Source organism: Chenopodium album, chromosome 4 (assembly GCF_948465745.1).
Source record: "Chenopodium album chromosome 4, dcCheAlbu1.1, whole genome shotgun sequence".
Classification (NCBI taxonomy): Eukaryota; Viridiplantae; Streptophyta; class Magnoliopsida; order Caryophyllales; family Amaranthaceae; genus Chenopodium; species Chenopodium album.
The window spans coordinates 74628623-74772801 of record NC_137837.1 but is presented as its reverse complement, the minus strand read 5'-3'; the positions used below and the strand labels follow the sequence as shown (position 1 = coordinate 74772801).

The window sequence follows — 144179 nt, the reverse complement described above, 5'->3', positions numbered from 1 at the left end:
ATGGCCGGTACTTTTAGTGATTTATAATTTGCCTCCTTGGCTGTGCATGAAACGTAAGTATGTAGCTTTCACTGCTAATAACTGGTCCTAAGCAACCTGGAAACGACATAGATGTTTACCTTGCGCCGCTTATTGACGACTTGAGAAAGATGCGGGACGAAGGGGTTTCCGTTTTCGATGCTCATCAGAACGAGATGTTCACATTGCGTGCAGCCCTTATGTGGACCATGAATGACTTCCCTGCATATGGCAACTTGTGTGGGTACAAGGTCAAAGGGAAAAAAGCATGCCCCATATGTATTGATGACACATCAAGCGTATACCTGACTCATTCTCACAAAGATGTGTACCTACGGACTCGAAGGTTCCTTAGGCGTGATCACCCGTACCGTAGGCAGAAAAAGGCTTTCGATGGAACCGTGGAAGAGGATACTGCGCCTAGACCATTGACTGGTGCTGAGATTAGTGCTCGGGTGAAAGGGATACAAACGGTGTTTGGAAAATCAGAAAAAACTGTGGTCTCAGCTGCTCTGTTTAAGAAAGAATCAATCTTTTGGAAGCTGCCGTACTGGAGAGAACATGACGTTAGGCATTGTCTTGATGTGATGCATATAGAGAAGAATGTGTGTGATGCTCTTTTTGGGACGCTTATGAATATCCCAGGCAAAACAAAGGACGGAAAGGGTGCACGGTTAGATTTGCAAGAGATGGGGATTCGTCCAGAATTGTGGCCTCAAGAAAAGGTCAGAAAGGGAAAGGAGCCGAGAATAGAAGATGAAAGTGTTTCGAAAAAAGGGAAGGAGAAGAGCAAGGGAAAGGGAAAGGCCAAAGATGCGTCAAAGAAGAAAGTTAAGGGTAAAGGGAAGGATGAAAAGAATTATTTACCCCCGGCTTGCTATACATTGTCAAGGGTAGAGAAACGTATGTTTTGTGCATGTTTGTACGGCATTAAGGTTCCATCAGGGTACTCATCTAACATGAAAAGATTTGTAACCTTAAATGGAGAATTGAAGCTGACAAGTATGAAATCCCATGATTGTCACATTATGATGCAAGTATTCCTACCGATTGCAATCCGTGGTATTCTACCGAAACACGTGAGGGAAGCGATTACAAGCCTTTGTTCGTTTTTCAATACAATTTGTAGCAAAGTTCTTGATCCTTGTACACTAGATGCTTTGCAAGCTGATGTGGTTGTGACTTTGTGCAAATTTGAGATGTATTTCCCACCCTCATTTTTTGACATAATGGTTCATCTGGTTCTTCATTTGGTGCGTGAGATTAAGTTGTGCGGTCCAGTGTTCATGAGGTGGTGCTACCCTTTTGAAAGACACATGGGTACATTACAAGATAAAGTACGGAACCGAGCTCAACCTGAAGGAAGTATAATGCAAGGGACAGTGGGTGAGGAAATAGGTAACTTTGTGGCGGACTACATAGCCCTTGCTCAACCTATTGGTCTTTCTACTTCTCGACATGAAGGTAGACTTGATGGTCATGGCACAATTGGGTCGAAACGAATGTCACCAGACCGAGATCAGTTCTTACAAGCACACCTTTATGTGTTGCACCATGTTTCAGATGTGCACCCATATTTAGACGAGCGCATGGCTTGTTTGCGTGCCGAATTTCCATCCAAAGGTGAAAGGGCACTTATGCAGTTGCATAATAAGAAATTTGTTGATTGGTTTCGTGAACGAGTAATGAGTGGATTGAATGATACTAATGTGACCGATACAGTACGGTGGCTTGCGTACGGTCCTAGGGATGATGTCCGTTCATTTGAGGGATATGACATCAATGGGTACACTTTTTGGACCGAGGCTCGTGATTTGAAATCTTCCTCCACCCAAAACAGTGGTGTAACTCTTGTGGCATCGTCAAGGGAGTTTGCAAGTTCTAAGGATAAATCACCTGTCGATGCAGAGTTGTCATACTATGGTCGAATTCAAGAAATATGGGAGCTTGATTATTGTGACTTCACGGTTGCTCTTTTCAAGTGTAAGTGGGTTGATAATATCAGGCGAAACGTCAAACATGAGGACTTTACTCTTGTAGATCTTGGCCACTTGAATGATAGTGCGGAACCATTTATCCTTGCATCTCAAGCTAAGCAAGTGTTCTACGTAACTGACCCAATGGATTCAAAATGGTCTATAGTGCTAGCTGGCAAAAGAAGAATCCTAGGCATTGGAGATGTTGAGGATGAGGAAGAATATGATGCGTTTGATGATTCAGCACCTTTCACTGTTCCTAGACCTGGAGTACTAAATGACATAGACAACGAAGCAGGTTATATGCGATCAGACCACAACGAAGGAATTTCAGAATGAGGTAGTTTGATTAAAAGTTAGTAATGGTTTCATTGCAAATATAGTTTAGTTATCATGTATATAGGAGCATAAGTAGGCGAAAATGATATATTTGTAGTTTGAAATTGCCTAAGTGTACTCATTATCATGCATATACAAGGTTATAGGACCATAAGTAGGTGAAACTGGCATAAATAGCTTCTACTTAACCCAACTCCTTTGTTTTGTGTATGAACTAACATTTATTCATTCTAACAACCTATTTTCCATATGTAGATTGAAATTGGCATTTTGTACTCATTATCATGCATATACAAGGTTATAGGACCATAATAAGTAGGTGAAAATGGCTAAAATAGCTTCTACATAACCATAATAACAATCATGCATATACTTTACTATACACTAATATTGTTTTATGATTGCTTTGACAGGTGCTTATATCTCATGGCGGACGATCATGATCCTCGTTTGGTAGAGGACATTGACGATGATGAGTATGAGGACGAGTACGAGGATGAAGACTCCGATGATAGTGATGCTCCTTATGATGTGAATAAGGAGGATGACTTGGGTGAGCTAGAGGATCAGGCTCAAGATGAGTTCGAGCGTAGGCTTGACGATTTTGAAATGTCAGTTGAACGTGCACCGGCCATTGAAAATACAGCACGTGAGATTGTTGGTGAGAACCCGACTCCTGAAAGTCAAGGCCAAGGACAAGATGAAAACAACACAGGTGGTGGAGGGGGGGAAAAGGCACCGGCTGAAAGAAAAACAAGGGGTCCGACGAGAAGCTTTAAGAAACCGGACGGTCCCATGGTCTTAGAGTATGACAACAAAGGCCAACCCGGGCCCAAATGGCGTCGACAATATGCTAATCAAGTTGGCTTATGTTCGCGGAAAATCCCCATTACACTTGTAATGCGGCAAGTACCTCCGGGTTTGATTCAAGCATTTTGGGATGATACAAGGGTAAGTGTGTTTTTGGCACATTTAGACAATTTAAGATACCTTAACCTTATGATTGTTTTTAAATAGAAACTAATAATCGGTTTTAATTTGTGCTTGCAGAGGCAGTTTTCTATTCCTAATGATCCCGAGAAGAAAAGGGTGTTTGTCTCTTTATTAGGGGAAAGATTCAGAGGCTTTAAGACCAAGTTGACTAATCGGTGGATCCATAAGAAGAAGAAGGTGCAAACAAAGAAGAAGAATGCCAAAGAGGATAACCGTCTCCCGTGGCAAATATGGCCGACCGTGTCAAAAGATGATTGGGAAGAGTTCGTTAGAATGAAGAGTCAAAAGAGAGCCATTGTAAGTTTGTGTAAATCTGATGTCAATTGAATAATAGCTTGACACTTTTTGTATTAATGAGACTAATATTTTTTGTTTTGTAGGAACTTCGAGAGCAAAATCAAGCGAATGCAGAAAAGAAGGAATACGTCCATCGTATGGGTCCTAAGACTTTTGCTGAAAAGAGACCTGAGTGGGCCGCTTCGGGTTTATACCCTAAAGCGCTTCTAGTGGCATCGAAGGAACCCTCTAGTTCCACGATCACTACCTTGGTGAGTCGTGCCGGTGATTTCTTTTGTTCTCTCCATTCGTTTGATAAGAAAACCGGAAAATGGTTCATCAAGGGCCCGGAAGCCAAAAAACTGGCGGATAAGCTAGTAAGTTACCTATGAATTGTTGAAATTAAGTCACTTTTGCATCTAATCACTGTACAAACCGTTAACTGTTTTACTGACCTCATTTTTCCTTATGCTATAGCTTGAGCACACTCAAGAGATGGTGGAGGGCAAATTTGAACCAAGTGTGGAGAATGACCCTTTCACCATGGCTTTGGGAAGGCCATACCATCCAGGACGAGTAGTAGGTTCGGGAGGGTCATTGCTTGGATGGAATAAGGTGATGGGTCCCGAATACACAAAATCGGGTACATCTCGAGCCAGTGTTAACTCACCGGGGGAGTTGGATGCCAAGGTGGCATCAATTAAGGAACAAGTACGCAACGAGTTAGTTGGTGAATTGAATGCTTGGGCGAAGCTGATGAACTTACCGACTTTGCCGTTTCTCACTCGTATCCCGGTCGACTCATGTTCTGAACCAAAAGGACAAGGAGAAGGTGATAGACATGGAGGAGATGAGATACGTGGTGAAGATGTGCCACCTCAGGTAAAATCAATTGGGTTATTAAAAGTTTTAAAATACCGAGTTAATTGAGATTTTAGGTGCAATGATTGATGTACTGTTGCAGGTTCCTACTCCTACACATGCGGACTCGAGGGAGCTTGAAAATCCAACACCGCATGAATTTCCAGAGTTACAGGTGATTTGTAACCCTCTACCTTAATGAATTTTGTTATATCTATGCTGTTGTAAAAGTCCTATTTAACTATATTCTTTTTATATATATACTTGTGTAGGAAGACACCCGGTGTGCACTTCTAGCCCCGGGGCATGCAAATAGTACCGTGTTGAGTTTGGTGGCGTATGGTAGTGCCCAACCGACGACGGGTGCTACGGCGGGGCCACATCATTACTCGGTTGGGATCGATTCAGTGGTTGCGGGGTTCGAAGACATCCCACTACCCGTACCGATAGAGGAGGTTGAGATAACAGCGCTTTGGCAAGCTGTAGGTAGCTTCGTTGATTGGCCACGTGCATGGGTGAAGTTGATTAATAAGGAGGTAAATTAGCTACTCACTTGACTATTTTCTTCATTTCTCAACTTTTAAACTCCTTGCATATCAAAACAACTCATAATCACATATTTATAAGTGTTTGTCATTTGAAATTACATTAAAATCGCTAAGTTCTAAGGTTTTGGGTCCAATTCATCAAACTAAAGCCACTTTGAGCCGAAATGGCTACTCACTTGCCTATTTTCTTCATTTCTCAACTTATAAACTACTTGCATCTCAAAACAACTCATAATCACATATTTATAAATGTTTGTCATTTGAAATTACATAAAAATCGCCTAGTTCTAAGTTTTTGGGTCCAATTCATCAAAAAAAGCCATTTTGACCCGAAATGGCTACTCTTTTGGCTATTTTCTTCATTTCTCAACTTATAAACTCCTTGCATCTCAAAACAACTCATAATCACATATTTATAAGTGTTTGTCATTTGAAATTACATAAAAATCGCCAAGTTCTAAGTTTTTGGGTCCAATTCATCAAAAAAAAGCCATTTTAACCCGAAATGGCTACTCACTTGGCTATTTTCTTCATTTCTCAACTTATAAACTCCTTGCATCTCAAAACAACTCATAATCACATATTTATAAGTGTTTGTCATTTGAAATTACATAAAAATCGCCAAGTTCTAAGTTTTTGGGTCCAATTCATCAAAAAAAGCCATTTTGACCCGAAATGGCTACTCACTTGGCTATTTTCTTCATTTCTCAACTTATAAACTACTTGCATCTCAAAACAACTCATAATCACATATTTATAAATTTTTGTCATTTGAAATTACATAAAAATCGCCTAGTTCAATTTTTTTTTTTTTTAAAAATAAGCAACTTCCGCCGCACCGGGACACCCGAGGGAGCCGCCCCCGCTGCCGGAACAGCAAAGGCAGCCCCAACGAGGCCACAGAAGCCCCGACAGGTGGCTGCCAAGGCTGTAGCAGCCACGACAGGTGGCTGCCAGACTGCTGCAGCCTCGGCAGCAGCCTGCCTGGGCTGCTGCAGCCTCGGCAACAGCCTGCCTGGGCTGCTGCAGCCTCGACAGGCGGCTGCCATGGCTGCTGCAGCCTCGACAGGTGCTGCTACAGCCATGGCAGCCGCCTGTCGAGGCAGCAGCAGCCCAGGCAGGCTGCTGCCAAGGCTGCAGCAGACTGGCAGCCACCTGCCGTGGCTGCTACAGCCTTGGCAGCCACCTGTCGGGGCTGCTGTGGCCTCGGCACGGGCTGCCTTCGCTGTTCCGGCAGCGGGGGCGCCTCCCTCGGGTGTCCCGGTGCGGCTGCCGTTGCATTTTTTAAAAAAAAAAAATTTAAGCAATTTTCATCATTTCATCAAAAAGTAGCCATTTTGAGCCGAAATGGCTACTTACTTGCCTATTTTCTTCATTTCTCAACTTATAAACTCCTTGCATCTCAAAACAACTCATAATCACATATTTATAAGTTTTTGTCATTTGAAATTACATAAAAATCGCCAAGTTCTAAGTTTTTGGGTCCAATTCATAAAAAAAAAGCCATTTTGACCCGAAATGGCTACTCACTTGGCTATTTTCTTCATTTCTCAACTTATAAACTCCTTGCATCTCAAAACAACTCATAATCACATATTTATAAGTGTTTGTCATTTGAAATTACATAAAAATCGCCAAGTTCTAAGTTTTTGGGTCCAATTCATCAAAAAAAGCCATTTTGACCCGAAATGGCTACTCACTTGGCTATTTTCTTCATTTCTCAACTTATAAACTCCTTGCATCTCAAAACAACTCATAATCACATATTTATAAGTGTTTGTCATTTGAAATTACATAAAAATCGCCAAGTTCTAAGTTTTTGGGTCCAATTCATCAAAAATAGCCATTTTGACCCGAAATGGCTACTCACTTGGCTATTTTCTTCATTTCTCAACTTATAAACTCCTTGCATCTCAAAACACCTCATAATCACATATTTATAAGTGTTTTTCATTTGAAATTACATAAAAATCGCCAAGTTCTAAGTTTTTGGGTCCAATTCGTCAAAAATAGCCATTTTGACCCGAAATGGCTACTCACTTGGCTATTTTCTTCATTTCTCAACTTATAAACTCCTTGCATCTCAAAACACCTCATAATCACATATTTATAAGTGTTTGTCATTTGAAATTACATAAAAATCTCCAAGTTCTAAGTTTTTGGGTCCAATTCATCAAAAAAAGCCATTTTGACCCGAAATGGCTACTCACTTGGCTATTTTCTTCATTTCTCAACTTATAAACTCCTTGCATCTCAAAACAACTCATAATCACATATTTATAAGTGTTTGTCATTTGAAATTACATAAAAATCGCCAAGTTCTAAGTTTTTGGGTCCAATTCATCAAAAAAAGCCATTTCGACCCGAAATGGCTACTCACTTGGCTATTATAAGTGATTGTGAGTTGAAACTTATTATTTCTCAAACTATTTCAGATTTCCAATGGAAGCAAAACTTCAAAGAGAAAGAGGGTGGAGAAGCCTAAAAGAATTGATCAACCTAAGAAGAAGCTTAGTGAACAACAGTCCAAGAGTGAACAAGCGTCGAAGTTGCACTCTTCGAAAGGTTCACCCATGCCACCTACTCCAATTGTTGAAGACATTGTTCTTCAATCGCTCTCTACTGACATGACCTTTCTTCACAACCGTGCTTGTCATTTGGTCGATCCCATGGAAGTTGCACTTCCTAAGGCAATGTTCCACTATGATGAGGATGCAATTGCATGGTTCAGCAAAGAAGATGTGAAGGAATTTCTACGTGGTACTTCAATGCCCACATAAAGTTCATACTTTTTTCAAGTTATTCAAATTGATGGTGATTATCCTACATCTGATAAATTAATCAATGTTCATGCACGCAGAGCACTACAGGAGCACTTAACTGACACTGATTCTCCTTGTAAAGTTGGGTGGTTATGCCCCGAGCAGTTATCCACTACTAAAATCATAGGCAACCCCCATGACGTGTTGTACTATGTTGAACAAAGTATAAGGGAATCAACGCGTGCGGGAGACAAGTTCATATTCGCCCCATGTTATAGAGAGTATGACTAACCATGTCAAATTCAATCGATTTGGCCTCATTATATGTTGACTCCTAAATATTAATTACCTTGTCTATTGTGAACTTATGTAGGGAGCATTGGAGCCTCATGGTGATTTGTAATTCCACTAACACAATTTATCACCTTGATTCAGCTCGATCATCGGAGAAGTGGCTCGTGAAGTCTATATTGCAAAAGTAAATATATATAGCAACCTATAGTGATGATTATTGCTAATAATAACTAATTTAGTAATCATACGACTAATCAAATTTGATTGTATTTTTTTATACTACAGTGTTATGAAGAAGCTACATTGTCGTGCTCCAAAGGGTCCAACATGGTAGACACCGTTGGTAATTTACATGATATTATTGTGATTATCTTGAAAATCTATGGTAGTAAATATTTGCTCATTTCCTTTGCATGTTTCACTGATGTGATTTGTTTGTCATATGCTAGTGCGCACAACAAGAGAATGGACTTGATTGTGCTTTGTATGTGATGAGATTCATGCTTGACATTGTGACTCATTGTACGGACACTCAACAGCTTGATGAGGTAAGTCCTAAAACTTCTTGAAATGCTATATTGATGTGATTTCACGCCTTAGACACCCAACAATGGCATGTTATGAGAAACAAAAAAGCTATTTCACAAGAAAGGTAGAAAATGGGCTGAATAGAAGTCATATGGGCCATGTTAGGGCCATTTTGTGTTAATATGCTCTTTTGATGTGATTTCTTTCCTTATACACATATAACTAGATAATATTGACATGTTATGAGATAAATAAAGTTCATTTAATAAGAAATGTAGGAAATGGGCAAAGTAAGGTCATATAGGCCATATTCGGGCCATTTTGAGTAAAAAGCGTTGTAAACCTTAATAAAATGCTCTCCTATACAATTTTAGGGCTTACACACATACAACTACCCAACATTGACATGTTATGAGAAAGAAATAGTTCATTTGATAAGTAATGTAGAAAATGGGCTACATAGAAGTCATATAAGCCCTATTTGGGCCATGTTGAGTAAAATGCGTTGTTAAACTTCTTGAAATGCTATATTGATGTGATTTCTAGCCTTAGACACCTAATATTATCCAACAATGACATGTTATGAGAAACAAAAAGGCTATTTCACAAGAAAGGTAGAAAATGGGTTGAATAGAAGTCATATGGGCCATATTAGGGCCATTTTGTGTTAATATGCTCTTTTAATGTGATTTCTTTCCTTATACACCTATAACTAGATAATATTGACATGTTATGAGATAAATAAAGTTCATTTAATAAGAAATGTAGGAAATGGGCAAAGTAAGGTCATATAGGCCATATTCGGGCCATTTTGGGTAAAAACTGTCATAAACCTTAATAAAATGCTCTCCTATACAATTTTAGGGCTTACACACATACAACTATCCAATATTGAAATGTTATGAGAAAGAAATAGTTCATTTGATAAGTAATGTAGTAAATGGGCTATATAGAAGTCGTATAGGTAATATTTGATAAAATACATATTTTTTGCCTAATTAATTATTTTTAAAATAATGTTTTTGTATTTCAAGTTTTTCAAGGTCCAAAAGGATAGTCCGTTGACAATCAAGGAGCTTAATGAAGTTTGTGACATGTTGGCGTCTTTCATCACCTTCAACATGTAAATGGCATGCATTGTAATTGTAAATTATTTATGTTAACTTTTGAACTATATATAACTTATTATTCATTATATATGTGTACTTACTATTATTTGTATATGTAAGCAACTTTTTTTTTTTTTGTATTGCGTTTGGGAATATTTATATCTATATATATATATAATTGAATTCTTGTATCTAATATTATTTTTGTATATAATAATTAATAATATTATTATTAGTTATTATAATAATAAAATTATTAATTATTATATTTAATATAATTGCTGGAATTACAGGGTATTATTATTGCAGGTTTTTTTTTTAAATATTATTGCACGATTGAAAAAAAAAAAAATTATACAAAAGGCACCGGTTAGGCAGGAACCGGTGCCTAAACTATCCACCACCCAAAAAAAAATGGCGGGAGAGCAGTATTAGGCACCGGTTAACCGGTGCCTATTAAACCCTATGGCACCGGTTTTGAACCGGTGCCAAATAGGGGGTTTTTGGCACCCCTCAAATAGGCAGCGGTTCAAACCGGTGCCTTAGACCGGGTTTGAACCGCTGCCTAATGCGTTTTTTCTACTAGTGTTGGTTGTAAATGTTTTGTTCATAACAATGGTAAAAGGAACTTGGGAAAGTTTGATGAACGTAGTGATGAGGTTGTATTCTTAGGATATGCCTCTAATAGTAAAGCATATAGAGTTTATAATAAAAGAACAATGTGTGTTGAGGAATCTGTACATATTATATTTGATGAAACTGAACAGTCTTTAAATGATGTACAGGAGTGTGATAATGATTTCGAAACTGGACTTGTCCGCGAGACAGATCCAGAGAAAAATCAACATCATTGCAGAAGCAGCAAGTGGAAATTGGTGAGCAAACGATTCTGGAAGCAAATGAAGAACCAGAAATGGAGAATACTCCAGGAAATCCTGCTCAAGAACAAGATCAAAATCAGAATGAGGAGAATCCTGTTGAGGTTCCAACTGAGGCTCAAGAACAAGTTCCTACAGAAGAACCAGTAAAAAATGATCAGGAAAGATTGTATCCAGTGAAGGACTTTACACCTAAACGATGGAAACATCAGAAATCACATCTTGTAGATGCAATCATGAGTGATATTACAAAAGGAACTCAGACTAGATCTCAGTTTAGGAACTTCTGTGCATTTTATGCATTCCTTTCTTCTATGGAACCTAAGAATTATGTTGAAGCTTTAACTGACGCAGACTGGATTAATGCTATGCAAGCTGAACTAAATGATTTTGAAAGAAATAAAGTATGGCATCTGGAACCTAGACCCAAAAATAAGAAGACAATAGGCTTAAAGTGGGTGTTTAGGAACAAGCTGGATGAGCATGGTATTATTGTCAGAAATAAAGCAAGACTAGTTGTACAAGGTTTCAATCAACAAGAAGGAATAGATTATGAAGAAACATTTTCTCCAGTAGCCAGGTTAGAGGCTATTCGTTTACTTATTGCTTTTGCTGCTTATATGGGATTCATGTTGTTTCAGGTGGATGTAAAATGTGCATTTCTAAATGGTTTTTTAAACGAAGAAGTCTATGTGGAACAACCTCCTGGTTTTGAAAATCCAGAGTTCCCAAACCATGTCTACAAGCTTGACAAAGCTCTCTATGGGATAAAGCAAGCTCCTAGAGCATGGTATGAAAGATTGTCAAAGTTCCTGTTACAAAATGGTTTTAAACGTGGCAAAATAGATAAAACTTTGTTTTTAAAATCAAATGGAATTGACATATTAGTTGTACAAATTTATGTTGATGATATTTTGTTTGGTGCAACTAATGAATCTTTGTGCAAGTATTTTGCTGACCTTATGAGTGGAGAATTTGAAATGAGCATGATGGGAGAATTAAATTTCTTCCTCGGACTGCAAATAAAGCAATCTGAGAAAGGAATCATGATCCATCAACAAAAGTATATCAAGGAACTGATCAAGAAATACAAACTTGAAAATGCTAAGACAAATGATACTCCTATGGGCATTGCAACCAGATTGGATGATGATCCATCTGGAACTTGTGTTGATCAACCTATGTACAGAGGTATGATAGGATCTTTACTTTACCTAACAGCTAGTAGACCTGACATATCTTTCAGTGTAGGTTTGTGTGCCAGGTTCCAAGCAAACCCAAAGGAGTCTCACCTGAAAGCAGTAAAGAGAATCCTTAGATACTTGAAAGGAACTGATGACTTATGTCTTTTCTATCCTAGAAGTGACTCATTTGATTTACATGGCTTTACTGATGCTGACTATGCAGGTGATTTGGTAAATAGAAAAAGCACTTCAGGTATGGTACAGTTCTTAGGACCTTGTTTAGTTTCTTGGGGTTCCAAGAAGTAAAACACAGTTGCTTTATCTATAGCTGAAGCTGAATACGTGGCAGCAGCATCATGTTGTTCACAAGTACTTTGGATAAAACAACAGGTTAGAGATTTTGGTCTTATTTTTTAATGTGTACCTATCTACTGTGACAACACAAGTGCTATATGTATTTCTAAAGATCCAGTTCAGCACTCTAAGGTAAAACACATCCACATTAGGCATCACTTTCTAAAAGATAATGTGGAGCAAGGGAATATTAAATTGGAATTTTTTAATACGGAATATCAACTTGCAGATATTTTGACTAAACCCTTGAACAGAGAGAGATTTGAGAAATTGAGACTGGAACTTGGAATGATCAAGCTGAATTGATTGCTTCTGAAGTTCCTAGATATGGCAAAGTCAAAAATAATGGAAATAGAGCGAAAAGAGCATTTAACACAATTTTGGTGTGATAAGCATAGCTGAAGTGTCACCGTTGTTAACTACCAAAGGTAAGTTCATTAAATTGCTTAACTGTGTTAGTTATTAAATATATACATTGCACATATGTAAAAAGAGTGTTCCAACTGTGTATTTATAGAAAGTTTCTTTTAAATTAAATGAATTTGAAAAGAAAAGTTTTTGAAAGATTCATCCAGTAATTTCAAAATTGAAAAATTAATTAAATTTGTTCAATTAATGACTGAACAGTGAAACCCCTTAAATTCCTTCACACCGCTTCATTAATTATAAAAAGTTGATTTCACCCACTTTTTTCACCTCACTGTCAAATCAATTAACCCATTCTCAGTAAAAACTCTCTCGAACTTTAAAAACCTTCCCTAAAACAACAATGGTGATCATTGCTGAAATTGTCTCCTCAGAAAACTCTCAACACTCCGAAAATACTATTCAAGAAGAAACATCTCCTTTAGCCATGGTGAACTACAAGTCATCTTCTACTTCAAACAAAACTCCTGAAAACCCTAAAAACTCACCTTCGAAACCTAAAGAAGTTGAAATTAAGAGTGATCAAGGAGAATCCTCTGTCTCAAGTATTCTTCAACGGCTAAAAGAGTGGAAAGAGAAGAAACAAAGTGAGAAGTCTCTTGAAGAGCAAATCGAGGAAGTTGACGATTTTGCTCAAGGAAAAAATTCAGAAGAGACAAAAGAGGAGAACGAAGAGGAAGAAGAGATGAATGAGGGAGAAGAAGATAAAGAAGATCAGAATAATTCAGAAAAGGAAGATGAAGAAGAGGAGGTAACTGATCAAACCGAACTTGAGTCACAGGCAGGGGGGTATGTTGTAGGACATCGCATTAATCTTGTTTAGTGTAGGAAAGCAAGGTTTTTAGAATTTCTTGATTTAATTAAGTTCCAAGGCTGGGAATTCTTGCTATCAAGAGTTTCAGCAAATTATCTGTCCCCCGTTGCTATGACTGAGTTTTGTCAAAACTTTCAAGCAAAATTAGGGGTAATTTCGAGTGTTGTTGATGGGGTAAAAATTGAATTAAATATTGAAACCCTAGGTAAAATTCTGAAAACACCTACTGAGGGTTATGAGTCATATATCAAAGGAAAGGCCAGTGTCAAAGTAGGTAACTATTTGACAGGCGACATTGTTGAGGCCTTAGGTGGTCAAAGGGGGAAGAAGGTCATGAGTCACAATGATCTAAGTCCCTTGAACAAATTGTTGTTTAATCTTGTGAAGAAAACTATTTTGCCTAGAACTGCTAAGAAAGGGGAAGCATGTCTGATGGATATGGCTGTAATTTTCTGTTTGTCTAAGAAAATTAAAGTCAACTTTCCTGCATTGATGTACCAGCATTTAGCACACTGTGTTCCTAGTAGGACAAAAGTGGGGTATGGAGCCATTTTGTCTACTGTGTTTGAAAATGCTGGAGTGGTTCTGAAGGGTAAATATGGGGCTTTGGATGAAAAGCCAGAAAATGTGATCAATGAGGAAACTTTAGCTGGGTTGAGTTTGGAGGTAGTGAAAGGAAAAATTCAGAAAATAGAGAAAGGAGAGAAAAAGAAAGAGAAAGTGACTGGGAAAAGGAAGGAAAAGGCTGTGTCTGAGCAGCCCGTGAGAAAAAGTAGGAGGATTTCTGCCAGTGTTGTTCCTCAAACAAGCATGGAACAACCAATGGAGTTGGATGTTGAGGAAAGCATCCTCAATGGGCAAGTTGCTGAATTGGTGGACATGATGGAAAGGGTTGAGAATCAGGTGAAGGATTCTGCTGGAAAACTTTAGATGATGACCCTGGAAAAGCTGGTGCAGGAGCAGGGGAAGGAGTTAAAGGAACTCAAGAAGCTTGTGCTAAAACAGGACAAGGACTTCAAGAGCAAAGGAAGTTTCAGGAAGAACTGAACAAGGCTCCACAAGAACAAAAGGAGGAGTTCCTGGTGAAAATCAAGAGTCTTGAAGAGAATCTGGAAGCTTCTGCACAACAGACAAAGGAGGACTACAAGAAAATTCTGGAGTTTCTAGAAACCTAGCCTATCTCCTTTCCTTTTCAGCCTAGCCTATTTTCTCTACTTTAGTCATGAACAAGTTTAATTTCCGTTTTAATGTTTGAACAATTAATTTTGGTTGTAAATTTTCTTAAATTGTTCGACTGGATGATACATATTTTGGGTTTTTAATGACTAATTGGAACTTTGCTTATACTTGTGTGTTTATGTATGTATTGAACACTTATGCAGAAAGGTAGAACTTGCTTGAGGTAACTTAGCAGCGCTGCCTTCAGTTTCCCACACTCGATGAATTGCTTGTGGGGCTGTGGCTAGATGCTTAATAACTTGAAAAACAGGACTTTTTGATAATGCCAAAAGGGGGAAAAGAAGAAGCAAACTTGGAGGCTATAGTTGTTCTGGGTTCTAGTTAATAAAGTATCAGAAATTTCTCTGATATGATGCTGGAGTAGTTTAGTTTTTAGTTTATTTCTGTTTTTGCTTATTTTTGTTTTTATTGTTTTTAGTTTAATTTTTGTTCTGTGAGTGTTTACTTTTTGTCAATAAAAAAAAAAATACGACCTTCTATTTTGTTTAACTTGTTTTAGAGTTTGCTTAAGTTTGTCATCATCAAAAAGGGGGAAATTGTTGAAGCATAATGGTTTTGATGATGAGAAACTTGAACTAAAAGCAAACTCAACCAATAAAGATTTTCTAGTGTGTGATTAGTCAAGGTGCAGATTGATCTTGGTGATTGAAGAACCATCTGAAACTAAGAAGACTTGAATAAGATCTTTATTTGAAGAAGTTAAACAAATCAGAGGAAGAGTTCTCTAACAAGAACTAAGTTCCCTAACAGGAACGTTCCCTAACAGGAACTTGAAGACTAGCAGTTAAGTTCTTAGGTGGAACTTGATATGCTTGGACCCCAAGTAATTTACCTGATTAAAGTGCGGCGCAGCAATAATAGTTAAGGTTTTATCTTAGAAATTATTGTTAATATGGTAAGTAGGTTAGTGCACGAAATTTATTAGAAACGTGATAAGTTTGCTTGGTAAATAAAATAAATATGAAAAATAATAAAAGATAGATTTTAGGAAAAGATTTTATAAAATGATTATTTTCTCTAAAGTCGATTTGTTAAAAAGATAAGTCTTTTTAATAAATATCTTTTTATACTTATTTTCGGAAAAGATTTTATTCCACTTGATTTTCTAAAACCGTGTTTAAAAGATAAGTTAAGTTAACATATTTATCTTTTTAGAAAACCTACTTTCTATACAAGTGTTACTTGTATAAATAGTAGAGAGAAAAATTATTTAGGTTTTTGTGAGTTTATGCATGGAGAAATCACAGTGCTTTAATTGAGTAAGTTCACCAAGCTTCTAACTTTCATATTAGTTTCGGATTTCGTGCATTGCTTACCTATCATAATAGGCGTCTTATATTTGTATTGGCTGGGTTAGTTGGGTGAAATTTATAGTTTTTGTTACATACAGTTTTGTGTTAGCTTCTTGGTGAGGCTGTGAGTTTTGTACTGGGGTGGTACGGGTATTTAGTACTTTGGCAGTACGTGTAGTACTTTGGTGGTACGAGTAAATCTAAGTGTGGTGCTTAGATTGGGTAGGATAGGGTCCTATCAAGTAGCAAGTCCAGTGAGGTACTTGTGAAATAAAGGTCTGTGTCTAATAGGTTGTAACTTGGTGTTTGCCCTATTATAGTGAAGTGTTTTGTGTTTGAAATCCCTAAGGTAGGGTCGAGGTTTTATATCCAGTTGGGCCCTGGAAGGTTTCCTCGTAAAATCTGTGTGTTTTATTAAGTTCCTATACGCATTGTTTATTTATCCGTAAAAAGTAGTCATTAGGAACTCTATACAATTCACCCCCTCCCCTTGTATTAATCGTCTCAACTAACACTGTTTTTCTAAGAATAGTACCATCGCCTTATCGTCATCACATAAACAAAAATGTAATTGTTTAATTTTATTCCTATCGAATTCTCAATTCAATATATGAGATTTCTCGTTACGGATTAAGATTTTAGGGCTGATTGGATACTTCATTTGTATTTGTGTCATATTTATTTGTTGTAATTTTCCTCTAACATAGAAATAAGACACGGCAGCTTGTCAAATACAAATATCAATCTAGTTATCTACGAGTAATTGATAACGAACTAAATGTTAATTGTATTTTTTTTAACCTGTTTATAAAAAATAAAGGAAAATTTGTTTAGAAGGGACTTATATGTTCACTATTTTATCTGGAAGGACCTTATATGTTCAAAGTGGTCTAAAAGGACCTTATAAGTTTGTTTTGTTGTCTAGAGTGACCTTGACGCGGGATTCCGGCCTTTGACTTTTTTCTCCGGCGTTGACTATGCCACGTGCATGTCACGTGACTTTAAAAATTACCCCCTCTCAATTTTTTTTGTTTTTTTGTTTTCCCTCCATTCTTCTTTCTCTCTCTTCTAATCTCCTAAATTTCTCTGTCCTCTGGTATTCTATGAGGAATATTCAATGAAAAGAGTGAAGATTCCCACCATTATTGCTCTCATCTACCAAATTGAATTCGAGTCAGAGAATTAATGACTTTGTTGTCCCAGGTACGAATATCTTCTTCTCTCTGCCTGGATTTTCACGAGTCCATGTAGTCCTTTACGCAAGAGGAACGCCACAATTGCACTTTGATAACTTCCATTTGGTCGAAAACATGCTTCAACAACTAACACAAAATGATTTCAGAACCAATTGAATTATAAACCCTAATTTTGCAAACAACTTAATTCAATCTTAAAAGATTGGGATTAGGGGAAAAAAGAACCATAAGCATTGGTCTTACCTGATATGAAAAGGACTTAATCGAAAGATGGTTCCATGAATTTCGTCGAAAACTTAGGGAACACAATGGGTAAGAAGAATGAAATCTGGTTCGTGAGGAGAAAGAAAGAAATTGGGGAAAATTTCTGGAAAATAAAGGGAATTGGAGGGAAAAGGGGAAAAATATAAGAGGAGAGGTGATTTTTAAAGTCACGTGACATGCATGTGGCATAGTCAACGTCGGAGAAAAAAAGTCAAACGCCGGAATTCGGCGTCAAGGTCCCTCTAGACAACAAAACAAACTTATAAGGTCCTTTTAGACCACTTTGAACATATAAGGTCCTTCTAGACAAAATAGTGAATATATAAGTCCATTCTAGACAAATTTTCCAAAAATAAATAATGTCATGTAAAGTATTTTTGGATTAAATTTTATATATATTGGTATTATATCAAATTTCTTGATTTTTTTTTTAAAGAAAATTTCTAGAATCCTTATTTTTGTACAATTACAAATATCTATCTATACCTATACTGATATATTAAAACGCGTTTATAAAAACGTCCATGCGCCACGTAGACTCTTCCATATTACGCCACGTCATTTCACTAACAATTCATGACACCACGTCAGTTCACAAAAACTTGATGGCGCCACATCACATACCCAACATCTCAACATGCCACATCATCACTAAATATAAAAAATATGAAGATTAGAGGATTCGAACCCCAAACCACTAACAACAAAATTGACTATTTGGTCATCTAAGGCCCTATTCTTTTGAGCTTCTGGGCAGAGCATAGCAGAGCAGAGCAGATCCGAGTCGAGCCGAGCAGAGCAGAGCATATTTCATTATTATTATTATTATTATTATTATTATTATTATTATTATTATTATTATTATTATTATTATTATTATTATTATTATTATTATTATTATTATTATTATTATTATTATTATTATTATTATTATTATTATTATTATTATTATTATTATTATTATTATTATTATTATTATTATTATTATTATTAGTGAAGAAGTACCTTATACAACTTAACTTTTGTGAAAAACTACCTTATTAAAAATATGTTGTAAGAAACTATCTTTTAAACAATAAATGTTGCAAAAAACAACCTTATAAAGCAATTAATGTTGTAAAAGGCTACCTTTTGCCAAATTATTGCATTGGATAAGAGACATTTAATGATCCATTTTCGACCACTGTTTCTCTTTTTTCCAACCAATTTTGCCATAGCCCCACTTATAACTTCTAATTCACCCCTTCTCTTTCATTGTTAAATTAAGCAAAAGATAGCACTTACAACATTTAAGGTAGTTTCTTACAACATTTTATTTATAAGGTATTTTTTCACAAATTTGATGTAGATAAGGTAGTTTTTCACAAAAAGTCCTTACTATTATTATTATATCTCAAAAACAAAAGTCATACAACCTACATAAATTAGTGGGAAGCCGAGATACAATCTGGGCCCCCACTCCTCTAGCTATAGCAAAGCCTACCCTAGTGATTATATGAGCTGCAGCACGAGCCCCAATGTCTTGCGTCGTTGAGAACCTTTGAATCCACTTCAGCAACGCAACAACCTCCTTCTCTAAATCCCCAAGCGAAGAAAAGGAGAAGGGAATGAAACCATATCCAATCGCCAGACAACGAGCTTCATACTTAACCCACTTCCGATGAGCCGCATCAGCCACTACCCGTCCCGGAACAAAGTCAGATAGCCCTGTCTGTGTCAAAGGAGAAGACCCTGTGAAGTCGACACATACATCACGACCACGATCTCATGAATAAAGTAACACATCGGCAGGTCTGAGGGCCCCATCATTCCCTCTAGACAATCCTATGTCAACCTCCTTTCTTGCTGAAATCCCAAATCTGTAACAAATATCAACAAATGTAATCCCGAACAACATTGTGCCGATGTTTAATACCAACAATGCCAGCATACGACACCGCATGGTCGCTGAATACATCCCCAATTAAAACCCGAGAGCAAGCAGAGCACGGTGTCGAGACAAAGAACAATGGAACACCCATCCAATAACACAGCACACATCGGTATGTCTTGCGTTCATTGTTTGACCCAATCCAGAAATAGGGATTGCCCGAAGCTTAGCAGAGGTGTGATCACCCTGCTGCGACTTCCACAATGCCGACTGCCGAGGAGACAAAGAAAAGATGGATTCTGCAGAAGCGGTAACCTTTGTGAAATATATATCTGCCAATTTCTTCATGAGTTTAGGAGCAGCGACCTCACAAGGATTACCTAAAATGTCGACTCAACCGTTCCAGTAAACAAACTCAACGCATCTTCAAAAGCTTGACCAAGACCCACAATACCAGTACGACGCAGAAGCTGTGTCTGCAACCCAGCAGACTGCAACCGGGAAGCAAGAAAAGCATATTGACGAACATCACCTGCGAAGTAAACACCAAGCCCTCCAAACGCAAATGGTAAGGTGGCAGGCCGCCACTACCAATCACCAAACCCGGGCCCCGAAGCAGTAACAATACGCTCCAAGGAAGATCGAATAGCCTCATCGAAAACGCGCTGAGCTGCCTCGAATGCACCTTGAGGACAAGTACGCAAGGCAAAGTAGAGTTCAAAAACTCCATTACATGCCCTAAGTAAAAACAACTCACACTGAGGATCATCCAGCATGGCAACCTTATCCATAAGCGCAATGATCTTTATCACCCTATGCATCACAAGCTCGCCACTAAACCTGGAATCAGAACTAACAGGACCATCAAGCAGCTTAACACCATGCAATGGTCGAGCAATAGAAGGGGGAAAAACACCCACAAGCCTGAATTATAATCATTAAATTTTTAAAGTTAAATATTAATAATTATTATATTAATTATAATTATTATTATTAAATATTATTTTATTATTATTATTATTAAAAATAAATAATTAGTATTATCTTTAAATATTAGTTATTATCTTAATATTAATTGTTATTATAAAAATCCATTATTGTTATTATAATTAATACTATTAGTTATAAGTATTATTATTACTTTTAGTATAATTACATTATTATTATTATTAAATATTAATTATTATTATTAAATATTATTATTATTATTAATATTATTATTATTAATTATTAATAATTTATTATTATTACTATTATTATTAAATATTAATAATTAATTATTATTATTTTTTTTTTATTAAATATCAATAGTTAATTATTGTTGTTATTATTATTAAGTATTAATTATTTTTATTATTAAATATTAATTAATTATATTATTAAGTATTAATTATTATTATTAAATATTAATTATTATTATTAAATATTAATTATTATTATTAAATATTAAATATTAATTATTATTATAATAATTCAATATTAAGTATTAATTTTAAGTAGAGCAGAGCAGAGCAAAGCAGCTCTAAAGAACAGGGCCTAAGCTAATTATCAAATATATATATATATATATATATATATATATATATATATATATATATATATATATATATATATATATATATATATATATATATATATATATATATATATTAGTGTAGTTGGATAGGGCTTTAAAAGAGCTTTCCAACGATATATTATAAGCTCAATTCCGATGAATATTGAGGAAGTTATGGCCAAATTATTAAACTGGGCCCGGTTTGAGCCTTATATGCGACCCAATGATCTAGAGGAGGGCCTAATATAGATTTATCATTCCTAATGCAATTAGGAATTGTTTTAGTCTTCTAGATTCTTCTAGAAGGTTCTTTTCATTCCTAATTCAATTAGCATTGATAAGTTTACTTTTGTTGATTTTTTTTAGAGTTTTAATCAGAATAAAAGAATGTTTTTGAGGAAAATACGATTTTATCCTCCTGTACGGTTAATTTCTATCTGATTTCAGAAAACGCGTCAATAATTTAATTAGCGCCAAACGCCAGCATTAGCGCCTGGCGCTACCTCGTTTTTGCGCGTCAGAATTCTGGTCCGATTTTCTATCTTTTTGGCTGATTTTCTCTATAAATAGCCTCCTAAAAACTCCGTTTTAAATCATCAATTCTCAACAATAATCAATTCTCATCAATTCTTATTTTTTCTAATTCTCACCAACTCTCATCAAGAATTTCTTGATTCTCTCTCTCTTTCTAAGCCTAGCCTTTTACAAACAAAATTCCTCATACATAAGCACTAGACATACCTAGCATTGTTCGAAGTTGCCTTCGCCCTAGACGTGAAAGGTTTGATATTTCTGAGGGTTTGGTCTCAAATCTCTCGTTCAATTATTTAATTTGTTTGTTTTATATTTTCCTTGAAGTTACTAACGTGTGTATTTTGTTATTAGAAAGAGATACCAGGCATCCAAGTAAGTGCTTTAATTGATTCACTAGTACAAAAACATTCATTTGCGTCGCTCATTTAGGGTGTATTTGCGTCGCTTCTATGAGCGACGCGACTGCTCGCGACGCAAATGACTTTTGAGTCATGCAAATGAGTGTTATTTGCGTCACTCGTTTGTTAAAGGAGTGACGCAAATGACTTAACTATTGTTATAATATAGAGTTATTTGCGTCACTCGTTTGTTAAAGGAGTGACGCAAATGACTTAACTATTGTTATAATATAGAGTTATTTGCGTCACTCGTTTGTTAAAGGAGTGACGCAAATGACTTAACTGATGTATAATATAGAGTTATTTGCGTCACTCCTTTGTTAAACGAGTGATGCAAATGACTCAACTGATGTATAAAATAGAGTTATTTGCGTCACTTGTTTTATAAATGAGTGATGCAAATGATTGGTTGAGGATTTATTCAACCACTGATGCAAATGATTTTTTTTTTTTCAAATCTATTAAAAAAAACATTATTATACTTTTCCATCAATATATTGTAATTTTATAATGTAAGACAATTAGATTATGATAAGTTAATCAAATCAAGTATATATTTCGACAGATTTTCCTTCGTATTTTGGCCTACCCATAAATTTGGGAATGACGTCAATGTATACACTAATATCCTATCAAAAAGTTTACAACTCAAAATGATTGGTATCATTAACCAACACAAGAACAAAGACCAACCCAAAATGTTGGTAACCCAATTACATTCATTTCAAGCCTAAGAACTAAACAAAAAAAGTCTAACAAATAAATGGAGTTAGCTAAGTTAAATTCTAAATTTCAACATTGCTCATAAAATTGTCTGACCAAATATCTTGAACCACATTTATCTCCTCCCCAGTATAAGGTATTGTTCTAAATAAACCTGTTAACACAACACAAAACAAAAAAAATAATCATTTCAAGAGTGTAGCAAATCTAAAATATATTGAATTAGTAATGAAAAATGTGACAACACATACTATAATAAGGTCCTCATTATATTATGATGATGTTGAACTATTTCAAACGTATAGCACATGACATAGTATCCATATCTCACATCCTCCCAATTTTTTATGTCACTACACGCATCATAGCAACAAAGTAAGTTGACATACTAATACAACTTATTTCAAAAGAGATACAAACTCAAGCATGAAAAATAAGAATACTAATCATTCTCACCTCACCATATTTTAAGAAAAAATACATCTTAGTTAAGAATTTATTTCACTCCATTGTTTTTATTTATCACTATACATGCAACAAAATATTCACTGTACCTTATTCTTCGAGAACTTCAAGTCATACACTTTCACAATCTCCATTGTTTTTTGAACTATGATGAAGTTGTTTGTATGGAGTCCAAACTTTGTCTTGGAGGCTTAAACTTCTTTTAAAACTTTTGTAATTGATCAAATATTGCCAAGATCCCATTCTAATCAAATTAACTGCTTCAAGAATTATTATCAGTTTCCCCCAACCCTCAGAAAAACAAACAATTATCTCAGGTGATAAATAATGTTGAAACTTAGTCTTATATAAACATGCTAATGTGAAATTTAGGATTTAGGAACTATGTCTCGGCTTTTTCTGCAAATAGTAAGTCCTGTAATTATTTTGTGGCAGAAAATATGGCTCTTATTTGTGAGATTGAACTAGCTAGAGAAATGCGATAAGCAGATTATTGATTCAACTGATACCTGATATTATATAACAATCAAACTAGAAAATTCAATGAAATACAAAAAGATTAGAGTTAATATGTATATGTGACCGTGAGAGAGAAACCTTTACCTTCTCCCCTGCAATTTACAAACAACTCAACAACAAAAAAGCTCTCTGCAACAAATTGCCGCTGCACCAAAGCCACAACACCGCCACTAACCACCAACCATCAGCTGCACTTGCACCAAGTATTTCACCACACGAAAATCAATTAACCAATGTAATCAAGCCTATGCTATATGTAAGTACTGTAACCTTATTCTTCAAGAACTTCATGTCATACACTTTCATAACCCAATACATGTATTGAAAAAATATAGCTTTATTACAACATCAAAGAATACATAGAATCTAACAAAAATATATATTTAACTATAAAGCTAGTGAAATCATAAATGTAGTTCAAAATCCACCTTAGAAATGCCACAAGTTGAGTATACTGAAATTTAGATTAGCAAGAGTGTATAATGAAACTCTAGATTGTGGAACCGATATTCGGTAATTAATGAAGAATTAGATTATGCCACTTCAATTGTAATGTTAATTTACCTTTAATATGAGAGAAATCAAGTAAGAAATTAACTATAATATCTCAAATTATAGAACAATTAAACAAGAAAATTCATCGAATAACAATAACATTAGAGTTACTCTGAATATAAGAGAGAAACCTTAACATTATCCCCTGCAATTCACAAACAATTCAACAACAAATTGCCCGCTGCACCAAGCCACACCACCGCACTCACCACCGACCACAAGCCACTTGCTACACATGCACCAAGTAATTCACTAATCAAACTTTATATCTAGATACAAACACTCGATTAAACAAGAACAATTGCTCAAAATACCGTGAAATTGTGATAGATTTTGTGAAGTCAAGGTTTACATAAAATGAGAAATTAAAAAGCTCACTCACGAATGAGAAATTATAGAACAAAGGAGGACAAGTGAGAACTCCAGCAACTTTTGAACAGCAATTTACCACTGCAGCGGCACCCAAATCTCCACCAATTAATAGTGATGCCACCGCATAAATCAGCCAATGCCGCCCCAGCTAACCATCAACAGCAACACCAACAAGCAGCAATCCCCTACTAGCCTCGATTTAGGGTATTTCATCTCAAATATCAACGATTTTAATAGTTTGAATTTCGTGGGTGGTTTGGGTCGTTTTTTGCTCAAAAATGGGGTGTTTTGCCTCGAATTTGCTAGAAAATGGGGGGTTTTGGCTTGGATATTTTGGGGTTTTCAATTAGTGGTCGAATTTGTTGATTTTGGGGTCAAATTTGTTGGTTTGGGTCGAATTTATCAGGGTTTTGCTGTTGAAATCGGTAGGTTTTGCAGTACGAACGACAACAAGGCAACGCTGGGGAATCGGTTGGTTGGACGAATTTCTTGAGGTTTTGATGTTGAATTTTTGGGGATTTTGCAGTTAAATTTGCTAGGGTTTAATTTTGAAGTTCGAACGGCGACATGGGAGCAAGAGTATTTTATATTGAATGAGAGGAAGCACTGAGTGGGTGGTAGTGGTAATAGTCATTTGCGTTGCTCAATGAAGAAAGAAGTGACGCAATTTACCCACAAAGTTATTTGCGTCACTTATCAATAAATGAGTGACGCAAATAACATTACTATTTGCGTCGTTTCTATTTATGAAAGCGACGCAAATATAAGTAAGCTGAAATATATCAGACTTTTGCTTCGCTTTATAGTTAATGTCCGACGCAAATTACTTAGAGTGAAGCTAAAATAAATCATTTGCGTCATTTGTTTCTACGAGTGACGCAAATAAGGCGACGCAAATGAGCATTTTTCTACTAGTGATTTATTGATATTATGATATAGAAATCATGTCTAGGTTGTTATTATGATTCCTAGTGTCATGTTAGGGCGTTTTGATCTTCCTAGTATCATGTTTAGGGTAACAATTATAATTTCTAATATCAAATATGATAATTATGATTTCTGCGATGCCTTTTATTTTCTTCCTAATATTCATGTTAGGGTTAAAGCTTTGATTTTTATGCTTAGTGACATGCTAGGGTTTGTTATTAATCTTGTTAGTATCATGCCTAGGATCTTGCTATTATTATGCTTTAACATGATTATTTTTATAATTATGATTATTATTATGTTGCTTGATTATATTTATTTTTATTTCTTAATCACACCTTTTATGCATGTTTAAAGGGAATTTGTACTTGTAATCACGCTTAATAAGATAATTAATAATCTTGTTAGGGTTAATTTGATTATAATTCAAGTGATCGCCAATAATAGTTTTATTTGTGCATTATATTCAACCAACATAGATTAAACAGGTTTAGGGTAAACCTATTGATTGCATGTTAGTCAGAAAGCGCACATGAATACGATCAGAATAAAGTAGAGGCCTATTATTAGGGCAGGTTCAATCACTTTTAGGTTGGATTTGTACCTTCATCCCCGAACTACCAGTTTGGTTGGTCCATGATATGGGTCCAATAGTAGTGTAGTTGGATGGGGCTTGCAAAGACCTTTCCAACGATATATTATAAGCCCAATTCCGATGAATATTGAGGAAGTTATGGCCAATTTACTAAACTGGGCCCGGTTTGAGCTTTATATACGGCCCAATGATCTAGGGGAGGGCCTAATAGATTTATCATTCCTAATGCAATTAGGAATGGTTTTATTCTTCTAGATTCTTCTAGAAGGTTCTTTTCATTCCTAATTCAATTAGCATTGATAAATTGACTTTTGTTGACTTTTCAGAGTTTTAATTAAAATCAAATAGCATTCTTGAGGAAAAGATACGATTTTATCCTCCAGTACGGCAAACTTATCTGATTTTCGAAAACACGTCAAAAGCAGGCCTGGCGCCTGACTCCAGGCATTGGCGCCTGGAACCAGGCCTGGCGCCTGACTCCAGGCATTGGCGCCTGGAACCAGGCCTGGCGCCTGGTGCCAGCCATTGGCGCCTGGTGCTAGCCATTGGCGCCTGGTGCTAATAAGCTGGTGCTGGCGCCAGCTCTGTTTTACGTGCGCCAATTTCGTTTTGCGTGCGCCAAGTGCTCTGTTTTGATATTTTATCTTTTTTGCTGATTTCTCTATAAATAATGTATTAAAAACTCCATTTTCATGGACCTACAATGAGTTTTCATTTGCAATCATTAATTCTCTAATTCTCTCTTAATCATTCACCAATTCTCATCAAGTTTTCTTGATTATTTCATCTCTTTCTCTTTTCTAAACTTTGTTTTTACATACAAAATTCCGCATTCACAAGATCTAGAAACACCTAACCATATTCGAAGTTGCCTTTGCCCTAGACGCGAAAGGTTTAGTTTCTGAGGGTTTGGTCCCAAATCTCTATTTCAATTATTTAATTTAATTGTTTGTTTATAATTTTCCTTGAAGTTACTAACGTGTGTATTTTGTTATTAGAAAGAGGTACGAGGCATCAAAGTAAGTGCTTTAATGGTTTTAATTGATATTATGATGTAGAAATCATGTTTAAATTGTTATTATGATATTCCTAGTATCATGTTTAGGGAAAAGGTTATAATATCAAATATGCTTATTATGATTGTTACGATGCTTCCTATGTTCTTCCTAATATTTATGATTGTTAGTATCATGTTAGTGCTAAAGCTTTGATTTTTATTGCTTAGTGACATGCTAGGGTTTGTTATTAATCTTGTTAGTATCATGCCTAGGATCTCGCAATTATTATGCTTTAATATTAACATGAACATGATTATGATTATAATTGTTATTATGAATATTATTATTTTGATGATGATTATTTTGTTTATGATGATTATTTTAATTATTATTAATATGATGATTATTTTATTTATAATGATTATTATTGATTATTTATTATGTTGCTTGATATTTATTTTTATTGCTCGATCACACCTTTTATGCATGTTTAAAGGGAATCTATACTTGTAATCAAGCTTAACAAGATAATTAATAATCTTGTTAGGGTTAATTTGATTCAAGTGATCACCAATAATAGTTTATTTGTGCATTAATATTCAACCAACATGGATTAACAAGTTTAGGGTTAATCCTATTGATTGCATGTTAATTAGAAAGCGCACATGAATACGATCTGAATAAAGTAGAGGCCTATTATTAGGGCAGGTTCAATCTCTTTTAGGTTGGATTTGTACCTTCATCCCCGAACCCTTATTTGGTTCTAAACCTTATGGAGTTGACGATCTCTTGGATCGTTAAGGGGTGTAACCTTCACCCTGTGAACGGTTTACAAGTTCCTAAAACTTGTTGGCGACTCTTTTGCTCTATCTTCTTTCCCTTTGGACGCCACCGTACTTAAGTGTATGATCACAGTGGGGTTCAAGCAAACACTTGAAATTTATTCCGTACAGTTTTTTGGCGACTCCACTGGGGAGGATTTCTATTTTAATTCCTGAATTTGTTTCGGCAATGATTTAGAATGAGTGGATGAGACTCGAAACATTCTAAGTATTTCATGTGCGTAATTTTGATTAACATTATTGTCATATGCATAAAAAAGATCTCATTGGAAAGACCATCCGTAATGAGTTAAAAACATATGATTTTACACGTAGGAAATTTGAGAAATATCTTTCACAACTAGGACCGAAATAACACTGCGCGAAACTGGAAAATTTTATCGAGCACAGAAAGTTGCTGAGGCATGTGGGAAGTAGCGTCAGGGTCCAGAGCTTGGCGCTAGCATTTTAGTCGTACACCAGACACCAGTATTGGCGCCAGGCGCTACAGTTAAAAGCTGGCGCAAGTCTCTGATTGCTGGCGCCAATTTCTCCCAATACCGAGCCAGAAATATGCGTTCTAATTTCGACCGGTTTTTCGTATTGTTTGCTCGATCCTACTTCCTGATTGAAATTTTTCTCACTTTTCTGAAACCCATATGTGTAGTACATATGGACATAACCCTGTGGGAATTCATGCTCCATCTACCCGATTGAACGCTCCGTGCAACAAAGGGTACATCCGAGATGTTGAATTCACTAAACCATGGAAGCGATTTTTTTCTAAAGCTCGCGGTGTCCCATCCACTCGCGCCAACCCTTCACGGTTAGGCTTCCGCGCGGTGCATCTGGACAATTAACCATGGACCCTCTATTGACTAAAACATATCCCGAACTTTAGAGAACTAGAGCCATGGTTAGGTTACGAACTCATTGCATCATATTGTGCCTACTTGACTAATTGTGCATTATTTGTTGTGCATGCTCTATGTGATTTTTCCTAACCGTTTGTTTGACTTGTGTTAAGACTAAATAAACTAGTTAATGACTAAAGGACTTTTTTTAATTAATTAATTAATTAATTTGAGCTAATAAATAAATATAAAATTGAGTCATAGTTCCTTTAAGTCAACCCGGATTTTTATTCCCGTATACTGTACAAACGTCAACTTGTTTTGGTCATAGCCGGAGTTATAGGAAGAACTACGAGTCTTACAACCTATGGATCTGTAGCCCCGAGTATTATCTTTAATTTGGCGTTGGTTTTATCCAAATCAGAGTCACAGATAAAAAGTTATGACTAAAATACCACAGTCTGTCCAGTTTAATGCATATACGTGAAGTCTTAACTTAGTCTTTGCTTGAGTCTAGTCACATAGTCTAGCCACATGGTCATGACACGAGTCTTAACATGTCACCTACACTCACTAGTCTTAGCACACACTTTGTACATACTCTTTTCACACCATGACCATGTCTTAGGTTCATGCATGAGTCGATCTTTTCCGTCATTTGAGTTGGGGGGTACATTCTATTCCTAATTCTTCATATCCCTTCATCTACATCATTTTTCCTCCACATTCTATACCATATTTCTTCACTTCCTCCATCCATTGCATGTTGAATAAAGTTTGAGTCAAATAATTAACAATGAATATCCCCAAATTCCTTTTCCACAGTACTTGGTCGAGGAGAGAAGGGCGATTAATCAAGGACAACCTCTTTGTTCAAATCTCACTTTTTGATAAACCGATTCGTCAAAAGAGGAAGGCTAAGAAGATAATGGCAACTCAAGAGGAAGTTAATGAACTTAGGAGTCAATTGACTAACGTGACTGAGACACTGAAGCTACTCACACTCAAGATCGATGATCCCGTGAAGCAACAACAAATGAGTCTCATGCAAGAGAGTCTAAGCAAGCTATTTAGCGACTATAAATTTCAGGGCATGAGTTCACAAGGGGTCTCGCTGGACAAGGAACTTCTTCCACATAAGTTCAACGCCACTGACATCCCTAAATTCAAGGCAACAGATAATCCTTATTTTCATCTAAGAGCTTTCGAAACTATAATGAACATTAAGGATATCGATAAGAAGGTTTTCCCCTCTCTGTTCTCACTATCTCTTGAAACCGTTTGCCAACAATGGTACTTCTCCCTTGACAAGGAGAAAACCTCTACCTGGGAATCGATAGTAAACGCTTTCATTGATAGGTACAAGTGCAATATCCAAGTTGAAACCGACCATAGACAACTTGAGATGCTAAGACAAAAAGAGAATGAAGGTTTTACTTCTTTCTTTAATAAGTGGAGGGAAACTTCCGCTAAGATGATTGAGGTCCCCACCGAAAAGGAGTCTGTGAGGATGTTTATCAAGAATCTCTAAGAGAACTATTCGAAGCATTTAAAATATCAACACAATTTGAATACTTTCAAGTCCGTTTATGACATCGGAATTGAAATCGAATATGACCTCGCAAAGCAAAAAGCTACTAACAATACTAACCACGGTAGCTGGAAAGGAAAGAAGAACGACAATCTTTCTTCTTCCGAAAACGCCCACTCTAGTAACAATGTTAGTACCTTTTATCTCAGTGAAGTTTTAGCCATAGATAACCAAGGATCTAAGAAGCAACTAAGGAAAGACTTCACCCCCATTGGGATGAGCTACGATACTGCCTTGGATCGACTCCATGCCAAAGGACTCATTACTCCCATTGGACCTATTCAAGATCCCGCACCTGAAAAGAGATTGCCTAGTTGGAATCCAGACGAGCACTGCAAGTACCATCAAGGTAGGGGTCATACTACTGAGAGCTGTTGGAAGCTAAAGGAGGCTATCCAACATTTGATTAATAATAACAAGCTTCCCATGCCTCCGGTTAACAAGAAGAGCGAGTGATGATAAAGGAAACAACACAAGACAAGAGGCGAGCTTCAACGACAAGATTTCGTGACCTCTTTTTTCTATTTCTTTTTTATTTACTCTTTTCCCAATAAGTCTAGCATAGGCACCTTTTCTTTTCCCTTAGATTAATTTTATAGATTCTTTCTATTCCTTTTTTTTTAAAAAATAAAATGAGCCTTTATTTTCTTGCATATGATCATTTCATTATATTACACAAAAAAAAATGCCGAACTAAGCACAAGGTATACCAATGATTTGAGGCACCCCTTGTAGCCACATCATATCTCCTTTCACCTTTCAAATATGCAATCCTTTCTTCATAAACCACTTTGAGCCTCGTCTAATGATAGACCTTTCTTTTTTCAACCTACATCTACCTAACCTCGGGATGGGATGGTGTGTAACTTATGCAATTCTAAAAAAGAGCTTGAGTAATTCAAAAGATCAAAATAAAAATAAGCAAAAATAAAATAATCATAAAAGTGTACAAAAGGGTAAGTGTTCCAATGTCTTTGATATGAAAATATCTTCGATAAGAACACGTCTCAGATTGCGTCTCTTATCGAGTGCTCGGTACCGTGCCTGAGAAACATGAATGCCAAGTGAGTGATAGACCGCATGATCGGGATTGCCCATGCTTATAAAAATAAAATAGATGCTAAAGCAAAAGATAAAAGAGAGCTAAAAAAGAGTAGAAACTCAAGCATAAAAATATAAAGATTCGAAAGTAAGGTTGCACACCTTGGGGGCTTAGCTAGGGTCTTGAGCCTTTATCCCCTTCTTCTTTCAAACCTTTAGCCTAACCACGTTACAACCCTTAAAAATACCTTTTTGAGGTATACACACACTTGTGCGAGGTTCGGCTAGAGCTACGTTCTGCCTGATTCCTAACGGATACGTAGGCAACCTCACATTGAGGTGCGGCCGTAATAAAAATGCATTCATATTCACATTCACACACTTACACTATGATCATACCTAGGAATTTCCAATGCTCACCCCTTTTCACGTAGAGCTAGACTTGGGGGCTTGATCCCTACATCATTAGCTTACCTAGCCTAAGAGTCACCACCATTTGACTCTTTTCAATATATTTTTCCACACACTTAGCTCTTGTGGCCTAACTTTAGTGTCACTATCACACACATCACAGATACATGACCAAATACTTCCCTTAGGAACCCTTTGTCATGGAATCTTAACACAACACTGAAGCATGCCTTGTCATATCAACATCACTCATCAATCATAATCATCATTGCATCACGAAGTATGAAGTGCTTAGCCTCCATGCCTAAGTTACCTAAATGCTTTCATCATTGAGTCAACAGTTGAGATAGCCTAGGATGGATTAATCCTTGCACATTGAGAGATAGTATCAAACAACATTTGACTAAGCTCATTCAACATGCACCTTCAAAACTTTGATTCTTTTTCGCGTCTTTCTTTTTCGGGAGAAAGTCGGTACCCTCCACACAAAAATGACGGAAAATTTTTGCTTTTTTGCATCGCACGATCACATTACAATGCACACACGGGTCATGAGTCACACGTGTCATTTCACTTCGAGTCGAGTTAACCTCGAGTCAGTCAATCATATCGAGTCAAGTTTATACCTTGAGTCGTGTCAAGTCGATGAGTCAAGCAACATTAAACCTTAGGTCAACCCTAAGATAATTTAAAGCCTTAGGTCAACCCTAAGATGGTTAAAAAGAATGGCAAAGTTCTATAGTCAAAAATAAATACAGTTGCAGCAGAATAGGGAAGACCCTATCACAGAATCTGGCGACAGAGTCAATTCCTGGCGCCAGAGATATTTCAGCAGCGACAGAGCTCGAAGCCTCTCAGAAAGGTTATTTCAACCTCATACAGCAATTTCGGGTTCCTTGGTACACCAGTTAGCCCCTATAAGAAATTCGACAAGATTAAGTAGTCAGTTTGATTAGAATCACAATAAGTGGTCGACCTGATGAAAGATCGTCTCACTTAGCTTAAAGCGCCTAAGAATTGGCTCATCACGGAAACACCGACATACTGGTTTTAGCGGAAGCAAAGTTCAGGCGAGCTTTAGAGATCGACAAACGTTGGTCTTCGGAAATTTCCTCTTCAGAATATTATCGCAACAAACGCTCAAGTACCGAAGCTCTATTGTTCAGAGACGCATGAACATCTCCATCAAAGCTCTTTGCTCCAGAGACGCGTGGGCATATTATTCAAGCTCTATTGTTCAGAGACGCGTGGACATATTATCGAAGCTCTATTGTTCAGAGACGAGTGAACATTTCTTCCATCAAGCTCTTTTGCTCCAGAGACGCGTGGGCATATCAATCAAGCTCTTCTGTTCAGAGACGCGTGGACATATCATCAAGCTCTTTTGCTCTAGAGACGCGTGGGCATATCATTCAAAAGCTCTTTTGTTCAGAGACGCGTGAACATTTCCATCAAGCTCTTTTGCTCCGGAGACGCGTGGGCATATCATTCAAAAGCTCTTTTGTTCAGAGACGCGTGGACATATCATCAAAGGTCTCCTATTTTCAAGCTCTTTCGATCAGAGACGCGTGGGCATCCTATTATCAAGCTCTTCGTTCAGAGACGCGTGGACACATCATTCAGAAGATCATATCAAAAAGAAGCTCTTTGTTCAGAGGCGCGTGAACATATCAAAAAGAAGCTCTTTTGTTCAGAGTCGAGTGAACATCAAAACAGCAAGGTGGCGTTCCCTAGATTGTGGAGAGTTATCACAAACAACTGACGATTGTTTCAAGAGAAGCAATCTTCGATGGTATTCCCTTGGACGAGGAATATTATCATAGCGGAGGAGGATCGTTTCAGGCGAAGCAGTCTTCTATATTGGAAGCAGTTACAGGCGTAGCGGTTTTCAAGCGGGATGGCATTCTCTAGCTTGCAGGAGGTCATCAAAACAACAGTAAAATGGCAGAAAATCGGTTACTTTCAGAGACGTGTGCTCGACGGTGCAAGATACGCGTTTCTTAACTCTTTTATCTGTTTTAACTAACGCTAGTTTGCAGGTATCGGCGTTACAAGAATGATTTAGGATCACAGAACGTTCTGAATCATTCTCCATCCCTATCGCTACTTTGACTTTTGTTTTCGAAACTTGCGTTTCTCCAAACTCAGTCAAAGTGGGGGCTTCTGTAGACACCCATTTGTGTCTCCCCAAAACCAAACCCGGTGATGAGTACCTTTCATGTCGAATCATAATCGAATGAAGCGAAAGTGTGGAAAGTCTAGTGTTGCGGATAGTTTTAATTTCTTTTCTCTTCTCTATGTTTTTGAAAACTTATTTTAAGAAAATAACCAATCCAGTTTGGTTGGTCCATGATATGGGTCCAATAGTAGTGTAGTTGGATGGGGCTTGCAAAGACCTTTCCAACGATATATGATAAGCCCAATTCCGATGAATATTGAGGAAGTTATGGCCAATTTACTAAACTGGGCCCGGTTTGAGCTTTATATACGACCCAATGATCTAGGGGAGGGCCTAATAGATTTATCATTCCTAATGCAATTAGGAATGGTTTTAGTCTTCTAAATTCTTCTAGAAGGTTCTTTTCATTCCTAATTCAATTAGCATTGATAAATTGACTTTTGTTGACTTTTCAGAGTTTTAATTAAAATCAAATAGCATTTTTGAGGAAAAGATACGATTTTATCCTCCAGTACGGCAAACTTATCTGATTTTCGAAAACGCGTCAAAAACAGGTCTGGCGCCTGACTCTTGGCATTGGCGCCTAGAACCAGGCCTGGCGCCTGGCGCTAATAAGCTGGTGCTGGCGCCAGCTCTGTTTTGCGTGCACCAATCTCGTTTTGCATGCGCCAAGTGCTCTGTTTTGATATTTTATCTTTTTGGCTGATTTCTCTATAAATAACGTATTAAAAACTCCGTTTTCATGGACCTACAATGAGTTTTCATTCGCAATCATTAATTCTCTAATTCTCTCTTAATCATTCACCAATTCTCATCAAGTTTTCTTGATTATTTCATCTCTTTCTCTTTTCTAAACTTTGTTTTTACATACAAAATTCCGCATTCACAAGATCTAGAAACACCTAGCCATATTCGAAGTTGCCTTCGCCCTAGACGCGAAAGGTTTAATTTCTGAGGGTTTGGTCCCAAATCTCTATTTCAATTATTTAATTTAATTGTTTGTTTATTATTTTCCTTGAAGTTACTAACGTGTGTATTTTGTTATTAGAAAGAGGTACGAGGCATCAAAGTAAGTGCTTAAATGGTTTTAATTGATATTATGATGTAGAAATCATGTTTAAATTGTTATTATGATATTCCTAGTATCATGTTTAGGGAAAAGGTTATAATATCAAATATGCTTATTATGATTGTTACGATGCTTCCTATGTTCTTCCTAATATTTATGATTGTTAGTATCATGTTAGGGCTAAAGCTTTGATTTTTATTGCTTAGTGACATGCTAGGGTTTGTTATTAATCTTGTTAGTATCATGCCTAGGATCTTGCAATTATTATGCTTTAATATTAACATGAACATGATTATGATTATAATTGTTATTATGAATATTATTATTTTGATGATGATTATTTTTTTTATGATGATTGTTTTAATTATTATTAATATGATGATTATTTTATTTATAATGATTATTATTGATTATTTATTATGTTTCTTGATATTGATTTTTATTGCTTGATCACACCTTTTATGCATGTTTAAAGGGAATTTGTATTTGTAATCACGCTTAATAAGATAATTAACAATCTTGTTAGGGTTAATTTGATTATAATTCAAGTGATCGCCAATAATAGTTTTATTTGTGCATTATATTCAACCAACATAGATTAAACAGGTTTAGGGTAAACCTATTGATTGCATGTTAGTCAGAAAGCGCACATGAATACGATCAGAATAAAGTAGAGGCCTATTATTAGGGCAGGTTCAATCACTTTTAGGTTGGATTTGTACCTTCATCCCCGAACCCTTATTTGGTTCTAGACCTTATGGAGTTGACGATCTCTTGGATCGTTAAGGGGTGTAACCTTCACCCTGTGAACGATTTACAAGTTCCTAAAACTTGTTGGCGACTCTTTTGCTCTATCTTCTTCCCTTTTGGACGTCACCGTACTTTAGTGTATGATCACAGTGGGGTTCAAGCTAGGGGTTAACGCTTGAATTTATTCCCTACAGGAAGTCTCTATCTTTCTCCAGTTAATACCCCACGATTTCTTATGAATAACACACCAACCTAATAACAAACGACGAATATAGTTCAATTGAGGACAAACCAAAAACATCTTAGACCCCTGGGCATTAGCTTGCCAATTGATACCTATAAGCAAGGAAACTTTCCGAAACAACGAACACCAATTCTCAATCCTATAAGGACGCTTCCTAGTTGAAATAACTAGACCTAGAAAAAGACCCCAACCATTTCCTAGAAGCATAAGCCTTGTCAAGACGCTCGAAAATCGAGTTATCTATTTGGCCATTAGTCCAAGTATAATGAGGTCCCAAAAAAAGGTACATCCATTAATTCCTCATTTAATTTACAATCTACAAAGTTCTAACGACCAAGAATATTAAAGACCCACCAACTTTGTCTATCAAGTATTCAACTTGGTTAAAGTCTCCTAGTAAAACAACATTGTCAATTGTCCTAAGAATAGTAGAAACCTCATCCAAAATAGAATTACGAGCAGAAATGTGAGGCGATCCATACACAAAAACTACAATCTTTATTACATGACCAGGAACATGGATTCACAAAAGATTACATTAGGTGAAACTGAAATAGGAACTACCTTAAGGGGGGCAAAAAAAAAAAAAAAAAAAAAAAAAAAACACCTACTAAGCCCATTAGCATCCATACCAAAAAAACCCACTAAAAGCTAAAGAGGACAACTTTTGTATAGCAACAGTAACACTAGTTCTGGTTTCAACTAAAAACATAATATCAACACCATAAGAACAAACTAACGAGGCAATATATGGAACCTTAGGGGAGTCCGCTGCTCCAAGACCCCTACAGTTCCAGGCTGCCACATTCATGTAAACCGTGGTGGCCCAAACTAGGGAGCCATCGAGCCCTTAGAAATTAAACTTAAAACTAACACTACCCAAATGGTAGTGATAGGAAGACCCCTTACGTTTTTTAATTAAAAGGGTTAAAACATTGCAAATAAGGAGATATACTACCCTCACCACCTAAGAGTAACGTTGAAATATTATGTGCTGAATCATGCCTTGTACAATGACAAATTACCTTAACCCAGACCTCATCTTATCACAATTCTTAATCAAATTTAGGTTCAAAGACCTTTTGCCCTTAACTAAAGGTGGTGTAGAAGGTTCAACCTCACTACTCGGCTGTTTCTTAGGACCGTGATGCTTAACCTATTCCCATATCTTTTCTTAATAAACCTACTTTTTAAAGCCTTTAAATTATTCCTATACAATATTCTCTACTTTTTATCCTTTCAATAGAATATTCTCCAAGTGTTATCATTCTCTTTAATTATCGTGTTTTTTTAGAAATAGGCATGAAATTATGGGACAGAGAGGGTATAATTTATAGTTCCTGTCTTCCTGATAACTAAAAGTATTATTGGTTAAAATTTTACATCGACATATGTGTCATATGTCACTATGGGTACTTAAAAAAAATAGAGAGTATGAATGGAGGTAGTACATTTGCTCTTGTACATCGTATATCAATTTCTAGTCCATATTTAAAGATGTATAGCTGAATTAAATTTCACCTATAATCACTCTAACTTCGAAACACAATGCACATCAACAAAATACCATTTGATCTTGCAAACATTACAGAGAAACTCGCTTTCCTTGTACCATTTTCATTTATCTTAATATCAATTTACAAATGGTTGTCGAACAAAATTACAAGCAACAGAAATTTGCCACCCTCGCCACCAAAGCTACCTATCATAGGAAACCTCCATCAACTCGGCAAATTCCCTTACCGTTCCCTACGATCCCTATCCCATAAGCACGGCGAGCTCATGTTGCTCTACTTAGGCAACCGTCCTACCCTTGTCGTGTCCTCAGCTGATGCTGCGAAAGAGATCATAAAAACACATGACTTAATTTTTGCTAACAGGCCTAAACGTCGTTTCATTGAGAGAATTTTTAAAGAAGATACTACAGTAGCTTTTAGTTCATACGGAGAAAAATGGAGGTTTATGAAGAGTATATGTATGATGCAACTATTGTCGAATAAAAGTGTTGAATCTTTTCGACGAATTAGAGAAGAAGAGCTCGAGTTGTTGATTGAAGAGATTAACACCTACGACGGTTTAGTCTTAAATTTGAGTGAGACTTTTCTTACACTTTTTAAAGGTATTGTTAGTAGGACGGCGTTAGGGAGGAAGTATACGGTCGCTGAAGGCGGTATTGGTATCGAGTTTCATCCACTATTCAAGGAGCTTATAAGGGTGTTAGGAGAACCAAGTATTGGAGATAGCATTCCATTATTGGGTTGGATTGATAAATTGAGTGGTTTGGAAAGTCGAGTTGAAATTGTACGGAAGAAGTTCAATGACTTTAGTGAAGAAGTGATTCAAGAGCATCAAATTCGTCGAAATAATCGACAAAACTTTGATAAGGAAGATAATATCCACGATTTGGTAGAGGTTTTGCTTGATATTCAAAGAGAAGACCCCAAGAAAATTTCAAGAGATGACATCAAAGGCCTTATACTAGTAAGTGATCGATTCATTTCCCATTGTAGTAATAAATACTTTGAAAATTTTATGGTACTCATCCTTAAAATGTCTCTTTTAATATTAATTTTTTATTGAATAAATTTTGAATTTTTATGTCAAAATTATAAATGATTTATTAATTTTTTTTATTTCTTTAATAATAAAAATTAAATTTTGAAAATTAATTAGAATTATAAAAAATATTTAAAAATAAATAAATTTTAAAAATTAGATACATAAATTATAATTAATTTTGACATTAAAAAATAAATACAAATTAACCAATAAATTATATTGTAACAGTATTCATTTTTAGGATAACTACCACAAAAGCATCCTGCATCCACATTACTTCCTCTATTTTAACGAAAATTCTATAGTAAATGACATGTACCACAATGTACCACTAAAGTAATGTACTGCTATGTACCACTAATTCTATTTATCTAATATACTATTTAATATTTGTATTTTTAAACAAATTTTAAATCTAGCTAAGATGGTCAAGTGTTTCCTAGTTTCACTTGAAGGTACCAGGATCGATTCTTTTTCCAAATTAATTTTAATTTTTTTTTTCAATTATAGTGCTTATTATTTATTACAAAATATTTTTTTTACATATTATTTAATGTGAATACCAACACTTAAATTAGCCTTTTTTTTTTAAGATTCTTTTTTGCCATCTCTTATTGTCCAAAATATGATTAAACATTATTTTCGTTTTAATTGTCTTAATTATTGACTTAATTGTGCCATATACCTTACAAAGAGGGATTAATTTTTCACAAAATATGATAAATTATAATTTAATAATGGGACGGAGAGAATATTTATACAATTTATTTATTCTTTTTAAGGCGACATGATAAACAAAACATGAGATCTATTAGTTTGAGCCATTAAGTACAAGAAAGGATGCGTAAAGCACCATAATATTTCTTTTGCCGCATCCAATTTATATGTAGTGTTATAATTATAGCTTATGTAGGATTTGAACCTACATCTATGTACAAAGGTACATTGCTCTATCATTTGAGTCAATAAGCTTTCAAATTCAAAATAAATAAGCTATTCAATAGAAAATACAACACATTTTTAAGAGTACAAAACTAAATGTCCACACGATATGAAATTATTAAGCACAAACCATGTCACTTACTCGTACATAAGAGCAATTGAGCAAACACTTGATTTGGCAACACAACACTTACGTTCAAACCCTAAAACTTTTGAATAATCATTAATTACCTAGCTATGATAATCATATAACACTTGATGATGAAGTGATCTATTATTATAGATGACAACAATTTTTTCAGATTTTGACCTAAAGAGTTTCTAATCCGTATAAGACAAGTACATAATCAATCCCAAACATATATACTCGGAATTCACACTTGTATCCCACAGTGCCATTAGGTGAGCTAATGTGGTACAAGCTCTTTGAACATGAGAAAAACAACAAACATCAAACAAATACGATCCACAAATTTCTATACCCAAACCATCTCTCTGAAAACAACACCAACACATGCCCAATTCCCAGCTGGAATATGAGCATCAACAGTAGCCTTGATGCAGCCACTAGTCGGGCACTTCCACACTGATCTGATGTCCCTAAGTGCAGCCCCTACAACGCCATGAAGCCCACATTAGATTTCAATTAATATTTTTATGTTTATATCAATGCTATTATTTATTCTTTAATATTCGTTGATACAAAAATAATTAAATGAAATATGATTGTTCAATGTTTGAAATATTAATCACGAATTCAATGAAGGTAAATGTTAATAATTGATTGATCCAATATTGGAAACACAAATTAGGGTTTTAGATATGTGAGGAAGATTTAAAATTGACAAACAATCAAATTAGTTACCTCAATTGAATCTTCAATGAATCAATGATATTGAGTGATTTTATTCCTTCCAATTATAATTTGCTTCAAGCTACATGAAATAATTAAAGTGGAAAGCAAAATTGGGAGGAGAAAGAATCGACTTTTTAATTTTTTTGGCAGGAGGAATTAACTTTTTTCTTTAAAAAAAAAAAAATTAAAGCTTTAATTTTAAATCTATATATCTAATTTAGTAGTACATAGCAATACGTATCATTTATAATACATAACAGTGTATGTCATGTACTGTAGACTCTCCCCTATTTTAATTGTAGAGCATAGGCCATCACTAATTTAACAAAAGATAGAATAAAAAAAATAAGTTGGGATTACCTAATTTCTAAGATATATGAAGTATTATATTTTTGGTGCGTATGTAAACACATGCTAAATATTTATGAAATCATACCGCAAAGAAAAATGATGTAAATAGTATGCAACTTTTCAAAAAGTTAAGTGGGGCAAATACAAAAATTAGCATATTTCATACAAAGTACATAGTTATTTTTATGTTATAAGACGAATTGAATGAAATGATAAAAGTAGTGATGATTTTTACTATTAAAATGGGGGGGGGGGGGGGGGGACACTTGTTTCTCAACAAAATAACCTTAGTAAACATAGTAACCTTTATTATTTATATTGATCAATATATAAAAAAATATTATTAAAAAATTATATATAACCTCTTATATCCTTTATAATATTATTACAATGACTTTTATTTCAACAAAATAACCTATATTAATATAATGACTTTTATTTTTATAAAAAAAATGAACCATAATATCGCTAATATTAGTGGTCTATAATAAATTAGTGTGGACCAGGTCCACTTAAGATTTTGTAATTCTCAAGACTTGAATTAAACATCTTTATTTGAAATTATAATCTTCATCCATTTGATGAGTAGTAGATGTTACAATTAATAATACCTTGCAACAATTAGACATTTTTCACTCTGTTTAATGTCAAATCGTTACAAATAATGTAAAATAGAGGTGGTACATTATTAGGTGACTGAAGTTACGGAGTACTCCCTCTGTCCCTAAATTACATTCCTCCTTTCTATTTTTGGTATTCCAAAATTACATTCCTCCATTCTATTTTTGGTAAGTTTTTTTTAGTAAATCAACTCTCTTTTTCTGTTTTATATTTAATGATTTCTCACTCATCCTTACCTAATCTCACTCATAATCCTTGTGCCAAATTACAATGAATATGATTGGTTAAAAATTTTCAATTAGGATCATGTGATTGGTCCTTTTTTTTGCAAAGGATTGATGACATGTCATGAGTAATAACTAATCTATCTTTGTACTTCCCATTGCATTATCTAATTATTGTTATTTGTCTTATTCTTTCCTCCTTAATTTCCCGTGTAAATTTCCAAAGAGAAATGTAATTTAGGGACGGAGGGAATATATTACTAGTCAAGTAATCCCTCTAGAGTCTTCATTAAAGGCCAGACCAATTTTGAAAAGTCAAAGATGATAAACTTAAAGGTAGTGGTCGAGAATTTCCAAATAAACTTCAAATAAAGCACAATTGTCATGAACTCTAATAGACACGAAGGGATTTGTTTTATTAATAGTAGTTCAATGGTGTTTCAAAATCTATTGATCCTATAACAAGCAATATATCATTCATATGCCTTTTGTAAGATCTACTCCTAGTCGTTACACATATCTTAATGTGATCCAGGATATGTTAGTTGGGGGGACAGGGTCATCTTCTGCGACATTAGAGTGGGCAATGACAGAGTTGATAAGGCATCCCGAGGTTATGAAAAAACTACAAGAAGAGGTAAAGCACATCACAAAAACCAAAACAAGAGTAAGTGAGGATGACTTGGAAAATATGAAGTACCTAAAGGCCGTGATCAAGGAGACACTTAGGTTACATCCTCCGGTTTCCATAATATTTCGAGAGTCCTCCCAAGATATCGAAATCAATAATTATTACATTTGTGCAAGGACTCAAGTTTTCATCAATGTATGGGCAATTCAACGAGACCCTAAAATTTGGCAAGATCCAGAGGTTTTTTATCCAGAGCGATTCTTAAAAGGTTCATCCTCTATCGATTTTAGGGGCCAACATTTGCATCTCGTTCCTTTTGGAGCTGGTAGAAGAAGTTGTCCTGGACTATCGTTTGGCATGGTCAATGTCGAACTTGTATTAGCAAGCCTTGTTCGAGAATTCAATTGGGCGTTACCTAATGGAAGAGAAGGTCATACTTTGGACGTTGCGGAAAGTGTTGGTATCACGGTTGGGCGACAAAACCCTCTTATGCTTATTGCAACGCCAACATGTTGATTAGCAATAAGTAGTGTGTTAAAAGTAGTTCCGGTTAGTTCCTGTTTGTAAGTAACAGTAGCTAACTAATGTTTACTAAGTCCAGTGAATAAATAAATTAGCATATTCTAGTTACATTTGTTAAGGAATAGTGGTGTATCCCACTTCTTGAAAGTGCTCCTAATTTTGTGTTCAGTTTGTTTTTTCCCTAAGCCTATTTAAGGGGGACCCCTAATGTACTTTGTTAAATGCAATTCAAGAAACCATTCTCAATTTTTATATTTTCTACCTTTTTACCATGTTATAATCATATATAGGCAAAGATTCCAATGCAGCTTCTACTTATGGTGCGATTTTTATAACTAAAATGGACATAAAAATGGGACTCGCCACATTGGGCCGGGACACCATTTATAACACGAGCCTTGTATAATATGGAGTACTTTTTATTAGATTTGACACTTGAGTAAGAGTTAGTATTGTATATACTCCTAGATCATGTACTCCTCATCATTTATGATTGAGTTTTTTTGCTTAAACCTAGGGATGCTAATTGAGCGAGTTGATCACGAGTAGAGGGTTGCTCGACTCGTGCTCATTAATTTTCGAGCCGAGTCGAGCCGAGCCGATCACGACTTCACGAGTTGCTTGTTTAAAGGTTTACGTCTCTTGAATTTCAAATATTTGTTAATGATATTTTCTTCTCTTTATATTAATTTTTTCTACATAAGCTTATTATTTTAAATTAATTAAGTATCAAGACAAATTTTTAATTTTTAAAGACGAAAGAATAGAAAATTATTGAATTTCTTGTACACTTATTGAGTTTCGAGCTGACTCGAGCGAGCACGAGCAAACTCGAGTTGAGTTTTAATCGGACCGAGTTCGAGCTACTCGCGAGTTGTCTTGCTAAATTAGAACCCTTACCTAAACCTTTTGTTATTTTGATTGATTCTTGTGTTGTTTTGCTAAAACAATATGTTATTTACTTATTTACTTCAGCAACATGTATAAAAAAAAAATAAGCATGCAAGAATGAAATAACATGTACTTATTTAAAAATAACATATATATAAATTAAAATAATAAGTTCATATCAAAATAACATAAATTTTATAAACTTGGAGTAAAATGAAATGATCAATGTTGAGTTTTAAAAACAAAGATGCAAATATAAAATAACATGTACTAATTTCAAAATAACATATATTTAAATTAAAATAATAAGTTAACATATAAAAATAACATAAATTTATAAACCTGGAGTATCTTGTGTTGGTACTCCAGGAGTAAGATAGAAATTGTGCTTGAGTAATTCAAAATGAAACTCATACTTTCATATTGTAGCATGTCATTATAGACACCCAATTTTAAAACATGTTAATTAGTTCATTAAATGATAAAACTGATAAATTGATGAAATTAGGGAATTAGAAAAGAAAATTCTAAAATATGTTTTTTTTTTTTTTGTGCAAAGGGACTTTATATGTTTAAAGTGGTGAAAAAGGTCTTTATAAATCACTTTTTATTATCAGAAGGATCATTGACATCAGAAAATGACAGTTGACTTCACTTATCAGGTGGTGACCATCTCATGCGTGGCACCTGATGTACTGATGTTCAAAAAATGTCTTTTCTTTCTTTTCTTCCCATGATTTTGAGGAGAGCGGAAGAGTTTTGAGAGACAATTTGGGGATAGATAGATAGAGAGAGAGACAGAGAGAGAGAGAAAGAGAAAGTGAAAACGTGGGGGAAAAGAAGAAGAAGAATGTTGAAGCTTAAAGATTTTGATGATGATGAACTTAAATTAAAGCAAACTCAACTAATAAAGGTTTATAAGTGTTTGATTAGTACAGGTGAAGTTGACCTTGGTGGTGGAAGAGTATCTTGAATTATGAAGACATGAAGAGACCTTAATGGAAAGTTAAACAATATAGAAGAAGAATTCTCTAACAAGAACTAAACTCCTTAACAGGAATGTTCCCTAACAAGAACTTGGAAGATGTAAGCTGAAGACAGTAAGTTCCATAAGGAACTTAGACTGTGAAGTTCCAGTTGAGGACTGGAGATCATTTGACAGCAGGAACTTGTTCCTGGTCTGCGTTAAGCCCAAGTAATTCGAGTTTACAGAAACGCGACACAACAATAGTAATTTAGTTAATATTTTATCTTCTAGATTTATTGTTAAATATGTTAAGTAGATATGCATGAAATCTATTAGAAGCGTGACAAGATAAATGGGAAAATATGATAAAATTGGAAAAGATAAAAAGATAGATTTTAGAAAAAGATTTTATTTTCTTAAAATCAGTTTTGTTAAAAAGATATTATTCTTTTTAATTATAGCTTTCTTCGTTTTCCGATAAAAGATTTTTACAAATATGTTTTACTTAAACCGTGTTATTGAGATAAGGAAAGTTAAGTTTTATCTTTTTGAAAACCCTACTTTCTATACAAGTTATACTTGTATAAATAGTAGAGAAGTGATCTCATTAGGTTTTTTGTGAGTTTATGCGTGAAGAAATCTTAAGAGCTTAATTCGTGTAAGTTTGCCAAGCTTTATCTTGTCATATTAGTTTCGGATTTTGTGCATTGCTTGCCTAACATATTCTAGGTGTTATATTTTCTGTAATTGGCTGGGTTATTGGGTGTGAGTGTATGATATCTATAGTGCATACAAGTGAGACAGCTTTGTGTTCAAAGGCTGAGATTGTACTGTGAGGGTACGAGTGAAATTAAGTCAGGGGACTTGAATTAGGTAGGATAGAGTCCTACTGTATAGCAAGTTCTAGTTGGAACTTGTGAGCAAAGGTCTGTCTTATAATAGGTTTGTAAGTTGGTGTTTGCCCTATTATAGTGAATTGGTTTTTGTGTTGAAAAATCCCTTAGAAGGGTCGAGGTTTTACTTCCAGTTGGGCCCTGGAAGGTTTCCTCGTAAAATCTTGTGTGCATTGTTAAGATCCTTTTATGTTCTGTTTATAATTTGCAAAAGTAGTCACTAGGAACTCAAATACAATTAACCCCCCCCCCTCTTGTAGTGTTCGTTTCAACTAACAAAGAAGAAGAAGAAGAAGAAGAAGAAGAAGAAAATGACTTTTTTAAAAAACATGGTCAACGCCGAAAAATTGATGTCAATGGCCATATTCCGACATCAAGGTCCCTTTTCACAACAAAAGTGACTATTTTCACCACTATAAGAACTTTTTTTACCACTTTGAACATATATCTTTTTCACAAAAATGAATATGTAAGTACTATTTTGAAAATTATTCCATAAAATTATAAAGGTATTAATATGAAGAAAACCTTTTTGTTTAGGAAGCTAAAATTCTGTACAAATTAAAGCTTTTTTTATGTATATATTTAAAAATAAAGATAATTTAAAGGATAAACAGTAATATTTTAACACCTTAGATTGGGATGATACTCAAAGTAACATCTAAAGTTTAGTCATTTTTATCACCTTATAAATTTCATTTAAGGTACTTGCCAAAAAATTCTAAATTTCTAATCATTTATAAGTTGTACTTACTTTTAAATTAAATAATCTTTTTGTTTGCCTTGTTAAAATTCTTCAATTATGAAATGGACTTGGGCCATATTCTAAAAAAAGTATTACAATATATAATTGGACTACATTTCTGTTCGATTAACAAGTTAAGATATCCATTCCACTATCAAGGAGAATCTACAATAACCAATAGATTTTCAATCTCATGAAAAGAACTCCCATTGTACGTCTTAGCTAGAAGTCCAACAACAAACTATGCATACAATCCTTGAATTATTGTGTACCATTCCACTTGATATCGTTGGTGTACCATGGACTGCATCTCTTTTTTCAACTCATTCTTTAGCCAGGTTTTGTTTCTTTACCTTCAAAAATCCATGTTAGAATACCAACTAAACAAAAACAAAAAAATTAAATTGATGGTTGAATCCCGGAAACAATTTATATACTCTAATACTCTATCACTCTCCCTCACATGAGGACCCAAGTGGATGAGAATCAAACATGTGACCTTTGTGTCACGTTGGTTCTTTATATTATGTCAGAGGACCAACTCAACTAAAAAATTAAACAAATATTTAAAATCCAGCATCGGTTTATATACTCTATCAATCCCTAATAATTAAACTACACTAAAATTTATTCTTTCAAAAAAAAAAACAATTATGACATCATACAATCAAAATTGTCACACAAAATAACAAGTTAGCAGCATGCTAGCAACCGAATAACTCTAACATTTGAATAAAATTTCAATTTATATAGAATAAGTGTTTGATGCTTTAATTTTAACAAAACAATTAAGTAATCCAAACTATATATGTATATGATATTATCATTCAAAAATTGAAAATTGGGATTTAAACAATTAAACTTAAAGATGAACATATTACTAATATTGTTATATTAAAATAAAAAATAAATAAATAAAAACTAAATTTATTTCCACAGTTGGGAGACAGTTGTCCCCCCTTGTACCCCTCTCCCTCCGCCAATAAATAAATAAAAACTAAATTTATTTGTATACTCTATCATGTCCCTTTATATGAGAGTCCTTTGAACTTGAAATGTGGAGGCACATAAGTCCATTTACACTCAACGCAACATAATCTACTTGAAACTAGGGGATGGATAACATTTGAACTCGTGACCTTTATTTCATGCTTACTCTTGACACCATGTTAAATGACTAACTCAACCAAAAGTTAAAGTTAATGATTGAAATCCATCACAAACAAATTACGTTGATTTATTAATTAGCAAATGAATGATGTACACGCTTATATGTGGGGTTAAATAGTTAAATGACATGTTTAATCAATTTCCTAAGTTAATATTTTTATTAAATTAGGATTTACTCCGTACCATTTATATTTAAGCAGACGGTGATTACTGCATGGTTTCTTGTACTAAGATGCTACTCCGTACTGCATCTACAACCCTTAAAATGTTTCACCTTGTTCCCTTATGAACAGTAGCAACATGTGTCAATTGCTTGTGTGAGCTTGCTGACATGGCAAGGGTGTGGCAAAGTTCTTACACCTCGATTGTATCACTTAGCAGTAAGCATGCATTGTTACTTTCTTCTGCAATATTTTACTTTTTACTTAACAGTTAGGAATCTTGACCATTGGCTTTTCTTTCTTCTGCAATATTTTACTTTTTACTTTCCTCTATCTCTGTAGTGTCTCTTCCATACGCCCCTTTTCTCTCTCTTCTTCCATCTTCACTTTCTCTAAAACCATCAACAATGAGCAACTTCTGAGCTTTCTCACCTCCATCAAATGCAGTTGAATTTTTTCAAGTGATGGCTATCCAATTTAGCTGTGACCACTGATCAAGGCAATTCGCAGGTTTTCGATGTCGGAAACTTGCACGCTTTCTCTATCTTAGTTTGAAGGTGAAATGATCGGTCAAAGATTTATGTTTTTTGTTACCTGTTAGTTTGAAGGTGAGTATCTCGCTGCTGAGGTACCATTTCCTCACTCCTCTTTCAATTTTTTCTGGATTTTTATTGAGTATATATGTAGATTTTTGGTGATTTTTTAGGACTAATGTTTGAGTATAATTTGGGTTAATTAGAGAAATACCCAAAGTTCATTTTTTTTTATTGTTTTCTACGGGTTTTGGGGGTTTAGGATTTTTGAGCTTAATTTTAAATTTGTAGCCATGTAAAATAATCAAATTTCAATTTTTAGCTTTGTCATCCTCTAACTCAAAGTTGAATTTTTTTCTTTCAATTATAATGTTCTAGAATTCAAAAAGCCCTAATTTCAGGGGGAAAATCCCAAATTTTGAAGAAATTAAGAGAAGATGAGGCCTCGGAGATAGAAGATCCATACTAGTATGGCGTGGTTAAGAAAGAAGCCACCGAATGTGAAGGCGTTTCTAGCGGTGGTCACATGAATGGCGGCTCTGGCTTTGCCGACCTTGCTGAACCTGATACCTTGTTGTTGCATGCTTTTCAAGTTCCTCACTACTCTACTGGTTTGTATTCATTTTTAAAATTTTGATTTCTGGGTTCGTTAAATTATTTTCAAGTTCTTCCATAACAGTTTAATTATAAGCTTTGTTGTTAGTCCAACGCTATGATATTATATTGGTGCGTGTTTTTGATTCAGTCTTTCTTTTTTGTCGAACAAGAAAAAGAGGAGAGAAAATGCGATGATCGGCGGCAGAAGTAATGGTGGTGGCGAAGTTTCCGGCATCAGACTGTTGCCATCTCAGGACTGCAACCACTTAAAATATAAATGAAACTCATAAACTTGTAATGTATTTTCCCTCCCTTTCAATTTGTTGTGGTTGAATAGGAAGGTGGAAAAATTGCTCATTTCTGAAAAATTAGGCTTTAATTTTAATAAACAAAACTTCTAAATGGCAACTTCTTAATTCAGGCATTCTTTTTTGTCATCAAATTTTAATTTTTGAGTTTTCTTCTTATTTTGTTTATAATGTTCATCGGTGTTGAATTTCTACTTTAGTTGAGCTTTGACATTCATCTGGGTATCTATGTGAAATGATCTGATACAACGACTCATAATTTTTTTTTTCTTTTCTCTTAAATTTATTATTCTAGTAGTATGATCTTATATGATAGTATTTGTTAGTTCAATTATGCTTGCATTTGTATAATTGATCATTATCTCATAAAACCCAAAAGGGATTTTATTTTAAAAATAAAAAATAAAAAATTGGGGGTTTCTGATTTATTTTAGATTGTTTAGATTTTAAGGGGTTTTGTCAATTCAATTCAGTTTGTTTTAAAAATGGTTTTATTTTTTGATTCAATTCAATTAGTTCATAATTTTGGGATGGTTTGATTCAATTTGGTATATAAAACAAGTTTCAGATTAATGTTACAAATCTCATTGATTTTAGAAACAATATAAATCTACTTCAATTAATGTTCATGGCACAAACCGTGTCTTTATTGTGGCACAGGGTCTGATGCTCAATGATGAGAATAGTTTTTGATGCTCAATGATGAGAATCATTAGATAATAGTTGCCTTAAGATACAATTGTTCTTGAGTGATATTGATATTGTCGGAATTTGTCATGAATTTACAACCTTTTGAAGTTGTTTGTTCTTTATTTTTGGTGTTAGAAGTCTGAAAGGGCACAAATTTTTAATTAGACTTGGTTATTGTATTTAATTTGCCAAGTTCAAAGAAGAATGAAAAATCATTCTCCTTTGTCTTTGTTGTAAGATTAAATTTTCTCTTTCAAATTATAATTTGTGGACTTACTTCATTCTTTCTGGAAATGCAATTGGATTTTGTGCAGAACCCATTAGAGATATTCCTTTATTAGTTTGGTTTTAACTTTTTATTTGAGGGCTTGATGTGTTGTTTGATATGACAGGGAAGGTCAAAGTACCGGAGTTTTTGAATGGGAAAGGGAAAGGAGTAGAGGCTCATGTGGGGAAGCTTGAGTCTGAGTTTGGGGACCTTCAAAAGTTGCTTGTCGTTCGCACTCTTAAGCTCAAGAAGCTTGATTTTCCATGTAAACATGTAAGTATTTCTCTTGATACCTTTGGGAGATTGTGCAATGTTAATTACATTTGATACATTGTTTACTGATTTTGTGCTAAATTATGCATTTAGCTCTCAACTTCGTTGTTGGTTCATTGTCTTTATTTCTTCAATTATATATAGGTAGCAATGGTGTTTATAATTTCAAATTTGCAAACTGCTGTCTTTTTTATAATGGTTTTGATGGTAGATTTCATGAAAGATTTTAAAACTGATAATAAAAACATTTAGAGCTTTAGACTATGTTTTAAGCACAAGTTAATAAGATGAGGATGATCTCTAAGTGGCTGAGTTTCTGTACGTAGCTCTAACTTGAAACTGTTTAGAGGCCTAATCGAGCTTCTTTATATATATCTTGTCTCTCCTCTATTTATTCTTACAAATTGATATCCGTGTTAGGTTCAATGTGGTTGTTATGTGCCATTTGATATACATTGTTTGTGTTAGGACTTGTATTGCTAAGCTAAGGCCCGGCGTTGGTGTCTTCGTAGAGCTTGCTCAACAGAGACAAAATTCATCTTTTAATTTATCCATTTTCGTTCAAGAAGAAATGTATAGACTTATATTTGAGGATAAATTACTAAGTGCAAGTGTGAGTATTATGTGTACCACGTTTAAAGGAAATAAGAAACTTAATCAATCTATAACCCACGTAAAAGCTACTCCTATATGTTGTCAATTAATATGTTGGATTATATCTTACTTTGAACTCAAGTAGTCACTAGGTGAAAAAGGGATTTGGCAGCGGTTCAAACCCGGTCTAAGGCACCGGTTTGAACCGCTGCCTATGTGGGGGGTGCCAAAACCCCAATTTTTGGCACCGGTTCAAAACCGGTGCCATAGGGTGAAATAGGCACCGGTTAACCGGTGCTATATGCCCACTTAGGCACCGGTTAACCGGTGCCTTAAACTGCTCTCCCGCCAATTTTTTTTTTGGTGGTAGCTATTTTAGGCACCGGTTGCTGCCTAACCGGTGCCTATTCACCAATTTTTTTTTTCCAATTTTCGTGCAATAATATTTTAAAAAAAAACCTGTTTCCAGCAATAATAATAACCTGTAATTCCAGCAATTATATTAAATATAATAATTAATAATATTATTATTATAATAACTAATAATAATAATATTATTAATTATTACAATAAGATACAAAAATAATATTAAAAACAAGAATTCAATTAAATATATAGATATAAATATTCTCAAACGCAATACAAAAAAAAAAAAAGTTGCTTAAATATATAAATAATAGTAAGTACATATATAATGAATAATAAGTTATATAGTTCAAAAGTTAACATAAATAATTTACAATTACAATGCCATTTACATGTTGAAGGTGATAAAAGACGCCAACATGTCATGAAATTCATTAAGCTCCTTGATTGTCAATGGACCATCCTTTTGGACCTTGCAAAACTTGAAATACAAAAACATTATATTAAAATTAATTAATTAGGCAAAACAATATGTATTTTATCAAATATTACCTATATGACTTCTATGTAGCCCATTTCCAAAATTACTTATCAAATGAACTATTTCTTTCTCATAACATGTCAATGTTGGGTAGTTGTATGTGTGTAAGCCCTAAAATTGTATAGGAGAGCATTTTATTAAGGTTTATGACGCTTTTTACTCAAAATGGCCCGAATATGGCCTATATGACTTTACTTTGCCCATTTCCTACATTTCTTATTAAATGAACTTTATTTATCTCATAACATGTCAATATTATCTAGTTATAGGTGTATAAGGAAAGAAATCACATCAAAAGAGCATATTAACACAAAATGGCCCTAATATGGCCCATATGACTTCTATTAAGCCCATTTTCTACCTTTCTTGTGAAATAGCCTTTTTGTTTCTCATAACATGTCATTGTTGGGTAATATTAGGTGTCTAAGGCTAGAAATCACATCAATATAGCATTTCAATAAGTTTAACAACGCATTTTACTCAACATGGCCCAAATAGGGCCTATATGACTTCTATGTAGCCCATTTTCTACATTACTTATCAAATGAACGATTTCTTTCTCATAACATGTCATGTTGGGTAGTTGTATGTGTGTAAGCCCTAAAATTGTATAGGAGAGCATTTTATTAAGGTTTATGATGCTTTTTACTCAAAATGGCCCGAATATGGCCTATATGACTTTACTTTGCCCATTTCCTACATTTCTTATTAAATGAACTTTATTTATCTCATAACATGTCAATATTATCTAGTTATAGGTGTATAAGGAAAGAAATCACATCAAAAGAGCATATTAACACAAAATGGCCCTAATATGGCCCATATGACTTCTATTAAGCCCATTTTCTACCTTTCTTGTGAAATAGCCTTTTTGTTTCTCATAACTGCCATTGTTGGGTAATATTAGGTGTCTAAGGCTAGAAATCACATCAATATGACATTTTAATAAGTTTTAGGACTTACCTCATCAAGCTGTTGAGTGTCCGTACAATGAGTCACAATGTCAAGCATGAATCTCATCACATACAAAGCACAATCAAGTCCATTATCTTGTTGTGCGCACTAGCATATGACAAACAAATCACATCAGTGAAACATGCAAAGGAAATGAGCAAATATTTACTAACATAGATTTTGAATATAATCACAATATCATGTAAATTACCAACGGTGACTTCCATGTTGGACCCTTTGGAGCACGACAATGTAGCTTCTTCATAACACTGTAGTAAAAAAAAGTACATTCAAATTTGATTAGTCGTATGATTACTAAATTAGTTATTATTAGCAATAATCATCACTAGGTTGCTATATATATTTACTTTTGCAATATAGACTTCACGAGCCACTTCTCCGATGATCGAGCTGAATCAAGGTGATAAATTGTGTTAGCGGAATTACAAATCACCATGAGGCTCCAATGCTCCCTACATAAGTTCACAATAGACAAGCAAATTAATATTTAGGAGTCAACATATAATGAGGCCAAATCGATTGAATTTGACATGGTTAGACTTACTCTCTATAACATGGGGCGAATATGAACTTGTCTCCCGCACGCGCTGATTCCCTGATACTCTGTTCAACATAGTACAACACGTGATGGGGGTTGCCTATGATTCTAGTAGTGGATAACTGCTCGGGGCATAACCACCCAACTTTACAAGGAGAATCAGTGTCAGTTAAGTGCTCCTGTAGTGCTCTGCGTGCATGAACATTGAATAATTTATCAGATGTAGGATAATCACCATCAATTTGAATAACTTGAAAAAATTATAGATTATGTGGGCATTGAAGTACCTCATGAATGTTTTAATGAGGGAAATGTTAAGCTTTGCACCACGTAGAAATTCCTTCACATCTTCTTTGCTGATCCATGCAACTGCATCTTCATCATAGTGGAACATTGCCTTAGGAAGTGCAACTTCCATGGGATCGACCAAATGACAAGCACGGTTGTGAAGAAAGGTCATGTCAGCAGAGAGTGATTGAAGAACAATGTCTTCAACAAGTGGAGTAGGTGGCATGGGTGAACCTTTCGAAGAGTGCAACTTCGACGCTTGTTCACTCTTGGACCGTTGTTCACTTAGCTTCTTCTTAGGTTGATCAATTCTTTTAAGCTTCTCCACCCTCTTTCTCTTTGAAGTTTTGCTTCCATTCAAAATCTGAAATAGTTTGAGAAAGAATAAGTTTATAAGTTGAGAAATGAAGAAAATGGCTTTATTTTGATGAAATGGGCCCAAAAAAATTAGAACTTTGCTTCTTTTATGCAATTTCAACTCACAATCACTTATGCATATGTAATTATGATATGGTTTGAGAATGTATAAGTTTATTAGTTGAGAAATGAAGAAAATAAGGAAGTGAGTAGCCATTTCGGCTCAAATGACCTTGATTTTTGATGAATTGGACCCAAAACCTTAGAACTTGGCGATTTTAATGTAATTTCAAATGACAAACACTTATAAATATGTGATTATGAGTTGTTTTGAGATGCAAGGAGTTTATAAGTTGAGAAATGAAGAAAATAGGCAAGTGAATAGCCATTTCGGCTCGAAGTGGCTTTATTTTGATGAAATGCGCCAAAAAAATTAGAACTTTGCTTTATTTATGCAATTTCAACTCACAATCACTTATACATATGTAATTATGATATGGTTTGAGAATGTATAAGTTTATTAGTTGAGAAATGAAGAAAATAGGCAAGTGAGTAGCCATTTCGGCTCAAAATGGCTTTATTTTGATGATTTGGACCTAAAACCTTACAACTTGGCGATTTTTATGTAATTTCAAATGACAAACACTTATAAATATGTGATTATGAGTTGTTTTGAGATGCAAGGAGTTTATAAGTTGAGAAATGAAGAAAATAGGCAAGTGAGTAGCCATTTCGGCTCGAAGTGGCTTTATTTTGATAAAATGCGCCAAAAAAAATTAGAACTTTGCTTCTTTTATGCAATTTCAACTCACAATCACTTATAAATATGTAATTATGATATGGTTTGAGAATGTATAAGTTTATTAGTTGAGAAATGAAGAAAATAGGCAAGTGAGTAGCCATTTCGGCTCAAATGGCTTTATATATTTAAAATTGCTTAGAAAATTTATTTTTTAAAAAATATGCAACTTCCGCCGCCCCGGGACACCCGAGGGCGCCGCCCCCGCTGCCGGAACAGCAAAGGCAGCCCGCGCCGAGGCCACAGCAGCCTCGACAGGTGGCTGCCAAGGCTGTAGCAGCCACGGCAGGTGGCTGCCAGTCTGCTGCAGCCTCGGTAGCAGCCTGCCTGGCTGCTGCTGCCTCGACAGGTGGCTGCCATGGCTGTAGCAGCACAGGCAGGTGCTGCCGAGGCTGCTACAGCCTTGGCAGCCACTTGTCGGGGCTGCTGTGGCCTCGGCGCGGGCTGCCTTCGCTGTTCCGGCAGCGGGGGCGGCTCCCTCGGGTGTCCCGGGGCGGCGGAACTTGCATATTTTTAAAAAAAAAATTTTTGAGCAATTTTAAATCAACTTGGCAGACCTTGCATATTGTAAAAAAAAAAAAATACTTGGATGTTTTATTTTAAGAGTGCCTAATGGTATAACACTTACAAAATTTGAGAACTAAATAATCTACCTCCTTATTAATCAACTTAACCCATGCACGTGGCCAATCAACGAAGCTACCTACAGCTTGCCAAAGCGTTGTTATCTCAACCTCCTCTATCGGTACGGGTAGTGGGATGTCTTCGAACCCCGCAACCACTAAATTGTTCCCAACCGAGTAATGATGTGGCCCCGCCGTAGCACCCGTCGTCGGTTGGGCACTACCATACGCCACCCAACTCAACGCCGTACTATTTGAATGCCCCGGGGCTAGAAGTGCACACCGGGTGTCTTCCTACATAAGTATATATATAAAAAGAAGATAGTTAAATAGGACTTTTACAACATCATAGATAATATAACAAAATTCATTAAGGTAGAGGGTTACAAATCACCTGTAACTCTGGAAATTCATGCGGTGTTGGATTTTCAAGCTCCCTTGAGTCCGCATGTGTAGGAGTAGGAACCTACAACAGTACATCAATCATTGCACCTCAAATCTCAATTAACTCAATATTTTAAAACTTTTAATAACCCAATTGATTTTACCTCAGGTGGCACATCTTCACCACGTATCTCATCTCCTCCATGTCTATCACCTTCTCCTTGTCCTTTTGGTTCAGAACATGAGTCGACCGGGGTACTCGTGAGGAACGGCAAAGTCGGTAAGTTCATCAGCTTCGCCCAAGCATTCAATTCACCAACTAACTCGTTGCGTACTTGTTCCTTAATTGATGCCACCTTGGCATCCAACTCCCCCGGTGAGTTAACACTGGCTCGAGATCTACCCGATTTTGTGTATTCGTGACCCATCACCTTATTCCATCCAAGCAATGACCCTCCCGAACCTACTACTCGTCCTGGATAGTATGGCCTTCCCAAAGCCATAGTGAAAGGGTCATTCTCCACACTTGGTTCAAATTTTCCCTCCACCATCTCTTAAGTGTGCTCAAGCTATAGCATAAGGAAAAAATGAGGTCATTAAAACAGTTAATGGTTTGTACAGTGATTTAGATGCAAAAGTGACTTAATTTCAACAATTCATAGGTAACTTACAAGTTTATCCGCCGGTTTTTTGGCTTCTGGACCCTTGATGACCCATTTTCCGTTTCCTTATCAAACGTATGGAGAGAACAAAAGAAATCACCAGCACGACTCACCAATGTAGTGATCGTGGAACTAGAGGGATCCTTCGATGCCACTAGAAGCGCTTTAGGGTATAAACCCGAATCGACCCACTCAGGTCTCTTTTCACCAAAATCTTAGGACCCATACGATGGACGTATTCCTTCTTTTCTGCATTCGCTTTATTTTGCTCTCGAAGTTCCTACAAAACAAAAAATGTTAGTCTCATTGCTACAAAAAGTGTCAAGCTATTATTCAATTGAGATCAGATTAACACAAACTTACAATGGCTTTCTTTTGAGTCTTCATTATAACGAACTCTTCCCAATCATCTTTTGACACGGTCGGCCATATTTTCCACGGGAGACGGTCATCTTCTTCAGCATTCTTCTTCTTTGTTTTCTTCTTCTTCTTGTAGATCCACCGATTAGTCAACTTGGTCTTAAAGCCTCTAAATCTTTCCGCTAATAAAGATTCAAACACCCTTCTCTTCTCGGGATCATTAGGAATAGAAAACAGCCTATGCAAGCACAAATTAAAACCGATTATTAACAACCATAAGGTTAAGGTATCTTAAATTGTGTAAATGTGCCAAAAACACACTTACCCTTGTATCATCCCAAAATGTTTGAATCAAACCCGGAGGTACTTGCCGCATTACAGGTGTGTAATGGGGATTTTTCACGAACATATGCCAACTTGATTAGCATATTATCAACGCCATTTGGGCCCGGGTTGGCCTTTGTTGTCATACTCCAAGACCATGGGACCGTCCGGTTTCTTAAAGCTTCTCGTCGGACCCCTTCTTTTTCTTTGAGCCGGTGCCTTCCCCTCCCCCCTCCACCACCTGTGTTGTTTTCATCTTGTCCTTGGCCTTGACTTTCAGGAGTGGGGTTCTCACCAACAATCTCACGTGCTGTATTTACAATAGGCGGTGCGCGTTCAGCTGAAATTTCAAAATCGTCAAGCCTACGCTCGAACTCATCTTGAGCCTGATCCTCTGGCTCACCCAAGTCATCCTCCTTATTCACATCATAAGGCACATCACTATCGTCCTCGTCCTCATCCTCGTACTTGTCCTCATACTCATCATCGTCAATGTCCTCTCCCAAATGAGGATCATGATCGTCCGCCATGAGATATAAGCACCTGTCAAAGCAATCATAAAACAATATTAGTGTATAGTAAAGTATATACATGATAGTTATTATGGTTAAGTAGAAGCTATTTAAGCCATTTTCACCTACTTATTATGGTCCTATAACCTTGTATATGCATGATAATGAGTACAAAATGGAAATTTCAATCTACATATCACTTATACATATGGAAAATAGGTTGTTAGAATGAATAAATGTTAGTTCATACACAAAACAAAGGACTTAGGTTAAGTAGAAGCTATTAAAGCCATTTTCACCTACTTATGGTCCTATAACCTTGTATATGCATGATAATGAGTACACTTAGGCAATTTCAAACTACAAACATGTTAAATATATTGAATATAGGTTGTTAAAATGAATAAATGTTAGTTCATACACAAAATAAAAGAATTGGGTTAAGTAGAAGCTATTTAAGCCAATTTCACCTACTTATGGTCCTATAACCTTGTATATGCATGATAATGAGTACACTTAGGCAATTTCAAACTACAAATATATCATTTTCGCCTACTTATGCTCCTATATACATGATAACTAAACTATATTTGCAATGAAACCATTACTAACTTTTAATCAAACTACCTCATTTTGAAATTCCTTCGTTGTGGTCTGATCGCATATAACCTGCTTCGTTGTCTATGTCATTTAGTACAATAGGTCTAGGAACAGTGAAATGTGCTAAATCATCAAACGCATCATATTCTTCCTCTTCCTCAACATCTCCAATGCCTAGGATTCTTCTTTTGCCAGCTAGCACTATAGACCATTTTGAATCCATTGGGTCAGTTACGTAGAACACTTGCTTAGCTTGAGATGCAAGGATAAATGGTTCCGCACTATCATTCAAGTGGCCAAGATCTACAAGAGTAAAGTCCTCATGTTTGACGTTACGCCTGATATTATCAACCCACTTACACTTGAAAAGAGCAACCGTGAAGTCACAATAATCAAGCTCCCATATTTCTTGAATTCGACCATAGTATGACAACTCTGCATCGACAGGTGATTTATCCTTAGAACTTGCAAACTCCCTTGACGATGCCACAAGAGTTACACCACTGTTTTGGGTGGAGGAAGATTTCAAATCATGGCGCTCGGTCCAAAAAGTGTACCCATTGATGTCATATCCCTCAAATGAACGGACATCATCCCTAGGACCGTACGCAAGCCACCGTACTGTATCGGTCACATTAGTATCATTCAATCCACTCATTACTCAATCACGAAACCAATCAACAAACCTCTTATTATGCAAATGCCCTTTCACCTTTGGATGGAAAATCGGCACGCAAACTAGCCATGTGCTCGTCTAAATGTGGGTGCACATCTGAAACATGGTGCAACACATAAAGGTGTGCTTGTAAGAACTGATCTCGGTCTGATGACATTCGTTTCGACCCAATTGTGCCATGACCATCAAGTCTACCTTCATGTCGATAAGTAGGAAGACCAATAGGTTGATCAAGGGCTATGTAGTCCGCCACAAAGTTACCTATCTCCTCACCCACTGTCCCTTGCATCATACTTCCTTCAGGGTGAGCCCGGTTCCGTACTTTATCTTGTAATGTACCCATGTATCTTTTAAAAGGGTAGCACCACCTCATGAACACTGGACCGCACAACTTAATCTCACACACCAAATGAAGAACCAGATGAACCATTATGTCAAAAAATGAGGGTGGAAAATACATCTCAAATTTGCACAAAGTCACAACCACATCTGCTTGCAAAGCATCTAGTGTACAAGGATCAAGAACTTTGCTACAAATTGTATTGAAAAACGAAAAAAGGCTTGTAATCGCTTCCCTCACGTGTTTCGGTAGAATACCACGGATTGCAATCGGTAGGAATACTTACATCATAATGTGACAATCATGGGATTTCATACTTGTCAACTTCAATTCTCCATTTAAGGTTACAAATCTTTTCATGTTAGATGAGTACCCTGATGGAACCTTAATGCCGTACATACATGCACAAAACATACGTTTCTCTACCCTAGACAATGTATAGCAAGCCGGGGGTAAATAATTCTTTTCATCCTTCCCTTTACCCTTAACTTTCTTCTTTGACGCATCTTTGGCCTTTCCCTTTCCCTTGCTCTTCTCCTTCCCTTTTTTCGAAACATTTTCATCTTCTATTCTCGACTCCTTCCCCTTTCTAACCTTTTCTTGAGGCCACAATTTTGGACGAATCCCCATCTCTTTCAAATCTAACCGTGCACCCTTTCCGTCCTTTGTTTTGCCTGGGATATTCATAAGCGTCCCCAAAAGAGCATCACACACATTCTTCTCAATATGCATCACATCAAGACAATGCCTAACGTCATGTTCTCTCCAGTACGAAAGCTTCCAAAAGATTGATTCTTTCTTAAACAGAGCAGCTGAGACCACAGTTTTTTCTGATTTTCCAAACACCGTTCGTATTCCTTTCACCCGAGCACTAATCTCAGCACCAGTCAATGGTCTAGGCGCAGTATCCTCTTCCACGGTTCCATCAAAAGCCTTTTTCTGCCTACGGTACGGGTGATCACGCCTAAGGAACCTTCGAGTCCGTAGGTAGACATCTTTGTGAGAATGAGCCAGGTATACGCTTGATGTGTCATCAATACATATGGGGCATGCTTTTTTCCCTTTGACCTTGTACCCACACAAGTTTCCATATGCAGGGAAGTCATCCATGGTCCACATAAGGGCTGCACGCAATGTGAACATCTCGTTCTGATAAGCATCAAAAACGGAAACCCCTTCGTCCCACATCTTTCTCAAGTCGTCAATAAGCGGCGCAAGGTAAACATCTATGTCGTTTCCAGGTTGCTTAGGACCAGTTATTAGCAATGAAAGCATTACATACTTACGTTTCATGCACAGCCAAGGAGGCAAATTATAAATCACTAAAAGTACCGGCCATGTGCTGTGTTGGGTACTAAGAGTGCCAAATGGATTCATCCCGTCCGTGCACAACCCAAGCCTTAAATTTCTGACTTCATTACCAAATTCCTCAAACTTCAAATCAATGTTCTTCCACTGTGGAGAGTCAGCTGGATGCTTCAACATTCTGTTTTTCTTTCTTCCCTCTGCATGCCACCTCAAGTTTTTAGCGTCTTTTGGTATTGAGAACAGACGCTTAAACCTTGGAATAATGGGAAGATACCACAACACGTTAGCAGGAGGTTCCTCCGTGCCAGGATTGCAACTCATGCGCTTGTACCGCGACCGCTTGCATCGTGGACACTCCTGCAGTTGTTCATACTCATTTCGATACAAAATACAGTCATTAGGACATGCATGTATCTTCTTATACTCCAAACCAAAGGGACACATGAGCTTCTTTGCGTAATAGTAAGACTTAGGAATTTCATTCCCATCAGGAAACATATCACTTAATGCGGTCAACAAAGAAGTAAAACTGATGTCCGTCCACCCATGCTTCGACTTAATGTTGAAAATTGTTATCATGACCGATAGTTTGGAGAATTTTTTGCACCCGGGATACAAAGGCTTTTTGGAAGTCTCCGATAATAACTCAAACACTTCACCTTCAACACCATGCAACATCTCATCCACTTGTTCATCCTCGACCTCATCCGCCTGATCATCGTCGGCTCCATCCTCATCATTATCAACAATATAGTCATCATTCTCGTATTCCTCGTCCACATGAATCTCACTGCTTCTAACACGCACATCATTCCGATCAAGATCCCCACTGTACTCTCCACTTTCTCCGTGCCAAATCCACACATGGTATAATTGCCTAAACCCACGACATAATACATGATCTCTAATGATTTCAACACTATCGACCACATTCACATTATTACAATCAACACAAGGACAATAAAGGCCTTTGCCACCCAGTTTGCGTTGATAAGCTAAAGCCCTCTCGCAAAACTCTTGAACCCCATTCCAAAATTCCAATGTATCGCGTCTACCATACATCCAACCACGATCCTTCTCCATTTAGTAAATTGTCTCTAAACATATATAGCAACATATAATTTATAATGTGTAAGTGCTACATATTTTATGTAAATCAAATTCAAGTACAAAACGTGAATATACCATTCATATAGTGAAAAAATGCATGTTTCCAAAGGGTCCTTATCACTCCAACCTAACCCATCCTTGAATGTCTACTTTCACTAGTGAATGTATGTCAACTTTCCAATTTTAAGGAAAATCCGGCAGCATTTCCCCCTAGTTCTCCAAGTACACGATGTAGATAATTAATTACCCACATATGTACCCAGAGAACATAGTGAGGAAATGATAAGCCAAGATGTTCCTTAAAATCGAAAAGAAAACATACATTCACCACCTAAGTGAGAGTACACATTCAAGAACAGTCCCAACCGGGGACTATTCAAGACTTTCTCCTAATGAGAAAGCCTTGAACGGGTATCTAGACATATGATGATGCAAGTATTCTATATATTGTTGTATTTATTTGCAATTAAACAATACACAAGTTGCAATTTCATGAATCAACTTTTATTAAATGGATAAATAGAAAGAAATATAGCTAAGTAAAGTTTATAAGTCATACCAATATAGCAACTACCCACTTGAGCTCAATATGTAGTCCTCAAGCAACTCGTGCTTCAATTCACAATTCTATTAAAAAAAAAACAATATACAAAAATTATGTTAAATATAAGGTATGTACTATTTCTTTCTTATAACATGTCAATTCACTAATTTATTTATAAGCTAAAACACATCATTCATTGAACTAACAGTTGCTAAACTAACAAGGTTACTAATCTCTAATTTTTTCAAAATTACCCATCAAAACAACTTAAAAGTAACCATTTACCCATTCCAAAATTCATCTACTTTAGTAACAAGCAAGGTTACTAATCTCAAATTAATTCAAATATACCCATCAAAACAACTTAATATTAACCATTTAAACATTCCAAAATTCAACTAATTTAATAACAAAGTTAACTAATCTCTAACATATTCAAAATAATGAAGGAGTTATGTCTTCGATAAGTGCAATTACTAGATATATCAAGGATCACTATTATGGAGATAATAAGTTCATTCTATAGGGTCGTCAATGTTTGGTGCTAAATATGACAATTGATCTTTGGGCTAGCTTAATAGCCCAAAGCCTTATAGAATGGATCCTACAAGGTCACACATAAGAGTATTGTGTTAAACAAGTTAGAGGCCCATTATTGGGCCTCATGAGTTCATGACATACCACATTGATATTTGGGCTTGGATAATTAGAAGAGTCTAATGGGTTTTGGACTTGACATGGTTTTATTTCTAGATATGATCTATAAATATAAACCATGCCTAGGGTTGCAAGAGAGAACAATTGACATACAGTAAATTGTCACACAAGCAACCAAGCATCCCAAAACCCTAATTCTCTCTCTCTCTATTCGACCCTCACTCTCTCTCCTCCCTGTCCGTACGGCTCTCCCTTGTGGGCGGCGCGTGTGGTGGCGCGTGGGTGGTGGTGTGGTGTGTTCGTTACTCGGATCTCCGTTGAAGGTTGATTGAAGCGTTCAGTCACAACTAACTAGCATTAGTGGAGATTTAATCCGTGCTCGTGGACTAAGTAGATGAATCACACGTGGGGTTCTTGTTCTCCTTATTGTTCTTGCTCGATCACTTGTGGAATCACGCTTCAAAGGTATTGTTCTTACTCTTTATGTGTTGTGCATGAGATCCTTGGTTAGGTGCTATATGAATATGATTCATGATTATTTCCGCTGCGTAGTACCTATCATCCCCTACAGTGGTATCAGTTAGCCTCTTGCAATTACATATATTGAGTATTAACCTTTGTTGATCCACAATTTTAATTCAATTAGGAGGGAGAATAATTTAATTATGGGTCAATTATTATATTAAATGTGATTTAACAATATAGAATCATTAAAGGTGTTTAATTTGCTTCATATTAGCCCTAAAAAGATCCGAAAATTGCCCTATCAAGTTCAAAAATTCGAACCCCCCCCCCCCCTTTAATATTTCGAAAATTTCGAAATCAAGAACCCTAATTTATGAAATGTGTGTTTTGATTTTGATTTAATTCGAAAATTTTATGTTTAAAGAATTTAATCTAATTGATTTCATGATAAATTATGAATTTTTCATGATCAACCTATTTAATTTAAAAGTTAAATTGAATTGGGATTAAATTCATGAAGAACCCTAATTTAAAAATTGAATATGATTTAATTTTTAAATTGGATGGACCACATTAATTTTAATTTTAATAAAAATGTTTTGTTTTAAATTAAAAATCAAAAAAAAAAAAAGGTATTAAGGTGCGGCAGCCGCGGCTGGGTGGCGCAGCCACGGCGACTGCCGCACCGGTGGTGGTCCAGGAGGGAGGGTGGGCTGGGCAGGGGTCAGTCAAGGGGGCAGCGCAGCAGTGCACCACCCCGATGTGTGTGCTGCTGCTGCTGTCCGGGTGTCGCTGTAGGGGCAGCGCACACCGTAAGGTGTGCGGCCACCGTGGCCGGCTTCGGCTGGCCACACCACGGTGGCTGACGCGGGTTTTCAAAAAAAAAATTTATTTTATTTTATTTTGAATAAAATCAGTTTTCAAAATTAAAATTAAAAGATAAGTTTTGATTTTGAAAAGATAATTAACAACATTAAAGTTGTTAATTTTGTTAAGATAGGATAACTATGGAGCAAAAGATTCTATTTGGATAATAATTGATTAAATAATATGATTATCCCATAATTATTTTAGGATATTAACTGATTTAAAATTTGTGATTGACAAGTAATTAGGATAGAATCTCCTAAAAGTTAGGATAATCATGGAAAATAAATATGATTTATCTTCCATAATTAAAATAAGATTTGATTCTATCTCATACCTAAATTAAAATATATGATATTTTATAATTGGTCATGAATAATATATGATATTATCTAATTACAGTAATTAATTAAAATATGAGATTTTTTAGGAGCCATGTTTCCTTTACTGTGAACATTCGATGTTGTAGTTTAGGAAAGCATGATGAGTGATTTATTATATGGCATTTTATAATATATGATGTTATATATTGCTATATAGACTAGTATGGCCCATAGATTCTAAATACGATCTGCGCATCGTTTCGTATTTTTGTAATCTAAATACGGTCTGCGTACCGTTAAGTATTTTTGTAATTTATTTCATTTTATTTAAGTAGTAGATAGAATAGAATAGAATTACAGGTTGCAGTTAATCCAAGAATCCATGGAGTGGAGGCCCAAGAAGCAAGATGGATAAGATCCATGAAGGTTCAAGTGGGAGCTTTTGCTTTATTAGTTTTCTTAGGATTAAGGGGCCATACTATGTCATGTTTTACTTATGCATTAGTAGATTATGCATGTTAGATTTTATTTATGTTGTTTGATGATGCGCTAGAGTTCATTAAATAATCACAACATAATGAATCTAGGTCCCAGTAATATTGAGGTAGCTTTTCCAATCAAAAACCCGATGAAACCTTTGATATTTATGGTGATTCATGCCAAAGCAGGGTGTCATATTATATCTTAGGGGAGTGGGGGTAAAACAAATTTTACACTTTTGATTGGTTACACTCAACAAGGTTACCTAAAGAGTTTAGAACCTTGAAGCTAAGGTAATAATTAAACATGTGATGTGTAATTATTCAATCAAGAATTACAAAGAGTTGTAATCAGTAAAGAGTTTACTCACCTTGAAAATGTAATAGTTGATGGTAGGGCCAAAGTTCGGTCAATTATTGCACAAATAAAGGATCTTGGAATCATTCTATTCAATAGGGATGATTTAAATTGAATGAATGTTTTAAAGTTACCAATATTATAATCGCTTATGGTACTTTAAAAGTTTATTAAACATAATTATTGAATTATGCCTCGTTTTGTTTTTGTTTGTAGATGAATAACTTATACGACAACACAATTTTACCAATGAAACTTAACTTAAGGCTGAATCTCAGAAACTTTAGGGAATGGGAAAAGGAGTTGAGAAATGTTCTCACAAGCCATGGGCTTGAATCTCGTTTATACATTCCTGTTGAGAGCAAATACACAGAAAAGTATGGAGCTGAAAGGCATGCTGAAATTGTTTCAGCTGCAGAGAAAATCAGAGAGCTCATTTTAGAATTGTAGACACCCATTTGTGTCTCCCCAAAACCGAACCCAGTGATGAGTACCTTTCACGTCGGATCATGATCGAATGAAACGAAAGTGTGGAAAGGTCTAGTGTTGCGGAAAGTTTTATTTCTTTTCTTTTCTCTTCTCTCTGTTTTTGAAAACTTTATTTTAAGAAAACAGCCAATCCAGTTTGGTTGGTCCATGATAAGGGTCCAATAGTGGTGTAGTTGGATGGGGCTTGCAAAGACCTTTCCAACGATATATTATAAGCCCAATTCCGATGAATATTGAGGAATTTATGGCCAATTTACTAAACTGGGCCCGGTTTGAGTTTTAAGTACGGCCCAATGATCTAGGGGAGGGCCTAATATGATTTATCATTCCTAATGTAATTAGGAATGTTTTTGGTCTTCTGGAACATTCTAGAAGGTCTTATCATTCTTAATTCAATTAGGATTCTTTAGAGTTTTAATTAGATCAAATAGCATTTTCGACTGAAATTATATTATTTTATCTTCCAGTACGGTAAAATTATCATAGTTTCGAAAACGTGTTAAAAGCCGGTTTGGCGTCCAACCCCAGGCCTTGGCGCCTGGAACCAGGATTGGCGCTAGACGCCAGCCATTGGCGCTTGGCGCTAGCCACTGGTCCTGGCGCCAAGTTGTTTCTGTGATCTTCAGACTCTGTTTTGATAAATTATCTTTTTTGGCCGATTTTCTTTATAAATATCGTATCAAAAACTCCGTTTTGATTCATCTACAATCTCCAATCACCAATTATCTCCAATCACCGATTATCAATTTTCTACAATCAATAGTCATCAACATTCTCTAATTCTCTTTATTCATCATCTTTCTTTCGTCAATTCTCAATAACATTAATCTTTTAGCATTCTTTCTTTCTTGCTTTTTCATACAAAATTCCGCATTCACAAGATCTTGATACACCTAGCCATATTCGAAGTTACCTTCGCCTTAGACGTGAAAGGTTTTAATTTCTGAGGGTTTGGTCCCAAATCTCTATTTCAATTATTTAATTTAATTGCTTTGTTTATTATTTTCCTTGAAGTTACTAACGTGTGTATTTTGTTATTAGAAAGAGGTACGAGGCATCCAAGTAAGTATTTTAATTGATTTTATGATGTAGACATCATGTTTATATTGTTATTATGATATTCCTAGTATCATGTCTAGGGTATTTTTAATATTAAATATGATTATTATGATGCTTCCTATGTTCTTTCTAACATTTATGATTAATGATATTGATTATTTATTATGTTGCTTGATATGCTATTTATTATTTATTGCTTGATCACCTTTTATTGCATGTTTAAAGGGAATTTGTACTTGCAATCACGCTTAATAAGATAATTAATAATCTTGTTAGGTTAATTGTGATTATAATTTCAAGTGATCGCCAATAATAGTTTATTTGTGCATTAAATTCAACCAACATAGATTAAACAGGTTTAGGGTTAATCATATTGATTGTATGTTAATCAGAAAGCGCACATGAATACGAGCAGAATAAAGTAGAGGCCTATTATTAGGGCAGGTTCAATCTCTTTTAGGTTGGATTTGTACCATCATCCCCGAACCCTTATTTGGTTCATGACCTTATGGAGTTGACGATCTCTTGGATCGTTAAGGGGTGTAACCTTCACCTCGTGCCCATGTAAGGGAATTGATTGAAATGTTCAATCAAATGGATGTCCTTAGGAAACCGATCGATGATGACTCTGCTCATGATATTATTTTGTTCTCACTCCATGATGGTTTTGACATTGTCAAGCTCACTCATAATGATGAGGGATCTTCGGTGACATTGATCAATTTGTTGCTTAACCATGCTGAGGAGTTAAAAGTTGGCGCCAGTCTCTGTTTGCTAGCGCCAATTTCCCCCAATACCGAGCCAGAAATATGCGTTCTAATTTCGACCGGTTTTTCGTATTGTTTGCTCGATCCTACTTCCTTATTGAATTTGTTCTCATTTTTCTGAAACCCATATGTGTTCTACATATGGACATAACCCTCTGGGAATTCATGCTCTATCTACCCGATTGAACGCTCCTGGCAACAAAGGGTACATCTGAGATGTTGAATTCACCAAACCATGGAAGCGAGTTTTTTCTAAAAACTTGCGGTGTTCTATCCACACGCGTTAACCCTTCACGGTTAGGCTTCTACACGGTGCATCTGGACAATTAACCATGGACCCTATTTGACTAAACCATATCCCGAACTTTAGAGAACTAGAGCCATGGTTAGGTTGCGAACTCATTGCATCATATTGTGCCTACTTGACTAATTGTGCATTACTTGTTGTGCATATATATCCTATGCTCCTCTTAACCGTTTGTTGATTTGTGTTGAGATCAAAATTAATGACTTAAAGAACTTTGCCTAATTAATTAATTAATTAATTCGAGTCAATAAAGTTTTTTCTTCTTTTAATCGGAATCGACCTAGTACGACTTTAGGCATACCCAAGTTGACTAATAATATCGAAAACAGTCCCAGACCGAGGTTCCAATGTTGGTGCCAAAATTTGGGCTGTAGCGCCACTGTATGGTGCGTAGCGCCAGACATTTACTAAAAAGTCTGGCGCCAACCACCATATTGTGACGCCAGTCCTGTCGCTTGGCCGACAGTTCGGATTATTTGTCGAGTCATCACCTAATGTCTAATTATCCAGTTTCCCGTTTAATTCGGTTAATTCTGCTTAGTTGAATCAATATTCGAGTTTAGGCACTAAGTCCCATGGTTTTACACAAGAGTCCAAACATGTCACTTACACTCAATACACACACTATTACACATGTCCATGATTAAGGGAGTCTTGTGTGCACGCGTTATTTTTCGTCATTTTTTTTAGGGGGGGTAAGTCGGATATTAATCCTCCAATAAATAATAGTACTTAAGTTCCCTAAACACATGTACATTATTGCTCCCTAAAAATATACATACCTTTTTTTTCCCTTCTATTTAAATAAAAGCCATAAAGTCAAACTGATTCGAGTTAAGTATTTAAAACGCAAATTGGCTTAATCTACAGCGCGTGGTCAAGAAAGGAAGGACGATTAATCAAAGATAACCTTTTCGTACAAGTCCAACTTTTCGACAAACCTATAGCCCGCAAGAGGAAAGCAAGAGTTATAATGGCAACTCAGGAAGAAGTTAACGATCTCAAGAACCAATTGGCTACTGTAACTGAGACACTAAAGCTTCTCGCACTTAAGATCGAGGATCCCGCGAAGCAACAGCAGATGGACCTCATGCAAGAAAGCCTAAGAAAGTTGTCCAGTGACTACAAGTTTCAAGAACTCACATCCCAAGGGGTCTCGCTGGATAAGGATCTTCTTCCGCAGAAGTTCAGTGCCAACGACATCCCAAAGTTTAGGGCAATCGACAATCCCTACTTCCATCTAAGGGCGTTTGAAACAATAATGAGTATCAAGGGCATCAATAAGAAAATTTTCCCTTCTCTGTTCTCGCTATCTCTCGAGACCGTTTGCCAACAATGGTTCTTTTCTCTTGAAAAAGAAAAGACCTCTACCTGGGAATCCATAGCAAACGCTTTCGTTGATAGGTACAAGTGCAACGTTCAAGTCAAAACTGACCATAGAGAACTTGAAATTCTCAAGCAGAAGGAGAATGAAGGCTTCACATCTTTCTTTAACAAGTGGAGAGAAACCTCAGCTAAAATGATTGAGGTACCAAGTGAAAAAGAGTCCGTGAGATTGTTCATTAAAAATCTCCAAGAAAAATATTCAAAACATCTTAAATATCAAAATAACCTTCATACCTTTAAGGCTGTTTATGATATTGGGATTAATATTGAAGATGACTTAGCTAAATCAAAAGCTGCCAACAATAACTCCAACAGTGGCTGGAAAGGTTAGAAGAACGACAATCCTTCTTCTTCTAAAACCGCCCACTCAAATAATGTTAGCACCTTTAATCTAGGAGAAGTCCTTGCCATGAACAACCAAGGACAAAAGAAACTGTTTAGGAGAAACTTCACTCCTATTGGCATGAGTTATGACACCGCATTTGATCGGCTAAATGCAAAAGGTCTTATAACTCCCATTGGACCATTTGGAGATCCACCAGTCGAGAAAAGGTCGCCTAATTGGAACCCCAATGCACATTGCAAGTATCATCAAGGTAGGGGCCATTCTACTGAAAGCTGTTGGAAACTTAAGGAAGCTATCCAAGACTTGATTGACAATAATAAACTGCCGTTGCCTCCTGCCAGTAAGAAACCGAGTATTGATAATGCACCTCTAGCTCACACATTGGCTATTTCCGATGAAGAAAGCGAAGTCGACCCCTCATCTCTCATTAAGCCTGTCAAAGTGACCGAAGAAGAAGAAGAAGAGATCTTTTTCGATGTCGAGGATAATCCTCCAGAACTAGCAAATGAGGCAGAGATACGAATACTCACACTATATCTGAGGGAGACATCACAACTGTTACATGAAACTCTCAAAATTCTGAATGAACTTCGCAAGGAATATGATCAAGAACCTAAGAGAGAATCCACACCAGTAAAAACGACTTATGAGGCAAAATACTTTCCCTTACAAGTCACCGAAAGACCCAAGAAGAGTAATAAAATTTATACTCCAATTGGGATCCCGTATGCACAAATGTTTAAAATGCTCTCCGAGAGTGGCAAAGTCAAACCTCTCGAACCAAGACCATTTGAATCATTAAAAAGAACAGATAGATATTACTGTCAATACCATCAGTCAGGAGGACACACCATAGAAAACTGCTTCAAATTCAAGGATTTGGTGCAGAAAATGATTGATAGAAAAGAATTAGTCCAAGTTCAACAAGAAGAGGATATAAATGTTAATGGAGTATGGGATAGTGATGAAGAAGATGTCTATCTAAAAGACATATTAGAACCTTCACCTTCCATATCATACACCACAGACGATATTTGGGCTGAAGAAGATACATCAATAGACGTCCTCACAAGATCCGGGAGAATACAACCTCTTATTTCAACGCAACCCATGCCTACTGTACAACAAGTTCCCATACCTGTCATCGAGGACAATGACATTGTTAAACAATTCAAGAAGACAAAAGTCGAGATGAATGTATGGAAGCTTCTAGCAACATCTCGAGAACATAGGTTGGCTGTGATGAATGCCTTGGATAAAATTGGGATCGATTCTGACACCACTCCTGAGGGACTAGTTAACTTCCTCACGAGTGATCTCCCTAGTCCAATTAATCTAATCACCTTCTCTGATAAAGATTTACCCCCGAAAGGTGACAAGCACTACAAAGCGTTAAACCTCACAGTAGTCTGTAAAAGAATGAATGTTCCCATGACACTGGTAGACAATGGATCGGCTATTAACGTCTGTCCACTTAGGACTGCGAGGATGCTCGGCATAAAGAATGAGGATTTAACTCCGTCTACACAAGGAATAAGAGCTTACGATAATACTCGACGTCAAGCTCTTGGCAAAATAACCCTAAATGTGACGGCAGGAGCAATAGAACATGCTACTACTTTTCAAGTGGTAGACATCAGAGCCTCATTCAATCTGTTGTTAGGACGCCCTTGGCTCCATGATCTAAAGGTCGTCCCTTCATCTCTCCATCAACAAGTGAAAGCTATAGTTGGAGGAATCCCCATCACTATTGATGCTTCACCAATGAGGATCAAGTCAATAGAGAATCCAATCATCAACGTGGAGCACGACGAAGATGATGAAGACCTATGAAGCTTTAACGAAGAAGTCTCCTTAATCCAAGAGGATGAAAAGACATCTCTTTGCCACGACCCCCATTCCAACATGATTATCAACACTATGCTGAAAAAACAAGGACACTTCCCTGGGATGACCTTAGGAAAGAAAAAGGGGATAGCAAAATCGATAGAGTCACCTGGCCTCCCTAAACTAGATACTTTCGGACTTGGTTTCGAACCGACTCGGAAAGATCTCAAGCGAGCCCAGGACAAATTAAAAGCACGTAGGGACGCTCGCATTCAAAAGAAAGCAATTCCCATGGATCAGTACCCTCTTACGCTTAATGGTCAGTTTATAAAGGAAGGAGAGGACTATCCATGCTATGAATTTCCCGAACCATTTGTTGTAAATGGCATACGACAACAAGGATTCAAGATTTTCTTGGATTGCTATTTCACTGATGAAATCCCAATTCCCGTCCATAAGGAGAAAGCACCTCCATGTTTTGACTTTAACTTCATGGGATTAATGTTTGGGCGAGAAAAGAATGAATCAGTTTATGAGGAAGACAACTCCTCACTCATTCAAACAATCCTACAAAGTGAAAACTTTGATCCCTCGAAGCTAATTACTCCAGCTGAAGGATTACTGCAAGGGTGGCGCAAGACTATCAAGGTGATTACTCCGAGTGGGAGGAAGATATCAATCACGACAGGACAAGGGCCAATGTTTGAAGAATCGTCAGGGTCAGAGTCAGAGTCTGAGTCAGAGTTTTTCCCTTTAGAATCTTCTAAGTCTTTAGTTATAACGCCTTCCCTTTCTGTTTCTTCTCCTAGGATAGTTAGTGATCCAGTCCCTGAGGACATATCACTCTTTGATGTAATGATCTCAGAGTATAATAATATCGCTCATTCTCCTTACTTCTCGTGTTCTTCCCTAACTCAAGATGACGAATATTGCTTAGCTAATGATGAAAAAGATAAAGAATTTATTAAAGCAATGGAAACACTTGAAAAGAAAACACCAGTAATTGAAGAGACTGAAACAGTTGACATCTCAAATGATTCAACTCATAAAAGAGAAGTTAAAATCGGACTAACATTGAATAAACAAGAAAGAACCGATTTAATTAATTTGCTTAAAGAATTTATCGATGTATTTGCTTGGTCATATGAAGATATGCCAGGCATTAACAGAGAAATAGCCCAACACACTATACCATTAATTCCAGGAATGAAACCTGTAAAACAAAAGCTACGTCGAATGAAACCCGACGTAGCACTAAAAATGAAAGAAGAAGTTCAAAAACAAATAACTGCAGGTTTCATCAAGGTATCCAAATACCCCGAATGGGTCGCTAACGTCGTCCCAGTACCAAAGAAAGATGGAAGGGTAAGGATGTGTGTCGACTATCGAGATCTAAATAAGGCAAGCCCAAAGGACGACTTCCCTTTGCCACACATCGATATTCTGGTAGACAACACAGCAAATCACGCGCTCCTCTCATTCATGGATGGATACGCAGGGTACAATCAGATTCTCATGGCAGAAGAAGACATGGAGAAAACAACTTTTATTACAACATGGGGCACTTACTGTTACACGGTAATGCCATTTGGGTTGAAAAACACAGGTGCTACTTACCAACGTGCAGCAACTGCCTTGCTCCATGACATGATGCACAAAGAAGTTGAGGTATATGTAGACGACATGATTGTAAAATCAAAAGACCGTCCAGGCCATCAAGTAGCCTTAAGAAAATTTTTCGAAAGGCTAAGAAAATATAATATGAGGTTAAATCCCTCAAAATGCGCTTTCGGAGTAACCTCGGATAAGCTATTGGGATACGTCATAAGCTCTAGAGGAATAGAGGTAGATCCAACCAAGATTAAAGCAATCATGTCAATGCCACCGCCCAAGACCGAGAAGCAGATTCGAGGATTCATTGGCCGGTTACAATACATAAGCAGGTTCATATCAAAATTAACAACGATATGTGAACCAATCTTCAAAAAGCTCAAGAAGAATGTACCAGTAATATGGGATGAAGAGTGTCAAAAAGCCTTTGACCGGATCAAAGCCTATCTCGCAAATCCTCTCGTATTAGCGCCAGCACTTCCCGGAATACCTCTTAGGTTATATTTGACGGTTACCAAAGAGACAATGGGAGCCATGCTAGCACAAGAGGTAGAAAACAAAGAGAATGCAATCTATTACTTAAGTAAGAAGATGCTCGAATACGAAACACGCTATACACCACTCGAGAAATTGTGCCTCGCTTTGGTGTGGGCCACAACTAAGTTGAGACATTACATGTTGGTGCATACCGTTTTTGTGGTATCTCGATTGGATCCACTCAAATACTTGTTCGAGAAATCAACACTCAATGGACGTATTTCAAGATGGATAGTCAACTTAGCCCAGTTTGATGTACGGTTTATGCCACAAAAAGCTATTAAAGGATCCGTGGTGTCAGAATTTCTGGCAGACTTTCCAATAGAAGACTCGACACCAATACAAGACAGTGAATTTCCAGATGAAGATTTGATGGTCACTGAAGATGATACTTGGACCTTGTACTTTGACGGAGCCTCAAACCAAAAGGGATGTGGTGTCGGAGTGCTACTAGTATCACCTAAAGAAGAACACGTCCCAATCTCAATAAAGCTTGATTTCGACGTTACCAACAATGCTGCTGAATATGAAGCATGTGTGGTAGGCCTTGAAACAGCCCTGACATTGGGAGTAAAAAAGTTAAGGATATTCGGAGATTCCTCTCTAATCATCAATCAAATATCTAAAAGGTGGAAAGTTAGGAGCGAAAGCCTAGCTCCTTACCAAACTTATCTGGAAACTCTTACCGATTAGTTAGAGAAGGTAGAATACACATACCTACCAAGAGAAGAAAATCAATTTGCTGATGCCTTGGCAAGACTAGCCTCAATGGTTAGGATTCCCACGGATATCGAGCAAATGCCTCTAACTATCGAAAAAAGGCACAAACCAGCATATATACAGGCTATAGAAGACGAAAACCCAGTCCAAGACGAAGATGAAGAACGAGAAGAAGAACCATGGTACACAGACATCCTCAACTATGTCACCAATGGAGAATACCCTCCTCATGCTGACAAAAGAGCAAAACGAGCCTTGAGACTTTTGGCTTCTCAATATGTACTCATAGACAACGAGCTACATAAAAGGGTACCTAAAGGTCGAGCTCTCCTATGCGTAGGGAAGGTGGATGCACAAAGAATAATGAGAATGATCCACGAAGGAATATGTGGAACTCATATAAATGGCAAAATGTTAGTCCAGAAAATAATGCGAGAGGGGTATTATTGGACTACCATGAATAAGGATTGCCATCAATATGTAAAAAGATGCCCTAAGTGTCAAATTTATGCCAATTTACAGCACGTTCCTCCATCTTTGCTCTACACCTATACATCACCATGGCCATTCTCTACATGGGGAATTGACATAATTGGAAAGATCCTTCCTCCAGGGACGGGAGGCTATGAATTTATTCTAGTAGCGATCGATTACTTTACGAAGTGGGTTGAAGCACAATCATATGCTAAACTCACCGCAAAACATGTAGCACTTTTTATCGAGAGAAATATCATTTGTCGATATGGAGTCCCACATGAAATGATAAGTGACAATGGAACTCACTTTCAAGCCGAATGTGAAGAATTGCTACATAAATATGGTATCCAACATCATCATTCGTCCCCTTATAGACCTCAAGCAAACGGAGCAGTCGAGGCAGCTAATAAAAATTTAAAGACTATCATCGAGAAAATGACAGAAAATTACAAGGATTGGCCTGACAAGCTTCACTTTGCATTATGGGGTTATCGCACGTCAATCCGTACGTCAACAGGAAATACACCATTTTCTTTGGTTTATGGAATGGATGCCGTACAACCTGTCGAACTAGAAATGCCATCTCTACGTATTGCGCTAGAAAGTAAACTCGATGAAGTCGAATGGACTAGGGCACGATATGAAGAATTGATCCTACTCGACGAAAAACGACTAGAAGCCCTACATCACACTCAGTGTTATCAAACTCGTATGGCTAGACATTTTAATAAGAATGACAAGACAAGAAATATCAAAATAGGAGATTTGGGCCGGTATTAAAAGCACTAAGGAAAAATGTTTTAGATCCAAGGGGAAAGTTTAGACCTAATTGGTCTGGCCCCTACATTGTCAAAACAATCCTGTCAGGTGGTGCAGCAAAATTAACTGACATGGACGGCAATGAATTCTCAAACATGACCAATCTTGACCAACTTACAAAATACTACCCATAATTACTTGAGTAGGACACTCAAGAGAGCTACGTTCGGCCTGATTCCTTAAGAAAGGATACGTAGGCAACCCATTACGGGTGCGGCCACTTTATTTTTCGACATCTCCGCATTCCAGAATCTACAAAAACAGTCAACAAAAGTCGGAAAAACAACTGGCGTCGTAGAACAGAGCCTGACGCCAGCGAAAGGCCATTAGCGCCAGACGACAGTATTGGCGCCTGGCGCCAGACCTCAATATCCGGCGCCAATTCGAAATTATTGACGCCAATTCAGTAATAAAATCTGGGCGAATTTCGGTGTTTTTCGGAAAATTTTCGGCTTTCGTACTCGAAGAATTTCTGGAAAATCAATTTTTTCGGTTTTTCATTGCTTTAATAAAACAAATTTAAAGTAACAATTTAATTGAAAGCTGAAATTTCATTAATAAAATAAAATTGCATTGTTAATGGAATTTAAAAGCTGAAATAAATTAACTTTAAATAAAAACTAAGAATCTAATAAATCAAAAGCTAAGCAATATTCTAATCTTTCTTCTCCTTCTTTGCTCTTTTCCAATTCTTTTCTGTCTCCTCCTCTTCATCCATTACTTTGGCTAGTAGGCATCCTTTAGAGGACCTACATTCAATCTTAGAATGGATTGTTTCCCCTTTCGCTAGCACCCCATGCTTCTTTTCCACCCAAACCTTTTTGTCTGCAGTGGTAGCTTTCCTCTTCCCCTTGTCTTTAGTAGAATCCTTCTTTTTAGGCATTATAGGTGTCTTGAACTCAATTCTTGCACCTAAGCGTTCCTTGGCCAGTGTCACCCTGTCACCTAGACGATTCTTCACATCAGTCCTACCCTGATCAATTGAAGACTTCTTCAGCAACCACTTCTTTACATCATTAGGCAAAGAAGGGGGAACCTTTTGGGTAATCACTTCCCATAAAGGTCTAGCGCTCCAGTACGTGTCAAATTTATCTACTTCTTGAGATATGGGATACTCATAGGGAGGACGAAGATCCCCGGAAGGAATATTTTGAAGCAAGCCATATTGTCTCTTTACTCTACAGGGATAATAATATGTCATGAGAGACAAGCTTGGAAGACGGCAGAAAGGTTGCTTGTTAACACCAACCATCCTTTTTATTTTCCACCATGGGATGACCCACTTGATAGCAAAGTCACGTGATTCAAAGACTTTCTTCCACCCATGGCGCCCAATTTTAGGGATGCGTTTCTTTCTTCTTACAAAGCAAGTGGGCGTGTAACTTTCAATGTCGTCCGGAGGGCTAATTAATCCTAATCTTTCCATTAGCCACATCTGAAAAAAAAAAAAAAAAAAAGGTGCTTTTAAGTTAATATTACAATACAAAAATATGTTTTTAATTTCTGTAATTAAAAATATTATTTTTCTACCTGTAATAAAATTGGAGAACCGCGAAGAGGTGCTTTTGGGTCCCTTTTCAATTCATCTAGACCAATCATAGTCTCTCCAACTATTAAAGGCATCGGATTTCTCCCTGATTCAATTTGTTCTAGCACAGTGGTTATAATTGATCGACCCTCGTTAATTTTACCACTACTAAGACAATATTGATTAAGCATGCAGAATAAGAACGCCTTTCTTCTATATATGTGAAAAGATTCAGAAAGCGGTTTATCAAAGTAATAGCGTGCGAATTCCTTTAAGTTCACCACGTTGCCATTCACTATCCTTGATAAATCCCTTTCCTTCAAATTAAAGAAGCGCTCAAAATCCTTATAGTAATATGCATCTACTCTAGGGATCACCACCAGGTCTATTGCAGGAAAGCCTAAAATAGCACCAAATTCCTCTGGCAAAGGGCTAATTTCATCATACCCTATTCTAAAACAATGTGTGTCAATATTCCAATATTCTAAAGCGGTATGAATGAAGTCTATGTCTAGATCTACCCCTTTAATGCCATATATTCCCCCCAAGTGAAATAAATCCAATTCTTTTCTTTCTCTAGCATTGAGAGATCGACACCACTCATGAGAATATTGGGTGAAGGTTTTAGCGGCTAAAGACATGATTAATATTTTTTCTAAAGAGAAGAATAATTTTTTCGCTGGAATTATGTGAATAATCGACTGAGCAGGGGGCTATTTATACACAAATTGCGAGGACTTTCAACCTGACTGGAATACGTAGTCAGCGTCAATTGGCGTCATACACCTGAAATTGGCGTCACCCATCTGCTCTTGGCGCCACACGCTAGCAATAGCGCCTGGCGCCACGCGCCACAAGCTGACGCCAGCTGGCGCCAAGTCAGCAGGACAGCCGCGTGTGCTCAGTGTGCGTTTTGATATTAAATTGGAGTCGGTTAATGACTTTATGGCCCCGTTTTATTTTCTTCTAAATATCCTTCTATCTTTTTTTTAATTAATTAAACATAGCAATTATGTTTAGTTAATTGTTTATTCTTTTTTGGATCTTTTATTAAAATTAAAAAACATCAGCCTTTCTCTCCGTTTTATTTTTCCTTTTTATTTTTTCTTTTTGGGGGAGAGAGTCGGATAATACCCTCCATCAATAATAAAAATGACGGAATTTTTGCGCAAAATTGTTATCACATTTGCACACACTAACATACACTAACATAATAATAATACATAATAGTAGATTTACAGAACAAAGTATCTAAATAACAAGTCAAAGGAAAAGTTCTATAAAAAGTCAAAATAAAAATGCATATACAGAAATAAACTACGGCGCCGGAGGACGTAGGCCCATCATGCCATAAAACTGCGCTGTTCGAGGAGTCACCTCTCCACCAGCTCCAGCCCCAGCACCAGTTCCAGTCTCCGTAGGAGGAGGGAAACTCAAAACAGGACCGCTCCAGTCAAGGCCAACCTGAGGCTGAGATCGCGGAAGCTGCTGCGATGACGAGCCAACCTCGTACATCCCACCACCTCTGAAAGCCGAGGTAGCCTCTCCTAACGGCGCAGCCGGAACCTCCTCAGAAGAAGACCCTGAGCCCTCAGCAACGTCGGCTCGAGCAGCCTCAGAACGGCCACCTCTACCTCCTGACGAAGTGCGACGACGTCTCGAGCTAGACCTCGCCGGCTCTCTTCGCCCCTCAGGCCTCGTACGGGTGTGAGAAGCAATTGGCTGACCCTGTAAAAAGAAATAAAACAGAAACAAGGTGAAAACTGAAGCATAAGTGCAGAAACAATAAGTAAAGAAAAGTTACCTCTCGGACGGCGTCGTCTCGACGACAGGTAGCTGCGTTCCTCATCCGGACGAGTTGGCTCCGGAAGGCATCAATGCATCGTGCCATAGCCGAAACCACCTCGCGTGAGAACTGTCAAGGAAAGTTAAGTCAGTAAAAATGCATGATAACTGAATACAAGATTCTGGATTAGAGCTAGACTTACTCTGGTCTGATGACGAGGAATCGACCGCTCCACGAAGCACTCACCCTCAGGAGCCGGAGGAATCATCTCCTCGATCGGCCCGTACATCCCCTGGTAGTGGATAGACATACGGGGTGGCACAAACTCAGTGGGACCATCCTGATATAACAGAAAAAGAAATCAGTAAGGTATTACTCGGGGGCTACTCAATGCAAAACAAAAGCCAAGAATCTTACCCTCACATCCTCGGCCGGCATGGGGGCTGGAGCTAACAAAGGAAGTAGCTCCTCAGCATAACTCCGCCCGAGGATCAGATGGGATCGCCAAAGAGAACCAGGCTCCTCAGCCATGCTCGACAACTCTCTCTCGTCGAACATGTGGCGTGGTGGAGGAGCAGGAACGACAAAGACATCGGAAGAGTGTTGTCTAGCAACTCTCTCTCCTAAATACGCAACTGCTCCGTAGGTCCCCAGAAAATAACGGCGCTCAGCAGAGTACTGTGCGGCTAATCCAGGGACTGTCCAACCACCCCATGGCCGGTATACTACCTCAGGTCCCTGTAAAAATACCAATCGGGTAAGAACATGTATGAAATATCGCAGAAGAGCAAGATAAGCACCAAGAATCATACCGAGATGATCCGACTCCGGACACGTGCAGTAGACAGGTCCACATGGTGGCCGCCCCAAGAGGCGCTCACCGGATACCCCCTCGGCGATGGTCTCGCCGGCGCAATGGAAGGTAAGTATTCATAGAACCAGATCTACAAAAGGCTAAAGCATGAGTAAAGGCTAATTAAACATATAGGGCTAAATGTTATAGGGAATAATGTTTACCTCTACAACTTTCCAGAAAGCGGACAAAGCGACATTCGTCCTAAGAGACCGGTGGCGACACGAGTCCCTCAGTGCGCGAACGAAGTCAGTATAGGCCAAGCTGGCCCAGTCATAAGTCCCGATCCGCCGGAGATCGCGAACAGCAGGGAGATAGTAAAGCAATGCCCTACTACCCCTATCAGGGGAGAATGTCCCTTACAATAACATCAGCACGAAGATGCGCACCCGCTGCTCTCGGGCGGTCGCATCGTCATCAAGAGCCGCTGCCAGCGTCGAGCGGCGAATCCCTCTAGCACTAAACTGAGTCGTCTCGACCTCAGCTCGGGCCCGAACAGCAATCGGTCCCAGTAGTTCCTCGACCTCTGGAGCAAAGACATCGATACTGCCGTCGAATGGCAGCGGCACAGAAGAGAACTCCAGTCCTGTGATGAGACTGAAGTCTGTAGGAGTGACCATCATCTCACCCCATGAAAAATGGAATGTGTTGGTGGTGTCCCAGAAGAACTCCACCAAAGCGCGTACTACGTGGTGACCCCCGCTGGAGGCGACCATATCCTCGGAGGTCTCAAACAGGGCAACCAACCCGCAAGACTCCCATAGGAGTCTCGTCTCTCGATCTCTGGCGATATGCATCCTATACAAATCACCGAGACCATCGCAGCCAGAGCCGCGATGTCGTGTCCTTCCCGGCTCGGTTCCCCGTCTCACCCTCTCAGAAATATGGTGGACAGGGGCAAAAAACAATGTCTGCTCATCCCACTCTGGGAACTGACCAAGCGAAGTGGATGGTGTAGTGTCATCCTCCACGGGCTCATGCTCCCGTCTAGTGTTTCGGGACCGTGAACCGGAGCCTCGTTGTCTAGCCATGCTACATTGTGTAGAATCATCATAAATCAAGGTTCTATAGTATCTAAAGGTTTGCCTAGCCGCATGATACTATGTTCGCAAAAACAAAGTACGTAGTACTAAAACAGAGCACAAATTCGAATTAAGCATGACAAGCATTTTCCAAGTAATCAAACAATTTCTTGCAACACTATAGTGATTATTGTGACAAATTGAACAAGAATTGCTAGCAAAAAAACATCAAGAACGAGCCACATTGTTCTTCACGACCTTAGGAGGTCCAACAATGGCGGATTGCTCATTTCTTCGCCAAATTGAGTCAAACAAGTCTCAAATTACTCCTAAGGCAATATACAAACATAAACAAGCAATTTCATGGCATAAAGTTTGATAAATAAAGCAAATTGAGCATTATAAGTTTCGAATTTTCATGAAATTCGTGAATGAACATGCCAATAATTCATAAAAACCGGTGTGAGTTGGAAGGGAACTTACATAGATCGGGAATATGGATGAAAAGAGCTTTGATTTGCAACAAATTTGAGCGAATTCGGTTGAGAAATGAATGAGCAACGATCAATTGAAGTTTAGGCTTCTTTCGAGCAGCGTTCGCAACGAACCAGAGCACGAAACGAACTGAAACGGGAATTTAAAGTGATTCCCGTGCTGGCGCCAGTCCCTAGGCATTGGCGTCACATTATGTGCTTGGCGCCAGACGCCAATTTCAGCGCATGGCGCTAATGCGAAAAGCTGGCGCTGATTGATTTTCAGCGACGCCAAAGCAGCCTGCCACCTTCTAGGGTTGTGCTAGCCTTCTGCAATATATTTTGGGTTCCTTGGTACGCCAGTTAGCCCCTCTGAGCAATTTGACATGATTAGGTAATCGGCTTGATTACGTAAAGTGATCGACCTGATGAAAAGATCGTCTCACTAAACTTAAAGCGCCTAAGCATTGGCTCATTAGCAAAAGGCACCAACATACAGGTTCATTAGCAAAAAGGCACCGACATACTGGTTCAAGAGCAAAGAACGCCGACGTACAGGCATAGCAAAAAAGCAAAGTTCAGGCGAACTTTTAAAGATCGACGGGCGTGGGTCTTCGGTATTTTCCTTTGGGAGATTATCGCATCAAATGAGGATGACTTCAAGAGAAGATGTCTTCGGCATCATTCCCTAGCTTGCGGAAAGTTGTCACAAACAACTGAAGGTAATTTCGGGCGAAATTGTCTTCGATCATAGTTCCTAAGGCATGGAACGTGATCATAATGCGGATGAGAATTATTTCAAGAGAAATAATTTTCGATGATATTCCCTTGGACGTGGAATATTATCAAAGCAGAGAGGATCGTTTCGGGCGAAGCAATCTTCTAATTTGGAAGCAGTTACAAGGCGTAGTGGTTTTCAAGCGGGATGGCATTCTCTAGCTTGCAGGAGGTCATCAAAACAACAACAGCAAAGCAATCGGTTACTTTCAGAGACGTGTGCTCGACGGTGCAAGATACGCGTTTCTTAACTCTTTTATCTGTTTAACTAACATTGTTTTGCAGGTATTGGCGTTATAATATTGATTTAGGATCGCAGAACGTTCTGAATCATTCTCCGTCCCTATCGATACTTTGACCATGATAAGGGTCCAATAGTGGTGTAGTTGGATGGGGCTTGCAAAGACCTTTCCAACGATATATTATAAGCCCAATTCCGATGAATATTGAGGAATTTATGGCCAATTTACTAAACTGGGCCCGATTTGAGTTTTAAGTACGGCCCAATGATCTAGGGGAGGGCCTAATATGATTTATCATTCCTAATGTAATTAGGAATGGTTTTGGTCTTCTGGAACATTCTAGAAGGTCTTATCATTCTTAATTCAATTAGGATTCTTTAGAGTTTTAATTAGATCAAATAGCATTTTCGACTGAAATTATATTATTTTATCTTCCAGTACGGTAAAATTATCATAGTTTCGAAAACGTGTTAAAAGCCGGTTTGGCGTCCAACCCCAGGCCTTGGCGCCTGGAACCAGGATTGGCGCTAGACGCCAGCCATTGGCGCCTGGCGCTAGCCACTGGTCCTGGCGCCAAGTTGTTTCTGTGATCTTCAGACTCTGTTTTGATAAATTATCTTTTTTGGCCGATTTTCTTTATAAATATCGTATCAAAAACTCCGTTTTGATTCATCTACAATCTCCAATCACCAATTATCTCCAATCACCGATTATCAATTTTCTACAATCAATAGTCATCAACATTCTCTAATTCTCTTTATTCATCATCTTTCTTTCGTCAATTCTCAATAACATTAATCTTTTAGCATTCTTTCTTTCTTGCTTTTTCATACAAAATTCCGCATTCACAAGATCTTGATACACCTAGCCATATTCGAAGTTGCCTTCGCCCTAGACGTGAAAGGTTTTAATTTCTGAGGGTTTGGTCCCAAATCTCTATTTCAATTATTTAATTTAATTGCTTTGTTTATTATTTTCCTTGAAGTTACTAACGTGTGTATTTTGTTATTAGAAAGAGGTACGAGGCATCCAAGTAAGTATTTTAATTGATTTTATGATGTAGACATCATGTTTATATTGTTATTATGATATTCCTAGTATCATGTCTAGGGTATTTTTAATATTAAATATGATTATTATGATGCTTCCTATGTTCTTTCTAACATTTATGATTAATGATATTGATTATTTATTATGTTGCTTGATATGCTATTTATTATTTATTGCTTGATCACCTTTTATTGCATGTTTAAAGGGAATTTGTACTTGCAATCACGCTTAATAAGATAATTAATAATCTTGTTAGGTTAATTGTGATTATAATTTCAAGTGATCGCCAATAATAGTTTATTTGTGCATTAAATTCAACCAACATAGATTAAACAGGTTTAGGGTTAATCATATTGATTGTATGTTAATCAGAAAGCGCACATGAATACGAGCAGAATAAAGTAGAGGCCTATTATTAGGGCAGGTTCAATCTCTTTTAGGTTGGATTTGTACCATCATCCCCGAACCCTTATTTGGTTCATGACCTTATGGAGTTGACGATCTCTTGGATTGTTAAGGGGTGTAACCTTCACCTCGTGAACGGTTTACAAGTTCCTTAAAAACTTGTTGGCGACTCTTTTGCTCTATCTTCTTCCCTTTTGGACGCCACCGTACTTTAGTGTATGATCACAGTGGGGTTCAAGCTAGTGGGATTTTTAATGGCTTGAAATTATTCCCTACAAGAATCTATTCCAACTTGTTGGAAAAGAAGATTCAGGCACTATGAGCTAACCATATTGTACAAATGTCTTCGTGCTATCTGTCGAGGTGGCATAGGAGCACTAGGTAGTGGAGGCATAAATGATCAAAATGTAAGAGAGGTCGTTAACTCGATTCCTCAGATTTACTATTCCTGGACTGACAGTGTAAGGTATGAAGCTTACAATGTCTATTGTAAAATAATGGCTAAAAGACTCATGCCTGGTCAGTCAGTAAGGGCCCATGTAAGGGAATTGATTGAAATGTTCAATCAAATGGATGTCCTTAGGAAACCGATCGATGATGACTCTGCTCATGATATTATTTTGTTCTCACTCCATGATGGTTTTGACATTGTCAAGCTCACTCATAATGATGAGGGATCTTCGGTGACATTGATCAATTTGTTGCTTAACCATGCTGAGGAGTTCTTGAAGAGGAGAGGAAGCGAATGCTTCTTTTGCGGTAGTTGTCCATGCCATACACCAGGGTGTCCCCACTATACACCAGTGAAAACAGAAGGTAAAGAGTTACTTAATGTTTTCGTTGTAGAAATTAATCTTACTTCATCTTCCACTTGGGTATTTGATACCGGATGTGGTGCTCATATCGTTAATAACGTGCAGGGCTTGAAAGAAAGTAAGAAGTTGGCAAAAGGGGAAGTAACGCTTCGAGTAGGAAATGGAGCAAAAGTTGCTGCACTTACTATTAGAAGCTATCATTTAAGACTTCCTTCTGGACTTATTTTGGTGCTTAATAACTGTTATTATGTACCAATAATAACTAAAAACATTATTTCAGTTCCTGTTTTAGATTCTGAAGGATTTTCATTTGAAATAAGAGATAAGTGTTGTTTTATTTCGAAAGAAAATATGTTATATGCCAACGCCAAATTAATTAATGGTTTGTATGTATTAGAATATACAACCCATGTCTACAAAATTGATCATAAAAGGCAGAAAACAGATGGTTCAAACCCAACTTACCTATGGCATTGTATGCTTGGTTACATAAACCAAAAGCGCATCCAGAAATTACACAAGGATGGACTTCTTTCTTCATTTGATTATGAATCATTTGAAAATTGTGAGTCATGCTTGCTTGGGAAAATGACTAAGTCACCCTTCACGGGTATAGGTGAAAGAGCTAGTGATCTTTTGGGACTCATACATACGGATGTGTGTGGACCGATGAGTTTAAAAGCAAGGGGTGGGTTTAACTACTTCATTACTTTTACTGATGATTTAAGTAGATATGGTTATGTCTACTTAATGAAGAACAAATCGGAATCCTTTGAAAAGTTCAAAGAATTCCAAAATGAGGTACAAAACCAACTTGGGAAAACAATTAAAGCATTACGATCAGATCGTGGTGGTGAATATTTAACCTAAGAATTTGATGAACATCTGATTAATTGTGGAATAATTTCACAATTAACTCCTCCAGGAACGCCACAGTTGAATGATGTGTCAGAAAGGAGGAACAGGACTTTACTTGATATGGTGAGGTCCATGATGAGCTTTACTGATCTTCACATATCATTTTGGGGATATGCATTAGAAATAGCTGCCAGAGTACTAAACAGAAGCCCGTCCAAAGCAGTTGAGAAGACACCATATGAGATATGGACTGGAAAAGTTCCAAAGTTGTCTTATCTCAAGATTTGGGGTTGTGAAGCCTATGTAAAAAGTTTACAAAGTGATAAACTACAACCTAAATCAGACAAGTGTTTCTTTGTGGGCTATCCAAAAGAAACAAAAGGGTATTACTTCTACAATCGCGAAGATAACAAAGTGTTTGTTGCTCGCGATGGTGTCTTTCTAGAAAAGGAATTCCTGTCTAGAAAGCCAAGTGGGAGTAAAGTGGTTCTCGAAGAAATTCGAGACGAGCAACAAATGGATGTGGATAACACCACATCAGAGGCGAGGGCGCATGAGTCGATTAATCATGCGTCGGAGCAAGCTAATTCGACTAGCGAGACTCCTATCGTCCCACTTGAACCTAGTTCTTGCGAAAATCTTCAAAGAGTTGGAGAGAATATTTCTATTGTTGCTCCTACCCCACGTAGGTCTGCCAGAATCAGAAACAAACAGTTTGTTGAGGTTCTGATAACTGAGGATTCTGAAATCTTCTTATTGGAGAATGAAGAACCCACAACCTACAAGCAATCTTTGGCGAGCCCCAACTCAGATAAATGGCTTGAGGCCATGAAATCCGAAATGGAATCAATGTCTGAAAATGAAGTGTGGACCCTAGTTGACTTGTCTGATGGGGTAAAACCTATTGGTTGCAAATGGGCTTACAAAATTAAAACAGACAAGGATGGAAATGCCTACATCCACAAAGCAAGACTGGTTGCAAAAGGATACAGACAGATTCATGGTATTGACTATGATGAAACCTTTTCCCCAGTAGCCATGCTTAAGTCCATTCGGATTCTTCTAGCGATTGCTGCATTTTTCGATTACGAAATTTGGCAGATGGATGTCAAAACCGCCTTCTTGAATGGGTTCTTGACGGAGGAAGTGTATACGATATAACCTGAGGGTTTTGAAGATCCAGAAAATCCTAGAAAGGTATGCAAACTTCAGAAATCCATTTATGGATTGAAGCAAGCATCTAGGAGTTGGAATCTTCGTTTTGATAAAGCAATCAAACAGTTTGATTTTATCAAAAGTGAAGAGGAACCTTGTGTATACAAGAAGTCTAGTGGGAGCAGCATTGTTTTCCTAGTCTTGTATATAGATGACATACTACTCATGGGAAATGACATACCAATGCTTGATTCAGTCAAGGAATGGTTGAAGAGTTGTTTTTCCATGAAGGACTTAGGAGAGGCTGAATACATATTGGGGATCAAGATACATCGAGACAGATCTCGAAGGATGATTGGATTAAGTCAAGAAACTTATATTGATAAGGTTCTTGATAGGTATTCCATGAAAGACTCTAAGAGAGGATTTCTCCCCATGTCTCATGGCATTACGCTCAGTAAATCTCAATGCCCTAACACGCCAGAAGAGATGAGACGTATTGTTGATAAACCTTATGCTTCGGCAATAGGGTCAATCACGTATGCCATGATATGTACGAGGCCAGATGTTGCATATGCTCTGAGTATGTGTAGCAGGTTTCAGGCAAATCCAGGAGAAGCACACTGGACAGCTGCCAAGAACATCCTTAAGTACTTGAGAAGGACTAAAGGAATATTTCTAGTATATGTTGGCGAAAATGAGTTGGTTGTCAAAGGTTATACTGATGCAAGTTTCCAAACAGATAGAGATGATTTCAGATCACAATCTGGATACATTTTCTGTCTGAATGGAGGAGCAGTGAGCTGGAAAAGTTCGAAGCAAAGCACTGTCGCAGACTCTACAACAGAATCAGAATATTTAGCTGCTGTTGAAGCAGCTAAGGAAGCAGTTTGGATTAAGAAGTTCCTAACTGAGCTGGATATTATACCAAGTGCTCAAAAGGGAATCCAGTTGTATTGTGATAATAATGGCGCCATTGCTCAGTCAAAGGAGCCTAGGTCACACTTCAAATCCAAACATGTAGAGAGGAAATATTACCTCATTCGAGAGATCGTTGACAGAGGATATGTCAAGATGTGCAAAATTCATACGGATGAGAACATTGCTGATCCACTTACTAAACCCCTTCCACTTCCAAAGCATGAAAAACATGCTAGTGAATCTGGATTGAGGCAAATGATGTAATTAGAAGTTGTATTTATTTTTGGAGAAAAATAAGTTACATATGTAATACATTCATTTGCAGAATTATGTTTAATCAGAAATTTTATTATTTCTCTTATTTAATGATGGTTTTCAATATAAAATAAAATGTCCAAAATAATTATGGATTGATGGGCTCATCAGGTTGATGACTTGGTGAATGAAACCCCACAGGTGAACAAAATCCATATATTATTTAAAGTTCCTAGTTCAGAATCATTAAATTGGACATAAATGATTTCTAATAATGGACTAGCATGTAAGATTGATTGGATAGCGCAGTTTCATGGGCTATAGGAGCATAGTGAGGCTCGGTCAATCACATGGATATGCATGAATGATGCATGATCGAACTATAGACCTACTTTGAAGTTCAAGTATAGAACTTCCCGATATATTAGTGGATTCCTTTGACATGAGTGGAACATTGATTTCATTCAATGGATGTTATAGCTGTGGTACACTCAAACGTCTGCCCGTAACAGGAGATTATAAAGGGTGTTTCCCGGTTATTTCAGAAATTGAGTGGGAGCTTTGGTTTCCACAAGATTGAATTGAGTCTACCTATTTAATTAGGAATGTGTCTTGGCCTCTTGAAGAGGGAGAATTCAGAAAAATGCATGGCCGTGCTCAAATGGTTTACATAGTAATCATTTGTTTTGTAATTCTCACTCAGTTTTCAAGAAAAGATTTGTAGACTAATATGATCACGACATGAGATGCAATCATATTATCAAATCGACACACATTGACTTAAGGAATTTGAATATTGCGCACTTGTCTCAGACAAGTGGGAGATTGAAGGAGTTATGTCTTCGATAAGTGCAATTACTAGATATATCAAGGATCACTATTATGGAGATAATAAGTTCATTCTATAGGGTCGTCAATGTTTGGTGCTAGATATGACAATTGATATTTGGGCTAGCTTAATAGCCCAAAGCCTTATAGAATGGATCCTACAAGGTCACACATAAGAGTATTGGGTTAAACAAGTTAGAGGCCCATTATTGGGCCTCATGAGTTCATGACATACCACATTGATATTTGGGCTTGGATAATTAGAAGAGTCTAATGGGTTTTGGACTTGACATGGTTTTATTTCTTGATATGATCTATAAATATAAACCATGCCTAGGGTTGCAAGAGAGAACAATGACATACAGTAAATTGTCACACAAGCAACCAAGCATCCCAAAACCCTAATTCTCTCTCTCTCTATTCGGCCCTCACTCTCTCTCCTCCCCGTCCGTACGGCTCTCCCTTGTGGGCGGCGCGTGTGGTGGCGCGTGGGTGGTGGTGTGGTGTGTTCGTGACTCGGATCTCCGTTGAAGGTTGATTGAAGCGTTCAGTCACAACTAACTAGAATTAGTGGAGGTTTAATCCGTGCTCGTGGACTAAGTAGAGGAATCACACGTGGGGTTCTTGTTCTCCTTATTGTTCTTGCTCGATCACTTGTGGAATCACGCTTCAAAGGTATTGTTCTTACTCTTTATGTGTTGTGCATGAGATCCTTGGTTAGGTGCTATATGAATATGATTCATGATTATTTCCGCTGCGTAGTACCTATCATCCCCTACAAATAATCCATCAAAACAACTTCAAATTAACCATTAAAAGTAAAATACCAAATTTCACCTATTTAAGTACCAAGGTTAATATATTTTCTATAATTATTTCAAAATTATCCACCAAAACACATTAAATTAACCATTAAAACATAATAAAATCCAACTAATTGAGTAACAAGGTTACTAATCTCTAATATTTTCACAATTTCCCAATTATATTCAAACCTAAAATTGAGAAAAATTATATTCAAACCTAAATTTTAATTTACTAACAATGGTTCAAAATGCAAAACAAATTAATATATATAATTATATAATTGGAAAATAATGTAAAAAAAAAATTAAAAAGAAACCTTGAATGGAAGGAAACAAGGAGGGCAGCAGCTAGGAGGAGACAAGGAAGGCAGCAGCTAGGAGGACGACCCTAGTAGTGGAGGAAGCAGCGGTGGTGCGCAATGGTGGAGGCAGTAATGCGGTGGATTAAAAAAAAAATTAGAAATTAAACTGGGCAGTAAGTGAGTAAGGCAGTTCAACATAGCAAAAAGAGGAAAGAAGCAAGTTAAATTCATCAACAATTGGGTCAATTCAATTATTATATAAACAGGCAAAAAAAAACATTATACTTCATTACTTCAAATCTTCAAATCAACAATTGGGTCAATTCAATTCAATCCAAATTCTAGCCTTTATCAATTTATGTTTAGCCCATAGAATTTGAAATCCATTCCCATAGGCTGTCATTTCAAATCCAAAAAACTACTATCCCTGACTTTCTCTCCTCCTCTCAGCCACCATTAAAGGTAGAAAACAAGCTTAGCTTGAAAGTGCTTCCTCAAACTTTTTCCTTTTTTTTTTTTAACGAGTATGTCATTTATTATCTTTATTTTTCTTTGCATTTTTGTAAAAAACCTACAATTTAATTTATTTTGATGAAAAAGAAATTGACATGCTTCACTCCTCTTTTGTTTTTCAATCATAATTAACGATTCTTTGCCCAATTTTATTTTAACATCTTCTAATTAATTGTTATCAATTGTTAACGCAGGGTTAATTTCCTGCATATTTACACAATTTAAGGTTATTTTTTTTTAATTATCATTATCAATTTAAATGTTGCTGCTTTGCTGTTTTAGAAAAAAAAAAATTTGCTGGTTTGCTAGCTTTGGGTCTTTTGCATGGACAATTGAGTAGTATTGGGACGACACTATAGATTACCCATAGAATTTGAATTACTATATTTGAAATTCTTATGTTTCCCAAACAAAGATTTAGAATTTGAAATTCACATTTTCAATTCCAGAAATTCAATTGAAGTATTTGAAATGAATTCCTTGTTTCCAAAAGCAACCTTAATGAATTCAATTATTCAATATTTCAATTCATAATTTAATTAATAATTTCATACTCAAAATCTTAAATTCTAACCAACAAAAAACAGAACCTTATTGAAAGTTTGAAACAAATTAAAAGAGAAAGGAAAGAAGGGGACCGACGGTTGGAGGCTTTGGAGCGTTGGAGAGTTGGAGCCTTGCTGCCTTGGAGGCCGACTTGCCGCCGAGAAGAAATTGGGTCGTGAATGGGTGAGGTGTGAGACCGTAACTGAGCAAAAAGAGGAACTTCAAGCTTCAACAAAGAGGCGAATTGAAGAGGGGTTAGGGTGACTACTGACTAGCCGTCGCGGCGTTGCCGGTCGCCGGACCTGGAGACTGGAATACCGAGGAAGGAGAAGGGGCGAAGAGAGAGAACGAATGAATGGTGGTGGCCTGAAAATGGAGAACGAAAATGGAGAGTTGCGCTTTAGGGCTGGAATTTGAATGAAACAGTGAATAAGAACGAAAGAGAGAAGGAAGAAGAAAGAAAGTTTAAGCGGTTTTTTTTAAAAAAATTAAGGCACCGGTTCAAACCGGTGCCCTTTTTATTTTTGGCATCGGTTTGGTCTGAACCGGTGCCTTTTATATTTGTGTAAAATTGCGCCCAAATTTGGGCCGGTTTAGGACACCGGTTTGGCCGGAACCGGTGCCTTTATGGGGGTGTCTTATTGTATTTTTCTACTAGTGAGTGTGGGATTTTTTTTTTTATTTTCCATTGCCAATTTGCCATGCACATGTTGGTTAAAGTTGATTTTATCAAGATACTTGAACATGCATATGCATGTACCAATATAGTTTGTAAAAGTGCATGCATATTCACGGAAAAGTATCCTAGACCATCTCTGCATCTCATGAAGTTAATTATATGTGTATATAAAGGAAGTTGTGAGATCGATCATTAGGATGATCTTTCTGTTACGGACTTATTAGTAAGATATGACTTCTTTTGAAAATTAGTTTTTGAGATTTTTATGAGTGACTAAATATGTATGGTAAAGAAAGTCACAAAAGTATCACCTAAATTTAAACGGATTAAGATAGTTAATATCACGCCATCGCATGCATTTATATTTCAATGTGTCTCGTTCAAGAATTATTAGAGATGTACATAACAATCCCCTTGAGACTCGACAAATTAGATAATTTATTTTGTGTAAACAAGCATATATATAATTCGTGTCGTCTGAGAATTTGTAATTCTTCTTGCTCTACGTACATGAGTTCTCTGCAATTCTGAAGATATTTCTTCACCATGGTGGTTTTGGTTTAGGCATTTTTTTTTTGAAATATTTAGGCATATATTATTATATTTTAAATGGCAAGTATGGTATTAAGCTTATTATTTGACGTAATATCTTATTTTATTTATTTTGTTCGTCTTCTAGGAAATTGCTCATACATATTTGCCACCAACTTATTCCATTAGATTAGGTCTTGCGAACCTTGAATGTATTTCACGTAATTTAGCTTAGCTTTTGTATGCCTTTTTATGTAATCAATTTTATTCCTATGTGTTGCTAATTGCTATACATTGGTTATATACTGATGCCTTCAATTTGACAATTTCTATGTGGTAGAGTATCTAATAATTCACTAAATTTATATATATTAATAGGCATTTGAAGAAGCCACATACGATGGGTGAAGAAATTTAAAAGGACTGCTCTCTTATCATGCAACTATTGAGGGAAAACCTCACTCTCTAAACATCAGACCAAGAAGGAGAGATTTTTTTTGACGCAACGAATGAGAGACAGAGATGGGAGAGAGGCAATGCATTTTTTTATTTTTTATTTTTAATTTTCTTTGGAAATAGCTTAATTTAAATAGCACATCAGTTTCCTCTCAAACACATTACACTTTTAAAATACTACTATTACTTTGATTTCCATTCATATTTTACAATCTACTTGTAATAAACAAGGCATTTTTTTTAATTGTTTTGATGTTTCTTATCATATTGTCAAAAATATTGAAAGCTTGGAACGTGACTTCATTACCGGCCAAATAGACAAACTATTAAGAATTGCCACCTAATTTGGAATGAACGAAAATATTCACGTAATCACATTCAAAATATATTTCTAAAATGATACTTCGTATATGACAAAATCTAAACTTAAAAACATCTCTAAAAGTATTTTGCAATAAACAATAATTAAACCTATTAGCTACATATACACTTCTAATTTAAATCTAAGTTAAATGACTAAGCAAATAAATTCAGTACATTTCACTACATTGGGAGTTTGGGACACACTCTTGTGTGTGACCCAAACTATTACAAGGTGTACACCAACCTCAAACGTAAATAAATCATCCTATTTTTCATAAAGGTTCTATCAAATTGCTTCGCACGCAACGCGCGCGTGGATCACTCCTAATAAGAATAAATTAGTGAAAAAACCATCTCTCCCATTTTTGTACCATCCTCACAACTAGTTGACAAATTGCAGATGAGTGAGTCCATATAGCATGTCTGTCTCATCAACCAAGATATTTTATTAATTGGCTCAGAATTTATCACCTGTCAACAATTTTTTTTTTTTTTTTTTTCTGAACACGTTTAAAGTGATTAATACATCAAAGTGAATATGTCATGTATATAATTTTTATTTGTAGACATCAATCTGGGTATAAATGATGGTGCATGTAAGAATATTACAAACAATAATATGGTGACAAAAAAGGGTTAGCCACACCAATTGCTATAATAGCCACACCAATTGCTATAGTGGTACGTAGTTGGAATTTACTTATATGATGCTTATATATACGTATGTTAAATGCCATATTGTGGCTTAGTGGGGCTTTCTGATTGAATTCCAAGTATAACTAAATGTGTTACAGGTTATATTATTTAGTGACTTGTGGTGGATGCTTGTTGTGTTATATTGGCCTTGTTTTGGAGTTTCCAATGATGGTGATTGTCACATTGTGGATCACTGGACGGCGATATGAAAGAAACATAGGATGGCTTTAGGGCGAGTGGAATTGGCAAAATTTATTCGAATCTAATTAATGAAAAATTTGTCATGAGATTTTTGTGAGAAAACATCTTTTTCAAAAGAGACACAATTCATAATTCACCTGAGTGTGCCTTTTGGACTCAAATTTTACTAATATTGATTTCAATTCGACCACATATTTTCTTAAGTACTTTATCTTTGCTCCACAAGCGCTATTACCCTTTTCCCAACCTCCCCCCCCCCTCTCTCTCTCTCTCTCTCTCTCTCTCTCTCTCTAGGAACGAGGGAGTTTGGGTGTCTATTGAGGTGTTTTGTGATTTCCAAGGTGGCTATGTGATTTTGAGGAGTTTCGGTGGGTTTACAAAGGTGGTAAACTCTAAATTTATATTGAAGATATGTATTGTCTTAAATTATCATTACAAATTAAATAGATTAAAAAATAAAATTAAAAAAAAACAAAAACTATTAGGATTCCTAAAAGATAAGAAAACAACTACTCCATGTGTCCCATGATAAGTTTGTCATTTGGAGTTTTTCATGTGAATTATAAATTTAAAAAAATTATAAAATTAACAACGCATTTTTTAAATGATAACTTGGCCTATTTTACTTGCATAAATAATTGTTCCCCATATTTGAAAAAATGTACATAAAAAAAGGAAAATAATGAGCTCTAAGGGTTAGCTAAAAAAGGAATCGAAATATTGAGGATAAATAAACATTAATTACATCGATTTGCATATGATTTTATCATGAATTATCATCTTAATTCCATTTTAATAAGTAGATTTAATGTTCATATACACAAACAATTAGGTCAGTCCAGCCTGACCAAACATTTCGTTAGTCCAGCTATTGTTTGTACGGTAATACAAACTTTCACTACTAAAATTCGGTCAAATTGCGACCATATTTCTATGGCCTTCATTAAAACGGTCAAAAAATATGAAACTTGCGACCGTTTTAAACGCGGTCGCAGATTTGCGACCGTTTTCAAGCGGTCGCAGATTTGCAACCGTTATGTGATCGACATTTAGCTATTAAACCGTCGCAATGGTAGTTTAACATTTTTAAAAAATAAAATAAGTGTGTAAAATAATTTAAAATAAAAATAACCCAGTTGAGACCGCTAAAAGCGGTCCCAAATTTCACAAATTGGGACTGTTTAAGGGTCAGTCGCAAAAAGGTTATTTCTTTTTTTAAAAAAAACAAGGATATAAAATTGTGGTCAGCTCAGGTCCTAACCCGAATTCTCATTTCTCACGACGCTTCTTGTTTCTTTTCTCTCTCCTCTTTCTCTTCTATCTCTTCTCACGCCTTTTTCTCACTCTTCTCCTCTTTCCTTTCTCTTTCTTCTATTTCCTTTCCTCTCTTCTGTTCCTCCCTCTGTCCTCTTTAACATTGCTAGCTCGCCTATCCTCCTCACTATAATTTTCTTTTTTGCTTGTGTTCTTCACTGAGCAATAAACAAATTTTGCTTTATTCAACGAGCAACAAACAATTTATGGTGTTCATGGTCAATTTCGACCATAAAAATTCCAGATCTAGAGTTTTCATGGTCGAATTTGACCATTTAACCCCAAAGAGGAAAAACTAATGAGAAAGGTATGTTGAAATTTCAGAAAAATTTGTTTGTGTTTGGTTATTTTCAATTTTTATGGTTTTGTTTCGTTCTTAGTTCGATATTTTGGTAGAATTTATGTGGTTAATTTTTTTCGATTATATTTATGTGGGTTTTATTTATTTTCGATTTTATTTATATGGGTTTAAGTTCGATTCTATTTATGTGGGATTTTTTTTTTATGTGGGTTTTATTTTGTTTTTTGTTTGGTCAATTTTTTTGGGTTTAATTTTTATGGGTTTAATTCTTTTGGATATAAATTTTGGTCAATTTTTTTTTTGTTTGGTTTAATTAATATTTAGTTAGATTTTTCTTATGAATTTTGGTCTGATTTTTGTTAAATTTTTTTTATTTTAGGTTTGATTTTAGTGGTTCGTAATTTTTAGTTGTATTTTGATTTGATTTTTGCCTTTTGGGTTAATTTAATTTTTGGTTGATTTTTTTTGTATGATTTTGGTTTATAGTTTTGTTTCAAATATACTGGGTTTCGTTTATTTTTGTTTTTTTTAGCGGCCGTCTAAAGTTGTCGCAAAGTGTAATATATGCAACCGTTATTGTACTAGTCGTAATTAATAATATTTACGACCGTTTCAGTACCGGTTGTTGAAAATAAGGAAAACGGTTGCAAATTTATTGCGACCGTCAACCAGTCGTAATAATATATGTATTTTTGTGGCCAAGTGAATAACGACTATGACAGTACGACCGTTGACGGTCGCAATTAATTTCAGCGACCGTTTTTGCTATTTTTAGCGACCGTCTGAGGTGGTCGCAAGAATTTTAATTTCAGCGACCGTTTTTGCTGTTCTCACACCCTCATTTCCACTCACCTCCACCAATTGTCCTCCCACTCAATCCTAATTCACTTTCTCTCTCCTCCTTCACCTTTAACCCACCACTATTTTCTCTCTCCTCAACTTTCTACTAAATTTCTCCATTTTATTTGTCCATGATTTATGCTTGAATTGAAATAGAGAATGGAGCGGATAGAGAAAATAAAGATTGTTATTTATAATATTTGTCCATAATTTATGCTTGAATTGGCTTGATAATTGCTTGAGATTATCGGATTTTTTGAAAAATGCCCAAAAAAAATCAATTTGAGGCTTTCTTGTATGATGTATAATTATTGAATTGATTGTCGTCCTATGTGATTTTATGCTAAATTGTGAGCATTTTGATAACAAATACATGTATATTAGTTGAGAAATGAGCATGTTATGTTATACCCATGAGCTTAGTACGGGACGTTTAATGGTGGTTCCGCCATTGTTGACCTTTAATTTTAATTATTTTTATAAAATAAATACTATTGTCTGGATTATATTATATATAATAAGCTGGATGATATCATATATAAGGTTGATGATATTCTCTATGAGCTAAGATCGATGATATCATCCATTGTCTAGATGATATCCCGTATTGGTTCCATGATATTCTCTATAAGTTCAATGATATCCTCTATTACATAGGTTTCATGATATTATCTATAGGCGATATGATATCTTTCATTGATTCTATGATATCATCTACTTCATATAAGCTAGATGATGTCATCCAATACCTAGATGCATGATATCATTTATAGGTTGGATAATATATATATCCTCTAACGGTTATATGATATCAGTTGTAGGTTGGATGATATCCTCTATTAGTTTGTTGGATGATATTATTCTCTATTGGTTATATGATGTCATCTATTGTGTCTATGATAATCCTGTATTCTATGATATCCTTTATTAGTTCCATGATCCTCTATTAGATGATATCATTTACTGTGGATGTATATGACAGCATATCGCCTATATATGATATTATCTGTTTGTGCAATGATATTCTCTATTGGTTACATGATATCATGTATATGCTTGATGATATCTTCTATATATTGATTACATGATATCATTGTTGTAACACATATTCTCCAACAAATTGTACATATCCTCTATTAAATACTACATATCCTCCATCAAATACTATATATCTTTTAATAAACTGTACGTATCCTCTATTAACTAACACATATCCTCCACCAAATACTACATCATATCCTCCAACAAGCGGTACGTATCCTCTATCAAAGATAAATTGTACATATCCTCTATCAGATACTACTATCATATAACAAACAATAAATATTCCTACTAACAAACTATACGTATCCTCTATCAAATAATACATATCCTCCAACAAGTTGTACATATCCTCGATCTATCAAATAATACATATCCTATACTACCTCCTTTTTTTATTTGTTGGCATGTTTTGACTTTAGCACTATTCACTCGCTTCCCTTTGACCATGTTTTGTGATTTATATGTGAGGAAAAATATAGCCAAGTGGGATCTTGTTAGATTCGTCACAATATATATTTTCATAATATCAACTTTTTATAATTTTTGCTTATCGGTAATTAAAGATATTAATAATTTAATATATGCATTGGCAAACGTGACTAAAGACACGTGTCAACTAAAAAGAAACGGAGGAAGTATCAAATATTGCATATCATATATACATGATGCACGAATTGTTTGGTGCGGCTTGCCGCACCCAATACCTTCTCGTTTATATATAGCCCTAAGGGCTAAATATATCATTAAAAAAAATCCTTATGAATTAATTTTTTATTTAATGTCAGCATAGTTTTTAGGAAAATTTTTGTGACAGTAATGTTTTTATATTATTTATCTGCACGGTGTTGTGGGAATAAATATAACTATAAATAAAAATAGGAAATACTTTTTTAAACATTAATAAGGATAATGGGAAAAATAATGAGGGACTAGGAGACTAACATTCTTGAAATTATTAAACTTTATCCTAAAAACAAATCTTAAAACTTAATAGTCTTAGGCCCTGTTCTTTAGAGCTGCTCTGCTCTGCTCTGCTCCACTCTACTTAAAAATAATACTTAATATTGAATTATTATAATAATAATTAATATTTAATAATAATAATAATAAACAATTAATATTTAATAATAATAATAATAATTAATATTGAATTATTATTATAATAATAATTAATATTTAATAATAATAATAAATAAATTATATTTAATAATAATGATATTATTAAAAATTAATATTTAATAATAATAATAATAAATAAATAAGTACTATTTAATAATAATAATAATATTATTAAAGATTAATATTTAATAATAATAATAAATAAATAATTAATAATAATAATAATAATAATAATAATAATAATAATAATAATATTAAAATAATAATCAATATGTAATAATAATAATAATAATAATAATAATAATAATAATAATAATAATAGTAATAATGATAATAATAGTAGTAGTAATATTAATAATAATAATAACAACAACAACAACAATAATAATAATAATAATAATAATAATAATAATAATAATTGATTTTTTATAATAAAAATTAATATTTAAAGATAATAACTAATATTTGAAGATAATAGTAATTATTAATTTTTGTAATAATAATAATAATAATAATAATAATAATAATAATAATAATAATAATAGTTATTATTAATTTTTAATAATAATAATAATTAAATAATATTTAATGATTATAATAATAATGCCATAATATTAATATTAGTAGTAGTAGTAGTAGTAGCAGCAGCAGCAGTAGTAGTAGTAGTAGTAGCAGTAGTAGCAGCAGTTGTAGTAGCAGTAGCAGTAGTAGTAGCAGCAGACCTGGGATGGTGGGTATTAAACATTGTCACAACGTTGTTCGTGACACCCTTGTGGATATTTGTTTTCGGTCTGGGATTTCTGCTCGAAAGGAGGTTAACGTTAGGTTGTCTGGAGAGAACAACGGGGCTCTACGACCAGCAGATGTGTTGCTTTATTCCTGGGATAGAGGCCTTGATGTATGTGTTGACTTGACGGGGTCTTCCCCTTTGACACAATCTGGGTTGTCTGACGTCGTTCCTGGTCGTGTTGTGTCGGCGGCGGCTCAGCGGAAGCGGGACAAGTATGGGGCGCGTTGCAGGGCTATTGGCTATGGTTTTCTTCCAATCTCCCTTTCTTCGTAGGGGGAATTAAAGAAGGATGCTATTGCGTTGTTGAAGCGGGTACATGCGTTCGCTAAGACTCAGGATATTGGTGCTCGTGCAGCTGCTCACATTTTCAGCAGGATCGGGTTTGCTATAGCTAGAGGGGTGGGGCCCTAGATTGTATCTCGGCTTCCCACCAATATCTTGTAAATTGATTTTGTAGGTTCTCTAATAATAATAATAATAATAATAATAATAATAATAATAATAATAATAATAATAATAATAATAATGAAATCTGCTTTACACGGCTCTGCCATGCTGAAATCTGCTCTGCTCTGATCTGCTGAAATATACTCTGCCCATAACCTCAAAAGAACAAGGCCTTAACGTGCTTAAAAATGAAAACCCACTCAAATGGTAAAAAAAAATATACTCCTCTATTTTTATTTGTTTGTCCTATTCACTTTTTGTACAATAATCAATGTAATATCTTAACTAAAGTATACTACGTATCATTTTACATACTACTAACAATTATAAACTTATAAAGAATACATTTTTGGAAACTAAAAATCAAGATAAATATAACAAAAGTGCACATGACTATGTTTTGAAGTATGGAAAAGTAATTAAATCATAAAATTTCATTTCACGACTCTAAATAAAACAAATAGAGAGAGTAAGCTGATTTTTTTTTTATTTTTTTTTTTTTTTTTTTTTTTTTTTTTGGTGCAAATAGTAAGCTGAATCTAGTCTAGATTCACCTTAGTTTAAAGGGCCAATGATGCCTCCACACCAAAGCCCTGTTCACTTCACCTTAAAAAATAATATCAAGTAAAAATTATTTCAGTTCAGTAAAAATAATTTCAGTTCAGTAAAATTAATTTCATTTCAGTAAAATTAATTTCATTTTTGTAAAATTAATTTCATTTTAGTAAAAGTAGGTTCGGCTAAGTAAAATTCAGTTATCTTAAAGAAGAATTATAATTGAAAATCAGTAAAAATATAATTTCTGTTCAGAAAAAATAATTTAAGTTTAGTAAAATAAATTTAAGTTCGGTAAAATAATTTAAATTCAGCAAATATAATTTTTTTTCAATAAAAATAATTTCAGTTCAACAAAAATAAGGTGAAGTGAATGGGGCCTAAGTCTATAAATGTAAAAAAAAAAAATACACAAAAACAAAAACAAAAAAAAAAAAAAAAAAAACAAACACTGTCAAATTCAATATTTTTAGATTTGTCTCATCGTGTACTTTTCAAATATACTTATACTCCATCCGTCCCTTATTGATAGTCCCTTACTTTTCACGGGAAATAATAAGCATAAATAAGATATAGTAAAATACACTGGAAAGATAAATTTACATTGAGTATGCAAAAAAGTAGAGAGAAAAAGTAATAAAAGTACATGGAAAAACCAAATTCACATGGGAAAATTAAATTTGCACAAATATTGTTGCAAATTGAATTGAATTTTAGTAAAAATTTAATATTAATGGTTGTTAAAAAAACATATGGGATGAATATTTTGGGACTAAAATTTATCCAAAAGAGACTATCAATAAAGGACGGAGGGAATAATTTTCATATAAAATTTGATACGCAATTATAGACATTTAGCAATAAGTATTCATAAATTAAAAGTTCCGGTCTAGTCTAATCTAATCTAATTTGATTTTAAATAATAAATAAAAAAATAGGTACAAAGTAACAAATTTCTTAAGTATGTTGAAAAGAACAATTCCTAAATGTAGTACTATTTACATAAAGAAGGTATTGACAAACATGCATATAAATATTTGTATACACCTACATTCTTAAATTATTAATTACAACCTTCATTTCATAATTATTTTTCTGTATACGTTTACCATTGTAAATCTTTGATTGCAAAAATTTTTAAATTCACATTAGCAATAAATTATAAACATTGACTATTAATTATATAATATACCTACACCAAAAAAAAAATTATATAATATACCTTCTAAGACCAATTAAACTAGACTCCGTACGTATGACTATATTTGATCTTTTATATGCGGAATTTAGGATATTTCCTCTCATTTTTAAAATCTAAAGATTCCAAATGGAACGATCAATAAAACAATACATATAAGACAAATTTGTTCCCTTATAAATTAACTTTGTTGGCCTTCAATAGTTCTTCATAAAACCATAAAACACTCTATTTATCCTAAATACTTCAGAGTTCAATATTGAATAAACTTTTATTGAGTAAATATGCCGTGCTCAATTGAGGAAACAAATGTTGTTCGTCCTCTTGCAAATTACCATCCAGACCTTTGGGGCGATCGCTTCTTCAACTATACTCCTCCGGATACGGTATGATTTACATTTACTCCGTACGTAACATAATTATTGCTCGTAAATATTAAGTTTGGGACGTACTTATTATTATTAATCAAGATATTCTACTTTACAAATCCAAAAGGGGTTTCATATTGAAGCCATATGACAAATTTGGTAATTAAGGGAGTAATTTTTTTGGTTTGTTGTCTTTATTTTAGGGTATGTTTTGTTTACCTGATTTAGTGTGATTAGATCTAATTTTAATATTTAACTGAATTTTAATTTTATTTGAATACAAATTTGTAACCTTAAAGACTATTAAAAACTTTCCAATTATAAAAATTCGATCTAATCAAGTTTGGTTAGATCTAACTTAATTATTTGTGTAAAAATAAGCAAATACTTTTTACATAGCCTTAAAAGGTGAAAGGATACGGTCTGAAGAAATCGTCCATAAGTTAAAATATGTTCTACCTTTTTCTCTTTGGCTATTGGCTTAGGTTACCCAAGGACAAATGGAGCAAGAGGCTGTAGCACTTAAAGAGCTAGTGCGTCAAGAACTTTTGGTCATTGACAAGGACACAAAAGAAAGGCTTGTATTTATAGATGATATAATTCGACTTGGAGTAGCATATCACTTTGAAGATGAAATTGAAGACATCTTTCAAAAATTCTATGACAAGTTTTATGCTGATGGTTGCTATGAGGATGATCTTCACTATGTTTCACTACGCTTTCGTCTTTTACGACAACATGGCTTCAATGTTTCATGTGGTATGACACCATCTTCATCACCATAAGATTGTGCTTGCATAGTTTTATGTGTTAAATTTATTAACATTTGAAGATTATTAATTCATTATTTTTATGTACTAAACCAGATGTATTTGAAAACTTCAAATGTGAGGACAAAAGCTTTAAGGATTGTCTAGCAAGTGATGTTCAAGGCTTATTGAGCTTGTATGAAGCATCATATCTAGATGTACATGGTGAGAAAATACTCGACGAAGCCCGTACATTTGCTACTACTCATCTAATCTCATTTGCTACACAATTAAGCTCTCCCATGGCCGAACAAGTAGCCCATGCCTTGAAACTACCCCTCCATCGACGTACTACAAGACTAGAATCGTGGTATCAAATCTCATTTTATGAGTCAAAGTCTTGCAACAATCAAACTTTGCTTAAATTTGCAAAGTTAGATTTTAACTTGCTTCAAATATTGCACAACATCGAACTTAGAGAGCTTACCAGGTAATTATTTGAGATAACTTAATTAATTTAGATATATACTTTAATTTGAATGTTCTAAACTATGGTTTATGATTAAAACGTGTAGATGGTGGAGAAGTCTGGATTTGGAAAAAAAATTACCTTTTGTACGACATCGATTGGTAGAGGTTCACTTCTGGATTTTGGGCGAATACTACGAACCTAAGTACTCGTATGCGAGGATGTTGTTAACAAAATTGTTCAAGATTATATCTATTGTAGATGATATCTATGACTCTTATGGAACTATTGAAGAGTTAAAACCCTTCACAGAAGCAATTCAAAGGTTCGTTACACATGAATATATGTACTAAATGAACCTAAATATTTTTTAAACCTAATTATTGAACTAATTAGAAATTTTGACTTTAACTTCGTGAAATATTAGGTGGGACAAAACTTGCATCGACCAATTTCCGAGCTACTTGAGAGTATTTTATCAAGTTATCTTAGACATGTTTGATGAAATTGAGCAAAATTTAGCTTTGGAGCAACGATCATATGGTGTTTATCATCTCCAAAAACAAGTACATACTAAAGCTTATCTATAATATATACTTTGTTTAATTTTGAGAAATTATTATAAGAACATTGATCAATTATGGCTAATTCTATTTGATAGATGGGCTTTACATGTCAAGCTTACTTGATTGAAGCTATGTGGCGTCATCAAAATGTTGTTCCTACGTTAGACGAATACATGGAAAATGCCATTGGAAGTGCCGGCTATTTGTACGTAATAGTTGCCGCTTTCCTAGGCATGGGGGAAATAGCAAATAAGGATGCCTTTGAATGGATCGACCAGCCAACAAAGGCTCAAAAAGGTTCATGCATACTCGCCAGGCTCTTGAATGACATTGCTAGCTATGAGGTATGTACGGACCTATGAAAGGCTCTAGCCCGATATGACACATTCTCCTTACCAGTGAGAAAAAAAAAAGTCATCATGTGACTATATATATTCTAAATTTCTAATTGGTGGAGTATATCGTGGTGTTTCCCTTAGACTTATTATTATCTTGCTAGCCAAAATAAAATTAGTAATATCATCTTTCTTGAGTATAATATGTATTATTAGAATTATCGATCTTTCCTTCCTCAAAAAGAATTATCTACCCTAGTGTTTTTTTTTTTTTTTAATTATTTCTTGCAAATTATTACTTTTCAATGATCATAGGTGTTATAATCAAATGCTCTAAATCTCAATATTTTTCATTTTTATTGATATTTTTATAGTTCGAGAAGAAAAGAAACCATGTTTCGTCTTCAATAGATTGCTACATGGATAAATTCGGAACCTCCATCGAAGAAGCTAAGAGGGGGCTCCAAGCATACATAGAGGGAGCATGGAAGGACATTAACGATGAAATAATTGGGCCAGAAATCGTGCCAAAGGCTTTGCTTTTGCGAGTCACCAACTTATCAAGGACATTATATGACGTTTATCACAATGATGAAGATGGCTATACTACTAGCACGTTTACGCAAGAAAAAATTGGCACAATTCTTATTCATCCTATAGCATTATCATAAATTATGAATTTTATGTGTGTCTTTTATTGAAATTTTATTACCTTAGATTTTACTTTTGTGTTGAGTAATTTCCCTTTGTTTATGAATAAATGACTTGTATAATTGTATTGAACTAGCATTAATCTATGTATAATATTATTAATTTATATTTACCTTTGAGTTGCATCATATTATTTATTACCATCAGTTTTTGCAATGTTTTATTGTATTGCTTCTTAGCTTTAGCTTATCTCAATTTTTTTGGTCTCGATTAAAGATTTCATCTTGTTGATATGAATAAAATATCAACTCCTTTTTTAAAGCAATCACTGGTGTATTCTTATAATCTTCTATTGTGATTGTATCGCTGAGTTCTCTTGAAGTTCACGAGAAGTAGTGTACTAGTGTGTAGACTTTTATACATACTATGTAAAATGGTGTAAACCTGCCTGATTGAAAGTGCAGCTTCTAGTTTATATATTCGTCAACTAAGGCGACTACAGATGACTAACTTCGACTACGCCAAGTGATTTAATCTAAACCGTTTATAATGTTTGTTATTTAAGCTTAGCCTTTACATATTATATTTTTAAAAAATTAAAATATCTAATTTACATATCATTTAAGTCATGACCAGTCAGCAAAGTGTTGTTTGTTTTCTTATTATTAGGGAGTAATTTTTTATTCTAAATTACAATATTATAAACAACAATCCAAAAAAATTATAAAATTGATAGCAATTTTTTTTTTGAGGAAAACTCATACAAAGTATTAATAGTTGCAACATCTACAACTTTAAACCTTTTTTTTTCATCCAAAACTCATTCTTAAATTACCTATGTATATATGATATTAATAAGATTAATATATAATCATCATATTTTTGGGTCAATATTAATTTATGATATTAAAAATAATATAATTGTGTATACACAATTTGATTAAAAAGATTGTGTAATATGACTAATATCGTATGATATTGTGCTTAATTGAATTTTTCATGTGTAATTTCGTGTTAAATTTTGATTAGTCATATGATTTTTTTGAGTATACGACATTATTAAAGTTTGAATCTGCAATGTCATTGTTTAAGTTGGGCTTTTGTTTACGTTAAAGATGAATTTATTTTATTTTGTATTTGTGAAAAATAAATTTAAAAAAAAAATGAACTTAAAGATGATTTTAGCTTTTTTATTTGATCGTGAGATTTAGAAGGCATTATTTGGGAGAGGGAATATATGAAAAAGCGTATTTTTCATATTTTAGAGATTATAACCTATCTAAATATTTTAGCTATAAAAATATAACCATAATTTTTTTTAATGAATATAACCATAAATTAGGGAAAAAAATGTTGTTATTTAAAAAAAAAAGTTGTTTAAAAAATTAATATGCCTTTGTTAAAAAAATTGAAAATTCAGTTATTTACTACATTATGTTTGTAATTAGCCTTCATTTAAAAAAAAAATTGAAAATTAGCCTCGTGCTCTTCCTTTGGTGCTGGGTTGAAAATTTCCCACATAATTTTTGCAGTGGGGGAGCTAGGAATTTCAAATCGGGGGAAAAACAGACATTGCATGATTTTTACAAAAGTGTTTAAAAAAGACTTTTATTTTTTTCAAAACTACCTTTTATAACATTTTATAACATTGCGAGAAAAAAATGTTGTAATAAACTATTTATAAAAATAAAAATGCTGTAAATGACTACGGATTGACCAATTCTCCTGACCGCCTAGGTATCCGTCACGTGATGTTAATCAACCAAATTCTAACCTTTATCCCCCAAATCGGTGTCCACCATCCCAATTTCATCCATATATCCCTCGGTTTCTCTATTCTTGCTTCCCTTGCATCATTTTACCTCCCCATGCTTCCATTTGACATTATAATTTTTTTTTATAAATTTGGGCTGATTTTGTATGAAATACGGGTCTGGGCCGTACCCGTCACGGGAGAGTGCAAGTCCACCACTTTACAAGACCAAGGAGGTTCCACCTCAAAACCATATATATGGCAATGAGGGGAGTAGCCCCTTAGCCTTATATTGTGGTGGTAACTCTTGAATTCTTTCAATGTGGGATTCCATTACCACTACACTCCCCATTTTTAGTGTTTTAGTGTGGGACAAGAGAATGCTCACATGTGGGTTGTTTCTAGGTTCAACACCCCCCCTCACATGTGAACTATCCATAATTTTTGGCCCGGTATAGTTTAGCCATTAAGGCTCCATTCATGAGATCGTGAACCTGGCTCTGATACCATGTTAGATACGGGTCTGGGCCACAACCGTCACGAGAGAGTGCAAGTCCACCACTTTACAAGATTAAGGAGGTTTCACCTCAAAACCATATGGCAATGAGGGGAGTAGCCTCTTAGCCCTATATTGTGGTGGTAACTCTTGAATTCTTTTAATGTGGGATTCCATTACCAATACAATACTACACTCCCCCTTTTTAGTGTTTTAGCGTGGGACAAGAGAATGCTCACATGTGGGTTGTTTCTGGGCTCAACATTTTGCAGGCTGAAATTGCTACAATTTATGCCTTGGTTGATGTGCTATGTTGTTGGAATAGCGTGCCAAAAATGGTCGAAATATAATGGTGACTGGTGTGGCTACTACTTGCGCCTTGGTGGGGGAGCACGGAAGCAAGGATCCTCGTGACATATGGGCTGCAATGTACAGTAAGAAAGAGTGGATGTACTAGTGTTATTATTGGTGGCGCTAGGAGGTAGAGTCGTAGTGTGGTGGTGCGGTGATGGCTGCAACGATGAATTGTGAAGGAGTAAGGGCTTGTGTTGGTTTTGGGGATACACGAGGTTGGTTTTGGGGTGTTTTGAGGTGGGTTAGGGTGTTGTAGTGATGGGTCAAAATGGTGTGGTGGTGGCCAATGGAGAGGAGGTGGCACTGCCGGTGGGACATGGAAATAAAGAGGAAAAAAAACTTTTAAAAAGTTACGTGACCGAACTCAAATGGTCAACGTTGGAGAAATTAGTCAAAGGTGGAAATTTGGAGATGGGTACTCTTTTACAACATTTTGATTTAAATAGGTGGTTACTTATAACATTTTATTAATTAGGTAGTTTCTCACAAAAATTGACGTTTAATATGTAGTTTCTCATAAAAAGTCCTAAAAAAAATTACTACACATAGATTATTAAGTATAACCAAAATACTTATACATACAATCTAAACTGATGAAAAAAACATATATATAAATTAGACACTTAGAGCCTATTCACATTTACTTAATTAATTTCAGTTCAGTTCAGTTCAGCTCTAATCAGTTCTGTTTAGCTCCAATCAGTTCAGTTCAATTTAGTTCCTAATTTCCCTCTCTCATAAAATATTCATTTCAGCTCAGTTCTGTTCATTTCAGTTCCTAATTTCCCTCTCTTATAAAATATTCAGTTCAGCTCCAATCAATTCAGTTTAGCTCATTTCATTAAATGTGAACAGACCCTTATATTTGAGGAAAGTCAAGAATATTTCAATACCTTTTTCTTTTTTTTTTGATCCAATTCTATTTTTTGAACCAATTCACACTAAAAAGGCACAAAACTTAATTTGAGGATGCAGTTCAACACATATAATACTGAAACTTAAGCCACCTATTTCCATATCATTTTCTTTAGTTTAGGCCTTAGGGGAAACGAAAAAAAGAATCATTTCCTTGGGATTTCATCTGTTCAACTTGCCGAAGATCAGATCAATCGGGTTGTTTTCTAGTTGCCTTAGACTTGATTGAGTTAGGCGAACATTAGACATGTCCTAATTGAATTGAAAAAGATGAATCAATAATTCAATAGCGTTATCATACAATCAAAATTGTCAGAGAAATTAACACAATTAACAAGTTAATAGCAACCGAACAACTCTCTAACATTCTTATAAAATTTAAATTCCTATCATTCTATCTAGAATAACACTACAAGAAAAAAGATCAAAGAGGGCGATATACATTGATCAAGGAGGGCGATTTTGATTTTGCCTTGTTAGTTTTTATCAAGCAGGGCGAAATTAAGATTGCCCTTTTATTACAGAGCAAAGAGGGCGAATGTTACTTTCGTCTTTGTACTTCAAAGCAAACAGGGCGAATTAATTTTTCGTCCTCTATAATAGAGCAAAGAGGGCGAATTCACAAAATCGTCCTCTATAATAGAGCAAAGAGGGCAAATTCCATTTTCGCCCTCGTTGTTCAATAAAATATAATGTAAACGTTTTTTCTATTTTACAAAACTTACACTAGTAGAAAAAACGCATTAGGCAGCGGTTCAAACCCGGTCTAAGGCACCGGTTTGAACCGCTGCCTATTTGAGGGGTGCCAAAAACCTACTTTTTGGCACCGGTTCAAAACCGGTGCCATAGGGTTTAATAGGCACCGGTTAACCGTTGCCATAGGGTAGAATAGGCACCGGTTAACCGGTGCCTAATACTGCTCTCCCGCCATTTTTTTTTTGGGTGGTAGATAGTTTAGGCACCGGTTCCTGCCTAACCGGTGCCTTTTGTGTAGTTTTTTTTTTTTCGTTTTTTTTTTCCATCGTGCAATAATATTTTTAAAAAAAAACCTGCAATAATAATAACCTGTAATTCCAGCAATTATATTAAATATAATAAGTAATAATTTTATTATTATAATAACTAATAATAATATTATTAATTATTATATACAAAAATAATATTAGATACAAGAATTCAATTATATATATATATAGATATAAATATTCCCAAACGCAATACAAAAAAAAAAAGTTGATTACATATACAAATAATAGTAAGTACACATATATAATGAATAATAAGTTATATATAGTTCAAAAGTTAACATAAATAATTTACAATTACAATGCATGCCATTTACATGTTGAAGGTGATGAAAGACGCCAACATGTCACGAACTTCATTAAGCTCCTTGATTGTCAACGGACCATCCTTTTGGACCTTGCAAAACTTGAAATACAAAAACATTATTTTAAAAATAATTAATTAGGCAAAAAATATATATTTTTATCAAATATTACCTATACGACTTCTATATAGCCCATTTACTACATTACTTATCAAATGAACTATTTCTTTCTCATAACATGTCAATATTGGATAGTTGTATGTGTGTAAGCCCTAAAATTGTATAGGAGAGCATTTTGTTAAGGTTTATGACGGTTTTTACCCAAAATGGCCCGAATATGGCCTATATGACCTTACTTTGCCCATTTCCTACATTTCTTATTAAATGAACTTTATTTATCTCATAACATGTCAATATTATCTAGTTATAGGTGTATAAGGAAAGAAATCACATCAAAAGAGCATATTAACACAAAATGGCCCTAATATGGCCCATATGACTTCTATTCAACCCATTTTCTACCTTTCTTGTGAAATAGCCTTTTTTTTTCTCATAACATGTCATTGTTGGATAATATTAGGTGTCTAAGGCTAGAAATCATATCAATATAGCATTTCAAGAAGTTTAACAACGCATTTTACTCAACATGGCCCAAATAGGGCTTATATGACTTCTATGTAGCCCATTTTCTACATTACTTATCAAATGAACTATTTCTTTCTCATAACATGTCAATGTTGGGTAGTTGTATGTGTGTAAGCCCTAAAATTGTATAGGAGAGCATTTTATTAAGGTTTACGACGCTTTTTACTCAAAATGGCCCGAATATGGCCTATATGACCTTACTTTGCCCATTTCCTACATTTCTTATTAAATGAACTTTATTTATCTCATCACATGTCAATATTATCTAGTTATAGGTGTATAAGGAAAGAAATCACATCAAAAGAGCATATTAACACAAAATGGCCCTAATATGGCCCATATGACTTCTATTCAACCCATTTTCTACCTTTCTTGTGAAATAGCCTTTTTGTTTCTCATAACATGTCATTGTTGGATAATATTAGGTGTCTAAGGCTAGAAATCACATCAATATAGCATTTCAAGAAGTTTTAGGACTTACCTCATCAAGCTGTTGAGTGTCCGTACAATGAGTCACAATGTCAAGCATGAATCTCATCACATACAAAGCACAATCAAGTCCATTCTCTTGTTGTGCGCACTAGCATATGACAAACAAATCACATCAGTGAAACATGCAAAGGAAATGAGAAAATATTTACTACCATAGATTTTCAAGATAATCACAATAATATCATGTAAATTACCAACGGTGTCTTCCATGTTGGACCCTTTGGAGCACGACAATGTAGCTTCTTCATAACACTGTAGTATAAAAAAATACAATCAAATTTGATTAGTCGTATGATTACTAAATTAGTTATTATTAGCAATAATCATCACTATAGGTTGCTATATATATTTACTTTTGCAATATAGACTTCACGAGCCACTTCTCCGATGATCGAGCTGAATCAAGGTGATAAATTGTGTTAGTGGAATTACAAATCACCATGAGGCTCCAATGCTCCCTACATAAGTTCACAATAGACAAGGTAATTAATATTTAGGATTCAACATATAATGAGGCCAAATCGATTGAATTTGACATGGTTAGACTTACTCTCTATAACATGGGGCGAATATGAACTTGTCTCCCGCACGCGTTGATTCCCTTATACTCTGTTCAACATAGTACAGCACATCATGGGGGTTGCCTATGATTTTAGTAGTGGATAACTGCTCGGGGCATAACCACCCAACTTTACAAGGAGAATCAGTGTCAGTTAAGTGCTCCTGTAGTGCTCTGCGTGCATGAACATTGATTAATTTATCAGATGTAGGATAATCACCATCAATTTGAATAACTTGAAAAAAGTATAGATTATGTGGGCATTGAAGTACCTCATGAATGTTTGAATGAGGGAAATGTTAAGCTTTGCACCACGTAGAAATTCCTTCACATCTTCTTTGTTGATCCATGCAATTGCATCCTCATCATAGTGGAACATTGCCTTAGGAAGTGCAACTTCCATGGGATCGACCAAATGACAAGCACGGTTGTGAAGAAAGGTCATGTCAGTAGAGAGCGATTGAAGAACAATGTCTTCAACAAGTGGAGTAGGTGGCATGGGTGAACCTTTCGAAGAGTGCAACTTCGACGCTTGTGAACTCTTGGACTGTTGTTCACTTAGCTTCTTCTTAGGTTGATCAATTCTTTTATGCTTCTCCACCCTCTTTCTCTTTGAAGTTTTGCTTCCATTGGAAATCTTAAATAGTTTGAGAAATAATAAGTTTCAACTCACAATCACTTATAATAGCCAAGTGAGTAGCCATTTCGGGTCAAAATGGCTATTTTTGATGAATTGGACCCAAAAACTTAGAACTTGGCGATTTTTATGTAATTTCAAATGAAAAACACTTATAAATATGTGATTATGAGTTGTTTTGAGATGCAAGGAGTTTATAAGTTGAGAAATGAAGAAAATAGTCATGTGAGTAGCCTTTTCGGGTCAAAATGGCTTTTTTTGATGAATTTGACCCAAAAACTTAGAACTTGGCAATTTTTATGTAATTTCAAATGACAAACACTTATAAATATGTGATTATGAGTTGTTTTGAGATGCAAGGAGTTTATAAGTTGAGAAATGAAGAAAATAGTCATGTGAGTAGCCATTTCGGGTCAAAATGGCTTTTTTGATGAATTGGACCTAAAAACTTAGAACTTGGCGATTTTTATGTAATTTCAAATGACAAACACTTATAAATATGTGATTATGAGTTGTTTTGAGATGCAAGGAGTTTATAAATTGAGAAATGAAGAAAATAGGCAAGTGAGTAGCCATTTCGGGTCAAAATGGCTATTTTTGATGAATTGGACCTAAAAACTTAGAACTTGGCGATTTTTATGTAATTTCAAATGACAAACACTTATAAATATGTGACTATGAGTTGTTTTGAGATTCAAGGAGTTTATAAGTTGAGAAATGAAGAAAATAGTCATGTGAGTAGCCTTTTCGGGTCAAAATGGCTTTTTTTGATGAATTTGACCCAAAAACTTAGAACTTGGCGATTTTTATGTAATTTCAAATGACAAACACTTATAAATATGTGATTATGAGTTGTTTTGAGATGCAAGGAGTTTATAAGTTGAGAAATGAAGAAAATAGTCATGTGAGTAGCCTTTTCGGGTCAAAATGGCTTTTTTTGATGAATTTGACCCAAAAACTTAGAACTTGGCGATTTTTATGTAATTTCAAATGACAAACACTTATAAATATGTGATTATGAGTTGTTTTGAGATGCAAGGAGTTTATAAGTTGAGAAATGAAGAAAATAGGCAAGTAAGTAGCCATTTCGGGTCAAAATGGCTATTTTTGATGAATTGGACCTAAAAACTTAGAACTTGGCGATTTTTATGTAATTTCAAATGACAAACACTTATAAATATGTGACTATGAGTTGTTTTGAGATTCAAGGAGTTTATAAGTTGAGAAATGAAGAAAATAGTCATGTGAGTAGCCTTTTCGGGTCAAAATGGCTTTTTTTGATGAATTTGACCCAAAAACTTAGAACTTGGCGATTTTTATGTAATTTCAAATGACAAACACTTATAAATATGTGATTATGAGTTGTTTTGAGATGCAAGGAGTTTATAAGTTGAGAAATGAAGAAAATAGTCATGTGAGTAGCCTTTTCGGGTCAAAATGGCTTTTTTTGATGAATTTGACCCAAAAACTTAGAACTTGGCGATTTTTATGTAATTTCAAATGACAAACACTTATAAATATGTGATTATGAGTTGTTTTGAGATGCAAGGAGTTTATAAGTTGAGAAATGAAGAAAATAGGCAAGTAAGTAGCCATTTCGGGTCAAAATGGCTATTTTTGATGAATTGGACCTAAAAACTTAGAACTTGGCGATTTTTATGTAATTTCAAATGACAAACACTTATAAATATGTTATTATGAGTTGTTTTGAGATGCAAGGAGTTTATAAGTTGAGAAATGAAGAAAATAGTCATGTGAGTAGCCTTTTCGGGTCAAAATGGCTTTTTTTGATGAATTTGACCCAAAAACTTAGAACTTGGCGATTTTTATGTAATTTCAAATGACAAACACTTATAAATATGTGATTATGAGTTGTTTTGAGATGCAAGGATTTTATAAGTTGAGAAATGAAGAAAATAGGCAAGTAAGTAGCCATTTCGGGTCAAAATGGCTATTTTTGATGAATTGGACCTAAAAACTTAGAACTAGGCGATTTTCATGTAATTTCAAATGACAAACACTGATAAATATGTGATTATGAGTTGTTTTGAGATGCAAGGAGTTTATAAGTTGAGAAATGAAGAAAATAGTCAAGTGATTAGCTAATTTACCTCCTTATTAATCAACTTCACCCATGCACGTGGCCAATCAACGAAGCTACCTACAGCTTGCCAAAGCGCTGTTATCTCAACCTCCTCTATCGGTATGGGTAGTGGGATGTCTTCAAACCCCGCAACCACTGAATCGATCCCAACCGAGTAATGATGTGGCCCCGCCGTAGCACCCGTCGTCGGTTGGGCACTACCATACGCCACCAAACTCAACACGGTACTATTTGCATGCCCCGGAGCTAGAAGTGCACACCGGGTGTCTTCCTACACAAGTATATATATAAAAAGAAGATAGTTAAATAGGACTTTTACAACAGCATAGATATAACAAAATTCATTAAGGTAGAGGGTTACAAATCACCTGTAACTCTGGAAATTCATGCGGTGTTGGATTTTCAAGCTCCCTCGAGTCCGCATGTGTAGGAGTAGGAACCTGCAACAGTACATCAATCATTGCACCTAAAATCTCAATTAACTCGGTATTTTAAAACTTTTAATAACCCAATTGATTTTACCTGAGGTGGCACATCTTCACCACGTATCTCATCTCCTCCATGTCTATCACCTTCTCCTTGTCCTTTTGGTTCATAACATGAGTCGACCGGGGTACGAGTGAGGAACGGAAAAGTCGGTAAATTCATCATCTTCGCCCAAGCATTCAATTCACCAACTAACTCGCTGCGTACTTGTTCCTTAATTGATGCCACCTTGGCATCCAACTCCCCCGGTGAGTTAACACTGGCTCGAGATCTACCCGATTTTTTGTATTCGGGACCCATCACCTTATTCCATCCAAGAAATGACCCTCCCGAACCTACTACTCGTCCTGGATGGTATGGCCTTCCCAAAGCCATGGTGAAAGGGTCATTCTCCACACTTGGTTCAAATTTGCCCTCCACCATCTCTTGAGTGTGCTCAAGCTATAGCATAAGGAAAAATGAGGTCAGTAAAACAGTTAATGGTTTGTACAGTGATTAGATGCAAAAGTGACTTAATTTCAACAATTCATAGGTAACTTACTAGCTTATCCGCCAGTTTTTTGGCTTCCGGACCCTTGATGAACCATTTTCCGGTTTTCTTATCAAACGAATGGAGAGAACAAAAGAAATCACCGGCACGACTCACCAATGTAGTGATCGTGGAACTAGAGGGTTCCTTCGATGCCACTAGAAGCGCTTTAGGGTATAAACCCGAAGCGGCCCACTCAGGTCTCTTTTCAGCAAAAGTCTTAGGACCCATACGATGGACGTATTCCTTCTTTTCTGCATTCGCTTGATTTTGCTCTCGAAGTTCCTACAAAACAAAAAATGTTAGTCTCATTAATACAAAAAGTGTCAAGTTATTATTCAATTGACATCAGATTTACACAAACTTACAATGGCTTTCTTTTGACTCTTCATTCTAACGAACTCTTCCCAATCATCTTTTGACACGGTCGGCCATATTTGCCACGGGAGACGGTTATCCTCTTTGGCATTTTTTGACTTTGTTTGCACCTTCTTCTTCTTATGGATCCACCGATTAGTCAACTTGGTCTTAAAGCCTCTGAATCTTTCCCCTAATAAAGAGACAAACACCCTTTTCTTCTCGGGATCATTAGGAATAGAAAACTGCCTCTGCAAGCACAAATTAAAACCGATTATTAGTTTCTATTTAAAAACAATCATAAGGTTAAGGTATCTTAAATTGTCTAAATGTGCCAAAAACACACTTACCCTTGTATCATCCCAAAATGCTTGAATTAAACCCGGAGGTACTTGCCGCATTACAAGTGTAATGGGGATTTTCCGCGAACATAAGCCAACTTGATTAGCATATTGTCGACGCCATTTGGGCCCGGGTTGGCCTTTGTTGTCATAATCCAAGACCATGGGACCGTTCGGTTTCTTAAAGCTTCTCGTCGGACCCCTCCTTTTTCTTTCAGCCGGTGCCTTTTCCCCCCCTCCACCACCTGTGTTGTTTTCATCTTGTCCTTGGCCTTGACTTTCAGGAGTCGGGTTCTCACCAACAATCTCACGTGCTATATTTACAATGGCCGGTGCACGTTCAGCTGACATTTAAAAATCGTCAAGCCTACGCTCGAACTCATCTTGAGCCTGATCCTCTGGCTCACCCAAGTCATCCTCCTTATTCACATCATAAGGAGCATCACTATCATCGGAGTCGTCATCCTCGTACTCGTCCTCATACTCATCATCGTCAATGTCCTCTACCAAACGAGGATCATGATCGTCCGCCATGAGATATAAGCACCTGTCAAAGCAATCATAAAACAATATTAGTGTATAGTAAAGTATATGCATGATAGTTATTATGGTTATGTAGAAGCTATTTTAGCCATTTTCACCTACTTATTATGGTCCTATAACCTTGTATATGCATGATAATGAGTACAAAATGCCAATTTCAATCTACATATGGAAAATAGGTTGTTAGAATGAATAAATGTTAGTTCATACACAAAACAAAGGAGTTGGGTTAAGTAGAAGCTATTTATGCCAGTTTCACCTACTTATGGTCCTATAACCTTGTATATGCATGATAATGAGTACACTTAGGCAATTTCAAACTACAAATATATCATTTTCGCCTACTTATGCTCCTATATACATGATAACTAAACTATATTTGCAATGAAACCATTACTAACTTTTAATCAAACTACCTCATTCTGAAATTCCTTCGTTGTGGTCTGATCGCATATAACCTGCTTCGTTGTCTATATCATTTAGTACTCCAGGTCTAGGAACAGTGAAAGGTGCTGAATCATCAAATGCATCATATTCTTCCTCATCCTCAACATCTCCAATGCCTAAGATTCTTCTTTTGCCAGCTAGCACTATAGACCATTTTGAATCCATTGGGTCAGTTACGTAGAACACTTGCTTAGCTTGAGATGCAAGGATAAATGGTTCCGCACTATCATTCAAGTGGCCAAGATCTACAAGAGTAAAGTCCTCATGTTTGACGTTACGTCTGATATTATCAACCCACTTACACTTGAAAAGAGCAACCGTGAAGTCACAATAATCAAGCTCCCATATTTCTTGAATTCGACCATAGTATGACAACTCTGCATCGACAGGTGATTTATCCTTAGAACTTGCAAACTCCCTTGACGATGCCACAAGAGTTACACCACTGTTTTGGGTGGAGGAAGATTTCAAATCACGAGCCTCGGTCCAAAAAGTGTACCCATTGATGTCATATCCCTCAAATGAATGGACATCATCCCTAGGACCGTACGTAAGCCACCGTACTGTATCGGTCACATTAGTATCATTCAATCCACTCATTACTCGTTCACGAAACCAATCAACAAATTTCTTATTATGCAACTGCATAAGTGCCCTTTCACCTTTGGATGGAAATTCGACACGCAAACAAGCCATGTGCTCGTCTAAATATGGGTGCACATCTGAAACATGGTGCAACACATAAAGGTGTGCTTGTAAGAACTGATCTCGGTCTGGTGACATTCGTTTCGACCCAATTGTGCCATGACCATCAAGTCTACCTTCATGTCTAGAAGTAGGAAGACCAATAGGTTGAGCAAGGGCTATGTAGTCCGCCACAAAGTTACCTATTTCCTCACCCACTGTCCCTTGCATTATACTTCCTTCAGGTTGGGCTCGGTTCCGTACTTTATCTTGTAATGTACCCATGTGTCTTTCAAAAGGGTAGCACCACCTCATGAACACTGGACCGCACAACTTAATCTCACGCACCAAATGAAGAACCAGATGAACCATTATGTCAAAAAATGAGGGTGGGAAATACATCTCAAATTTGCACAAAGTCACAACCACATCAGCTTGCAAAGCATCTAGTGTACAAGGATCAAGAACTTTGCTACAAATTGTATTGAAAAACGAACAAAGGCTTGTAATCGTTTCCCTCGCGTGTTTCGGTAGAATACCACGGATTGCAATCGGGTGGAATACTTGCATCATAATGTGACAATCATGGGATTTCATACTTGTCAGCTTCAATTCTCCATTTAAGGTTACAAATCTTTTCATGTTAGATGAGTACCCTGATGGAACCTTAATGCCGTACAAACATGCACAAAACATACGCTTCTCTACGCTTGACAATGTATAGCAAGCCGGGGGTAAATAATTTTTTTCATCCTTCCCTTTACCCTTAACTTTCTTTTTTGACGCATCTTTGGCATTTCCCTTTCCCTTGCTCTTCTCCTTCCCTTTTTTCGAAACACTTTCATCTTCTATTCTCGGCTCCTTTCCCTTTCTGACCTTTTCTTGAGGCCACAATTCTGGACGAATCCCCATCTCTTGCAAATCTAACCGTGCACCCTTTCCGTCCTTTGTTTTGCCTGGGATATTCATAAGCGTCCCCAAAAGAGCATCACACACATTCTTCTCTATATGCATCACATCAAGACAATGCCTAACGTCATGTTCTCTTTAGTACGGCAGCTTCCAAAAGATTGATTCTTTCTTAAACAGAGCAGCTGAGACCACAGTTTTTTCTGATTTTCCAAACACCGTTTGTATCCCTTTCACCCGAGCACTAATCTCAGCACCAGTCAATGGTCTAGGCGCAGTATCCTCTTCTACGGTTCCATCGAAAGCCTTTTTCTGCCTACGGTACGGGTGATCACGCCTAAGGAACCTTTGAGTCCGTAGGTACACATCTTTGTGAGAATGAGTCAGATATACGCTTGATGTGTCATCAATACATATGGGGCATGCTTTTTTCCCTTTGACCTTGTACCCACACAAGTTGCCATATGCAGGGAAGTCATTCATGGTCCACATAAGGGCTGCACGCAATGTGAACATCTCGTTCTGATGAGCATCGAAAACGGAAACCCCTTCGTCCCACATCTTTCTCAAGTCGTCAATAAGCGGCGCAAGGTAAACATCTATGTCGTTTCTAGGTTGCTTAGGACCAGTTATTAGCAATGAAAGCATTACATACTTACGTTTCATGCACAGCCAAGGAGGCAAATTATAAATCACTAAAAGTACCGGCCATGTGCTGTGTTGGGTACTAAGAGTACCAAATGGATTCATCCCGTCCGTGCACAACCCAAGCCTTAAATTTCTGACTTCATTACCAAATTCCTCAAACTTCAAATCAATGTTCTTCCACTGTTTCAGCATTCTGTTTTTCTTTCTTCCCTCTGCATGCCACCTCAAGTTTTTAGCGTCTTTTGGTATTGAGAACAGACGCTTAAACCTTGGAATAATGGGAAGATACCACAACACCTTAGCAGGAGGTCCTTCCGTGCCAGGATTGCAACTCATGCGCTTGTACCGCGACCGCTTGCATCGTGGACACTCCTGCAGTTTTTCATACTCATTTCGATACAAAATACAGTCATTAGGACATGCATGTATCTTCTTATACTCCAAACCAAAGGGACACATGAGCTTCTTTGCGTAATAATAAGACTTAGGAATTTCATTCCCATCAGGCAACATATCACTTAATGCGGTCAACAAAGAAGTAAAACTGATGTCCGTCCACCCATGCTTCGACTTAATGTTGAAAAGTGTTAGCACGGCCGATAGTTTGGAGTATTTTTTGCACCCGGGATACAAAGGCTTTTTGGAAGCCTCCGATAATAATTCAAACACTTCACCTTCAACACCTTGCAACATCTCATCCGCCTGATCTTCATCGGCTCCATCCTCACCATTATCAACAATATACTCATCATTCTCGTATTCCTCGTCCACATGAATCTCATTGCTTCTAACACGCACATCATTCCGATCAAGATCCCCACTGTACTCTCCACTTTCTCCATGCCAAATCCACACATGGTAAAATTGCCTAAACCCACGACATAATACATGATCTCTAATGATTTCAACACTATCGACCACATTCACACAATTACAATCAACACAAGGACAATAAAGGCCTTTGCCTCCCAGTGTGCGTTGATAAGCTAAAGCCCTCTCGCAAAACTCTTGAACCCCATTCCAAAATTCCAATGTATCGCGTCTACCATACATCCAACCACGATCCTTCTCCATTTAGTAAATTGTCTCTAAACATATATATAGCACCATATAATTATAATGTGTAAGTGCTACATATTTTATGTAAATCAAATTCAAGTACAAAACGTGAATATACCATTCATATAGTGAAAAAATGCATGTTTCCAAAGGGTCCTTATCACTCCAACCTAACCCATCCTTGAATGTCTACTCTCACTAGTGAATGTATGTCAACTTTCCAATTTTAAGGAAAATCCGGCAGCATTTCCCCCTAGTTCTCCAAGTACACGATGTAGATAATTAATTACCCACATATGTACCCAGAGAACATAGTGTGAAAATGGTAAGCCGAGATGTTCCTTAAAATCGAAAAGAAAACATACATTCACCACCTAAGTGAGAGTACACATTCAAGAACAGTCCCAACCGGGGACTATTCAAGACTTTCTCCTAATGAGAAAGCCTTGAACGGGTATCTAGGCATATGATGATGCAATTCAAGTATTCTATATATTGTTGTATTTATTTGCAATTAAACAATACACAAGTTGCAATTTCATGAATAAACTTTTATTAAATGGATGAATAGAAAGAAATATAGCTAAGTAAAGTTTAGTAGTCATACCAATATAGCAACTACCCACTTGAGCTCAATATGTACGTAGTCCTCAAGCTAATTATTAAACTCTTGCTTCAATTCACATATGAATCTATATATTAAAAAAACAAAAATTAGCAACGTCACTAATTCTCTAATATATTCACAAATCTCTAATGTATTCACAATTCTCTAATTTATTCACAATTCTCTAATGTATTCACAATTCTCTAATTTATTCACAACTAATTAAGTGGCAATATCACTATTTCTCTAATTTATGCACAATTCTCTAATTTAATCACAATTCTCTAAATTATTCACAAATCTATAATGTAATCACAATTCTCTAATTTATTCACAATTTTCTAATTTATTCACAACTAATTAGAAGCAAGGTCACTAATTCTTTAATATATTCACAATTACCCATTAAAACAACCTAAAATTACACATTAAAACATACAAAAACTCAACTAATTAAGTAACATTTTTACTAATCTCTATTATATTCATAATTAATCATTAAATCAACCTCAAAATAACCCATTAAAACATACAAATTTTTCAACTAAGGTACAAGGTAATGCAAAATTACTCTAATCTATAATATGTATTCAAAATTACTCTAAACATACAAAATTACTCTAATGTATAATATGTATTCAAAATTTCTAAATAAACAACCAATGCAAAAATTAAAAAAATTAGGTAAAATTATATACATTCCTTGACTTTAATTTTCTTAACAATAATTGTTCAAAATGCTATTGAAAATAATAGAATTACATATTTCAAAATAATTGTTCAATTTTTAACAAAAAAAAAACTTACCCTAAATTAGTTGGAAGACTGTGCGCGCTGGTGGAGGTGGAGGCGTGCTGCTGTACGTGTTGATGGAGGTGGAGGCGTGCTGCTGTACGCGGAGATGGAGGCGGTGCAGCAAAAGAAGGTGAATTTGATGAGAAGAGCAAAAGAAGGCGGTGTTGTACGCAGGAAAAGAAGAGCAGGGCTGCGGCGCGGCGGTTGAAGGTGGTGCAGCAAAAGAAGGGTCGAAGGTGGCGCGGCGGCAGAGAAGAGGAGAAGAGAAGAGGAGAACAGCGCTGCGGCGCGGCGGCAGACCGAGGCTTCTTCAATTCGAACAGCAGGGCTGCGGTGCGGCTTCTTCAATTCGAACAGCAGAGATGGAGGGAAAAGGAGGGGACGGAGACTAGGTTATGGGTTTTCTGGTGGTGTTCAAGGTGGCAGCAGTGGTGGAGGCAAAAGGAGGGGACGGAGGCAGCAGTGGTGGTTTTCTGGTTTGGGTTTTTCGAATGAAACAGTGAAGGCCAGGTGAATGGTTAAGGAAAAGAGGAAGAAAGAAGGGGGAAGAAAGGAGGGAATGAATGAAATAAAGGGCCGGTTTTTTTTTTGTTTAAAAAAAACCACCGGTTCACTAAGGCACCGGTTCAAACCGGTGCTTTTTAGTTTTTTGGCACCGGTTTGAGTTGAACCGGTGCCTTTTACCAACTTTTTTAATCCCGCCCATTTTTGGGCCGGGTTTTGGCACCGGTTTGGCTTGAACCGGTGCCAAAAGGGGGTTGCCTTTTTGAATTTTTCTACTAGTGTTAAAAGAAACAAACAGGGCTAATGTTACTTTCGTCTTTGTATTTCAAACAAACAGGGCGAATTCCATTTTCGCCCTCGTTGGTCAATAGCAAAAAGGGCGACTTCCTTTTTTGCCCTCGTTAGTCAATAAATATTTTAATAAAATAAAACAAAGGTTTTCTCTATCAAAACAAAAGGACATAAAAAATTAAAAAGTTAAACGTTTTCTCTCTGAACGTTTTCCCCCAAAAATGTATGAACCCTAAATCTTCGTTCAGATTTTTCGCTCTAATTCTTCGACCTAATTCTTTGCTTTAATTCTTCACTCCTAATAGACGTTCAGATTCTTCGCTCGATTCAGTGCTCGAAGTCGGTCAGATTTCGCTCCAAATCATTGCTCGAAGTCGGTCAGATTGCAAGTCGTTCAGGTGTCTCAAAATTTTGGTAAATTTTGGCTTAAAACTATGTGATTAAGCTTTTGATTTGTAAGAATTTGTTGATTCTCGAAATCCTTGCTCTTAATTTGTTGATTTTTTTGTCAATTTGTTCCTGCATGTTAGTATTGCTCTAAATTTGTTGATTTTTTTGTCAATTTGTTGATTTTGCAAGTTATTTGGAGTTGTTATTTATGCTAGTAATGTCAGATAGCTTATGAAGAAACAATATAAAACATAATGATGAAACTGATGAAAAACGAAGAGAATTGCAATTCGAGTAAAGAGGAAAATAACAATAAGAAATAGAAGAAACTGGAGAAGCAAAAATACTGGAGAATCTTCTATAATGTACATAATTATTGACATTATTATAAGTTATATTTATACAATTGATATTTCGGAATATTGAGCTGGAAATTCGGGTCCATGAATATGATGATGATGATGATGAGATTATTAAGTTGGGAGTTTAGAATTTGATTCAGATTCTGTGATTGTGGTTGTGGTAGTGCTAGTGTGAATGATTGGTGAATTTTTAAGAACACAATGATGATTGGTGAGCTGAGTAGGTTTGGTACTCTTTACATTTTATACACTGCATTATATTGGGTCGTAAACTCGTAATCGCTGTCATTGCTATTAAAAGGTTCATATCACTAAATTTGAATATTTTTGTAGTCAAAGTACGAATTGGGTGAAGGTTCACACATCCGCAAAGCAATAAGGATTCAATGCTCAACCCTTTATAGGCATTGGAGAGAAAGGTTGAAGGCCGACTATTTTTCAAATCGCAAATCTTTATTAGAGGCGGAGCATGCTTGCCCACCTTCAATAAAACTTGAACAATGGAAGTGGCTTGTTTATAACTATTGGAGCTCTCCTAAACAAAAGGTAAGTTATGGGAATGCTCTTGTAATCAGAATTCTGCAAAGAAGATTGTTTTCTTCCCCTTTACTAATCCTATATGTTGTTTTGTAATCTGTAGGAAAGGAGCGAGAAGAATCGGGCAAATGCTCTTGCAAAGAAGATCAAGTCGGCATGTGGTGCGAAATCAACAGCTCGCATAATTTATGAATTGGTGAGTATAAGTTATTGTTAATGTCTGTCTCTGTCTCTGTCTTAGCTGAATATGTTCACTGTCTTAGCTGAATCTGTTCTTTGTCTTGGCTGAATCTGTTCTCTGTCTTGGCTGAATTTGTCTCTGTCTTAGCTGCTGTGACTCTGAAACTCTGCTGACTGTATTCTCCTTGATCTTCTAACAACAAAATCAGTTTCAGATTGTATCAGAAAACAAAAATTAACAAGTGTATGTATATGATTTGATAGGAACTTGAGGCACAAGCTTGTGAAAATGAGAATGAGGTCACCGAAATTAATGGTTCTAGTTCAAACGTCACCTCATCCCAAGCTAAAGATGATCCCATGTATTTAAAGTTATGGGAGAAGTCAAAGAGGTATATTGAATATTTGTCTAATGCACGAACACTTTATTTTTCTTTATACTAAAATTCTGGCTTTGTTTTATCTTGTAAGGCATAAAAATGGGAAGTTTGACGATGAGGCTGAGGAGAAGTTCAAGGAATTAAAGGAGTTGCATGAGAAGGAAATTGGTGAAAAGGGGGTTGATAATCTTACTCTTGAAGAAGCTTATGTGAAGGTTCTTGGACATCGTTCAGGTTATGCCCGAGGTTTAGGCAAAGGGCACCCGGTGTCATCTAAAGATGGAAAGATAGGAAGAGCTGAGCTGGAACAAAATGTTGAAAAACTACAAAATGAAAATAATATTATGCGAGCTGAATTGGAAGCGTCTAAGAAGAAACAAGAAGACCTAGAACAAAAGCTTCGGTTAATCATGGAGAAGATTGGCCTTGATGCTTGATAGAGGTAATATTTTATACAAAGTATCTTTTTCTACTTTGATATTTTTGGCCAGCCATGGTTAACTGTCAAAGTATGTTGTATGTGGAGTAAATCACTACTTCTATTAATACTTTATAGAGAATTTTTCCCATTCTACTGACTGCCATCTAAATATTTTATTATGATATGTACGTTGCTTTCTGCCAATTTTGCTGAGCTACTCCAAGTTGGATTAATCGTAATGTTTTGACTTGTTTTTTTTCTGAATTTTCATTGAGTTTGGGCATAGGGTTTTTATAACTGATACACTGATTTAGTCTATGCATATGTAACTTCTGTGACTATTTATGCGTTTGTTCTCAATTTTTTTTTTAAATCATGAAATGTGAAAGTAAATCACCAGGGGATAATTTTAATTCAGGATTGGATTCTGCTAAAATCGTTAAGCTCCACTTGTATTTTGCTTCCTTTGGTCTTGGGAGTATGTAACTCTCAATCATCTCTAATGTGCCTAAATGTCAGTCCTTAATGTTTTCTGGCATCTGATGGTTTGCAGCTTATATTTGTCTATTGATATTTTATCACAGCTGCAAAACTTAATTGATTAAACTTGTCCAATATGTGACATTTATTGCAATGTTGTGTGATGATAACTACATTTGTGTTGTTCCTGATGTTCCATATGTATGATTCTTCATGCATGCCTGTTCATAATTCCATTTGTATTATCTGAGTTCACAAAGTCATAACTAATCCTTAATTTTATTGATCCTTCAAATCTGTCCTTGATTCTCAGGCCTAATTCAAGGGTTATTAGACTAATAGAGCGCATGGGGTCTGAGCCTAATTTAAAACAAAAGCGTATTCTCTGTATGAATAAAGTTGATTTAATTGAAAAGAAGAAGGATTTGCTGAAGGTTTCATTTATTCATCATCAAGTTCCTACATTCCTACTAATATATTCTTTTCTGTCATGTTTGCAGGTAGGGGATCAAGTCAGTGTGCTGATGTTTTGGGGATGGAGGACACCAAAGGCTGGTTGCATTTCTTGGAAAAATGATCAGATGGAAAAAGGGGATGCTTGAAGATGCAAAAGATGTCCTAGAATTATTAAATAATTGCTATTTAGGAAAACTTGGTTAATACTTTTGTATATATAATGACAAAATTAGAATATATAATGAAAAAAATTAGAATTTATATTAACTAAATGTCCTAGAATTATTAAATACTTTTGTTAATACTCTTACAATTATTTTTTTTAAAAACTAAAAATTGAACAAAGAGGGCGACTTTGGTTTTGCCCTTTAAAATTTGATCAAACAGGGCGAAGTTTGAGCAAGGAGGGCAATATCGATTGACTTGTTTGAGTTGTTTTCATAGGGCAAAGAAACATTTCGTCTTGCTTGATTCAATCAAAGAGGGCGAAAATTTTGCCCTATTTGATATTGATCAAAGAGGGCGAAATTTTTTGCCTTCTTTGATATTTAACAAAGAGGGCGAAACATTTGTATGTCCTTTGAAGCTAATAGGACGAAGCTAATAGGGCGACCTGGGGGCGATTTCAAAATCGCCCTCTTTGCCTAATAGGGCGAAATTTGAACCTATGAGGGCGATTTTAATTGCCCTCTTTGATATAATATCTTGTAGTGTAAGTGTGTGAGGTTTTAATTTTAACAAAACAGTTGATGTAATCCGAACTATATGGGTATATAATATTATCATTCAAAAAACTGAAATTTGGGATTTAAACAATTAAATTTAAAGATGAAAAGTAAATATCTAATATTACTAATATTATTATAAAAAAAAAAAATTTTAAAAAAAACTATGTGAACACGAAAAGAGAAAAATAAGTTATGATTTGGATAAATGGACTAAGAATAGGGTTAGTTTATGAAATGTAATGAATTAAATATAAATTTAACCCATCCAATCACGACATTGAAAGGTTGTTCATCATTGGGCCGGGTTTGGTTTTAGGAATATATGTTTAGATGTCGACGTGGCCTTACTGTATTTTACAACCTAATTCAATATTGCCCTAAAACTTTTCCAATATAGAATCAAATCAAACCTGAATCTTGAATTTATATGGACTTAATTAAACTTGTTCTAAATGTCTTACATCATTGAATAGTTACTCCAACTTAAATCCATTATGTTGAACAACTCAACAACTCTATTGTCATTTCTACTCATTGATTATTGTTGTAACTAATAGAGAAAGCTTTACATGATTCAATTACGAAGTGTTATTAGCTACATCCACGAGCAAGCCGTAGCTCTTAGTCTTTCTCTATGTTGTACCGCCTCTTTCCAGTAAAAAGCAAACACGTGTATCACATAGATTGGCCAACTTCAAGAGTGATTAACTTAAAATCGAAAATAACATAATGTATGTACTCGATTTTTATTAAGGTTAGCTCCTCAATATACATTAACATCAGTAGCTTTCACTGTTTTATGTTTCACATGTTTTTGTCGAGCCTTTGGTTGATGTATATTTGAAGTACTATGTGAAGCGAGATTCCCGAGTCATACTTTAAAATTACAAGTAATTAAATGCTTTAAATTTATGTGTTTTACACTTCTTTGCATCCTTTTCTTCAAAGAAATTAAAAAAAAAAAAAAAATATCCTCTAGGAATAGAGATCGTAGACAATGCTTTCTCATCCAACCCTTAAATTCTTGCCATCAAGTGCCCACTTTAATCTGCTATGTGTATGATGATAACGATCTTTGTCATTTGAATCCTCCAAAATAGTATTATTTTCAACTTCTTTTTTTTTTTTCTTTTTTTTTTTTGGGTCACATAAAGGTCAATTAAATTATTTTTACTTATTAATGTAGTAATACTACTCCCTCCGTTTTTGTAAGTACAACAATTCAAAATATGAAAATCCTTTATATTTTTACTAAAAATAAAGGGAAATTATCAATGGTACACCCAAGGTTCGGGCTTTTATCAATGGTACACCAACTTAGTTTTTGTTTATCAGCGGTACACCCAAGGTTTCACACGATTATCAACTATACAATTAACGTTAAACAAACATTAAGTAAAGGTTAAGTTGGGGTTTAATTCGATTTTTTTAACTTAAAAAATTCCCTCCCTTTTTTCCCCTCTTCATTTTCCCTCCTTTATGTACTCTACCTACCCACCCCCTCTTCCTCCATATATAGTTTCCCTCCTTTCTAATTTTCCCTTTTCACACACAAATATACATATAATAATCACAGGCACATTGTGCATAGTTTAAACCATAATTCGCTAACAATTGTACATGGAAACCAAAATTCAACCATTTAAACAAAAAATTCATAGACTACCAAAACTAAGCGAAAGTCAGAAAATCAAAGACTCAGATGAAAACTTACCTTAAGCGATCAACAATGAAGTGCAGAATTTGCTAGAATTTTGTTCAATTCGCCCATCGATTATGGAACCTCACAACAGCAGAAAAAGGGGAGAGAGTGAGAAGGAAGAAAAAGATGAACGATCTTCTGACTTAGGAGTTTTTAATATAGGTAGTTGAGGTTTAAAATGAGCGATTTAATGTATTTGGAGTAGGGAGGCAAATTAGTCATTTCATTTTAAGTGAATTAACCTATAATTAACCTTTAATTAACGTTTGATTAACGTTAGGGTTACTGTAGATGAGTGTATTAAACCTTGGGTGTACCGCTGATAAACAAAAACTAAGTTGGTGTACCATTGATAAAAGCCCAAACCTTGGGTGTACCATTGATAATTTCCCAAAATAAAATGGTTTAATATGTTTACTACAAGATTACCTCAAATTTTGTATCCTTTAAAAAGAAGGCAAAATAGGCTCAATAGCATCAACTATAGGTTGGGTGTAAAGAATAGCACAACCTTAATCGGGTGAACTGTACACCACAACATATTAAGTTTGGTGCAGAAAATATGTCAAATTTTCCAAAAAATTAAAACCGTTAGACTACGTTTTCATTTTTGTATGTAAAACATTTTTGTAATATAATAATACGCCACAAATTGATTCAACAAGTATAACAAATATAATTCTACTATAATTATAAGAAATCACTTTTATAATAAAAATTATTAGAAATCAAGAATTACTACTGGAAATTTAATATATCTAGAGAGAATAACTGAAAAACACAGCAAAAAGTTAAGTTTGCACTTTTTTCGTGCCAAAAAAAAAAAAAAAAAAAAAAAAAAAAAAAAAAAACCACCTTACAATTTGATTTTCAACCTTTCTTTTGTATGAACTATCCTTCAATTTAGTGATTTCATCATTTAATAAGTTCTAATATTTTAATTTACATCTAAGAGAAATTTATTTATACTCAGCCCCATTTTCCCACCATATAGCCTATAAAAACGACCCTAATTCTAAGTTTTCGAAGAGAACAGTCAGAAATGAGTAGATGCAACAACATACTAGCCTAATAACATTAATTTGTGCCATTATTCATCATTGTATCTATTTTAATCATCGTTTTCAAGCAATTCGAAGTCTCTTTTGTATTATGTTAAATGACCAACTCACCAAAAGTTAAAGCTGATAATGTTTGAAGTCGTGTATGATCAATTTACATACTCTCTCACAAACAAATTAAGCAGACGTTGCTTACAGCCGTTTAAAAAGCGGTTTTTTGTATTAGCATGGTACTCCATAATACATAAGAATAAATTAGTTGAAAAACCATCTCTCCCACTTTTGTACCATCTTCACAATAAGTTTACAAATTGCAGCTAAATTGGTCAATATAGCTGCTTTCAATTCTGCTCAGGCGCCCAGCGGCCCCATGAGTACATTGCATGTCTCTCTCATTAACCAAGATATTTTATCAATTGGCTCAAAATTTATCAGTTGTCAGAATAAGCACGTTTAAAGTGATTAATATATCCAAGTGAACATGTCAATACTCCGTCTGTCCCTCCTTTTTTGCTTCATAGCCAATATAGGAGGATAATCTGGTATTTGGTGGTACATTTTTACTCTCTTAATGGTACAATGGTATATTTTGCGTACTATAATACATGTATAATGTACCATTATATTAGAGTATAAGTTATCTGAATAGTACTTTTTGTGTACTGTTATTAATGTAGTGGTACTTTTTGCCATTATATTTTCTACCTTTAAATTCCATTATTTACAAAATATCATCATATTTGTATGGCTAATACATAGGGCGTATGCGTCACGAGTTTTCCGACGGTGAATATTACAAACAATATGGTGACAAAAAAGAGTGAGTCACACCAATTGTTATAATGGTACGTACTAGTAGTTGGAATTTACATAATAGAACTAACTACATGTGTTACAGTAATTAAATTAGTGACTCGTGGTGCATGCTAGTTGCATTATTGACAAAGGGTCACGTTGTGGTTCACTGGACGGAGATATGGAAACAAACCTTGTACGTGCTTTAGGCCAGTGAAATTGACAAAGTTTGTTCGAATCTAATTATAGAAATGAAAATTTGTCGGCAATCACTTTTAAATGAGATTTTTTGTTAGAAAACATGTTTTTAAAACTTGTAAAAAGAGACCTAGTTCATATTTTGTTTGATTCTGGCTTTTGGAGAATTTGTAGCCTTGATCTCGGTTTCACGGAGTACATGACATCTTTTTGACACTTGACATCTCGAGGATTGCTCTTGTTTATTTTTGAAGACTTGATTCTCACCACATTGAAGTACTAGCTCCGATTTTTTTTAGTTGCAACTTTGGGGCATTATTTGAGAGATATAAATTATTCCAAAGTTGCAACTAAAAAAAATCGAAGCCAAGGAAAGATGTTAAATAATTGGCATGAACTTCAAAGTCAATTTTATTTTGTAAAGCAAATGTAATCTAACGTTTTTACTAGAAAGAAAATCATTGCTACCATATAGTATGAATTTGAACTATATGTATACAGGTTGTAGGAAGACTATTAATAACACTATTTTTTCCTCATCTTAAATGTTTAACACTTAAATATTGGAGGTCAATAATTATAAAATTAAATTCAACACAAGTTTGAATAGAAGTACTTTCGACCATTCCAATTATAGTGACAGTTTTATTTGGGTTGGGGGGAACTTACTTTTCCAATAGCCCTGCAGTATTTATCTAGTGTATTATCTCATGGGACGTAAATCCACTTGGATTAGACTTAGTTAGATAGTGGACAAAGCTTTTTGATAGGAAATAAGGGTGTAATTGTATTTGATTAATGCGGAACAAGTCAATGAAAAATAATCAACGAGAAAAAAACAATAAAGAAGATAAACATAGAACACAAGGATTTACGTGGTAAGGTCAAATTAGACCTACATCCACGGGTAGGAGATTCGAGAGCTTCTTCACTATAATGGAGAAAAAACAAGAAAATAATACTAGGAGTCCTAAATCTAATGGCTCAAAAGGTATGATCTAATTGATCAACTAATGAGTGTCTTTATAGCATAAAGAAACCCTAATTAAACCCTAAAATTATTCCTCAAGTATGCTCAAATAGCCTTTATAGCAAGGAAAATTTTTCAAAAATAAGTCAACCTTTATATGGTTAGCTCAAAATAAGCAAACCTTTCGATTAACTCAAAATAAGTCGACCTTTATAAGATATATCTTCTCAAAATGAGTCAAAACCTGTTAGATTAAAAATTAACCGGTAGTTAAGGTAAAACATGTCACGTGTCATTGTGTGATTGGTCCTTTTGTTAAAAGAATAATTAAGATTAATTATTTAGTTATTAACAATTAATTCAATTAATAATTAAATAAAAAAATAAAATAAACAAATAAACTAAAAAATACCCAGCCACCCTCCACCACTGGCCACTGCCAGCCCCTCCCCTTGCTAGAGACCGGCGGCCAGCTTCCTTCACCGGCGCCGGCGACCCCAGCCCACCTTGTCCCCCACCAACGTGACACCTAGCCCATCCCTTTCTCATTCCTGCTCCCCCCTTCCCCCTTTTGGAAATACGAAACTCAAACCCGTTTAGGGTGGTTTCACAAGGGTCCTTTTGGAAACACGAAACCCAAACCCGTTTAGGGTGGTTTCGCAAGGAATGGGTTTAGGGTTTTGATTACGCGTTTCCAGGAGGGTCAATTCATGGTGGGGACGAGGGAGGAGGGGGCATTTTTCAATAGGAGATTGTGGGGAAATGGGAATGGGGAAAGGGGAAGGTGAGGGTGGGGTTGGGGTTGGGGAAACTGAATGAGGAAAAGGGGAAGAGAGTGGTGGGGGGATCGCTGGCGTTGGAGGATGGAGGTGGTCTCGGTGTAGCCGGCCTTCGGCCGCCGGCTGTTGGCAGGGCGGGAAGCTGGCAGTGGTGGAGGGAGGGGGTTTAGCTATTTTTTTTAACTTTAAATCTTTAATAATTTGTTTATCAAATATATTTATAGTTAAACAAAATAAATTTATTAAATTATTTGAAATTATAAAAAATAATATGTTTGGTAGGTTGTAGGTCATTTGACCTAATAAAAGAAAATACTCTTAAAATTCGACTTTTTTTTTGAGTTAATCAAAAGGTTGACTTATTTTGAGTTAACAAAGCAAATGTTGACTTATTCTTGACAAATTTTCCTTATAGAAAAGATTAAAGTTTAGGATATATTACATAAAACACGTAAGCTTAAAACAGACCCAAAAAATTGCCCACGTCATTAGCATCGTTCCAGCTTTGTCAGGTCTTCATAAAATGACCATAACTTTCTCATTTATTATCAGAATTGGGAATGTGACCTATCGTTGGAAATCTCTTGAACTAATCTATCACCTCCAACTTAAATCACCTCAAAACCACTTATATTTTGAGAGATATATGAATTCAAAGTCGACCCTACCAGATTTTGAGTCACAATTTAACACTCTCTCAATCTCTCATCCAACCCTTAGATTATTGCCATCAAGTGCCCAATTCTAAAAATGAAAAGCCATGAAATATTTTTATATATCTTTTCAAAATGAAATAATGTTGACTCAAATTTTGTACCTTTGAAAAATCCTTTATAAATCAAGTACAAGTCATTTTGAAACACCAAATCAAAATGTCTTTCAACCTTCTTCCTTTTGTTCCCTTCATACTCTTCTCAATCTTTCTATACAAATGGCATCTATCAACCAAGCGCAGCACAATGCTTCACTTACCACCCAGCCCACCAAAGCTTCCTATCATAGGAAACCTCCATCAACTCGGTAAATTCCCTCAACGCTCCCTACGATCCCTTTCTCAAAAGTACGGCGATCTCATGTTGCTCTACTTAGGCAACAGACCGACCCTTGTTGTGTCCTCCGCAAATGCAGCCGAGGAAATCATGAAGACACATGACCTCGTGTTTGCCAACCGGCCTAACTTAAGATTCATCAACAAAATCTTCTACGGCGGTAATGACGTAGCTTTTAGTTCATACGGTGAAAAATGGCGGTACATGAAGAGCATCTGTGTGACGCAGCTACTGTCCAGGAGAAGAAGAAGTTGCTCGAGTAATCGAAGAAATCAAGAGCTATGATAGATCAATTCTAAACTTGTCCGGAATTCTATTGGCGCTATTCAAAGGGATTATAAATAGGACGGCCTTAGGACGGACGTGCACCGGTGTTGACGAAAACGGTATCGGCTTTTATAAGCTTATAAAGGACCTTTTGAAGGTGATGGGGAAGGTGAGTGTGGGAGATTACGTTCCTACTTTAAGATGGGTTGATAGATTGAGTGGTTTGGAAAGGCAAGTCGAAAATGTGCGGAAACAATTAAATGATTTTATTGAGAGTATAATTCAAGAGCATGAGATTCGGTTGAATTCAGATCAAGTGTACACTGATGAAGGCGATGAACATCGTATCAAAGACTTTGTAGACGTTTTGCTCAAAGTTCAGAGCGAAAACCCAGAATGGCTTTCAAGAGATAACATCAAGGCCATTATACTGGTAAGCCATTCCCGGTTCTCACCTGATTACCATTGAAAATTGTATAGCAGTCGTTTGAAATATGACTACGATAATGTTTTCTTGATTATATGGTTGATAATTGACATATTTTTCTCCAAATAATAAATTATATTACCTAATTTATGATATAAAATAATATTATCTATATTTTATTTTATAATTTTTTTAGTTTCATTTTTGTAATTTTTATAATTATTTTTATAGTTTCTCCATAAATAATTATTTTATGTTGAATTAAACTTTTCAAATAATTTATTTGCATTGTAGATAATAGGAGACTAATTATCTCTATTTTATAATGTTAAAAATGAACCGATTATATTGTTTATCATCAAAATAATCTGCTAGTCATATTTTAAATGACAACTATAGAATTATATCTACCCACACAGAAAGTATAAAGCTAGTATGTTGTTTAGTTTAGTGTAATTATTTAAGCACCTTATACTTATTTCATATAAAATTAGAAAAAAAAAATAAATTCTCATCATAATTTATCATTTTAAGTGAATTTTTTGAAAATTTTGACTTTTACCACCTTCAAAAACTCACTTAATTGAATTTACCACCTACATAAAATAAAGTTTTACTTTAGCACCACATAAAAAAATAAACTTTGATTTTACCACCTAATTCTAACTCCGGTGACGGAAAATGACTGTGGGGCCCACTATAACGACTACTTTTTGAAATTTTCTCCAATTTCTCTCGATTTCCTTTTCTATTTAAACCCATCTTCTTCATTTCTACAATTCATGGTGTAATTGAGGTTGTTTCATGCGATTTTGTTCTCAAATCCTTAAATTTGTTGACCCCTAAAAATCTTACATCAAATTCGTCTAGATTTGTGGTCCTTGAATCAAGTCAGCAGTTCTACAAGAAATAGGAAGAAGGTACCCAAATTCCATGATGTATTTTGTAATTTTTTGCATTTGTTGTCGTGATTATATTCCAATTCTTAAGTGTAATTGAAATTGCACATATGACTTATTAATTGAACCCCAATTTCAGCGGAAAAAAATTAGGGTTCATGGTAGTGAAAATTAAATTGGGGTTTTTGAAATTGTAATTGGATAGTAAAATTAGGCTTAGGTTATGCTAATTGTGTTAAAATAAAACTAATTTCAATGTTGTTGTAATGAATTTTAGAAGGAAATGTCTTCTATAAGTATGTCATCTTCAAAGAGAAAACATGTCAATGTGGAGTTCCAATGGCAAGGCTGCAGTAGATTTAGGGTTTTACTTTTACACAGAGAAAGATGAAATTCAGAGGAGAGAGAAGAAATTTAATGGGAACAAGGTGAGAAAATGATAGAAATTGTATAGGAAAGGTGAGAAAAGGAAGAGAGAGAGGGAAATCGGGTTTGGAACATTAAATTTGGAGGAAAATGAAAGAAAGTGGTCCCACAGTCATTTTTCGTCACCGATGTTAGAATTAGATGATCAAAATTTATTTTTGTGTGGTTGTAAAGTAAAACTTTATTTTATGTAGGTGGTAAATTCAATTAAGTGATTTTTTGAAGGTGGTAAAAGTGAAAATTTCCGAATTTTTTTTATGTGATGATCTTATTTTATTTATTTATTTATTTATTTTTGAAAATTTGATGATCATATTAACTCCACATAAAGTTTGATTGAATCTTTAAATAAATAAATAATTAAAAGTAATTTATTTAGATTTGTTTCAATGTGCATTTTCAAATATTAAATTTTTTTTACTCCTACAAATTATTGAAGATATTAATGTAAAAAATGGGTTGTGAAACCGTGAAAACAAGTGGGTTAAACATAGAATACTTGTTTGAATAGAGCAAATATAACCTTTTGTAAATTCATCGTGTCATTATTATAAATTGCACGACGTATGAATTATATTTTGTTCAGGACATGTTTGTTGCTGGGACGGAAACATCTAGCACAACGTTGGAGTGGGCAATGACAGAATTAATAAGGAATCCAATGATCATGAAAAAACTACAAAAGCAAGTAAGGGAAAATGTCAAAACAAATACAAGAAGATTAAACGAGGATGATTTGGAGAATATGAAGTATCTTAAGGCAGTGATCAAGGAAACACTTCGACTACATCCACCTGCTCCTTTGCTCTTATTTCGTGAATCCTCCAAAGATGTCAAAATCAGAAACTACGACATTGTTGCAAGAACTCAAGTTATAATAAACGCATGGGCAATCCAACTCGACCCTCAATTTTGGCAAGACCCTTCTGAGTTCCAACCCGAAAGATTTATGGACGACGCCTCATCTGTTGATTTGAGGGGCAAACATTTTCAATTCATTCCGTTGGGAGCCGGGAGAAGAGGTTGCCCGGGAGCATACTATGGCATGGCTAGCGCCGAAATTGTATTAGCTAGCCTTGTTTATGAGTTTAATTGGGCGTTACCAAATGGAAGACAAGGAGAAACATTAGATGTTGCAGAAAGTCCAGGCGCCGGTGTTGGACGACTAAATCCTCTGAAGGTCATCGCGACTCCAACTAATATTTACAAGTGAACGAATTCTCTATTTAGCTCAACACTTAATATATTATTTGTGTAGATCGTGAATAAGTGAGGAAAATTTGGTCATTTCAATTTCATTAATCTATGTCATGTTTATGAATATTGTGATAAGGATTGACCATAAACTCCTCTTAATTAGCTCCTTGATTGTATCCATGATTATTGATGTATATAAACTCCATATTATTCTCTCTTAATTTCCTCCCTAATCCTAGCCTTTTAATCTTTTGTTACCTTTCTTAGTTGCTAATTACTAGCATTGTAACGGTATATATATTGGTCACATATGTCAATAAAATACAATCACTTCTTCTCTTTTCCTAATACGAAGTATATTAATGCTATAGTTGTATGAATAACTCAGGGAATGTTTATTTCAACTTAATTTCAGTACAGTTCAGCTCCAATCAGTTCAGTTTAGTTCATTTCAGTTCAGCTCTTAATTTCCTTCTTTCATAAAATATTCATTTAAGTTCAGTTCAGTTCAGTTCATTTCAATTCAGCTCTCAATTTCTTTCTTTTATAAAAATATTCATTTCAGCTCATTTCAGTAAATGTGAACAGGCCCTTAGTAGCAAATAATTTGAAGTTAATGGAGACCATGCTAAATGTATGGAATTGATATGGGACAAGGGCCGATATGCTCCAAAAAGCAGACATATCGGCCATCTTAGCTTTTCGATACTTGGCACGTGTAAGTTTTATCATTGACACTTGGCGAGAAAAGTCTTGCACACAACTAAAATTCGGTCATATTACGACTGTTTTCTTGCGACGGGCTAAAAAACGGTCGCAATTAGTATTATTTACGATCGTTTCATAGCATGTCGTAATTTTAATTAATTGCGACCGTTTTTTAATAAATTGCGGCCGTTATAACGGTCGTTAAAATTATTAGAATTATTTTTTGTAAAATTACGACCGGTCTAACCAGTCGTAAGAGTTTAAATCAGAAATTAAAACAAAATCGGGTTTCATTATTTTCAGAAGGGGAAAAGAAAGGTTGAAGCAGAGAAGAAGGGGGAAGAGGGAGAACAGCTACGACGGTCGCTGCTCCGCCGTTGTTCCCACCGACGACCTGTCTCCGGCCAGCGACGCTACACACTGGTATGTCGTTTATTTTTTTTTGTTTTTGATTTTATTAGTTTAGTTAATTTGTTCAAAAACCCTAACTTTGGGTCTCAATTCAACCCCCACGCAGACCACCGTCGCCGGATTCCCCTCCAGGCCGTCTCTCCTTTAATTTGCTTTCCGACGATTGTATCAAGGTAAGTCGATGGTATTATTATTTTGTTTTGAATTTTTGTTAAATTGGGCGAAAACCCTAAAATTGGGTACGGTCAAAAATCAACGTTTGCAGGGCGTACGTCGTCGGTTTCCTCCTTCTATCTTAGCCTCCTCCGTCTTCCGTCGACTGTAATCAGGTAAGTCATGCAATTTTGGTTTTTTTTTTATTTTACTTTTTTAAAATTTATTTCCTGTTTATGGCCTTCTCTCTCTCTTTCTTTCTTTTCCTAGATGAACTAATTACCTTATTGTGGATTGATTAATGAAGCAGTTTATTTATGGAATTGGGTTTGATTCATTTTTTGATTGAATTAGGGTTAATATGGTTATTCTAAAGTCTTATTTGGTTTAATTTGAGTTAAATGGTAACCAATTTTAATTTTTCTTTCATTTATAATTGTTTATATTTTGATGATGAAATACTGAAGTCCATTGATGTTGTTGTTGATAGATTGTGGTGTAGTCTGATGATTAATTTGATTGTGTTAAAATTGAATTGATTTGCTTTGGTGTAATTTGAGTAGAAAGGAACTAATGTCGAAGTGGATTTTAAGTTTGGTTTAATTTTAATTATACTGTTTGGGGTGGCAATTTGATTAGAAAGGGAGCCACTATCACATTGAATTGTTTGGATGTAATGAAATTTTTGTCTTGAATCGATTAAATAAGCCATGTAACTTTGTTTGCTTTAAGATTTAATGTTGAATTTGTACATGATTTTATCTAATATGCAAGATTCATAATGACTAGTTAAGAATTAGACATGGTAAATGTGCATTCCAACTAAGCTACCTTATCGTAAATGTGTATTAATACATGGGTTTATCTCATTGTAATTACTTTAATATCAGGCTACATAGTTGAATATTTTTCTTTAAATAGTCTAAATATCCTTTTCGCCTAATTTTTGGTTAAAAATGGTGAAATTTAACTCTTGAACTTTTGATTAAAGCTATGTTCTCAGTCTTGACCTTTTGATTGATTTTTTTTTATTTTTTTTTAATTTCGTTATTTAATCTGAAATAGCTAATTGTGAGTCGCAAAGTAACCCCCTTTGCAGCTTCATCGTCGCCGGATTCCTCTTTTGCCCGTCCTTCCTCCTTTTTCTGTCTTTTTCCATCGCCCCCACTAGGTAAATTGGCTCTAGTTATTTATTTTTTTCATTTTAAAATTTTTTATAAATACCCTGCCTAAAAGTGTACACTAGTAGAAAAAATGTTATGGGAAGCGGTTCAAACCCCCTAATGGGAAGCGGTTCTGAACCGCATGGGTTTAGGGGGCTTGCCAATTGCCATGTAAATGGCAAGCGGTCCAGAACCGCTTCCCATTAGGGAGGAATGACAAGCGGTTTGGCGCCAAAACCGCTTGCCATTTGTATTTTTTTTTTTATATATATATTAATTAATAATAATATCATTAGTGACCTGTTTTGATATGCACATTAATGTGTAATTTTAAAAATTATTATTATTATTAATATTATTATTAATTAATATTAATAATAATTAATAATTAATTAAAAATATTACAAATTTAAGAATAATAATTCAATAACAATAAAATGCATAATAATAATAACATATATAAAACTCATAAATAATATTTAGTACTAATTACAAATAAGTAATATAATGTACATATATATTTAAAAAAAATAAAAAAGATAGTAACTAAATATTAATTGTTCATAATAAAAAAAACTCAATCTCATTCATTATCTAACTAACACATATATATTATATATTCTACCTAGATGCCATCAAATGTCACAAAAAAAGCCCACATGTTGCGAATTTCATCAACTTCTTCCCTTGTCAAAGGGCCTTCCCTTTGAATCTTACAAACCTTTGGAAAAAAAAATACCAAACATTAAACATCATTCATATATTACATAAAATTCAAACTAATAATTAAATAATAATAATGTATATGTTAACTATTTCAAACATCATTCTAACTTGCCCGATTTAGCATTCTACTAAGTTTTAGGACGGCTTTTACCAAAAATCGCATATTTGATTTCTAACTTGCCCGATTTCTACATTTCTTATCTAATGAACTATTTCTTTATCATAACATGTCAATTATAACTATTCTTAGGTGTCTAATGTTTGAAATCATAGCAAATTAGCATTCTACTAAGTTTTAGGACGACTTTTACCAAAAATCGCCTATTTGACTTCTACCTTGCCCGATTTCTACATTTCTTATCTAATGAACTATTTATTTATCATAACATGTCAATTATAAATATTCTAAGGTGTCTAATGTTTGAAATCATAGCAAATTAGCATTCTACTAAATTTTAGGACGGTTTTTACCAAAAAATCGCCTATTTGACTTCTAACTTGCCCGATTTTTTCATTTCTTATCTAATGAACTATTTCTTTATCATAACATGTCAATTACAACTAGTCTTAGGTGTCTAATGTTTGAAACCATAGAAAATTAGCATTCTACTAAGTTGTAGGACGACTTTTTATCCAAAATCGCCTGTTTGACTTCTACTTTGCCCGATTTCTTCATTTCTTATCTAATGAACTATTTATGTATCATAAAATGTTAATTATAACCAGTCTTAGGTGTCTAATGTTTGAAACCATAGCAAATTAGCATTCTTCTAAGTTTTAGGACGGCTTTTATCCAAACTCGCCTGTTTGACTTCTACTTTGCCCGATTTCCACATTTCTTATCTAATGAACTATTTCTTTATCATAACATGTCAATATTAACTAGTCTTAAGTGTCTAATGTTTGAAACCATAGCAAATTACCATTCTACTTAGTGTTAGGACGGCTTTTACCCTAAATTGCCTATTCCACTTCTACTTGCCCATTATTTACATTTCTTATCTAATGAACTATTTATTTATCATAACTTATCATTATTAAATAGTCTTAGGTGTCTATTGTTTTAAATCATAGCAAAAGATCATTTTACTCAATTTTAGGACGGCTTTTACCCAAAATCGCCTATTCCACTACTACTTGCCCATTTTTTACATTTTATTTCGTTTGAACTTTTTTTTTCTCAAACCATGCCCATAATACCTAGTCTTAGGCATGTAATTTATGATATCACATCAAATGAGCACCCAACTAAGTTTTAGTACGATTTTTAACAAAAATCGGCGTAAGTGACTTATTTAGCTTATTCACTAACAAGTACGCAAAAATTACACCAAATAGCATGAGGTGCCATGAATAGGCCAAAAAATTAATCCTCGGGCTTCTTCCCATGGCTGATGGAGCGGCTTGGTTGCTTGCACGGCTGCTGCAGCTGCCTTGGCTGCTGCCTGGGCTACTGCAGCAGCTGCCTTGGCAGCAGCCTGGTGGCTGGTGCAGCTGCCTGTGCATCTGCCTGGTGGCTGCTGCAGCGGCAGCCTGGGCTGTTGCCTGGCAGCTGCTGCAGTTGCCTGGGCAGTTCCCTGGTGGCTGCTTGCAGCTGCCTGGCATAACCCGAGGTTGTTGCCTCGGGTGCTGTAGTTGCCTCGGGTGCGCACTTTCCCATTTTTTGCATTTTGTTTCAAATGACCTAATTTGTCCTTAGAGCAAACCCATATTAACTAGTCTTGGGTGTCTAAGGTCTGTAATCGCATCAAAAGAAGGTTTTACTAAGTATTTGGACGATTTTTACCCAAAATCGCCTATTTGACTTCTACTTTGCCCGATTTCTACATTTATTATCTAATGAGCTATTTCTTTATCATACACTACTACAAAATTGGTCAAAGGAACCTATAATAAAAGACCCGTTGATTAATTTAATGGCTCTCTTTAATATAATAGATCTAATATTAGAGATAACGGGTCTCTTATGTATCATAGGGCCCACCAAAAGATGGAGGAAAAAAAACAAGAGACGACCCCTAATTGACTCAACAGGTCTCTTATATGTGTAAGGGCCCACCACTTAAAGGATTGATATGAAACCCTATTTCTTTCTCGTATGTATTCACGCCGCTTTCCTTTTCTCTTTCACTCTCCTCTCATTTTATTTTTCTTTTGAAGCAAAAAATGCTGCTTCCATCTCCTTCTTAACGTCGGTGGTCGCTTCCATCACCTCCTCAACGCCGACGTCACTTCCTCTTTTCGCCATAGGAGAAATTGCGCCACAACCTCTTCCTCCTTAACACGTTGTTGTTGCCTTATTTTATTTCATCACTAATTCACCATCAATCAAAGCTTAAATTTAATTAAAGGTAAATTTTGACCATGAAAACTCCAGATCTGAAGTTTTCGTGGTTAAATTTGGCCAACAAGCCAAAATTGAAGTGTTTAAAAAGGTATATTTCCATTTCTATATTATTTTAAATAATTTTACATGTTTTTGGTGGGGTGAACATCAGTTTATTCGTGGTGATTTCGGGTTTAGGTCTAATAGTTTAGAGATTTTTCGTGGGTGGCCGGGGTTTTTTTTACTGGTGGTCTGGTGGTGTAGCTGTTTTTCTAGTTTTTTTTGCTCGATTTGAATGTTGAATTGGGTGAATTGTTTTAGTTTAACTCTAATAAATGGTTATAATTTCTGTCTTTTCCTTCTAACAGTTTGTTGAAATGCTATGTGAGGATTTTTTTTTTAATTTAATATTAATTCACAGGATATGAACTAGCAATGGCGACGAAGAAGACGATGATAATAGCTGATTAGTGGTGCTCCAAGTGTATAGACGAACATAACGGCGACTGGTTCTTTAATTACTTTGATGAGGTGAAAATTTTCTCCTGTTTGTTTGTTTTTCAATTACATTTTATATTTACACTTTAAATTTGTTGTGCATATCTTATTTACTTTGTTTAATATAAATCTAAAGTTTTAGTGGAATTCTCAATTATAATCATTCGTTATCTTAATTTTGTTTTGTCAGATTCGTTGATGTCGTTACAATCAAACACAGAAGAAGCAAATGGAGTATTCAAGTCTAATTACTGTAATTGTAATTGTAATTGTAATTGTAAATTTCAATAGATTCAAACAATTTTTTTAGTTGGGATTTTATGTTCATTGATTTTTTTTTCATCTCATCAATTTGAAGTGTAATTTGCATGTTACATAAAAATTAAGTATACAAATTACTAATACTACCAATTTATAATTTAGCTCTTCAATTTTGCTAATTTGTATAGAGCGTAAAAATAAAATTAATTAAAATGCAAACCGCAAAAAAAAAAAAAAAAAAAAAAAAAAAAGAATTTTTTTTTTTAAATATAAAGAACAAAGAGACCTGTTATTTGACCTGACAGGTCTGTTTCATGCAGTCAAACAAACCCCTTATATCAAACAACGGGTCTCTTACTGTTCCAAAACTATCATCTCACCGCGTAAATAACGGACCCGTTGTCACTAACAACGGGTCTCTTTGTCCGCACAAACAGACCCCTCATCAGAACAGGTCTCTTAATCAAAGAGACCCCTGAGATAGAGACCCGTTCAGAAGTGGTCTCTCAAGCATATTTCAACGGGTCTCTTTGCCCTTTTTTGTAGTAGTGATAACATGTCAATTACAACTAGTCTTAGGTGTCTAATGTTTGAAATCATAGCAAATTAGCATTCTACTAAGTTTTAGGACGGCTTTTACCCAAAATCGCCTATTTGACTTCTACTTTGCCCGATTTATACATTTCTTACCTAATGACCTATTTCTTTATCATAACATGTCAATTATAACTAGTCTTAGGTGTCTAATGTTTGAAATCATAGCAAATTAGCATTCTACTAAGTTTTAGGACGGCTTTTACCCAAAATCGCCTATTTGACTTCTACTTTGCCCGATTTATACATTTCTTACCTAATGACCTATTTCTTTGTCATGACATGTCATTATTATCTAGTCTTAGGTGTCTAATGTTTGAAATCATATCAAAAGATCATTTTACTAAGTATTTGGACGGCTTTTACCCAAAATCGCCTATTTCACTACTACTTTGCCCGATTTCTACATTTCGTATTAACATGTCAATTACAACTAGTCTTAGGCGTCTAATGTTTGAAATCATAGCAAATTAGCATTCTACTAAGTTTTAGGACGAATTTTACCCAAAATCGCCTATTTGACTTCTACTTTGCCCGATTTCTACATTTCTTATCTAATGAGCTATTTCTTTATCATAACATGTCAATTACAACTAGTGTTAGGTGTCTAATGTTTGGAATCATAGCAAATTAGCATTCTACTTAGTTTTAGGACGACCTTTATTCAAAATTGAACCGAAAAAAAGTAAAAACAAGTACCTCCTCAATGTGTTGGGCTTCAGTGCACCTATTGACTATGTCATGCATAAACCTCATCACGTACATGGAACAATCAACGCCGTTGTCTTGTTGCGCACACTAACATGACACAAAGTTAAAATAGTCATGCATAGCCATAACTCAAGGCAATTTTATTAAATAAATCACTATATCAAGGCTTTACCTTCGAATATTTCCACGTGGGACCCGCAACCGAACGACAATTCAAATTCTTCATAACACTTCAAAAAAAAAAAAAAAAAACAATTTAGGAACATAGCCACTCAATCACTTAGGTGATGATACAAAACAATATATAGGAAGCGGTATGTACCTATTCAATAGGTTATTCACTAGCAACTTCCTTGGTGGCCATATACGAGCCGAGTCAAAGTAGTAGATTGTGTTATTGGAAACACAAATCACCATAAGGCTCCAATGTAGACTACATATATATTAAAGCAAATATCAATCCATCAATTGTTATGCGTCAACATCTATACTTAATAAACAAATTAAGAGTGACATATTTAAACTTACTCCTCAAAGCAAGGGGCTAATATGAACTTGTTTCCCGCACACATTAATTCTCTAATACCCCGCTCAAGGTAATCTATCACATCACGAGGGTTATGCAAGCATTTGGTTACGGAGGTCTTCTCGGGGCATAACCACCCAACTGCTGCTTCACCATCGGGTTTACTACTTAGGAGCTCCTGTAGTGACCTTCAAGAAAGTAATGTGTGCAAGTAATTACTAGTTGCATTGTTTTGGTACGAAAATATCAAAAATACAATATGTTTAGAAATAGTCTCGTTAATTTACCTCCTGAAAGTTTGAATGATGGAAATGTTAAGCATGGAACTGCTTAGAAATTCCGTCGCATCGATCCTCTCTAGAAATGTATGCGATCGCATCCTCATCATAGTGGAACAATGCCTTAGGCAAGTTCACTTGAATATGTGTACCCGTAGGCAACTCACTAACACGGTCGTGAAGAAAAGTACATGCTTTCGAAAGCGACTTAAGGACATTGGCTTCTACCAGTGGAGTACATGAAGATCTCGAACTCTTCTTCGACACTTGTCCTAGTTCCATGTTCGGAAGACCTTCTTCCTTGGATTTTGGATTCTCCACCTTCTTCCTTTTAGCGGACTGATTTTCCATAGTAATCTAGTAACATAAAAGAACATGGTCATTGCACAAAGCACATGTTAATCTAGTT

The 144179-nt window shown here is 35.5% G+C and overlaps 4 protein-coding genes, 1 long non-coding RNA gene and 1 pseudogene across 10 annotated transcripts in view; all 6 read left to right on the top strand.

Moving 5' to 3' along the window:
• Positions 1 to 11233, top strand: part of LOC145628146 (uncharacterized) — a 16223-nt gene extending 4990 nt beyond the window's left edge. Inside the window, exons 2-6 of the mRNA XM_081680459.1 lie at positions 2904 to 3284; positions 3384 to 3623; positions 3707 to 3979; positions 10561 to 10751; positions 11224 to 11233. Coding sequence (XP_081536585.1) covers positions 2904 to 3284; positions 3384 to 3623; positions 3707 to 3979; positions 10561 to 10751; positions 11224 to 11233 — 1095 coding nt within the window. The remainder of the gene's footprint in view (positions 1 to 2903; positions 3285 to 3383; positions 3624 to 3706; positions 3980 to 10560; positions 10752 to 11223) is intronic.
• A 26048-nt stretch (positions 11234 to 37281) lies between these two features.
• Positions 37282 to 42757, top strand: LOC145627288 (cytochrome P450 736A117-like). The gene is made up of 2 exons (XM_081679684.1): positions 37282 to 38303; positions 41911 to 42757. The coding sequence occupies exons 1-2, from the start codon at positions 37371 to 37373 to the stop codon at positions 42520 to 42522; spliced, it is 1545 nt and encodes a 514-aa protein (XP_081535810.1). The 5' UTR covers positions 37282 to 37370; the 3' UTR covers positions 42523 to 42757.
• A 4843-nt stretch (positions 42758 to 47600) lies between these two features.
• Positions 47601 to 92416, top strand: LOC145629333 (uncharacterized). Of its 6 annotated transcripts, XR_014111648.1 has the most exons (4): positions 47602 to 47963; positions 48267 to 48499; positions 48656 to 50024; positions 92143 to 92416. It is a non-coding gene; the product is annotated as an uncharacterized LOC145629333 (long non-coding RNA). The 6 variants fall into 6 exon arrangements; XR_014111649.1 differs by having other exon boundaries at positions 47601 to 47983; positions 48267 to 50024; XR_014111646.1 differs by lacking the exon at positions 92143 to 92416 and adding an exon at positions 91913 to 92109 and having other exon boundaries at positions 47601 to 47963; positions 48267 to 50024.
• Positions 92417 to 101289: 8873 nt separating this feature from the next.
• On the top strand, positions 101290 to 104414 carry LOC145627287 ((-)-germacrene D synthase-like). The gene is made up of 7 exons (XM_081679683.1): positions 101290 to 101474; positions 101942 to 102215; positions 102323 to 102695; positions 102781 to 102999; positions 103102 to 103240; positions 103336 to 103584; positions 103950 to 104414. The coding sequence occupies exons 1-7, from the start codon at positions 101373 to 101375 to the stop codon at positions 104244 to 104246; spliced, it is 1653 nt and encodes a 550-aa protein (XP_081535809.1). The 5' UTR covers positions 101290 to 101372; the 3' UTR covers positions 104247 to 104414.
• Positions 104415 to 121022: 16608 nt separating this feature from the next.
• Positions 121023 to 125244, top strand: LOC145628145 (uncharacterized). The gene is made up of 8 exons (XM_081680458.1): positions 121023 to 121119; positions 121898 to 121934; positions 122017 to 122125; positions 122797 to 123009; positions 123104 to 123196; positions 123445 to 123572; positions 123652 to 124002; positions 124962 to 125244. The coding sequence occupies exons 1-7, from the start codon at positions 121023 to 121025 to the stop codon at positions 123995 to 123997; spliced, it is 1023 nt and encodes a 340-aa protein (XP_081536584.1). The 3' UTR covers positions 123998 to 124002; positions 124962 to 125244.
• A 6778-nt stretch (positions 125245 to 132022) lies between these two features.
• On the top strand, positions 132023 to 135510 carry LOC145628144 (cytochrome P450 736A117 pseudogene; annotated as a pseudogene).
• The last annotated feature ends 8669 nt before the right edge of the window (positions 135511 to 144179 follow it).

What these genes read in the sequence shown, in the direction of transcription:
- LOC145628145 (XM_081680458.1), top strand. Translation starts at nt 121,023, where the DNA reads ATGGAGGCGGTGCAGCAAAAGAAGGTGAATTTGATGAGAAGAGCAAAA. An exon ending in GAACGTTTTCCCCCAAAAAT is followed by an intron (nt 121,935 to 122,016) that starts GTATGAACCCTA and finishes CACTCCTAATAG; the next exon opens with ACGTTCAGATTCTTCGCTCG. An exon ending in CTCGCATAATTTATGAATTG is followed by an intron (nt 123,197 to 123,444) that starts GTGAGTATAAGT and finishes ATGATTTGATAG; the next exon opens with GAACTTGAGGCACAAGCTTG.
- LOC145627287 (XM_081679683.1), top strand. Translation starts at nt 101,373, where the DNA reads ATGCCGTGCTCAATTGAGGAAACAAATGTTGTTCGTCCTCTTGCAAAT. An exon ending in ACTATACTCCTCCGGATACG is followed by an intron (nt 101,475 to 101,941) that starts GTATGATTTACA and finishes CTATTGGCTTAG; the next exon opens with GTTACCCAAGGACAAATGGA. An exon ending in TTTATCATCTCCAAAAACAA is followed by an intron (nt 103,241 to 103,335) that starts GTACATACTAAA and finishes TCTATTTGATAG; the next exon opens with ATGGGCTTTACATGTCAAGC.
- LOC145627288 (XM_081679684.1), top strand. Translation starts at nt 37,371, where the DNA reads ATGCACATCAACAAAATACCATTTGATCTTGCAAACATTACAGAGAAA. An exon ending in ACATCAAAGGCCTTATACTA is followed by an intron (nt 38,304 to 41,910) that starts GTAAGTGATCGA and finishes AATGTGATCCAG; the next exon opens with GATATGTTAGTTGGGGGGAC.